Source organism: Triticum aestivum, chromosome 6B (genome assembly GCF_018294505.1).
Source record: "Triticum aestivum cultivar Chinese Spring chromosome 6B, IWGSC CS RefSeq v2.1, whole genome shotgun sequence".
In the NCBI taxonomy this organism is placed as follows: Eukaryota; Viridiplantae; Streptophyta; class Magnoliopsida; order Poales; family Poaceae; genus Triticum; species Triticum aestivum.
In genome coordinates, this window is record NC_057810.1 from 515,190,379 (window position 1) to 515,334,557 (window position 144,179).

Sequence of the window (144,179 nt, forward strand, 5' to 3'; positions counted from 1 at the left end):
GTGACGAACCCCAAATGCAGCACTCCGGAAAACAGAAGACTTTCCCATTAGAAGTCAAAACAGTGAACTCACTCCATGTGATAACGCGAAAGCACAGCGCGGCACCTGCCATACCAGGACACCGTCCGCAGAATGGGGATAGACCCTACCACAATTCGCCATAACAGCACTTCCTTCATAGGAGTGACGCCAGGCCTTCAAGCCAATCATACGAGCTCTGTACCACTAGAGGTTGTGTTCGGTTCATCCGACAACCTTCGTCGCGAAAAGCTCACTATCCATATCGCCCCATTTTACAGTGGCCTTCGAGCACTATTGGGACGCAAAGCTTTCGCCCGCTTTGACGCAATACCACATTACAAGTCTCTTATACTTATAATGCCCGACCCATGCAGTCAAGGCCCCTAAAAACAGGTCATTCAGACCCCGGACACGGTTAGGCGAGTCCGGCATAAATAAACAAGGGGCTTCCCAGCCGCATACCCCCTTTATAAGGGGCCGCGCGTATAAATGATGAGAGCCAATAACGCTCAACGTTCTTCATCTCCCAAATTATACTTTATTTTAATACAACCTTCGCACGATATTTCTTAGAAACTAAGTCTTTCTCTTTTACAGATGAAGCACGTGCTACACCCGTCCAGGATACGGCACAACGGAGACACAGGCGCAGACGTGCAGCAGGGACCCGTTGCAAGGATTCTTTTCAGATTAAGACCCTGCGTAAACCTTTCTTACTGTCTCTTGTTGATACACATCCCCCGGTTTCCTACCATAGCCGAGGAGGAGGCTGGCGTTTTGGCATCGGCCGCGTCAGAAGTTCCTGCCTGTACCTGGACCCTAGGGGCTTAGGGCATTGTTCTGCCCGGTATCATAAAGACCGAACACCTCAGGGAGTGTTCGGCGTCTCGAGTTAGGCCTTATATGCATTAGCTCCGAATCATGACTTTGGTCAAATGTTGGGTTTGCCCGGCTCCTGTGTTTTGCTGCCTTACGTTCCGTATCATCGGCTGACACGGCACCAGGAGAACTACTGCGATTGTGCCCCGGTTCGGCCGGGCGAGCACCTCAGTAGAGAAAGCCGAAAACTGACTGTCATGATATAGCGAGAGACTGGTCAACCACTCGATCGACCATTGGAATGTTTAGAATTCCTCCGCTTTGACGAAGGACCGCTTCCCGGTCAGGCACACACGCGCCCCGAGTTCGGAGAAGAGCGGTGCCGCCAGGGGCTATATAGTAGCCCCACATTCGAGCTCCTATGGCTAAGTGAAAGTGATAAAGCATTATAGTCCGGTTGCCTAGTTTGCTACGCTACCACCTCCTTAAAAGGACCAAGACGTTGGATTAAGTGTGAAAAAGCACTTTTTTTTGCAAATACCCCCGCACCATGTGCGTGGGGGCTGAAGCCAAAGACTGCCATCTTTTAGATTATACATACACATACGGCCGCACAGGAGATAGTTCAAAACTTGAACACACAAGTATAAAAAGCTATTGCATTATAAATATGATCTCAGAAATCATACATGTCATTCAAACATAATATCTTTCGAGCACTGCGACTCTATTAAACGAGCGCCCCGTAGGACTTCCTCAAAATAGTGCTCGGTGGGGAATCGGCTTTTGTCCAAACCCCGAGATGCAACAGCGGTGGCATCCATCTCCGCCCAGTATGTCTTACCACGGGCAAGAGCCATCCGTGCACCTTCTATACACGCCGACCGCTTCATCGCCCCAATACGCGGCACCGCCCCAAGGAATTGCTGCAACAAGCCAAAATAACTCTTCGGCTTGGGCCTTCGTGGCCACAGATGAGCGACCACATCCGTCATGGCAAGTCCGGACAATCTATTCAGCTCAGCCCACTCAACCAGCCGATCACTCAACGGAAGTGGACGCTCCGGACTATGGAATTGAGACCAGAAAAGCTCCTCCATTTCGTGATCCTTCTGGCTTCGGAAGTTCACGACTGCGTCCGCCGCACTCACTGCCAAGTTCAGATAAGGATCCTCCACACCGTACAATCAGCCCAGCTGAGCATACTTCGGATCCGTGAACTTCCTACGTAGCATAAAGGGCTTTCTAGCCAAAATGTCTGTGATCTGACGCAGTTCCTCCTTCATAGCCCGCATTGCACTACGAGCATCCTTGGCTTCGCCGTCGGCCTTCTTCAGGTCCTCTTGCTCCGCTTGGGGTTCTCTTTCAAGAACCTCCTGGCGGTCAGTAGCAACTTTTAATTTCGCGGCCATTCCGGCCATCTCCTCCCTGCTTCGGCAGTGAGCAGCCTTCTCGGCTTCTAGCTCTTCCGCTGCCTTCGAGGCAGCCGCCTCGCTTTTTCTGGCCTACTCCTTGGCCCGAGCAAGTTCTGCTCGAAGGTCTTCCACAGCAGCAACACCATCTGCATCAAGCACACAAATTTTGAGGAGTGGGCGTCAGCTCCCTTACTAGGCGACCGCGAAGCAACCACATACCTTGTGATTTATCAAGTCGTTTATTGACCAGCGAGATGTCCGCATCCGCAATGTCAAGTTGCCTCTTCAGCTCGGCAAATCCATCAGTCCGGCTGGCCACCGAATGTTCCGCCACCTGCATAGGAAAGGCGACATTCTATAACTGAGATTTTGATCCTTGGCACGCTATCGCTTTCGACAGCATACCAAGTCTCAGGGGCTACTGTCTGTATAGGGCGCACTTCATGTGCAAAACTGTCAAAAGGTATGTCATTTTTTGCATACCTCAAAACCCGCCAGCAAGCTTCCGACGGCCTCATACAACCCGCTCTCGGCAGACGAGATCCTTTAAATCACCGTACTCATTAATGTGCGGTGATCTTCTGAGATAGACGCCCTCTTAAGCAAATCCTGCAGCTCCACCGGCCATACTCCAATGGGTGCCTAACTCTCTGGCCCCGCCGGACTCGGGGAGACCCTCCGTGATGACACCTTAGGGTCTTCCGCCCCGCACGATGGGGCGGCAGATGGAGGCGTTTCACTCTCCATCATCTCTGGACGAAGGTCTCCCAAAGATGAGCTGTGCTGAGATGGGCTGAGATCCGAACTACAAAGATGAAAACTTCGGTTACCCTTAGAGATTAAGCAGGGGTGTCCACTGTTACAAAATTCCCCCTTTTTACTTACGGCTCGCTGGAGGGCTGATTCCTCCGAGGAGACAGTACGACCGGGGCTCTTCCCGGCACAAGACCTTCCGGTACAGATTTCTTTCCCCGCTTTGAGGCCTTGGCCTCCGGGTCTTCGGAAGCTATCCTCTTCTCCCCCTGGAAGGAGGGACTCTTGATTCCTTCCTTACTGAAAGCCTCCTTGGCAGAGGTGGTAGTTCCCCTATGCCCCCCTTCGCCCTCCTCCGAAGGTGCAACCTCCAACATTTTGATTAACACGGGATCCTGCGTGGTCTCAGGGAGGGGGGCCGGACACCGTATCAGTTTTGCTTGCGCTATCCACTCCTGTCCAAGGGATAGCTGGTCAAAAGGCAAACCCACGATAAATAGATGGACAATGTGTCTGGACACAGGGCTACTTACTTGAGTATCCAAGCGATTACAGCTTAAGCCAGCGTCCTCGGTCAAGTCCGGACGCATCTCTTGCGATCCGAAGAACAGTTTGTACATCTCCGCGGGTGTCAAACCCATAAAGTGTTGAAGAGCTCGTGGCCCCTCCGGGTTAAATTCCCACAGGCGGAGGGGGCGACGTTTGCAGGGCAGTAGGCGCCGGATCAGCATAACCTGTACCACTGCGACTAGATTGATCTCCCTTTCTTGGAGGCCTCGAATCCAGTCCTGCAACAGGGGTACGTCTTTGGACGGCCCCCAGTCACGCCCCTTGTTGACCCATGATGTCAACTGTTGTGGAGGGCCCGAGCGGAAGACGGGCGGCAGCCTCTGCCTGCTGCCCCTGGGAGCGGTAATATAGAACCACTCCTGTTGCCACAAGCCGAGCTCCTCCTGAAAGGAGCCCTCGGGCCATGGAGCATTGGCCCTCTTGCTTATGACCGCCCCTCCGCACTCTGCATGACGCCCCTCAATCATCTTCGGCTCCACATTGAAGGTTTTGAGCCACAAGCTGAAGTGAGGGGTAGTGCGGAGGAAGGCTTCGCAAACGACAATAAACGATGAGATGTGGAGGATGGACTCCAGAGCCAAGTCATGGAATTCCAGCCCATAGTAAAACATGAGCCCCCTCACGAAGGGGTCCATCGGGAAGCCTAAACCCCGACGGAGGTGAGACACGAACACAACGCTCTCACCGGGCTCGGGAGAAGGAATAACTTGCCCTCGGGAAGGCAACGTATGCGAAATCTCGTAGGTCAAGTACCTGGCGTCTCTCAGCTTTAACACGTCTTCTTCCGTGACGGAAGAGGGCATCCACCGGCCCCGTAGGTCGGAGCCGGACATTGTCGAAGGTCGAAGGTACCCGAATCTAGAGCCTTGGGTGTTGGAACTCGGGGCGGGGGGGGGGGGGATTCGATTGAGGATTGAAGAAAAAGAACTGGCCTTGGTCTCATTATAAAGAGGAAGAATACCGAGAGCCATCCCCGTGACCGTTTGGAACCCGCCTTCGATGGAGGGGGCGTGGCAACGGGCGCGGTTGGGTTACCCACATCCGTATTGATGGGAATCCTGGAATAAGGGGAACACGATCTCTGCTTCGACAAGACGTGCCAAGGAAACCGCTTCGCTAAACGCGCTGAGGTGGTATGATAAAAACGATTTAAGTAAAGGCTTGGTAGTGGTGTGACGTCACACCATCAAATACGTCAGTAGATTGAACTTGTGTAAATATTATTCTCTCTACGGTGGTATGTGGAAATTATTTTTGCAGAGCCAGACACTATCCTGGTGTTCACAATCTTCTATAAATTATTCGGAGGAGGAACCCGCCTTGCAATGCTGAAGACAATATGCGCGCCGGACTCGTCGTCATTGAAGCCTGGTTCAGGGGCTACTGAGGGAGTCTTGGACTAGGGGGTGTCCGGATAGCCGAACTATCATCATCGGCAGGACTCCAAGACTATGAAGATACAAGATTGAAGACTTGGTCCCGTGTCCGGATGGGACTTTCCTTGGCGTGGAAGGCAAGCTTGGCGATACGGATATGTAGATCTCCTACCATTGTAACCGACTCTGTGTAACCCTAGCCCTCTCCGGTGTCTATATAAACCGGATGGCTTTAGTCCGTAGGACGAATAACAATCATACCATAGGCTAGCTTCTAGGGTTTAGCCTCCTTGATCTCGTGGTAGATCTACTCTTGTAACACACATCATCAATATTAATCAAGCAGGACGTAGGGTTTTACCTCCATCAAGAGGGCCCGAACCTGGGTAAAACATCGTGTCCCTCGTCTCCTGTTACCATCCGCCTAGACGCATAGTTCGGGACCCCCTACCCGAGATCCGCCGGTTTTGACACCGATAGACACCAAGTGAAATGGCCATACGCAACCCATATAAAAGTGCTTCATATTCAACTTCGTTATTGGAGGAATCAAAATGAATCTGGAGGACATAGCTAAGCTTGTCTCCACGGGGAGATACCAATATTACCCCAGCACCTGAACCATTCAACATCTTGGAGCCATCGAAGAACATAGTCCAATGCTCCGAGTGAACTTGAGTCGACAATTGCTGCTCAATCCACTCGGCAAGGAAATCTGCGATTGCTTGGGACTTGATAGCTTTCTTTGCCTCAAACTTGATATCCAATGGAAGGAGTTCAATTGCCCATTTCCCACTCGACCAGTTGCATCTCTATTGTTCAGAATTTTAGATAAGGGTGCGTCGCTTACGACTGTAATGGAGTGATCAAAGAAATAATGTGCAACCTTCTTCATGGTCATGTATATCCCATAGACAAGCTTCTGATAATGTGGATATCATTGCTTGGATGGAGTCAAAACTTCGAAGAGATAATATACTGGGCGTTGAACCTTGTAAGCCTTTCCTTCTTCTTCTCGCTCAACCGTGAGTATTGTACTGACAACTTGTCTAGTGGCTGCAATATAAAGCAGTAAAGGCTCTTTGCTGATTAGCGCAACGAGCACCGGCTGGGTGGGAAGCAGGGTTTTGAGCTCTGCAAACGCTGCACCAGCTTCTTCAGTCCACTCGAACTTATCAGATTTCTTCATTAATCGGTAAAGAGGTAAGGCCTTTTCACCAAGACGAGAAATGAATCGACTCAAGGTGGCCAAACTGTTGGAAATATGCCCTAGAGGCAATAATAAATTAGTTATTATTATTATATTTCCTTGTTCATGATAATCATTTATTATCCATGCTATAATTGTATTGAAAGGAAACTCAGATACATGTGTGGATACATAGACAACACCATGTCCCTAGTGAGCCTCTAGTTAACTAGCTCGTTGATCAATAGATGGTTACGGTTTCCTGACCATGGACATTGGATGTCGTTGATAACGGGATCACATCATTAGGAGAATGATGTGATGGACAAGACCCAATACTAAGCCCAGCACGAAGATCGTAGTTCGTATGCTAAAGCTTTTCTAATGTCAAGTATCATTTCCTTAGACCATGAGATTGTGCAACTCCCGGATACCGTAGGAATGCTTTGGGTGTACCAAACGTCACAACGTAACTGGGTGACTATAAAGGTGCACTACAGGTATCTCCGAAAGTGTCTGTTGGGTTGGCACGAATCGAGACTGGGATTTGTCACTCCGTGTGACGGAGAGGTATCTCTGGGCCCACTCGGTAGGACATCATCATAATGTGCACAATGTGACCAAGGGGTTGATCACGGGATGATGTGTTACGGAACGAGTAAAGAGACTTGCCGGTAACGAGATTGAACAAGGTATCGGCATACCAACGATCGAATCTCGGGCAAGTACAATACCGCTAGACAAAGGGAATTGTATACGGGATTGATTGAGTCCTTGACATCGTGGTTCATCCGATGAGATCATCGTGGAACATGTGGGAGCCAACATGGGTATCCAGATCCCGCTGTTGGTTATTGGCCGGAGAGTTGTCTCGGTCATGTCTGCATGGTTCCCGAACCCGTAGGGTCTACACACTTAAGGTTCGATGACGCTAGGGTTATAAAGGAAGTTTGTATGTGGTTACCGAATGTTGTTCGGAGTCCCGGATGAGATCCCGGATGTCACGAGGAGTTCCGGAATGGTCCGGAGGTAAAGATTTATATATGGGAAGTCTTATTTTGGTCGCCGAAAAAGTTTCGCACTTTATCGGTATTGTACCGGGAGTGCCGAAAGGGGTCCGGGGGTCCACCGGTTGGGTCCACCTGCCCCGGGGGGCCACATGGGATGTAGGGGGTGCGCCTTGGCCTATATGGGCCAAGGGCACCAGCCCCAAGAGGCCCATGCGCCAAGATATAAGAAAAAGGGGAGAGTCCTCAAAGGGGAAGGCACCTCCGAGGTGCCTTGGGGAGGATGGACTCCTCCCCCCCCCCTTGGCCGCACCCCTTCCTTGGAGGAAGGGGTAAGGCTGCGCCTCCCCCTCTCCCTTGCCCTTATTTAAAGGGAGGGGAGGGAGGGGTGGCCGCACCTGAAGCCCTGGCGCCTCCGTCCCTCCCGTGACACCTCCTCCTCTCCCGCAAGTGCTTGGCGAAGCCCTGCTGGACTACCACGCTCCTCCATCACCACCACGCCGTTGTGCTGCTGCTGGATGGAGTCTTCCTCAACCTCTCCCTCTCTCCTTGCTGGATCAAGGCGTGGGAGACGTCACCGGGCTGTACGTGTGTTGAACGCGGAGGTGCCGTCCGTTCGGCACTAGGATCTCCGGTGATTTGGATCACGACGAGTACGACTCCTTCAACCCCGTTCTCTTGAACGCTTCCGCTTAGCGATCTACAAGGGTATGTAGATGCACTCTCCTTCCCCTCGTTGTTGGTTTCTCCATAGATAGATCTTGGTGATTCATAGGAAAATTTTGAATTTCTGCTATGTTCCCCTACACAAATAACCAGTTAGATTCTGAACATCATGCACATGCACATGGCATTTCATTCGGAGGATGGTATCAGCTCTTTCTGGATTGGCGTCAATCCCTCGTTCGGAAACGAGAAAACCGAGTAACTCTCCACCTGGAACTCCGAATGTGCACTTTGATGGATTAAGCTTGATATCGTACCTTCTTAGGTTGGCAAAGGTTTCTACAAGGTCAGTCGGTAGGTTAGAACCTTTGCCAGACTTGACCACAATGTCATCCATGTATGCTTCCACATTCCGACTGATTTGAGTGAGCAGGCACTTCTGAATCATTCTCATGAATGTGGCTCCGGCATTTTTAAGACCAAATGGCATGGTGACATAGCAAAAGCACCCGAATGGGGTGATGAAGGCTGTTTTTATTTCATCGGGACCATACAGTCGGATCTGATGATACCCTGAATATGCATCTAAAAAATACAAGGGCTCACACCCCGCCGTTGAGTCAACAATCTGATCGATGCAGGGGAGAGGGAAATGATCTTCCGGGCAGGCCCGATTGATATGCTTGAAATCAATGCACATACAAAGTGAATCGTCCTTCTTAGGGACCATGACTACATTGGCAAGCCACTCGGAGTGGTAGATCCCATGGATGAACTCTGTTGCTAGGAGACGAGCCACTTCCTTGCCAATTGCTTTTCTCTTCTGTACCGCGGACCACCGAAGATGCTCTTTGACAGGTTTTACCTTGGGGTCGACACACAAACGGTGCTCAGCCAATCCCCTGGGTACACTCGACATGTCAGAGGGTTTCCATGCAAAGATGTCCCAGTTCTCACGGAGGAACTGGATGAGCGCTTCTTCCTATTTGCTGTCGAGTGTCATTGATATATGAGTCGGTGAGGCATTGGGATCGGTCTGGTGAATATGAACCGGCTTCGTTTCACTAGACGACTGAAATGCAGAATCCGTGGCAGGCTTCTTGGCTCAGAGCAAATCACTCGGATCTGCATTCCTCTGATATTCTTGTAATTCAACTGCTGCCATTTGTGCATCGGCAATTTTGGTACCTTTCTGGAAGCATTCCTCTGCTTTCTGCCGATTGCTAGTAACTGTGATCACACCTTTGGGGCCAGGAATCTTCAACTTGAGGTACACATAACATGGTCGAGCCATAAAACGTGCATAGGCAGGCCTACCCAGAATGGCATGATAAGCACTCTGGAAATCCACGACTTCAAATGTCAACTTTTCCTTACGGTAATGCTTGGAATCACCAAAAACCACGTCGAGAGCGATCTGACCGAGTGAGCTTTCTTTCCAGGAATAACACCATGGAAACTCATGTTGCTCTCGCTAAGTTTGGACATCAGAATGCCCATCCCCTTCAAGGTTTCAGCATAAAGAATATTCAAGCTGCTACCACTGTCCATCAGCACTTTAGTCAGTCTAGTGCCTCCGACCACGGGGTCGACCACAATGCCTGCCTCCCGGGGGTAGCTACATGCGCAGGGTGGTCAGACTGGTCGAATGTGATGGCTGTCTGAGACCATTTCAGGTATGTGGTTGCCGTCGCCGGAGCGACAATATTCACTTCTCTATTGATAACTTTCAACCGACACTTGCTCTCAACATCAGCAAAAATCATGAGGGTGGAATTGACTTTGGGTAACCGTCGTATTCCTCTTCGTCCTTGTCTTTGTCCGACTCTTTCTCCTTCTCACCGGGCTGTTTTTCTAGGAACTGCTGGATCAGGAGTCGACATTGTCGAGTGGTATGCTTAGGGTAGATCAGATTACCCTCTTTGTCCTTCTTCGTGTGGATGTGACACGGTAAATCCAACACATCATTTCCTGCTTGATCCTTTACCTTCTTAGGGGGCCAGGGCCCTTTAGGTTTTCCCTTAAACTTTCCTTGAGCCATGGCGGAAATCTTACCGGGCGCTGCGGGCTCGGCCTTACGCTTCTGTTTTCGATTGGAATTACCTCCACCGGCCTCTTGGCCGACTGGTTTACTCTTTCCACTACGGAGTCGATCCTCTTCTTCTCCGTTAGCGTACCGGGTGGCTATTTCCATCATCTGAGTCAAAGTCATATCTCCAGTCTGACCGAACTTCAGGACCAACTCGCGGTATTTGACGCCTTCCTTGAAGGCACACACTGCTTGATGCTCTGATACATTTTCAACGGTGTGATGCAAAGTGGTCCACCTTTGAATGAAATCCCTTAAAGTCTCACTCGGTTTCTGCACACAATGCTGCAACTCTGTCAGCCATGCTGGCCGCTTGCAAGTGCCCTCAAAAGTTCTAACGAACACTCGAGCAAGCTCTTCCCAACTGTATATACTGCCTGGAGCTAACTGAGTCAACCACGCTCGGGCCGACCCTTCCAACATCAGAGGAAGATGTTTCATTGCTACTTCATAGTTTCCACTGCCAATCTGCACAGCCACTCGGTAATCTTCAAGCCAAGCTTCGGGCTTGGACTCTCCAGTGAACTTACTGACTCCGGTCGCCAACCTGAAGTTGGGAGGAATCACCGCTGCCCTGATGGCTCTGCTAAAACACTCTGGACCAGAAACATGCACTCTGCTGCCACTCGGATGATCTCTGTCAGGGTCTTCTCTATGTGCTCTGTTCCGGTCGACTAGACCTTGAACAAGGATAGATCTCGCATCGAAGCCCGGCTCTCTTGGGTCGACTGGTGCTCTGCGCTCGCCACTGTGATGGCGTCTATCATCGTTCTGCCGAGGCACATATGATGCACTCCTCGGAGGAGGCGTGGGCACTCGACGACGATTGTCGCGGTCGACCCGATGATCATACTGTCCATGGCCGTGACGCCGCAGGGGCGATCTTGGGATGTGGGCCGACTGAACTGTATCCGCTACTACGGATCTACTGTGAATCCTATTCCGCGACTAAGACACTGTTGTGTTCTGCTCTGCTGCTGCCCGGAGCAAGGCCCAGATCTGCATCAAACCTCTGCCGGCCTCTGACTAGGAAGGTTGAATTGACTATGCTATTCGGGCTGCAGCTGTGAGATTTTGGATCGGAGTGCGGTATACCTTAGGTGGAGGCGGGAAAAGCCGTCGTCGACTAGACTCAGGGACCCGCTCCCGAGCACGCTCGTCGAGAGCGCGCTGAAGATTCTCCAGTCGAGTGTGCTCAGCCAAATTAGCCAAGCGCACCTCTTCCAAGGCCCGAGCCTTGGGGGTTTCTCCAACGATGGGCGTGTGGAGTGCATCCATGTTGCGGCGACGAAGTTCTTCCCTCTGCTGTGAGGAAAGGGGTTCGGGATGGTATTCCTCATGGACGCGCGACGGATCGCCGCCACCATCCTCGCCGTCTTCACGGCGGAAACCAGGCGGACCATGCGGTCCATCGACCATGAAGACTTCAGCCGCAGGGTCGCTGCTGTCGCACTCGGATGCGGTCTCCGCGGAGCCAGTCGACAGATCGAACAAGCCGTGGAGAGTTTCGTCGGGCTCGATTGCCGCAACTTGATGGGTGGCCGAACGTCGAGCCACCGCCTGTTTCACCCACTGCTGAAGCCGCGACCGACTGAATCGCTTGCGGCAGCGAACAGTTGGGAGGGAAGAAACCATCGGAGCCGATCGATACTGAGTCGACAGCTGCCGGAGAAGGACGCCGCGAACGCACGCGCGAAAGTGCGTCGCCCCTCGGACGGGGAGCACCTCAACGTCAAGGGGAGCTTCTTGAAGCCAAGCGGAGTCGTCGGCGATGAAAACGAGCACGCCGAGACGGATCTCGCGGCCCTCAGCCAATCCGCCGCTGGAAACCATGATGATGATGATCGAAAAAACTTGCAACTTCACCAACAAGTCGCTAAGACACCTGCCCCAAGGTGGGCGCCAACTGTCGTGGTTCTAAGACTAACAGTAGAAAGGGGGTAGGTATGGAGAGGCAAGATCTCAGCTATGGTGAAGGTGTACACACGGGGTTTACGAGTTCAGGCCCTTCTCGGTGGAAGTAATAGCCCTACATCTCGGTGCCCGGAGGCAGTCGATTGGATTATATGAGTGTGATGTTATAGGGGGTGCCAACCCTTGTGCCAGAGGAGGGGGGTGGCTTATATAGAGTACGCCAGGACCCTCACCGCCCTCCATTACAAGGGACTTAATGTACATAAAGTGGGGGCATTACTGGTAACACCAGCCTTAAGTGTTGTTAATGACCTTAAAGACTATGGAGTGAACGCCTTCCCATTGCAATGTTGAGTGACTCCTGATCTTCGGTAGGTCGAGTGATTCCTTGGATGGTCGAGTGACAATAGGTAGGAGGACTCCCGAGTGACATGACTGGTCAAGTGGATTGCACTCGACATCTTTGACTGGGGGTCCCTTGCTGCCTCTTGGACTTCTTATCTTCTAGGGTAGTGACCTTGGTTAGGACGTATAGGTCAGGCCTATGACCCTACCCCAGGTCTATATCCTCATCAAGAGGCACAAGCAAGTCTCCGATCTATGCACCTGCACAAACTAACAAACACTTGCACACAACGCGAAAAAAGGGTTGTCAATCCCATCACGGTAACGAACAAGAGTGAGATCTAATAGATAGATGTAAAACAAATAGAAGTAAATAAAACTCAGCGAGGTATTTTTGTATTTTTGGTTTATAGATCTGAAAATAATAGATGGAAAATAGACCCAGGGGCCATAGATTTCACTAGAGACTTGTCTCTCAAGGAAAGCAAACGGTAGGTGAACAAATTGCCGTCGAGCAATTGATAGGAAAGCGCAAAGTTATGACGATCTCTAAGGCAATGATCATGAATATAGGCATCACATCCAAGACAAGTAGACCAAAACGGTTCTGCATCTACTACTATTACTACAAACATTGACCGACTCCTTCCTGCATCTAGAGTATTAAGTTCATAATAACAGACTAATGCTTTAAGCAAGATGACATGATGTAGAGGGATAAACTCAAGCAATATGATATAAAACCCATCTTTTTATCCTTGATGGCAACAATACAATACGTGCCTCGCTACCCCAACTATGTCACTAGGTGAGGACACCACAATATTGAACCCAAAACTAGGCACCTCTCCCATTGCAAGAACTACCAATCTAGTTGGCCAAACCAAACCAATAATTCAAAGAGAAATACAAAGATATCAAATCATGCATATAAGAATTCAGAGAAGATTCAAATAATATTCATAGATAATCTGATCATAAATTCACAATTCATCGGATCCCAACAAACACACCGCAAAAGAATATTACATCAGATAGAATCCAAGAACATCAAGGAGAACATTGTATTGAACATCAAAGAGAGAGAAGAAGCCATCTAGCTACTAGCTATGGACCCATAGGTCTGTGGTAAACTACTCATGCATTGTTGGAAGGGCATCAAGGTTGATGTAGATGCCCTCTGTGATCGAATCCCCCTCAGGCAGAGTACCAGAAAAGGCCTACAGATGGGATCTCACAATGTCAGAGAGCTACGGCAGTGGAAAAGTGTTTTCGTGGATGCCTCTAGGGTTTTGGGAATATTTATGAATTTATAGGCCAAGGTAGGAGGCCAGGGGGTATTCGAGGGCCCTCACCAGCCCTAGGGGCACGCCACCTAGCTTGTCGTCTCCTCGGGGCTTCCCTGACTTGGACTCAAAGTCCTACGTGTGTCTTCTGGTCCAAGAAAAATCATCATGAAATTTTTATTCCGTTTGGACTCCGTTTGATATTCCTTTTCTGAAAAACTCAAAAATAAGGAAAAAAACAGAAACTGGAACTGGGCTCTAGGTTAATAAGTTAGTCCCAAAAATAATATAAAATAGCATATTAATGCATATAAAATATCCAAAATAGATAATATAATAGCATGGAACAATAAAAAAATTGTAGATACGTTGGAGACGTATCAAGCATCCCCAAGCTTAATTCCTCCTCGTCCTCGAGTAGGTAAATGATAAAAACAAATTTTTGATGTGGAATGCTACCCAACATATTTAGCAATGTAATCTCTTTTATTTGGCATGAATATTCAGATCCATATGATTCAAAACAAAATTTCATTAACATAAAAACAATAATAATTCAAGCATACTAGAAAGCAAAATCATTAAGCTTCAAAAATAACATGGCTAAAGAAAGTTATCCCTACAAAATCATATAGTCTTGTTATGCTGCCTCTTCTCAGTACAAAGTATAACTCATGCCCGAACCGGTGTCAGCCAAGCCATTGTTTCGTACTTTTTAATGTGCTTCAATTTTTTCAACTCTTCATGCAATACATGAGCGTGAGCCATGTACATAGCACTATGGGTGGAATAGAAAGTAGTAGTAGACAAAATAAGGGAGAAAGTCTCACATCAACTAGGCAAATCAATGGACTATGGAGATGTCCATCAATTGATACCAATGTGAGTGAGTAGGGATTGCCATGTAACAGATGCACTAGAGCTATAAGTGTATGAAAGCTCAAAAGAAAACTAGTGGGTGTGCATCAACTTGCTTGCTCATGAATACCTAGGGCATCTGAGGAAGCCCATCTTTGGAATATACAAGCCAAGTTCTATAACGAAATATTCCCACTAGTAGTATATGAAAGTGACAAAATGGGAGACTCTCTATCATGAAGAACAGGGTGCTACTTTGAAGCACAAGTGTGGAAAAGGATAGTAACATTGTCCCTTCTCTCTTTTGCTCTCATCTTTTTTCTTTGTTTATAGACTCCTTTCTCCTTTTTTGGAGACTCTTTTCTCTTTTTTGGGCACTTTGCCTCTTTTATTTGGGCTCTTTCGGCCTCTTTTAGTTATAACCTCACATGGGACAATGTTCTAATAATTATGATCATCACACTTTTATTTACTCACAACTCAAAATTACAACTCAAGGTAAACTCAAACTCATAATGATGGAACGGTGGAGAGTTACATGGCAATATATCTCTGAATGGCTATGAAAATGTCATAATAGCTAGGTATGGTGGCTGTTTTGAGGAAGGGTATAAGGTGGGTTTAATGCACGAGCGAAAGTTGTGCGGTACTAGAGTGGCTAGCAACGGTGGAAGGGTGAGAGTGCGTATAATCCATGGACTCAACATTAGTCATAAAGAACTCACATACTTATTGCAAAAAAATCTATTAGCCCTCAAAGCAAAGTACTACTATGCATGCTCCTAGGGGAGAGTTGGTAGGAGTTAACCATCGCGCGCTCTCGACTTTCACACAAAGGAAGACACAAGAATAAATTATGCTCCAACTTAGTCACATAACTAGAAGACCATACATGCATGCTACGGGAATCACAAACCTTAACACAATTATTTCTTTGACTCCATGATTTACCACTAGCATGACTCTAATATCACCATCTTCATATCTCAAAACAAATGCAAGGAATCAAACTTTTCATATATTCAATGCTCTTTATGAAAGTTTTTATTATATCTACTTTGGATGCCTATCATATTAGGACTAAATTCACAACGTAAGCAAATTTCCATGTTGTCTAGAGACTCTCAAAATAATATAAGTTAAGCATGAGGGTTCATCAATTTCTTCAAAATAATATCACTGCCATGCTAAAAAAGATATAAGTGAAGCACTAGAGCAACTACCCTAGCTCAAAATATATAAGTGAAGCACAAAGAGTATTCTAATAAATTCACGATTAATGCATGTCCCTCTCAAAAGGTGTTTACAATAAGGATGATTGTGGCAAACTAAAAAGCAAAGACTCAAATCATACAAGAGGCTCCAAGCAAAACACATATCATCTGGTGAATAAAAATATAGCCTCAAGTAAATTTACCGATGGATTGAAGACAAAAGAGGGGATGTCATCCGAGGCATCCCCAAGCTTAGATGCTTGGTTGTACTTGAATATTACCTTGGGGTGCCTTGGGCATCCCCAATCTTAGGCTCTTGCCACTCCTTATTCTGTAGTCCATTAAATCTTTGCCCAAAACTTGAAAACTTCACAACACAAAACTCAACAGAAAACTTATGAGATCCATTAGTATAATAAAGCAAATCACCACTTTTAGGTACTGTTGTGAACTCATTATAATTTTATGTTGGTGTAATATCTATTGTATTCCAACTTATCCATGGTTCATACCCCCCTATACTACCCATAGATTCATCAAAGTATGAAAATAACACAATGAAAAGCGAATATGTCTAAAATAGAACAGTCTGTAGTAATCAGGGAACTTCATATACTTACGTAACTCCAAAACTTCTGAAAAATTAGGACAACCTGGGAAATTTTTATATCAATGTTGTGTAAAAATTGCAGATAAAAAGCACGCTTTTGTGATTTTTGAAAATTATTTTACTGGGCACAAAAGTTTCTATTTTTCAGCAAGATCAAATCAATAATCTTCCAAACTATCCCAAAGGTCTCATTGGCACAAAAACTAAATTAAAACATGAAACCCACATCTAAACATAGGCTACATGATAAATTTATTGCAAAACAACAAGGAAAAATATTGGGTTATCTCCCAACAAGCGCTTTTCTTTAAAGCCTTTTAGCTAGGCATTGATAATTTTAATGATGCTCACATGAAAGACAAGTATTGAAGCACAAAGAGAGCATCATAAAACACGTGACAAACATATCCAAGTCTAATATAATTCCTATTCATAGGCATTTTATAAGCAAACAAATTATCAAGGCAAGAAAAAACTAGCATATGCAAGGAAGAAGAAAGAGACGATAGCAATCTCAACATGAAGAGAGGTAATTTACTAACATGGAAATTTCCACAGCCATATTTTCCTCTCTCATAATAATTACATGTAGGAAAAAATATAGTTATGACATAAAGTATTCTCTACATGATCCACATGCATGCAAAGTTGACACTCTTCCAAAGTAGTGGGATTATCATTAACTAAAGTCATGATCTTTCCAAACCCACTTTTATAAAAAAATTCATAAGATTGAATATTCTCCAAATATGTGGGATCTAAAGTTGACACTGTCGGATTACGGGTTCTGCAAAACCTTGAAAGGTTCGAACTCTGGAGTGCGTGTGGAGATCTCAACCTACCTAGCCTGCCTACTCGCGATCCTCCTAAGCCTAGCGCGTCGAGCTTGAAGAGACAAAGAGACACGACAGTTTATCCTGGTTCGAGCCACCTTGCGGTGTAATACCCTACTCCAGCGTTTTGGTGGATTGCCTCGAGGGGCTGAGGATGAACTGGCCTCCAGAGGTGAGGTGTTCTCGAGCTCAAGAGAGCTAGTGAGGTGGTCAGATGAGATTGGATCTGACCCCCCTCTATGGTGGTGGCTAAGTCCTATTTACAGTGGCCTTGGTCCTCTTCCCAAATGTTGGTGGGAAGGGATCCCACAACAGTCGGATTTGAAAGGGGACAAGTAGTATAGCTTATCCTGACTAAAGTGGTCTTCGCCTGCAAAAAGCCCCTGGTTGTGACGCTGCGGTGGGCTCGGTGATGACCTCCGTCTTGGCGGTCTTGGTCTTGTTGCACCAGAATGGAAACCTTTGGCTGATTCCTCGGGACTCTGCACCTATGGCTTGCCTCCCTTGCACCAAATAGGAAATTGGCACTCTGCGCCCGCTGGCGCTCGCGTGGCCTTGGTCATCATGGCTCACGTTAGCTGAGCCTCGTGAGGTGCACCTTGCATAGAACTCTCTTCCCCTCGGGAGCCAGCCTAAGGAGGCCGATCCCCTCGGGGGTCTTGGTGCCGTCCGACTCACGAGGCTTGGCCGCTGATGGAGCCACGTGGTGAGCTGCAGCCAGGCAAGTCTGGATACCCCCATATCCAGAATGCCGACAGTAGCCCCTGGGCCCAAGGCGCGCTCGAACTTGGCTTCTTGGAGAAGCCAAAGGGCAAGTGTAGTGCACCGCGGGCCCTAACCGCCCGTGGCCTTGATGATGCGTGGCGATTGATGGGACGTGGGTGTCTCCACTTCCCATGCTGCCTCGGCAACTGTTTCTGTCTGACAAAAGGGTTGCCTTCTACTGTTGTGCTTTCATTGCCTTCCCTTTGTCTTGTTATTGATTCCTGATGCGATGCTTAGCGTCCTCGTCCGTCATTAGGCGGCCATCATCGAAGAAGAAGAAGGAGGGCACCGGAGTTGCCGTGGTTGAGCATGTTGAGGTGGCCGCCGTAGCCCTGGCGAAGGAGAGCACCGCGGCCCCTGTAGCTCTAGCGGCGATGTCGTCTCCTTAGGGTGCGAAAGCCCATCCTCTGGAGGTGCCGGCGCCTTTAGTGGGGCTGACCCTGTCGGCACCCATCCTTGCTATGGCTGCTGAGGTTGCCCAGCCTCCGGAGCTCCCAGTCCTTCCTGCTACTGCGGTTTCTCCTGCCTTGGTGTCGAGAACGTCTTCTCTCCCGCCCGGCGCATAGCTAGGTCATGGCGCTCCTGCCGCCCCCGGAGCCCTGGAGGAGGCACGAGCGGCACTAAACTCTCTACAAGGTGAAATTTAGGGCCCGGACCGGCGTGCAGCGTTGGGGCATCTGGGGCTAATCTCTGGATGGCTCCAGGCCGACACGTCTGTCCAAGCGGCCTGGAGCTCTGTGGAGGAGGCCCACAAGGTGTCTGGGATGGCTGCTATCGAGTGTGACTTGGCGCGAAAGGAGGCCATAGAGGCCGAGGATCGGTGCCGCACGATGGAGGCTGAGCTGAAGGCCCTTCAGGATCGATAGGCCGCCCAGGCCTGCCAGCTCCAGGAGCGAGAGGAGAAGCTGAAGGCCTAGGAGGCTGCCGCTGCCGATCAAGATGTTGAGGTGAAGAAGGCAGCCCTGGAATAGGCTGTGGAGCATGGCCGCTTGACGAAACTGAAGGAGGAGGCGGAGGCGGCCTAGGTGTCCCTTGCCGAGGCCAAAGAAGCGGCCACCATGGAGCGCAGCATCCTCGCCTCCCTCAAGGCAAGGTTCCACAAGGATCAGCGTTCACTCTTTGGGGACGATCCCTTGAAGAAGGCGGCGATGGCCCCAAGGGAGAGCCCTGTCTCCCTGCTCCCTGAGGTTGTGGCAGTGCTCGAGGACACCGTCGACGGGATTGGCTCTTTGGTGGAAGGTGAGGCTTGCTTGCTTTCTTCCTTGGCCCTTACATGCGTCTTTAGCCATCTCTATCTCCAGGACACCAGCTTCGACTTTGCCGCCTTCCTCGAACCCGTGGACTCCAACTCTTGCAGCGCTATTGCTGCCGCCGTGAAGGGCTCCGTGGACGCCCTGCCGAGCAAGTTCCTTATCAATGGTCCTCCGGCTGGGGCCGAGGGGACGGGCGACACGGCTAGCGATGAGGCTCCGCTGGCGGGTGATGGCGGTACCTAGGGGTGAAGAGGTGACTTGGTGACGCTGCTCCTTCCTGTTCGTCCTGTATCATGTAGCATGCCTCGTGGCATTTTAAAACTGATTTCCTGGAACAATAAGTTTTGTAATAATTAGATTGTAGTTCCCGGACTTTTTCTGTTTGCTTTATTGTTCTGGGTCGGCAGAGACCGGCCCTGCGCGTACCTCAGCCGCTATTGGGTCATCCAGATAGCTAATACGAACCCAAGGGGTGAGGGGCTACGTGGCCAGTTAGGCTCATGGGACGCGATGCTCAGGAGTCCCCCTTGATGTGCGAATAACTTAGGAAAAAGTGTGAAGGCAAGCCTTGGCGTTAAGCATCGGCAGGGCCTGGCCCTTCACATACCTCAGCTGTTGTTGGGTCGTCCGAATCACCAGGACGATATGAAGGGGTGAGGGGCTATGTGGCCAGTTAGGCTCCTGAGACGTGGTGCTCAGGAGTCCCCATTGACGTACGAACGACTTGAAAGGGACGAGAGTTAGGCCTTGGCATTCTATATCGGCAGGGCCCGGCCCCGCGCATACCTTAGCCGCCGTTGGGTCGTCCGGATCACCAGGATGAGACCAAGGGGTGAGGGGCTACGTGGCCAGTTAGGCTCCTGAGATGCGGTGCTCAGGAGTCCCCCTTGACATACGAACCGACCATCATACCTTTCCTCGCCGGGCACCTCCTCGAGAGGGGCACGCGAAGACCAGGCCCGTGGGACCTGGCGAGATGGGGTACGCTAGGCATGACCCGAGCATAGCCCCCATGCCCAGCCCCCTCGCGCTACCCTCCCAAGGGAGAGCAGCGTGGTGAGGCTGGTCACTGAGCCTGGAAGCTCCCTAAGGTTAATGCAGCCGCGAGGCCACCCCCAGTTGTTTATCACCAGCGTGGAGCATAGCACTTCCGCTCTTGCACGGGCATAGCTGCTCCTCGGCAGTGTCGACGGCCAACACAGAGCATGGTGCTTCCACTGGTGTGTGGGAAGGGGCTCCCTATGAGGGGAGCCCCGGGGGCGTGTACAGCCCCGCCCTGACATGTGGCTTGCACGACAGGGCTGGAGGAAGTGTGTATGGGCACTCGTGAGCCAGCGTGGGACTCACGAGGCCCTACCTCAAGGCGGGTTGCGCTTGAGCTTGTTTGAGAACACTTGTATTAGTCCTGCAAGATGGTTAGCTAGGCAGCCTGCACCGAATGAGTTTCCTGAGGCTATTGCATGAGAAGGCCAGACACCAACGACCCCAGGAGGTGACATGAACGGGGCCGGCCCGCCAGACAGAGCATAGTCGTTGGGTTTATCGACGCTGCAGGGACGGACCCGAGCACAGACGCCGTGCCCAGTCTTCTCATGCAAAGGTCCTGAAGAAAAACAACAACGCGCGTGGTTCCCGTGGCCATAGGGGCACCAGGTCGCGCGCCCTCACTCATCCACCCATGATTAGCTCATGCGAGAACAAGGCACCAAGGGCCATGGGAGGTGACGTGCACGGGGACTGGACCACAAGCCAGAGCTCAGACTCTTGGATTTAGCAACGCTGCAGGGACGGACCCGAGTACAGACGTCGTGCCAGATGTTCTTAGCGATGAAGCGCCGGTCAGGCAGTTGATAATCTCAAGGTAGCTTGCAAAGGAAGGTAAACCAACTCCGACAGATGCAAAAGGGATACGTGCCACGGGGATGGACCCATACAGCTTGGGGATGATGCAGCCCATGGGGCGCCCCCAAACTGAATGAACTAGAGAGATGTCACCTGGTACCGTCGCTGAAGAGATGTCAGGGTAGCAGATGGCGCGCGCTGCTGGAGCCGTTCCTCACGAGCCGCCCTGGCCCAGGGCCTCGGGAGGCCCGGGGGCCCAGGAGGCTCCTGAAGATGCACCTCCCTCTCCGCCAAGGTCGCCTAATGCCTGGCCTCACGAGCCACCAGGACGTCCCTTGCGCAATGCCGAACACCGCAGCTATGCCGGGTAGGTTGAAAGACATGCAGACGTAGCTGTGGGGTGACCCCTTGCATCGGCCGACACGAGACGGCCAGAAGAGCTGCCAAGATGCGGCCCTGTTGAGCCCTGGGATGTCGATGCAGACGCGGTACTCCTTACCCAGGGCATTGAGCCGCGCCATGTGGTAGGCAGCGATTGCCTTGCAGAACCCTTGCCTCTTGAATCTCCTCGATTGCCTTGCTGATGAACTCCTGAACGCCCGACGCCTTCTACTTTGCACGCTCTCCTGGGAAGCGCGTGCTGAAGCACGCCTCCACATGGTGCCCAAGCGCCTCTCTCATGACTCTGGCTAGGTTAAAGGCCCTCCAGAGGAGAGCCCCCGAGCCCAGCCTGAGAGGAGCATCGGGTATGCCTTCCTATGCGATGGGTGATGGCGCCCCGTCCGTGGACGCGAGGCTCAGCGCGGCGTCTTCAGGCGATTCCTCCTCGCGAGATCCCTGACCCAGCTGTAGCTTCTTTGTCTCGGGGGCAACCTCAGGAGGGAGGATGCCGCCCTCATCGTCAGGGTTCTCGGTTGCTGTAGCCTAGTAGGCGCGCTCGAGGGAGCACACCGTGTCCTTTTCCTAGCATGCGACCGTGATGGTGTCGCCACTTCCAGGCATCTTGAGGACGTTGTAGTCGTGGTGAGTTGCCGCCATGAACTTGGCTAGTGCTGGGTACCCTAGGATGTCCTTGTATGGTAGGCGAATGTCGGCGACGTCGAAGTCAATGAGCTCGGTGTGGTAGTTGTTGCGTTCGGCAAAGGTGACAGGGAGGCGGACCTACCCTATCGGGTGTGTGGAACCATCGGTCACTCCTGAAAATGGCTTGGTTGGCTGAAGCTGGTAGTACGACACTTGGAGCCTGTTAAACATTTGGACGGATAGGACATTGAGCCCCGCTCCACCATCTATGAGAGTCTTGGTGACGACCATGTTGCTAATAACGGGTGAGCGGAGCATGGGAAGCGCGCCGATAGTGGTCGCGCACTTGAGCTGGTCTGAGGAGCTGACGATGATGGCACATTTGGACCACCTGAGCGGGTGAGTTGCTTCGGGCTTGGGGAGCACCGCGTTCACCTCACGTGCGAACTGCTTGAAGATGCGGTGGGAAGCCAGGGCCTGCGAGCCGCCTAGGATGCAGGCGATGGCCCGAGGCTCCTAGAAGCCCCCATACCCCTCGTCCTAGTGATGATCTTCATTCCTTCTTGGTGGTGGAGGCAATGGAGGAAGGCCGGCATTGCCCTGAGGACGATCCTCATGAGGCTGCTCCCTCCAGGTACCCTCGTGAGGCTGGCCATGCCAACGGTCCTCCTGAGGGTGGTCGCGCCACTCCTGGCGATGATCGCGTCCGTCCCAGCGTCCTCCACCTCGGCCACCTCCACGGCCGCAGCCCTAATCGTTGCGCTCGGGGCATTGACCGAGGCGCCCATCACGGGGGGCCCTGAGCTCCTGGCTGTAGTTGGTGTTGTGGCTGTGGATGTTGTGGAAGACGCGGAACAGTCAGTTGCTCTTGGACGACTCGGTGTGGTCGCATCCGTGCTTCATCTCTAGCTCGGATGCGAGCACGGCCGGCCCTTTGAGCTTCACGTCCTTGGTCTTGGCCTTCTTGTCTTCTGCATCAGCATCGGGGAGCTCGAGGAGGGAGAGGCGCCCCTCCTCAGCCCTTGCACACTTGTTCGCCATATTGAACATCTCAAAGGTTGTGCATAGGTCCTCGTGGATGGTGAGCTCCTCCTTCATCTTGACATCGCGGACGCCATTAGTGAACACTGAAATGATGGCTTCGTCCGACACCTTGGGGATCTTGAGGCGAACATTGTTGAAGCGCTTGATATACTTCTGCAGGGTCTCTCCTGGCTGCTGCTTGATGCGATGCAGGTCACTCGCGACCAGCGGACGGTCGCGAGTGCCTTGGAAGTTGGCAATGAAGCGGCCACGCATCTCCTCCCAAGATGAGATCGATCCCACGGGGAGATTCAGGAGCCAAGAACGTGCGCCATCCTTGAGGGCCATCAGGAACCAGTTCGTCATGATCTTCTCGCCGCTGCTGGCCGCCTCGATGCTCAGCTCGTATCTAGAGTATTAAGTTCATAAGAACAGAGTAAGAATTTAAGAAAGATGACATGATGTAGAGGGATAAATTCAAACAATATGATATAAATCCCATATTTTTATCCTTCATGGCAACAATACAATACGTGCCTCGCTACCCTTTCTGTCACTGGGTGAGGACATCGCAAGATTGAACCCAAAACTAGGCACCTCTCCCATTGCAAGAACTACCAATCTAGTTGGCCAAACGAAACCAATAATTTGAAGAGAAATACAAAGATATCAAATCATGCATGTAAGAATTCAGAGAAGACTCAAATAATATTCATAGATAATTTGATCATAAATCCACAATTCATCGGATCTTGACAAACACACCACAAAAGAATGTTACATCGGATAGAACCCCAAGAACATCGAGGAGAACATTGTATGTAAGATCAAAGAGAGAGAAGAAGCCATCTAGATACTAGCTACGGACCCGTAGGTCCGTGGTAAACTACTCACGCATCATCGAAAGGGCAGCAAGGTTGATGCAGATCCCCTCCGTGATTGAATCCCCCTCCAGCAAAGTACCGGAAAAGGCCTCTAGATGGGATCTCACGAGGTCAGAGACCTATGGTGGTGGAAAACTGTTTTTGTGGGAATACTTCTAAATTTATAGGCCATGGTAGGAGGTTAGGGGGTCTCCGAGGGCCCCACAAGCCCTAGGGTGTGACACCCCCGATTCAATTGCACACTAATCATACACGCAAATGTGTACGATCAAGATCAGGGACTCACAGGAAGATATTGCAACACAACTCTAGGCACAAATTAAAATAATACAAGCTTTATATTACAAGCCAGGGGCCTTGTGGGCTCGAATACATCAGCTCGTCGTCCAGGGACTAATCGAGTCAGCGGAAGCAATCATATCTAAGTACAGACATAAGTTAAACAAGTTTGCCTTAAGAAGGCTAGCACAAAAGCAACATCGATAAAAAAGGCAAGGCCTCCTGCCTGGGAGCCTCCTAACTACTCCTGGTCATCGTCGGCCTCCACGTAGTAGCAGGCACACTCAGTGTAGTAGCAGCCATCGTCGAAAGTGGCGTCTGGACCCTGGGCTTCACCATCTGGTTGCAGCATCTGAGAAGAAAGGAAAGAGGTGGAAAATGGAGAGCAAAGCAACCGTGAGTACTCATCCAAAGTACTCGCAAGCAAGGATCTACACACATATGTCGGTATCAATGAAATGGGTAATATCCGTGGACTGAACGGCAGAATGCCATAAGAGAAGGGGAAAAGCCTATCGAAGACTAGCATCTTCAAGCAGCTCCAAGCATCTTGCAGCAATCAGAAGAGTATAGAATAGCAGTTTATATTTAGCAAACATGTTGTAGAAATAACGCCCAGAGATCCTTCCCCGACTCCCTGCGAGAAAGCAATCTCGGAGCCACATATCCATTACATGCCTCAGCATTCAGTATCCAGTTCTAGTTGTATCGATCGGGATACAACTCCGATCGTCCGTTACTATGGACCCGGCTATTCGACTATATCAATCTTCCCTGCAGGGGTGCGGAAACTTACCCAACATGCTCGATCAACTCCGGCCGGACACACCATCAGGTCATGACCAGCCTTGGCCGATCAACACACCGTAGTCCTACCTAGGCTCAATAGAGAGGCCAGCATGCCGGTCTACATCCTAAATGCGAAGGGGTCATGGGCCAATCGTCCTTTGCAATCCTGCGCATTGCGAACACGGCCAGTGAGCAGACCTAGCCTCCCTTATACAAGATAAGGCGTTCCAGTCCAACCCGGCGTGCGCCGCTCAGTCACTACCGTCGGTGAGATTTCAGAAGAATCGTATGACGTATAGTGCCCATACTTATTCCACGTGGTGGTTAGTGCAAAAAAGGCCAGAGCCCTACTTGGCAAATATCTAAACCATTAGTGAATTAGGAGAGCGCAGTAACGAGAAAAGACTCACGATCGATGTGACCCCATCGCTCCGTCTCATGGACTTGCGGCAAGGGCTAAGAATGCCCGGCTACACCACGTAGTTATCTCACGGGCACCTTCTAGGTCAACCCAACTTCACATCACTCGTGGGTACCCCTCGGGGCCGACCCGATGTCATCATGGTTCTATGGTAAGTCAAAGTAACCGTGTGTCCGAAACAGCAAGGGGGAAACTCGAGGAATCACCCTCAATGGATTCCACCTGATGTAATCGTCAAGGTGAACCTAGGAGGAATCACCCTCGAGGTACGCTCTTTAGGAATTGCATGACCGCATCATTATCGGGAGTGGTGAAGGAGGAATCACCCTCGATGACCACAATCGATGAACTAACCTATAAGGTTACACTAAAAAAACACTTCCGTAATGATACGTATTTGTCACAGTAGGTCACTTTTTTGTCATGCATGTACATCCATGATGATTTTATGACACAATCAAGATAAGTCATAACTATGTTGTCGTAGAAGTGTTCCATTGCAGGAAGCAGTTTCACACTATTCACTACTATAAGATGTTTTAGATATTTACAAGTAGACTCCGTAATGAGTGAAGAGACACATTAAAATGTGTTTACATACATCTGAGTTACAAAAAATTTAGAACATCATATAGTAGTGAGTGGAGGGGGTTTTAATCAATGGCCCAATGAGTGGGTTACAGGTGAAGAACCCTACGCAAGCACAATGTCAGACAAATAGGATGTCCTGGTAATTGTATAACAGTGTGACTTACCTTAACTAGTTGAACAGGCTCAGCGCTTCTCCTTCTTCTCTTGCAAGGCTTCTTCCTAACATCTTGTACTTGGAAATCCTCAATCTTATCTTCATTGCACCCCCTCTGCAAGGTGACACAAACTAGTTACTGGTCTCCTTGGAAGATAAATATGCATACTTTCCAGTCTGTGAACAACAAAAAAGGATGTAACAAAACAACACCACATAATGAAACATGCCACATCTCTTACACACAATGAAATGAGCATAATATGCATACTTTCCAGTCTGTGAACAACAAAAAAGGATGATATTATAACAAAACAACACCACATAATGAAACATGCCACATCTCTTACACACAATGAAATGAGCATTTACTATGTGTGCACTATGTAAAAACTAGGCTACCTTCAAACTGGATCTCCAGGTACTCTTGGAGAGCCTACTTTAATGTACAGCTAAACCTGCATGTCACCTATGAGTTATACAAGCCCCCACTATAGCATCCCTTAGTGTTTAAATCATTGTCAAGCTCTGTTAGGTCAAGAATAGCAAGTAATCAAAGCAAACAGTCCTAGTATGGCTGGCTGATAAAAACAAGCAATTGAACAGATGTGTGAGCAAATCTTTCATATCAAGAAAAGAAGCATAGTAGGAGGTTTAAAGACCATCACTTGACTGGCCAGATTTAAGGGGCATTTAAACGTCATGTGCAACATATGAACTAACATAAACATTGCATATTTCAGATTCTATAATGAAATGCACATGTATTAGGTTATGCCATGTATGATGATGCCTAAATGTACACTATAGCGGGCATGTGTGATTCACCATTGCACGCACAATTGAATTGCGGGTTAAGGGCGAGTTCTATTCTGCCTTTTCATAGCTTATTGTTAAAATAAGCCATAAAAGATGTAAAGAAGTCATTTTTGAGTTATGGGCTTGGGCTTAACTTATTTCGCTTTAGAGGGGGTGTCTCGGGTAGAAGCTCATTAAAAATTCAAGGGAAGGGGAATAGTGAAATGACTATGTTGTTCGCCTATATTACACTCAAAATACCACTGCTCACACCTGACCATCAAGTAAAAACAAACATGCAAGCCTTCATTGCCCTGCCAGCTTGCATCTCCTCTCCCCTTTCCCTCTACCTCGATCCCCTCCCTACAGCGCTAGGGTTCCTCTAGCAAGCCGTCCCACTGGTCCCATCTGGCCTGGTCCTCAACGATGCTCTGTACAGCTAGGCTACATGGCCGGTGGGTAGGGCCAAATCTCCCCAACTGCTCCTCCCTCTGGCGCCACCCCTCATTCTCATGGTCTGCAGCAGCTGCTCCGCTATGGTCCATCCAACGCACTACTCTGGTGGGTGCCGCACAACTATGGCCGATGCCACACTGCGGCAGAAGGCACCTCCTTCCCCCTCCCCTCCTCCCAGGCCATGGCCTTGAGGTGCTGTTGAAGGATGAGCTTTTCCAACAAGGTGAGGATCTCCTCTGATTTTTTGCCAAATTTTCATTCTGATCCGCTATATGATGCATTGCTATGTGCTACTCCTGCTGCTGCTATATGATGAATTACTATGAGATGCTGCTTCTATATGATGAATTCCTATGACCTACTGCTGGTATATGGTGAATTGCACGATGCTGCTGCTGTATGATGAGTTTCTATGAGCTGCTGCTGCTGCTATATGATGCTTTCAGGTGGTGCTGCTATATGATAATAACCAGCCACTTGGATAATCGAATTTTGATAAATAATTGTTCTTCATTTAAATTTAGGTCATGCGTTCTTCATTTAAATTAGGTAATGTGATCTCTATGGAAGACATTGAACAAAGTAGATTGAGACAAGTAGATGGTATCTTTGTATTTGCATTTTGAACAAAATATTTATGGTCTATTTTCCTACCATATTAATTACTGCAGTAGGTTCAATTTCTGATGTTTGCAAGTCAAATTAATTTTCATATGGATAGCAAAATGACAAAATATAATGCAATCTAGACTTTTCACTGATCATACCACAGATAAGCTGAAAAGGCAGGCAATGAAAAGAACTGGTTGGCTTATTACCTAGAGCTTATATTCAAAGGTGCTTATTTTCTTAGGATAACTCGAAATAAGTGTCCATAAGAAACTTGGACAATAGGACTGACATACAAATAACATGCCACGATGATTGCAATGGGAGAATCCTATAAGAGAACTAGGCCAGAGTGACCTACCATAGCACACTGTATAGGCTCACCGCTGCCTCTCCTTTTTTTTGCGATGTTCCATGAAATTGCCACATACATCTTGGACTTTTTCATTGTGTAACCCCATCTGCAAGTTGACACGGCTAATTTCAGACATCCCTACATCATAATACATTGCATATCCCTTGCGCATATTTAAACCACCAATTAACGATTGTGTGCATAGCATAAACTAGCCATGACTCTGTGTATTGGACTAGTAGGCACTCTAAGGGAGCCTAATGTAGTGCATTGGAATTCCTACATGCGACCTACGATTTTGTGTAATGTACTACCTTTGTTCCAGTGAGTATCATGTATGACATCTACATATCTAATTTAGCAGCCAGTAGTAGAAATCATTGTCTGCACAAATGGATTATTGATCGAAAATCCTAGCAAAGCATGCTGGCAGGCACACAACAATACAAGAGAGAGAGAGAGAGAGAGAGAGAGAGAGAGAGAGACGCACTTACAAGATCATAGCAATGCCTCAGTCCAGGATCTTGGTTGGCCAAGCTGTTATATCCAGAAGAAACATCGTCCTTGTAGTTTTTGCCAGTTGCATAACATGTAACAATGACTTGTTAGTATATTTGAAGTACATCTGGCAGGTGATGCTGGACGGGTTTAAAGCTGACAAGTACCTAGGTCGTTGCGGCTACTTGGCATCTTGCCAAATAGTGGGAATCAAGTTAGAAACATAGGGATGATGACTCTGCGCTGGCTGTCGAGGTCCGATAAGGAGATCTAGAACCTTCGAGTAGGGTGTTTGTGGAGCGGCTCCGGTAGGGTGGACTATGGTGTGGGCGAAGCGAATCTGAGGCCGTGGACGAGGGCGTCGGTGAAGCTGCTCCGGTGGTTGGATTTAGGATGGTGTCGATGATGCAGATCTACGCCCGTGGGGTGTCAAAAGCTGCTCTGGTAGGTTGGACGAGGGTGCGACGAAACGGATCTAAGGCCGTGGACTTGTGCGTTGGCAAAGCGGCCCCTGTAAGGTTGAGAATGGTATATGCGGAGCTACCCGATAGGGTTGACGATGGTGTCGGCAAAGCGGCTCCGGTAGGGTTGATGATGGTGTTGGTGAAGCGGCTCCAGTAGGGTTGAGGAAGGTGTCAGCGAAGAGGATCAGAGGTTGTCGATGGGGTCATCGGTGGGGCGGCTCCGGGGGGGGGGGTGTGGACGAAGCGTCTTCGGTGGGGAGTATGAAGGATCCGCTGCAGATGCGCTGCGGTTGACGAGAGTACCGGCGAAGCAGATCTGGCGCCGTGGACAAGGCCGACACTGAATGGGCTGTGGTACAGTGGTGGATGAGCAGTCTACTTGTTTCTAGGGGAGGTGGGAGGGGTAGATGCGGCCGCAGAAGCAGATCCGGCGAGGTGGCCGCCACTGGAAGTGAATGGGCTCTGGTACGCCGGTGGATGGACAGTCGGGTTTCGAGAGGGGAGGTGTAGAAAGGCCGATGAAGTACGGACGACATGATGTAAGATGCTCTGGTGCTATGGAGTTAGTCATTTTTGCGGGAGGGGGAGAGGAAACGGGGTGTCATGTGGTGGGGGGAACCAGAAGTTACCAAAGCAGCCCCGACCTATTATGTAAATGAGTGCCATATTGTAATTGTTGTTCTCCGTGCACCAAGGGTAAAAGGGGAATTTCGCATGCTAAAGACTAGGTGGCAAAAAAATTAGAAGGAGGCGAGATGCCGCCCACGGGATCGTTCGTATCCAGTTTCAACTAATTTTGGATAGTGCTAGCGGGAAGGTCATGCGAGACTGTGTACACGGGGCACACGTCAGCAGTTAATAACTGGTGTGAAGTCCACTCCAGAAAAAAAGACAATAAATCGGGATGATGCACCGATAACTTGGACGTTCACACGGGCGCGACCAATCGTACAGGTGTAGAGGCACGTTCACAAAAAAGGGATCAAACACTCAGCCTATGTATTTCTCATGTAAATATATAATTTAGTGCCATTGGTTATGTACTTTAAACATAATGCATTGACGTGTTATTGTAGAGGCGCACAAAAAGAAATGGATATTGTAGTCCACTACTTAAAAGTGTTACCTCATATGATTACATAGCCTCCATTTCATAAACTGCGTGCCCGTTGAATTCATATATGAATATTACATGTATTACTTCATAATAGAACCTTAAATCATCCAAGACTAATGAATCTAAATGCAAGACTAACAATGGTGCATGTAAATGATAGCTACATTGATTGTTTGAAGAAACATTAGTGTAACTTTGGCATGCACAGTTGAAAAGGATTATTTAGAAAAAATGTGATATGTGAGTGTCCAATCTTTATAGCGTTTAATCGATATTGTATCTTTGGCCACTATACGAAGTAGATATTAATTTATGTTAAAGCGATGCACGTCCACGATCGCTAGATAGTGGTATGTGAATGAATTGTGCAATCTCTCTCGCACGCATACATATCTCATTTCTCTATGGGCATCAGAATCACACATGCACACTTCGTGTATTTCTCTCTCTCCATAAAGGTTAGAATTCGTCTTTCTACCCCGTCCTACAAGTCTCTCACACAGAAACACACACGCTCTCTCTGTCGAACACGCCCACCCCTTTAATTCCGCCCACCCACGGCCACTAATGTCTCAAAGTATAATTATGTCTCGCACACATATGCCTATGGTTAACTCGAGCTGGATCCCATTGTAGGTATTCATATGGTTCCGGGACTCAAAAGATGATGGAGGTTATTATTGACTTGAAGGCCAAAACCTCCATCGTCTTTTGAGTTCCGGAACCATATGAATACATGCGATGGGATCCAGCAGAGCACCTTTTGTTTTGAGGTTTCGCGCTCTCTCTCTCTCTCTCTCACACACACGTGTAGACATTGTTTCTCTCTTCATTTTTTTCCAGCACTTGCATGCACACCGCTTGTTTATATCTGGATGCTTTAATTATGCCTCACACACATAATATCTACCTATCACTTAATATAGATATGTGTCACACAAACTCCTTCTCCCTATATCTGAGTGTCACTGCCCCCCACCCCACGCCCCCACACACACTTCCCAACATTGAAGGAGTAGGGTGACACCTCGATCTTGATACTAATCTATCTACTGGCTTCTCTCTCAAACACACACACACACACACACACACACACACACACACACACACACTACCCGACACCGAAGGAGTAGGGTGGCACCTCGATCTTGATAGTAATCTATCTACTCGCTTCTCTCTCAAACACACAGACACACACACACACACACACACACTCACTAGATGTGCCTCTGTGCCTACCGAGCGCACACTCTTGATACATGTTTCTCTCCCTCCCCCCCAACAATGACAGTAGAAGGGTGTCAACTCGATCTTGATCTTAATCCATCAATTGGTTTCTCTCTCAAACACACACACACATACTAGTTGTGTCTATGTGCCTCGCTCACACACACTCGACACGTCTTTCTCTCTGTAGCCCCCTCGATATATATGTAGACTTCTCGCACACGCACAGTTGTAGTGATGATGATGCTTAACCCAGTGTGCCTCGTTTTTACCGGCCTCATGTGATAGTTTTCACCCTGTATTCTGTTAATTAACAAGGCAACCTTTTCTTTGTTGCTACTAGTGAATATGAAATCATTCAGGGCAGACATACAATATATCACTTCAACCCAATTATCGCAGTAACTATTTTAAAAGAAACTAGCTAGATGCCCATGCGTTACACGAAACATCAAGATGCATTTGTATGAGTAGTTTATATTGTGAGACAAACAGATGAATAAGGGAAGGCCTTATTTGCAAATTTGGAGAGGGGTGTGGGTATCTCTTTGCAAAATTGCCATAGTTTCCTTCCTATCCGTTAGATATAAATCTAATGGCCCATATTGCAGGATGGCAGGCACACCATCATCACCAACTCTGTTTTTCTACTGCCTTCGTTCCTAAATATTTGTCTTTTTAGACATTTCAACAAGTGACTACATATGGAGCAAAATGACTGAATCTACACTCTAAATTATGTCTATATACACATCCGTATGTGGTAGCCCATTTCAAATCTGAAAAAGATAAATATTAAGGAACAGAGGGAGTATAGGAGTAGACATAGAGATATATCTCCAGCATCGTCCACAACGAACATGTGCTGGACAGGTTAGCGCTGGATGCTCGCAATGCGATGACCTGAATTCGAATTCTGTCTTTAACTTTAGATTTTTATATTACTAGCAAGATGACCATGCATTGCACGGAACATCAAGATGCATTTGTATGAGTAGTTTCTCTTGTGGGAGAAAAGGATGAATGAGGGAAGGCCTTATTTGCAAATGTGGAGAGGGGTTTGGGTATATTTTTGCAAAATTTCCATAGTTTACTTCCTATCCGTTAGATATAAATAGGATGACCTCTATTGCTGGATGGCAGGCACACTATCAATACCAACTCTATTTTTTATAAGTGTAGAGAGAGAAGTACAAAGCAGAGATATACTATTATTTAATATATACTTCTTTCACTATTGTTTGACAATGGAACCCTCAGAGTACTTAGAATACAAGATTAAGGATGGATTTGTTTCTTTTTAACTTTCTATATGAAGGTGTAGCCACCGTGCAAGTCATGTACACTGTACATGCAATTAACTTTTTATAGAGGGAGAATCATACACGCAATTAACTCAAATTGATTGGATGTGACTCTATTATTTCCAGCATAGAGCATCTCCAATGGCAGCAGCCAAATTTCCTCCCGCTTCCTTCCGTGGAGGGCGACATCCAACACCAGCGGCATACATTTTCACAACTCTAACCAACCAGAGGAAATTCATGCAAACGTGGACTGATTTCATATAAGCATGAAGGATTTCGTATAAAAGAGCCAGATCTGCATATAAACATGACATATTTCATTACATTTACATGAACTAAGTGGTGCTAATCCGGCTCTCATGGTATAATTAATACCTAATCTAAATGGCCACCTGCGGATCCCTTTGTCTTCCTCATGTCCGGCAGACACTTGCGGGGTCAACGAAGGTCCTCGGAAGAGACGAAGCAGCAAAGAAACCGCCTGTATACGCAGTCATCGCCTCGGCGGTGGCCTTCATGGGACCCAAGTGGTGGCGGCCTCCCGTGTTCTACTTCTCCTCGATGGTGGTGGCGGACACGGAGAACCTGGAAACCGAATCGTCGCTCTCCACGCACCTGGCTTCTGTCTATGCCTGCATGGCACTACGGCAGGCATGGGAGGCTCGCCCACAGATACGGGAGGCGCGCCCACCATAGACACTGGTGGTGGGGTACGACGCGGTAGTGAAGACGCCTGTGCCGCCATGCTCAGCACCGTGCCGGCGTGGAGCAACTTGGCACTCCTCATCGAGCTGAACTGGAGCGGCGAGTTGCTGAACCACGCGCCGGCTTGGGGCATCAACTGGCTTCATCGGGCCAAGAAAGGTTGGTGAAGCACCAAGCGGCCTTGCTCGTATCCGGAGGGCTCGGCGGGCCACCCAGCTGGGTAGTATGCCGGAGAACGGCTCCTTGGAAGCCATCAGAAGAGTGGAGAAAATGGTGAAGGAGGAGATGGGGGAGAGGCGGAGGGGTGTGATTCTTGCCCGTGGTCTGTATGGCCTCGTTTAAATAAAGGGGTACGACAGCAGCTTGGACGGCGTCTGGCCTTGTTTAAACTGAGGGCGGACGGGAGGAGCTCGACCAATGTTCCGTTTAATTCAAGCCAGCTCATGAACGGACGTGTGGTCGGAGTAGGTTTCTCGGTTTGCATGCGGGTTTAACGGGGGTGTTTGATGGAGGCGAGGAGGCGTGTTCAGCTGTGTCGGCGTTCTGGGAACGGGGGTCCCCAGACTTGCCTGCATGCGGCCTGCGGCGTGGCTCAAGTGGTGGCCCAGTACGACCCGTCTTCATCAGCACAAGACTCAAGACCCTCGCGAGGGGCCAAGCCTCGCGGGGCGGACGACAGGAAGCTTCCTCAGGAGCAGCCTCACCAGACGGGCTCGCGAGGAGGCGGAGAGATCATGGCAGGGGTACCTCGCGAGGTGCCCATGACGCAAGCCATGATGATCGAGACCAGGCGGGCGCCGCCCTGCGCAATGTCCTTGTTTCCCCTTCGGTGCAAAGGGGGCAAGAACAGGCCAAGGCATCAGGCAAAGGTTACTGTCTTGGTGCAACAAGACCAAGACCAGCGGAACAGCAGGATGGAGGTCATCATGGAGCCCAGGACGGCATCACTGTCAGAGTCTTTGGCAGTCAAAGACCAACTTTAGTCAGGATAAGTGTACTAGATGTTCCCCTTCAAAACGGCCAATTGTTGGTGCCCTTCCCGCTCATTATTTGGGAAGAGGACCAGGACCTCTCTATATATAGGACTAGCCACCACAATAGGAAGAGAGACGGACGAACTAACGGGAAGAGAAGAGAGAAAACCAACCCTTCCGAAGGGGCAACACCACCACAAGAACATCCCTCGTGAGGCTGTTCTTCCTTTGTATTGTTCATCATCAGCCCCTGAGGTAATCCACCACACCACACACTGGAGTAGGGTATTACACCACAATGGTGGCCTGAACTAGTATAAACCTCGTGTCCCTTGCGTGTTCTTCTTTCTAGCCTAGATTCCTTGCGGGGCTTCGAGATGTGAGTTGGTAGGAGAGAGATCTTCGCGCGCACCCCAGAGTTCGAACCTCAAGGGTATGCCGGAACCCGAAATCCGACATTTGGCATGTCGGCGTTCTGGGAACGGGGGTCCCCAGACTTTCCCACCTGCGGCCTACGGCGTGGCTCAAGTGGAGGCCCAGTACAGCCCAACTTCATCAGCTCAATCTCAAGACCCTCGCGAGGGGCCAAGCCTCGCGGGGCGGACGACATGAAACTTCCTCAGGAGCGGCCTCATCAGGCAGGCTTGCGAGGAGGCGGAGAGATCAAGGCAGGGTACCTCGCGAGGTGCCGGTGATGCAAGCCATGACGATCGAGGACCAGGCGGGTGCCAGGCAGGAGCCGGCCTGCGCAATGTCCTTGTTTCCCCTTCGGTGCAAAGGGGGCAAGCACAGGCCAAGGCATCAGGCAAAGGTTACCGTTTTGGTGCAACAAGACCAAGACCAGCGGAGCGGCAGGATGGAGGTCACCATGGAGCCTAGGACAGCGTCACCGTCAGAGTCTTTGGCAGTCGAAGACCAACTTTAGTTAGGATAAGTGTACTAGATGTTCCCCTTCAAAATGGCCAATTGTTGGCGTCCTTCCCGCTCATTATTTGGGAAGAGGCCTAGGGCCTCCCTATATAAATAGGACCAGCCACCAAAGTAGGAGGGCATCTAGAAATCAGATAGGCATCCAAGAGGCGACTGAACTCACCCGAGCAGTTCACCGCACCAGCTCAAGAACACCCCTCGCGAGGCTGTTCTTCCTTTGTATTGTTAATCATCAGCCCCCTGAGGCAATCTACCACACCACAAACTTGAGTAGGGTATTACACCACAACGGTGGCCCGAACTAGTATAAACCTCGTGTCCCTTGTGTGATCTTGTTTCTAGCTTAGATTACTTGCGAGGCTTCGAGACGTGAGCTGGTAGGGGAGAGATCTTCGCGCGCACCCCAGAGTTCGAACCTCAAGGGTCTACCGGAATCCATAATCCGACATTTGGCGCGCCAGGTAGGGGTGCACCAGAATCCTTCTTCCACCACCTCGCATTCGTCGTCCCTCGGGCCCATGTCTAAGGCTCGCCGAGCCCGCGCCGAGCGTCAGGCTACTCTCGCGGCCCATGTCGCCCAGACGGCCCCTGTAGGCGGGCCTCCCCGTCGTTCCACGTCGCCTGCCGCCCACGCCGCCACCGGCCCGGCGGGGAACGAGAAGCAGGCGTCGTTGATGCATCCTTCGGTGCGGCAGGAAGGCCGCACCGCCACCCCATCGCTGACACCAGCAGGCTCGTCGTCACACGCTGATCGCGCTCTCGCGGACGCGCACGCCGCGCTGCTCCTGGCACATGAGCTCCTGCACTACCGCCCCATCGACGACCTCTACGACGAGTGGCTCGCTTGCATCATCGAGCTTGTCAGCACCGTAGGGGGCTCCCCCGTGCCATCCCTCTTGCTGCATCGCCTTCCGCCCTGCACGGGCAACGCAGCTCCGGAGGCACCTCTGCCGCCTCCTCCTCAAGAAGGCACCCTGGCCCCAAGGTGCACGGCCCCTGGACGAGACCCACCGCGTCCAGCGCCCGCGCAGCAAGAGAAGAGCTGCCAAGAAGTCCCTTGCTCTCAAGAAGGTGTTCGCGTGCTCCCAACGCCAGCACGCCACGACTGCGTTCCTGCTCTAGCGCGCCAAGGCCCCGCGTTGCTGCTGGCGGCAGCGCGCGGAGACCACCAAGATCAAGCCCATCGTCACCCAAGGCCCCCTGTTGCCACTGCAGGCTGCCGCGCCTTCACCGCTGAGCTGTGTGGCATGGCCTGGCTGGGCAACTTCAAGCCGGATCTGCCTCCTCGCTACAACGGTACTGCTGACCCCGCGGAGTTCCACCAGCTCTACAAGCTGGGCATCGAGGCGGCCAACAGGGATGAAAAGTTCATGGCGAACTGGTTTCCCATGGCGCTCAAGGATGGCGCCCGCACCTGGCTCCTAAACCTGCCTCCCGGCATGATCTCCTCTTGGGACGAGATGTGCACTCTCTTCATCACCAACTTCCAAGGCACTCGCGACCTCCCCCCATCCATGAGTGACCTGCGCCGCATCAAGCAACAGCCAGGAGAGACCCTGCAAAAGTACATCCAGCGCTTCAACAACGCCCGCCTCAAGATCCCCAGGGTGACTAAGGAGGCCATCATCTCAGCCTTCTCCGATGGCGTGCGTGACATCAAGATGAAGGAGGAGCTAGAAATCCATGAAGACCTGTGCACATCTCTGGAGCTGTTCAACTTGGCGACCAAGTGCGCCAGGGCTGAGGAAGGGCGCCTCTCCCTCGTCGAGCTTCCAGCTGCTAATCCGGAAGAGAAGAAGCCCAAGGTCAAGGACGTGAAGCACAAGGGAGCTGCTGTGCTCGCGGCGGAGCCAGACACCAAGCGAGGCAGGGATCAGTCGGAGTCGTCCAAGGGAAGCCGGTACTGCATGTACCACGACCTCCACACCCACAACACCAATGAACGCCAAGAGCTCAGGGTTGTGCGAGATGGACGTATCGGCCGACGCCCCGAGCGCAATGATCGGGGCTATGGCCGAGGAGGAGGAAGAGGTGGAGGACGATGGGAAGACCGTGACCCCCTCCAAGGGTGGCATGACCGACCTCGCGAGGACCACTGGCAGGACCAGCCTCACGAGGGAGGCTGGAGGGATCAGCCTCGTGAGGGTCGCCCGCAGGGCAACACAGGCCTCCCTCCTCTACCACCACTGCCAAGGAGGAATGAAGACCAGCATCAGGACGAGGGGGCTGGGGGCTTCCAGGAGCCGCGCACAATCGCATGCATCCTGGGCGGCGCCCAGGCCCCAGCCTCTCAGCGTATCTTCAAGCAGTTTGCTCGCAAGGTGAATGCAGTCCTCCCCAAGCTTGAGGCCACGCGCCCTCTCAGGTGGTCTGCGTGCGCTGTCACGTTCAGCTCAGCGGATCAGCTCAAGTGCGCAGCAACGGCCGGTGTCCTCCCAATGCTTTTTTCCCCAGTCATCAGCAATGTGCAAGTCAGCAGGACCCTCATCAATGGCAGAGCAGGGCTCAACGTCCTGTCCGTCGAGACGTTCAACAATCTCCAAGTGCCATAAGATCAGCTTCAGCCGACCAAGTCTTTCTCAGGAGTCACTGATGGTTCCACTATTCCGATAGGGCAGGTTCGCCTCCCTGTCACCTTTGGGCAGCGCAACAACTACCGCACCGAGCTCATTGAGTTCGAAGTCGCCCACATTCGCCTGCCGTACAATGCCATCCTTGGGTAGCCAGCCCTGGCCAAGTTCATGGCAGTGACTCACCCTGGCTACAATGTCCTCAAGATGCCAGGAAGCGGTGGGGTCACCACAGTCCCCTGTGAGGAAAAGGATGCGGTGTGTTCTCTTGAGCGTGCCTTCCAAGCCGCGGCAATCGAAAACCCCTCCAGAGCGGGAGCGGGAGCCTTCCCGAGGCAGTCCCTAATAAGAAGAAGACTTCACCTGGCCCGAGCCATCAGGAGGCAGGCCCCTCCAGAGGCGTTGTGTCAGGATCCGCGCGCGTTCAAGGGGCGCCACCTTCTGTTGCATAGGAAGGCGCGCCTCGGGGCTCTCTCCTGGAGGGCCACCGACTTTGCCAAGGTCACGAGGGAGGCGCTCGGGCACCACTTGGAGGCGTGCTTCAAAGCATGTTTCCCTTAGGAAGGTATGAGGCAAGGAGGGCCAAACCCTCAGGAGTTCGTCGCAAGAAACACTCAGGAAATGCAGGAGTCAAGAGTCATGCGCGGCAGCCATCGCTTACCCGCTGTGGCCCCCCATCTAGGCGAGGATGGTGGGCTGCGCGTCTGTATTGACGTACCAGGGCTCAACCGAGCCGCGTCTCAGGAGCACCTCTGGCCTTCGTGCATGGGGCATTGTGAGGGTCCACCTCACAGCTACGTTCGCATGCCTCTCGGCCTGCCGAACGCGGCCGCTGCTCATCAGCGCCTGCTGAGGAGCATTCTGGAGGCTCAGGAGGTCAGGCATGGCGCGGTCCTGGCAGAGATGGAGATGGTCTTCGAGGATCTGCCTGCGCACCCGGAGCCTCCCGAGGCTCCTGGTCTCGGGAGCTCATGAGGGTCGGCTCCCTCACCGCGCGTCGTCCGCTACTTCATCATTCCTTCATCTCCAACGGTATCAGGTGACATCTTTCAAAGTTCCATTTTCAGCTGGGAGCACCCACAAGGCTGCATCATTCCCAGGTCGCGTGGGTCCGTCCCTGCGACGTGTATCTGTTTTGCTTATGTTCTTTGCCTGCCTTGTTGGGGGCGCCCCTTGGGCTACATCATCCCCAAGATGCTCGGGCCTGGCCCAGTGGCGTTTGCTTTTTTCGTATCTATCTAAATGGATTTGCTCCTCCATGCTTAACATGATTCCCATGATTATCGTCCGCTGCCTACCACGGACCTCCCCACTCTCATGCAAAGCGCTTGCACATTAAAAGGGGGTGCCTGAGCATCGCGACTCATGGGCCCTTACTGGCTCTCCAGCCCTCACCCCCTGGCGTTGACCCATGGCATTGTGGCCTGTCATACCAGCGGCGGCTGAGCTTGCTCGAGGGCCGGGACATGAGGACGTAGAGCATTTGCATTCAAACCACCTTGCAGGGACATACCATTGATAAAGGCCCAGAGCCAGGCGCAACCCGCCTCGAGGAAGGGCCTCGTGAGTCCCGCGCTGGCTCACGAGTGCCCAGATACACCTCTCCTAGCCCTACCATGCCAGCCACGTGTCAGGGCGGGGCTGTACACGCCCCGGGGGCTCCTCCCAGAGGGGAGCCCCCTCCCACGTACTAGTGGAAGCATCGTGCTCCGCACTGGCTGACGACACTGTCGAGGAGCGGCTATGCCCGTACACATACGGAAGCACTATGCTCTGCGCTGGTGATAAACAACTGAGGGCGGCCCACGGCTGTATCAACCTCAGGGAACCTAGAGCTCAGTGTCTGGCACCATCAAAACGCCTCCCCTCGGGAGTTCCGCACGAGGGGGCTAGACACGGGGGCTGCGCCTGGGCCACGCCCGGGCGCATGCCACCCAGCCAGGTCCCTCGGACCTGGTCATCGCGCGCCCCTCCCCGAGCAGAGCCAAGGTATGAAGACTCATTTGAATGTCAAGGGGGACTCTTGAGCATCACGACTCAGGAGCCTAACTGGTCATGTAGCCTCTGAATCCTTAGTTCCGAAAGGCTAACGGCGGTTGAGGTATGCGCGGGGCCGGGCCCTGCCGACATAGAATGACAAGTCCACTCTGTCAGGACCCCGACTCAAAGTCACATCGATCTAGCATGTAACACCTCATATCACTTTGAGGCCTCACGCACGGTATTCCCACGAGTGTCGCCTTACCTTGCCCGGGACCGTTTGTGCCTTTTGGCGCACGTATATGATAGTGTCGCTAGCATCCATATGACAAGGAACCCGGGCTAACATGGCTAGTCGTGAACCCAAAGTTGCACTAACTTACAGGGACAAGCATACATGACCCAACAACGAACGTGTTGGTCATTAGCGAGTGAATTCAGGTTGTAGCAACTGGGCTAGCAGGACTCCGGTAAACTGGGCTGTAGCAGGCTAACAGGACTCTGGTAGACACCGCATGACATTTCCCCGAAGGGACAGACACATGAACGAAGAAGGACACATGCCGGCCAGCCTAAGTGTTCCGGAGCAGTAGCAAGCTACCAAGGCTTAGTGTAAGCACTAGGAGACATTTCCCGATAAGAGAGGCTACCAAGGATAAACAACTAGATAGTCAGATCCCACACATACCAAGCATTTCAATAACATACACACAATATGCTCGATATGTGCAAATACAACATGGCATCACAACATGACTCTACAACTCAAGTATTTTATTCAATAGGCTCCTAGGAGCGAGATATTACAAACATTGGTCTCTCGACCCAGCATTCAGAGCATACAAGTCAAAGCACAAGCAGAAGCTTAACATGTCTGGGTACAGACATCTATAAATGAAAAAGGCTAGGAAGCCTGACTATCTACCAGATCCTGCCAAGGGCACAAGATCGTAGCTAAGGTAACAAGCTAAATGTCGAAGTTCACGCGGAACTACTAGTGAGACTGAAATCTCTCTGCAAAAACATAAAATAGGCAAACGTGAGTACAAATGTACCCAGCAAGACTTACATCAGAACTAACTACATATGCATCATTATCAACAAGGGGATGGTGGGGTTTAACTGCAGCAAGCCAGCTTTGACTCGGTGGCTAACCTGAACTATGACTGCAAGTAACTCTTTTGAGGTGGCGCACACGAGTCCACATATTCACTATATCAATACACCACTATGGATCTGCTCCCGTCTCCACACGAGAATGCCATCCATAGCACTCACGCTTATCTTGCGTATTTTAGAGTATCCACTTTCACTTGTCTATGAACTATAGAGGCAACCCAGAAGTCCTTTACCATGGACACGGCTATTCGAATAGATGATGTTAACACTGCAAGGGTGTCCTTCTTCACAAGCGCTCTCACCACTTACCGCCGTTTACATGACATGTACTCGGCAACCTTCAAGCGAAAGCCCAACGAGGGTGTCGGCCACGACCTACCTAAACACTCAAGTCTCTAGTCCAGGTTTATCGCCTATTCAGGTTCCATCCGCAGGGAGTCCGGCCGAGGTTTCCACATATGGCCCCGAACGATGTGTACAGGGTTCCGCGACACCAAACGGGCGCTCGGCATACCCGGCCACGTGCCTACCGCATCACAGCCCACCCCTCGGGTCAGCGCTACCCATGGCCTCCAGCATACTACAAACACCAGAAACTACTTGCAACTCCTGGACAGAGGACAAGGGTGATTAAGAAGCCGAGTGGGTCCATTGGTTTCGGGCCCAATGCGTAGTAGTATCTGTTTCATGGATCACAAACACAGAACTCAGTTCCCGAGGACAGCTTCAATGAGACAACCCACCATGTACTCCTACATGGCCTCTCACCGTTACCTTTACCAAATCGTGTTCACACACTTAGCTCACACACAATAGGACATGTTTACACACCTTCGATTCATCCCCGATGAATTAGACCTGACTCAACTCTAAGCAGTAGCAGGCATGACAAACAAGCATGAATGAGTAGGCACATCAGGGCTCAAACAACTCCTGCTCATGCTAGTGGGTTTCATCTATTTACTGTGGCAATGACAGGTCATGCAGAGGATAAAGGGGTTTAGCTACCGCAGCAAGTAATAGATGAATCATTGTTGTCCTAATGCAGTAAAAGAGAGCAGGAGCGCGAGAGTGGGAATGTATCAGAATGAACAAGGGGGTTTTGCTTGCCTGGCACTTCTGAAGATAGCATTGAGTCTTCATCAGTGTCAACGATCACAACGTCGGAACGTCATCTACCGAGAGGGGACAAATACCGACAATAGAGAAGAAATACAATCAATGCAATGCACAATATGATGCATGATCAGGAGATGTCAATATGCTGTGTGTTGGGCTAATGCAACTAAAACTAGAGTGGTTTGAGCTTATTGTAATCAAAGATTCAAATACAAGCCTAAACTATGAACTCATATAAGTGCATTATCATGTTTCATCTAAACAGCAAGGTTAGGTTTCTCTAACATGTATGAAACCAGTACAGATGGAAAGGTTGGATTTTTCTAATCATTTTTCATATATAACTTATTTCAATCTAAGTTATAGATTGTTTTCTATGAATTTTTGAAATTTTGGACATTTTCTAAAAATAAATAAATCAAATAGATTTATTTAAAATCCAGAAAAGCATTACTGCGTTAGCCTGATGTCAGCATGATGTAAGCGAGTCAACGGGGCACGGTCCAAGTCAAACTGACCTGTGGGGTCCACTAGTCAGTGACCCAGTGCTAGCTAGTGTCGCTGACAGGTGGGGTCAGGTCAACAGCCACATCAGCAAGTCAACATTGACGTGTGGGGCCGGTCAATGGGTGACGTGGCCAGGTCAAACTGACCTGTGGGGCCCATGGGGTTAGTTTAGTCTAAACAGGAGCTAAGCAGGGTTAGTTAAGCAGTGGGGCCCATCTGTCAGTGAGCTATGGGGTTAGTTAGTGGCGTCATTAGCCACTAATGACGGTGCCACGTCATCTCGATGGAGTGTCGCCGGCGACGATTAAAAACGCGGCGGGGACGCACTGGGGTGGCTCGGGTTTCGCCTACAGGCGACCATTTGGGCGGCGGAGAGGCTCTACATGACGAGGAGACTCGTCCGCGTCCAGTGTTGCTCACAGCGGCAGCTCTAGTGGCCTAAAACAACGGTGGCGAAGACTAGCGCGGCGGCCGAAGTTCGGGCGTCGAGCGAATCGGCGTTGTAGGGAACGACACGAGCCGCCGGTGGTCGCGGTCGACTCCTAGGAACGTGCTGAGCATGGTGGGGCGCTCAGTTGCGGCTCTAGGTGACGGTGGCCACGGCGGGGACATGGCTGGGCGGTGGTGAGCTTCGGGCACAGCAGCGCTAGCGCTAGGGAACGTGCGGAGCGGCGGGGAAAAGGGCGAACGACAGAGGAGCTCATAGAGGACTCGCAGAGAAGCCCAGCGGGGTCGGGGAAGCGTCGGAGGCGGCGAATCGACGGGCGGTGATTGTCGGGGCAGAGGATGATGATGAGCTCGATGGCGACGTTTCAGGCATCCCGCGTGCGCGTGCTTCGTCTTGGTGATCCACGGCGTCGAGGCGAGCCCGTTGGACAAAACAGAGGGGAGAGGGGAGCTCGGTGGATGCGGTGGTAGTGAACGGCAGCGGTGGACTCCGCTCGGTGCGTGAGGGAGAGAGATCCAGGGGAGGGAATGAGCACGGGGAGAGAGCGAGAGGAGCAGGGGGGCTGCATGGCGTCTCCGTGGCACGCCTGGGGGGGTCGAGGCTGCACGGCTGAAGCAGGAGGTGGCAAGGCATCATCGGTGCTCTTGCCACGCACCTGTCTGTCCTCCTGGCAGGAGGAAGACGACAGGGGGAGGGCTGTTGGGCTGGGCCAGCAGGTGGGCTGCTAGCTGGGCCGACCAGGTAGGTGGCCCAGGTAAAATTCTCTCTCTCTCTCTCTTTTAATTCTGTTTACTATTATTTTGTAGTCTTTAGGGCTTTATTAAAAATACTTAGACACTTCCAAAAATCATGAAACTACTCATGCTCACTTTTGGGAATATAGTCTACAGTAAACATTTTAGTTTATGATTGTTTGAGCATTTAAAATATTTAATAGCATTTAAATGCCCAAATGCAAATAGAGTATGATTTAATCTAGAGCCCAAATATGTCATGCAAAAATGTGCATCACCTCTGGTTACTGTTTTCAACTTTTTCCAAGAATGATGAACATTTTTTAAAGGCATTTGGATTTACTAGAAATATTTTGGTTGAACCTAGAGAATTCCTTTAATGCTAGGGTTGAGGAAATCCCCATTTCAAGTTTCTATCAAAGTTTAAACATGATGCACACATGAAGTTAGCCTAGTGCAATGCCAGAAGCTAGGGATGTGAAAACTCACCCCCACTAAACAAGAATCTCATCCCAAGATTCAAGCGTAGGATAAGATGAAGGGGGAACTCAACTAACATAATCTTCACGATCCAAGTGGCACTTCATAAAAACGTTGATTCGATCACCATCTTTGTCTCAATGTCTTGCTCTGGGAACTCCAACCAACATGACAACAAGAGGAAAGGGAAAACTCTAGAGGGATCGATCTTCTCGAAGATCGAACAACTCAGGATCAACTCATGGAGTGAGACATTGAAAATATCTCTCAAGCTGAGACATAAAGCATACACCTAGAGGGATGGAGTGAAACAGATGACCAAGATTCTCTAGGTAGGCAAGAATTCCACACTTGAGAAGATGGTGAACGGTTGTCAACGTAGCGAGGAGTTGAGTTGCCATGATACCATAATGAAACATCTTGGAGGAGGGTGATTCATGGAGTTATTACCCTAAGGGGCAAAAAAATTACCTTTGATATAGAGACCATTGAGACTCTCTATACCAGCATGGGGCAATCTCGAGCGATCGTTTGGAGGAGTTCGGTAGAATGGCATACTCGGACTAGTATGGATGATGTAGATTACCTTGTTGAAGACAACGCAATGGATGATTTTGCTTATCATCGGAGATGGATGGGACCCAAGGTAGGATGGCACAATGAAAGTGCAAGCTGGGAGAAAATTGCAAATGCTGGGAATGATTCCAGTAACTCGGGAGAAACTCAATAGTAGAGAGTGAGTCCACTGTTGAAAAGTTATAGCATAATCAAGGAAAACTGGGAGCAATCCCAATTAGTGCTGGTGATAACACTTAGTGCTTGCGCGTGCTCTCAAGAACTTGAGCATTTCCATATTCATTAAGGTTTTACCGATATCTGTGACAAGGATCCCGGCAACACAACATACCACCATGATGGATATTGGTGGAGGATGCAGATGCAAAGGAAGATATCTCTTCTCAGATTTCACCTTAGCACTCCGCTTCTAAAGTTCTCCTTGATGTACTAGCGTATCCCATTCATAGATATGGTTTGATATCTAGAACATCAAGTAAAAAGGTCGGACTTCGGAAACACAAAATCTATAAGGGACAACTAGGGAATAAATTCTACGAAATCCCTATGGGGAGGTGGCCAACTTCCTCAATCAAGATACTACAATAACAGGTCTTCCGACTGGGTGTGTTGGCCACGACATTCTCTTTACCGGGTTACAGAGAGACCAATATTATAGTTCTTGGGAAACGTTCCAACCATCATATCTGCCTAAGATTCAGATCTGGTTGATGTCAGAATAATCCAGACTCATCGAGTCTGGAAAGAAAAATGAAAGTTTGCAACACAAATCGACGAGATGACGTTGCGCGATTCTCGGGAAATGAACTACGATAGCAAGCTCCAAAACATGAGCTGGTTCTGCTACACACATGTGAGCACGCTCTCCGAGATAAGCATGGCCACATAATAGTCTTATAATAAAATACTACTGAGTTCAGGTGGGGAACCATCATCGAGGATATCAAAGTCCTTACATAAGGCATGCTCTTAAGAAGGAACTTCTTCTCCTTGAACAAACCAATCAGTGGCTTTGTGTGCTACGGAATACATATGGAGTGGAGGTAATTAATCTACCAAACCATAGTATACTTTGCACATGCATGACTGACTTGGGATGATTCCAAAGGAAACAAAAACAATCTTTCTCGGATCCACGACGGCAACTTACACCAAGTGCACGTGAATTTGGAGAAAGTCACTTCTTTCACCAAAACATATACCTCATGAGCGGAACACGAAGGCAATGTTTGCAAAGTTTCCAACACTAGCTCAATGTTCAACATGAATCATGGAGGAGACAAAAAGCTGCTGATGGGCTCAATAGCAACTCATCGGAATTTCCATATCACTGGACTTCCACCATTATGTGAACATGGTGATAGCATTGGCCAAACCAAAAGATTTAATGGTGTATGCTCGAGGGACAACCACGAGTAAGACAACATTACGAACATCGTTGGTTCTGGTTTGATTTGACGATAGCCCACACTCAAATCAAAGTTTTGATAAGATAATAGGTCCAACAACTGATCACAGGGACCAATCGATGAAGATATCATCTTTCTTCAACATACATACAAGATATCCATTAGCATGAACTAAGTCGGACAAGCTTTTATATTCCAGCTCTCCAAGTTGATGTATAGCTTAACCAACTAGCTCAGGGGTATCCAACACGGATTCTTGGAGAAAGGGTGGTTTACATGAATAAACCAACTTGATCACGAACTCAACATAGTGGTCAGGTGACGACTTGGTGACACTTTCGAGAAGATATTCGGAACATCACGAACCACCGATATGTTACTAAGCTCGAGAACAATCTTGCTTTCCAAGGCAAGATGATATGACCAGAAGAGCGAGGGATTGCCAAAATCCTAACTCATTGATCGAAAAGTACACCAAAAATAAGGACTAGGTAGCACAATCTATCTTAGAATGATGATTCAAGAACCAACACGCTAAGAATGAAATTATTGTCCTTTATCTACCAAGCAACAAGGTTGCTAGGAGTATAGATTTCACACATCACGATTCACTTGTCGGCACTCTGGTTGTGACAACACGGAACCGAGGGATGAATAATGATGGTGAGAAGTATCACTACGTCAAGAATCCATAAGAGAAGGTGCAACCCTCATGACATTCCTGACATAAAGTGGGTAACACTCCATGGTAGAACAGAACAAAAGCTGGATTGGCATTTTGATCTGCGAGGTACAACTACTTTGACCCAATCCTGGATGTGGATGAGGTACTGGAGTTTGTTTCTCCTAGTCATTCTGGAATAGAATGGCTTGACGGACCACAGGAGTAAAAGGCATCAATGAACACAAATGCACAACCACTCCTGACTATCAATTGATAGACGGGGGTCAGAATACAACTAAAGAGAACAACTCAAGGAACATATAGCTTTCTGAGTTGTGGATGCATAGGTTAGTATGTCGAATCAAGTTCAACAGGTTTCTTCCGGATAACCCATGAAGAAAAGTAGAACTGGCAGAGTCGCAATATAGAATGGAGAACCCATCGAGAGCACTCCTGTTGTGATCTTTTGATCCAACAAACATCTGCCATAAGTGGTTCATAGTATTTGGAAGAAGGAAATACCACGGACCTCGAGGACTAATGCAAAGGTTACTAATTTCCTAAAGGAACTAGCAAACACTATCAACATGAAGTAGGTAGGGTGAATTTTGGGCTCAAGAACCCAGGAGTAGAATACCTACATACTAAGTGGCATCACGGGATGCTTTCGAGAATGAAGGCTAGAATCATCACACTGGGAACGCAAAACATGGTTCGATTACTAGGTGACTCTCTAAGACACCTAGGGTCATAATAATAACACCAACATATATGTCAAGGCAATAGAGTACCTCAACTCACCGATTGGTGTGGTTGATCTGGCCCAAAGGAACATCGAAATGGGAGGTAGGGATTTTGCAAATGCTTCAGACTATTTAGAAACCTGGGATGACTCGGACAGCATAACGGCTGTAAATGCTCAAAATAATTTGAGACATGCTACAAAAATGGTGGCATAACCACTCAGAAGCACAATATCAAGGTTTTGAGATCAACAGTTAACATACAGAAGTAGTAGGAACTGAACCGAGGCTTAAGTCCAACAATTCTATAAGTGTACGGATTAGTAACATGTGATCCTGATAGAAAGAAGAGAAAACCTAGTTCCTTAACCCCGTAGGAAAGATAAGATGACTCGGATCAGAGGCATGAGGTATAAGGAGTAAAAAGAGCCTTACGTTTAATCCCACAATCAATTCCCTTATATAACTAAAGAATTTCTAGACTCAACTTTGACCAGTTTGGCTTCATAATCCTACAGGCAGTCAGGCTCTGATACCAAAGCTGTCAGGACCCCGACTCAAAGTCACATCGATCTAGCATGTAACACCTCATATCACTTTGCGGCCTCACGCATGGTATTCCCACGGGTGTCGCCTTACCTTGCCCGGGACCGTTTGCGCCTTTTGGCACACGTATATGATAGTGTCGCTAGCATCCATATGATAAGGAGCCCGGGTAGACATGGCTAGTCGTGAACCCAAAGTGGCACTAACTTACAGGGACAGGCATACATGACCCAACAACGAACGTGTCGGTCATCAGCGAGTGAATTCGGGCTGTAGCAACTGGGCTAGCAGGACTCCAGTAAACCGGGCTGTAGCAGGCTAACAGGACTCCGGTAGACACCGCGTGACATTTCCCCGAAGGGACACACACAGGAACGAAGAAGGACACATGCCGGCCAGCCTAAGTGTTCCAGAGCAGTAGCAAGCTACCAAGGCTCAGTGGAAGCACTAGGAGACATTTCCCGGTAAGAGAGCTACCAAGGATAAACAACTAGATAGTCAGATCCCACACATACCAAGCATTTCAATAACATACACACAATATGCTCGATATGTACAAATACAACATGGCATCACAACATGACTCTACAACTCAAGTATTTTATTCAATAAGCTCCTAGGAGCGAGATATTACAAACACTGGTCTCTCGACCCAGCATTCAGAGCATACAAGTCAAAGCACAAGCGGAAGCTTAACATGTCTGGGTACAGACATCTATAAATGAAAAAGGCTGAGAAGCCTGACTATCTACCAGATCCTGCTGAGGGCACAAGATCATATCTAAGGTAACAAGCTAAACGTCGAAGTTCACGCGGAACTACTAGTGAGACTGAAGTCTCTCTGCAAAAATATAAAATAGGCAAACGTGAGTACAAATGTACCCAACAAGACTTACATCAGAACTAACTACATATGCATCATTATCAACAAGGGGATGGTGGGGTTTAACTGCAGCAAGCCAGCTTTGACTCGGTGGCTAACCTGAACTACAACTGCAAGTAACTCTTTTGAGGTGGCGCACACGAGTCCACATATTCACCATATCAATACACCACTATGGATCCGCTCCCGTCTCCCTACGAGAACGCCATCTATAGCACTCACACTTATCTTGCGTATTTTAGAGTATCCACTTTCACTTGTCTATGAACTATACAGGCAACCCAGAAGTCCTTTACTGTGGACATGACTATTCGAATAGATGATGTTAACCCTGCAGGGGTGTACTTCTTCACACACGCTCTCACCACTTACCGTTGTTTACACGACATGTACTCGGCAACCTTCAAGTGGAAGCCCAACGAGGGTGTCGGCCACGACCTACCTAAACACTCAAGTCTCTAGTCCAGGTTTATCGCCTATTCAGGTTCCATCCGCAGGGAGTCCGGCCGAGGTTTCCACATACTGCCCCGAATGATGTGTATAGGGTTCCGCGACACCAAACGGGCCCTCGGCATACCCGGCCACGTGCATATCGCATCACAGCCCACCCCTCGGGTCAGTGCTGCCCACGGCCTCCAGCATACTACAAACACCAGAAACTACTTGCAACTCCTGGACAGAGGACAAGGGTGATTAAGAGGCCGAGAGGGTCCATTGGTTTCGGGCCCAATGCGTGGTAGTATCTGTTTCATGGATCACAAACACAGAACTCAGTTCCTAAGGACGGCTTCAATGAGACAACCCACCATGTACTCCTACATGGCCTCTCACCGCTACCTTTACCAAATCGTGTTCACACACTTAGCTCACACACAATAGGACATGTTTACACACCTCCGATTCATCCCCGATGAATCAGACCATACTCAACTCTAAGCACTAGCAGGCATGACAAATAAGCATGAATGAGTAGGCACATCAGGGATCAAACAACTCCTACTCATGCTAGTGGGTTTCATTTGTTTACTGTGGCAATGACAGGTCATGCAGAGGATAAAGGGGTTCAGCTACCGCAGCAAGTAACAGATGAATCATTATTTTCCTAATGCAGTAAAAGAGAGCAGGAGCGAGAGAGTGGGATTTTATCAGAATGAACATGGGGGTTTTGCTTGCCTGGCACTTCTGAAGATAGCATTGAGTCTTCATCAGTGTCAATGATCACAATGTCGGAACATCGTCTACCGAGAGGGGACAAATACCGGCAACAGAGAAGAAATACAATCAATGCAATGCACAATCTGATGCATGATCATGAGATGTCAATATGCTGTGTGTTGGGCTAATGCAACTAAAACCAGAGTGGTTTGAGCTTATTTGATTCAAAGATTCAAATACAAGCCTAAACTATGAACTCATATAAGTGGATTATCATGTTTCATCTAAACAGCAAGGTTAGGTTGCTCTAACATGCATGAAACCAGTACAGATGGAAAGGTTGGATTTTTCTAATCGTTTTTCATATATAACTTATTTCAATCTGAGTTATAGATTATTTTCTATGAATTTTTGAAAATTTGGACATTTTCTGAAAAATGTCCAGCAATGTATTACTGCGTTAGCCTGATGTCAGCATGATGTAAGCGAGTCAACGGGGCACGGTCCAGGTCAAATTGACCTGTGGGGTCCACTAGTCAGTGACCCAGTGCTGGCAAGTGTCGCTGACAGGTGGGGTCAGGTCAACAGCAACGAGGGGAAGATCTAGCTATAGCATGGAAGCCAAGAAATTTGGTGTCAGATGGGGTCGTTGATAGAGTTGGAGCACTCCTTCCCCATAAAAAAGAGAGTAGGAGCACACCGTACTAGTACTCCTACTAGTACGAAGTTTGTACTACAACTAGTACTACCACTATACAACTAGGTATGTGCACGACACAACATCATAGGAACAAAAAGGGGAAGATCTTGTTTAGGGTGATTTATCTTTTTTTCAGTCAACATAGTATGAATAATATGATGCAGGGGGGCAAGAAGCTTATGTGGCTTGGTTGCATGGCTAGGAAAGGCTAGAGAAAAATAAATATTTAATGTGTTTAGAGTGCACTCCACTAAATAGATAGTTAATGTGACTCCACAAAAACTTTAATTAAATTTGAAAAAAAAAACAAATTTAAGCAAAGGAATATATCTTTGTCGTTGCTGACCATGTACGTGAGAACACACGTATCCCAGTGGTGCAATTCTAACTTTAGAATTTGTAGACCCAAGTTCGACTTCCGACAACGTCATTTTTTTTGAATTTTTCCCACAGTAAGCAAAAATTTGAATAATCTAAGAAAAACCGGTGGTGGGTTTCGAACCCTAGACCTAGCACCTGAGAAATTAACAACCTGCCATTGGGCTATGGAAACTTTGATGACTACAGAAAGGGTTCCATCATTTTATACACAAACATTGAAAAATAATGAAAATTTTCAAACGAAATGAAAATATTTCGGTCACCCTCGAAATGATCGAAATATCGCGGAATTTCGGAAATTTCGTCGAGATTCAAAACTATGGTGCCAACGCCATAGCGTCGCAACAGGTGCGTGCCTAAGCCATGTAGCACGCTGCGGTGCCAGCGAGTACCACCTCCTCCAAGCTAACATCATCGTCTGGGCCATGCACATGCAGTTGCTCCCATAGTATTTTACCCGCATGTTCGACTGCAGTACCACACCGATCTTGGACGAGACCATGGAGCTTGTGGCCAAGAAAAGCCTCTGCCCGGCCGACACATGTCGAGGTGCTTGATTGTTGTGATGTGTAGCACGACATTTACTAGCTCGCGCTTCGGATGAGCGGCAGAGTGCTGCTCCCGATTGCCAGTGCAGCAACGGCAACGATGGCCGGGTGGGAGCTCGGGCGGGAGCAAGTGATCTACCTGGGGCACATAGCTTCAACTTGGGATCGAGATTCTGACCACTTGCACCGTCCCGAGGATGTACCACTCAGCGACCAGGCTGGAATGCTGGATACGTATAGGCATGTGCTCGTGGGTGGGAGGAACCTGCTCAACGGATACCGGTTTGCGAACAAGATGTACTCTACATAGCCCAAGCCTGGAGGCGTTCCTGCCATCGTACGTTGACGCGCGGCTCAAAGGCGTGCGGCCACATGCCAGCGTAGGTCGGCTATGGGGAAGCGACATCAGTGTGGTTCGAGATGCCCAGCTGGCCGTTGCCGTGGCGGCGTTCGTGACTCACTCATTCAACTTGAACCGGCCGATGGTGGCCTGGCCGTGGCGAGGATGCCACAGCTAGACATCGGGGTTATGAGGCGTAGATGTCCATGGAAGGAAACCATGGCAATTTTGCAAAACGATACCCACACCCCTCTCCACATTTGCAAATAAGGCCTTCCCTTGTTCATCCCTTTCTCCCATAAGATAAACTACTCTTACAAATGCATCTTGATGTTTCGTGCAACGCACAAGCATTTTGCTAGTAAGAAACAAATCTCAAGTTTGGCACGAGTTCGTGCAGCGGTAGCACCACAAGACCTGGCACAGGAGTTACATTTCCCTCTCGAGGCCCACGGGACCGAGCTTCAGTGGACCCGATAGGTGGCTGCTCCACATGTCATGCTACCAAGGGGCGGTGGGACCGAGAGGGATGAGCCGCAGGTCGGGGGACGTGTGGTGTGGTGTCATGGGTTCGAGCGGTGTCGTGGGAATCGCGTGTGGCTGTGGAACCTTGATGCTCGCCGCATTTCACCTGGCCCACATGTCATGCACACAAAGGCAGAGGGGCGGTGTGGCCGAGAGGGGTGAGGCACACATTGGGGGACTTGGTGCGTGCTGTGGGCTGGAGCGGCGTCATGGGAATCGCGAGTGGTAGTGTATGAAACATGATGGTCACCGTAGTTCAACTTCCATGGACAAGTTGTCATGTCTACTGACACATGCATTACATACCGATCACTAGTAGAAGTAGTAGAGAAAGCTAGGTGGATAAAAAATTCCTTATAGTCAAGCGGACCTACGCTGCTACTGTACTTGTTCTAAAGATATGCACATAATCGAAATAGTTCATCTATATCAATATACAGAGAGAGGAAATATTTTTTTAAAGAGAGGAAATAGTTCATCCATCCATAATGCCCTGCTACCGGTGCAGCTTCTTCTTCTTCTTCTTCTTCTTCTTCTTCTTCTTCTTCTTCTCATTTTCTATGGGAGACGACATAGCAACAAGATCTTTGGACCTTGCAGCTATTTCGAAACTCACATGGGCATCGAGGGCAGCATATTTTATCTGCTCGTATGTCAAGGGATAATTCTCCCATCCAGACGACCTTAATGCCAGCGTCTTGTCACCCTTCTGAAGATTTGTACCGAGCACAAAATTTGCTACGTCGAATAGGGAGGGTGTCTGTTTATCACAATTTACTACAGGAATTTTGATTCTAGTTTGTACGTCAGTGATGCTTTTCAATCAAGGTTGTACGGTGCCAGCTTCTATTTGTCCCCTTTGATGGCTACCCCACAGAAGTATATATCCTCCCGAGATAAGAAATCGTGGAGCTCACCTGGTATGGAGGGCGTGTGTATGATGTGGTACACCAACACAACATATTCGAGGCACCGCTGAAGGACGTCGGCGCGTTGATACGTCTCCAACGTATCTATAATTTTTGATTGCTCCATGCTACTTTATCTATTGTTTTGGACTATAATGGGCTTTATTTTCCACTTTTATATTATTTTTGGGACTAACCTATTAATCGGAGGCCCAGCCCAGAATTGTTGTTTTTTGCCTATTTTAGTGTTTCGAAGAAACGGAATATCAAACGGAGTCCAAACGGAATGAAACCTTCGTGAACGTGATCTTCTCACCGAACGTGATCCAGGAGACTTGGACCCTACTCCAAGAAGCACCAGAGGCGGTCATGAGGGTGGAGGGCGCCCCCCTGGGCGCGCCCCCAACCTCGTGGGCCCCATGACGCTCCACCGACGTACTCCTTCCTCCTATATATACCTATGTACCCCCAACAGATCGAGGAAGGAGCCAAAAACCTAATTCCACCGCCGCAACTTTCTGTATCCACGAGATCCCATCTTGGGACCTGTTCCGGAGCTCCGCCGGAGGGGGCATCCACCATGGAGGGCTTCTACATCATCACCATAGCCCCTCCGATGAAGTGTGAGTGCTTTACTTCAGACCTTTGGGTCCATAGCTAGTAGCTAGATGGCTTCTTCTCTCTTTTTTGGATCTCAATACAATGTTCTCCCCCTCTCTCGTGGAGATCTATTCGATGTAACCTTCTTTTTGCGGTGTGTTTGTTGAGACCGATGAATTGTGGGTTTATGATCCAGCTTATCTATGGAAAATATTTGATTCTTCTCTGAATTCTTTTATGTATGATTGTGTTATCTTTGCAAGTCTCTTCGAATTATCCGTTTGGTTTGGCTAACTAGATTGGTGGTTCTTGCAATGGGAGAAGTGCATGGCTTTGGGTTCAATCTTGCAGTGTCCTTACTCAGTGACAGAAAGAGTTGCAAGGCACGTATTGTATTGTTGCCATCGAGGATAACAAGATGGGGTTTTTATCATATTGCATGAATTTATCCCTCCACATCATGTCATCTTGCTTAAGGCGTTACTCTGTTTTTAGCTTAATACTCTAGATGCATGCTGGATAGCGGTCGATGAGTGGAGTAATAGTAATAGATGCAGAATCGTTTCGATCTACTTGTCTCGGACGTGATGCCTATATACATGATCATCGCCTAGATATACTCATAACTATGCTCAATTCTATCAATTGCTCAACAGTAATTTGTTCACCCACCGTAGAATACTTATGCTCTCGAGAGAAGCCACTAGTGAAACCTATGGCCCCCGGGTCTATTCTCATCATATCAATATCCATCACTTTATTTACTTGCTTTTCTTTTACTTATTACTTTGCATCTTTATACCAAAAATACCAAAAATATTATCTCTATCAGATCTCACTCTCGTAAGTGACCGTGAAGGGATTGACAACCCCTAATCGCGTTGGTTGCGAGTAGCTATCGTTTTGTGCAGGTACGAGGGACTTGCGCATGACCTCCTACTGGATTGATACCTTGGTTCTCAAAAACTGAGGGAAATACTTACGCTACTGTGCTGCATCATCCTCTCCTCTTCGGGGAAAACCAATGCAAGCTCGAGACGTAGCAAGAAGGATTTCTGGCGCCGTTGTCGGGAAGGCTTACGCAAAAGTCAACATACCAAGTACCCATCACAATCCCTATCTCTCGCATTATATTATTTGCCATTTGCCTCTCGTTTTCCTCTCCCCCACTTCACCCTTGCCGTTTTATTTGCCCTCTCTTTCTCAATCTCCTCCTCTTTTTCCTTTGCCTTTTTCCTCGTCCATTTGTTTGCTCGTGTGTTAGTTTGTTTGCTTTCCGTCATCACTAGTCTCATATCTTCTCCGTTATCTCCCGAGAATGAAGTTCTAAATTTTAATTAAAGGGAGGGAGAAAATCTAAAAGATGCTTGGTATAGAATTTGCAATGCTCAAAATAGATCTACCAGGAAGCAATCTACTTCAGTTCTTCTTCGTAATTTTTACGTAGGTGCTAATCCTTGGTATAGATATATCCTTGATACCATTGCCGGAGGGAATTTCTTGGGTAGCCATACTTTTGATTCTTATAATGCTTTAATATATTTGTTTGGCTCACCTCCTCTTTTGGTTAATGGAACTATATTAACTTTGGAGCATGTGATGCAAAGGCTTGAAATTATTGAAAATAAAGTTGCTACCATTGAATCCATTGAAAATCTAGATAAAAAGATATGTAATCAAATTACTCAATATGGATCTAAGTAGGAATGACTTTGGAAAATATTAAGGAGAAGGAACCCATGGTTAATGAGAAAATAAATCTAGATTCCACTCGAATCGATAAACTTGAGGGTATCATTACTAACTTGGGAACCGCTTTTTCTTCCATAAAGAATACTCCTAGTCCTCCCACTAAAATTGCCAAGCTTATGTATGTTCCTAAAAATAAGGGTGAATCGTCTAGTAAGGAAAATGCGGATCTTCAATCTATAAGTATTCATCCCGACCTTTTTACTATCATTAAGGAACCATTTGCTATGAATGAATTTTTCGATCTTGTGCCTAAAAATTTGATAATCACTAGAAAGAAAGAAAATTCTAAAGGAGGTAGATGCCTCATTGAAGAATTACCTACCAAAGATGTCAATACCTAGATCTATCCCTGCTTTTATGCCTAGCTAGGGGCGTTAAACGATAGCGCTTGTTGGGAGGCAACCCAATTTTATTTTTTGTTTTTTGTTTTTGCTTCTGTTTAGGAATAAATAATCCATCTACCTTCTGTTTGGATGTGGTTTTATGTTTTAATTAGTGTTTGTGCCAAGTAGAACCTATAGGATAAGCTATGATGATAGTTGATTTGATTCTGCTGAAAAACAGAAACTTTGCGCTCACGAGAAAAAATTCAATAAATCACAGGAACGTGAACTGCATTGATTCTTTTTGCTGCTGATCAATAAACAAATTGTCCAGTACGTCTACTTTGGTTGGAATTTTTAGAGTTCCATAAGTTTGCGTTAGTTACAGATTACTACAGACTGTCCTGTTTTTGACAGATTCTGTTTTGCGTGTGTTGTTTGCTTATTTTGATGAATCTATGGCTAGTAAAATAGTTTATAATCCATAGAGAAGTTGGAATACAGTAGGTTTAACACCAATATAAATAAAGAATGAGTTCATTACAGTACCTTGAAGTAGTCTTTTGTTTTATTTCTCTAACAGAGCTCACGAGATTTCTGTTGAGTTTTGTGTTGTGAAGTTTTCAAGTTTTGGGTGAATTCTTTTGATGGATTATGGAACAAGGAGTGGCAAGAGCCTAAGCTTGGGATGCCCATGGCACCCCCAAGATAATCCAAGGACACCAAAAAGTCAAAGCTTGGGGATGCCTTCAGCCTATGTTTGGGATGCCCATGGCACCCCCAAGATAATCCAAGGACACCAAAAAGTCAAAGCTTGGGGATGCCCCAGAAGGCATCCCCTCTTTCGTCCACTTCCATCGGTAATTTAGTTGGTGCTATATTTTTATTCACCAACATGATATGTGTTTTGCTTGGAGCGTCTTGTATTATTTGAGTCTTTGCTTGTTAGTTTACCACAATCATCCTTGCTGTACACACCTTTTGAGAGAGCCATACATGATTTGGAATTTGATAGAATACTCTATGTGCTTCACTTATATCTTTTGAGCTTGATAATTTGCTCATAGTTCTTCACTTATATCTTTTTGAGCATGATAATTTTTTGCTCTAGTACTTCACTTAGATCTTTAGAGCATGGTGGTGGATTTGTTTTAAAGAAACTTGATCTCTCATGCTTCACTTAGATTATTTTGAGAGTCATTAATAGCATGGTAATTTGCTTAATGTTAATATACTTGGTGTTCAAGATATGTGAAACTTTCTTTTGAGTGCGTTGAATACTAAGATAAGTTTGATGCTTGATAATTGTTTTGAGGTATGGAGGTAATAATATCAAAGTCATGCTAGTTGAGTAGTTGTGAATTTGAGAAATACTTGTGTTGAAGTTTGTAAGTCCCGTAGCATGCACGTATGGTTAAAGTTGTGTAACAAATTTGAAACATGAAGTGTACCTGGCTTGTGCATCCTTATGAGTGGCGGTCGGGGACGGGCGATGGTATTTTCCTACCAATCTATCCCCCTAGGAGCATGCGCGTAGTACTTGATTTTTGATGACTTCTAAATTTTTTGCAATAAGTATATGAGTTCTTTTGACTAATGTTGAGTCCATGGATTATACGCACTTCTACCTTTCCGCCATTGCTAGACTATTCGGTACCGTGCATTGCCCTTTCTCACATTGAGAGTTGGCGCAAACTTCGCCGGTGCATCCAAACTCCATTATACGATATGATCTATCACACATAAACCTCCCTATATCTTCCTCAAAACAGCCACCATACCTACCTATTATGGCATTTCCATAGCCATTCCGAGATATATTGCCATGTAACTTTCCATCGTTCCGTTCATCATTATTATGACATACATTACTTTTGTCATATTGCCATTGCATGATCATGTAGTTGACATCGTATTTGTGGCAAAGCCACCATGCATTATTTTTCATACATGTCACTCTTGATTCATTGCACCATCCCGGTACACCGCCGGAGGCATTCATATAGAGTCATACCTTGTTCTAGTTTTGAGTTGTAATCCTCATGTTGTAATCAATAGAAGTGTGATGATCATCATTATTAGAGCATTGCCCAAATAAAAAAAAGAAGAGAAAGGCCAAAAAAAAGAAAGGCCCAAAAAAAAGGAGAAAAGAAAAGGGCAATGCTACTATCTCCTTTTCCACACTTGTGCTTCAAAGTAGCACCATGTTCTTCATGTAGCGAGTCTCATATTTTGTGCTTCAAAGTAGCACCTCGTTCTTCATGTAGTGAGTCTCATATATTGTGCTTCAAAGTAGCACCATGTTTTTCATATACTAAGTCTCATAAGTTGTCTTTTTTAAACTAGTGGGAATTTTTCATTATAGAACTTGGCTTGTATATTCCTATGATGGGCTTCCTAAAATGCCCTAGGTCTTCATGAGCAAGCAAGTTGGATGTAGACCCACTAGTTTTCTTTTGTTGAGCATTCATAGCTCTAGTGCATCCGTTGCATGGCAATCCCTACTCCTCATGTTGACATCAATTGATGGGCATCTCCATATCCCATTGATTAGCCACGTCAACGTGAGAATTTCTCCTTTTTTGTCTTCTCCACACAATCCCCATCATCATATTCTATTCCACCCATAGTGCTATATCCATGGCGCACGCTCATGTATTGCGTGAAGGTTGAAAAAGTTTGAGATTATTTAAGTATGAAACAATTGCTTGTCTTGTCATCGGGGGTATAGAAGTTGGGAACATCTTTGTGTGACGAAAATGAAGCATAGCCTAACTATATGATTTTGTAGGGACGAACTTTCTAAGGTCATGTTATTTTGAGATGACATAATTATTTTGATTAGTGTGCTTGAAGTATTATTATTTTTATATCAATATGAACCTTTGTCTTGAATCCTTCGGATCTGAATATTCATATCACAATTAAGAAGATTTACATTGAAATTATGCCAAAGTATCACTCCGCATCAAAAATTCTCTTTTTATCATTTACCTACTCGAGGACAAGTAGGAATTAAGCTTGGGGATGCCTGATACATCTCCAACGTATCTATAATTTTTGATTGCTCCATGCTACTTTATCTATTGTTTTGGACTATAATGGGCTTTATTTTCCACTTTTATATTATTTTTGGGACTAACCTATTAACCGGAGGCCCAGCCCAGAATTGTTGTTTTTGCCTATTTCAGTGTTTCGAAGAAACGGAATATCAAACAGAGTCCAAACGGAATGAAACCTTCAGGAACGTGATCTTCTCACCGAACATGATACAGGAGACTTGGACCCTACTCCAAGAAGCACCAGAGGCGGTCACGAGGGTGGAGGGTGCGCCCCCCTGGGCGTGCCCCCTACCTCGTGGGCCCCATGACGCTCCACCAACGTACTCCTTCCTCCTATATATACCTACGTACCCCCAACAGATCGGGGACGGAGCCAAAAACCTAATTCCACCACCGCAACTTTCTGTATCCACGAGATCCCATCTTGGGGCCTGTTCCGGACCTCCGCCGGAGGGGGCATCCACCATGGAGGGCTTCTACATCATCACCATAGCCCCTCCGATGAAGTGTGAGTAGTTTACTTCAGACCTTCGGGTCCATAGCTAGTATCTAGATGGCTTCTTCTCTCTTTTTTGGATCTCAATACAATGTTCTCCCCCTCTCTCGTGGAGATCTATTCGATGTAATCTTCTTTTTGCGGTGTGTTTGTTGAGACCGATGAATTGTGGGTTTATGATCCAGCTTATCTATGGAAAATATTTGATTCTTCTCTGAATTCTTTTATGTATGATTGAGTTGTCTTTGCAAGTCTCTTCGAATTATCCGTTTGGTTTGGCCAACTCGATTGGTAGTTCTTGCAATGGGAGAAGTGCATGGCTTTGGGTTCAATATTGCGGTGTCCTTACTCAGTGACAGAAAGAGTTGCAAGGCACATATTGTATTGTTTCCATCGAGGATAACAAGATGGGGTTTTTATCATATTGCATGAATTTATCCCTCTACATCATGTCATCTTGCTTAAGGCGTTACTCTATTTTTAACTTAATACTCTAGATGCATGCTGGATAGCGGTCGATGAGTGGAGTAATAGTAGTAGAGGCAGAATCGTTTCGATCTACTTATCTCGGATGTGATGCCTATATACATGATCATCGCCTAGATATACTCATAACTATGCTCAATTCTATCAATTGCTCAACAGTAATTTGTTCACCCACCGTAGAATACCTATGCTCTCGAGAGAAGCCACTAGTGAAACCTATGGCCCTCGGGTCTATTCTCATCATATCAATCTCCATCACTTTATTTACTTGCTTTGCTTTTACTTTTTACTTTGCATCTTTATACCAAAAATACCAAAAATATTATCTCTATCAGATCTCACTCTCGTAAGTGACCGTGAAGGGATTGACAACCCCTAATCGCATTGGTTGCGAGTAGCTATCGTTTTGTGCAGGTACGAGGGACTTGCGTGTGACCTCCTACTGGATTGATACCTTGGTTCTCAAAAACTGAGGGAAATACTTACGCTACTGTGCTGCATCATCCTCTCCTCTTCGGGGAAAACCAACGCAAGCTCGAGACGTAGCACGCATTGGATCTTCCCAGTGGCATGCTCCGTGTACTCTGCATCGAGACCGATGACCTTCATCTCTAGCTTTTCGAGGGAGTTGGATACTTTGTTGATCCAATTCCGAACAACCCTTGGGTGGTCGGTAATAGTGGCAACTATGCTCAACGAGTGTTCGACAAGGACATGTTGGACGCTAAAAACATGCATTTGGATCTCTTTCGCCATTTGGAACCGTTGGACCAGAGGACTATGGTTTGGAGAATTAGGATTATATGGCTAGTCTAACTGAAGAAGATGATTATTTAAAGGGGCTTCGTAATTACTCCAGGAGTATGTGAAGAGGTTAAAACAATGTGAATGCAGTGGCGTTTGGATGCAAATGAAGACGAAGGAGAGGTGAAGAAGCCGAGGAAAATCGGTTCCCGATGGAGAAGTAAATGGGAGAAGTGGCATGCAGGCAGTTGATTAGACGGCTAGGTAGACTAAATGAAAAGTCTATGCGGGTAGACTGAGGAGTCATACCTGTTCGTGTACGTGCCCATCCTTCTAGCGCTACATGTGCCACTGGCTAGTTGAGGTCACTCTTTCGAATCACCGTGGCGAGACATTTTCTGATTCCTTTTTATTTCTGCACCATTCCTGATAGGTGGGACCTATGCAAACAGATTTAAAAATGTGTCGTAGCTGGTTCAGATGGATATTGGCGCATGCATGGGAGACACAACATTCTCTGCATAAGGAATACAGGGTTATCCTCAAAAACGAAAAGGCCCATCTTCGCGCTTCCGCATGCATGAGAATTTGGTTCTGCTCGCAATATGGATGATACCTGCAGGATGAAGTGAACGCAGAGGCATGCTAGCACAGGAGACCTATTTCCGCTATAAAGTACTGGAGTACTCATGTTCCTACTACTAGTAGTAGTAGTACAACTGTGGTACATTTGATGGTCAAAATACTATTCATTCGGTCCTCACAGTGAAGTGACAACACCCTGCGCCTAACACTATTCCAGGCGGCGTGTTCGGCTTACCAAAGTCAGCCTCACCTTGTGCACTGTGCAATCTGTCACCGCTGTTGTATAGCACATTAGCATGCCTCGTCTCGTCTCCCTCTCCACTAGCACCACTCCATCTCCATCTCCATCTCCATCTCACTATGCCCCCACGTACCATCTCCTCGCTCGCCTCCCCCAGTACCACTATTCCCTCGCTAGCCGCTCCAGCACCGACAGCCTTCTCCCCCGTAAATCAAGCCCCCCAAAACCCCACCTTCCAAACTCCACCATGGCCAAACGCGAACCGCGCAACATCCATATGAGCCACGATTGGAGCAATCACCCCAGTGACATCTTTGACCTCTGTTGTTCGTGTATGGATATGTTCAGCGTCGTGCGGCTGGCTGCATGCTCGAGGGACATGCACACAACCATCATTGAAGCGAGGCCTAAGCTTTTCAAGACAACCTGCTTGCTGCTATCTGGTCTTGCAAGATTGGCTCACCATGACACGGAGGCATACATGATGCCCCTGGACTTCAATCCAACCTCCATTAGCCAAAACTTCTTTGCAGGTATGTAGTGGGTCACCGTACATCATTTCCCTCGACTTCGATCTGATCACCATCGCCCGAAACTTCTTGGCAAGTATGTACTGGGTCGGCATGAACTCCCACTGGATGGCTGACGTCAGTGAAGATGGGAGAAAGTTTGTGCTCACGAACTTCTAGACATCCCATGAGATTATCCTTCCTCTGTTGGATTATATAGGGTTTTACCATCGCGGTCCAAGTCATCTAGATTACCACGTTAGTTGGACAGACCTTGTATTGCAGAAGATTGTAATCTGCCAAGTGCCCACACGACATGCGGATTACACAGACTTCAAGCTAATTGCCTTGTTCGACCGTGGACTCGCCTATCTTTACGCCGGTGCCTTCTTTAGCTAGAAACAACTCAGTTCGCAGTGGATCATCAAAGCTGATACACAATTCTGTGATGCTATTGAACACAATGGCATCATCTACGCGATCGACAAAGCAGATGGCACCATGTATTGCTGGGATGGCGCGTGTAAGTTGTTTTTGTCTGATCTTAATGATAATGCCATGACACTGTTTGAACTTTTTGTGATGATTGGCATATCCCTGTTTGAGCAGAATTTGAGTAGAACTATGGCAATGTATTAGAGACGTCGTAAATCAACTATATTTGGAATGAGTTAATTCATGCGATTGTGACCATGTCATTATAGCCAATTTATACCCTTGAATAATCAAACAGTTAGGAACATATGGATATTCTCCTTAATTTATTCTCCTTGAATATGTTTGTACCCTTGAATTTGAGTAGTAATCTATATACTACTAAATATGAGTGTGTGTCAATAGCCATGTTAGTTTCCTCATTTTTCATGATGTAGAAACATGCATCACACTGTTGGTTTCATCTAACCATACATTAGGGAAGTAAATGAGCATATGGAGACATTTCTATATTCGGAAGTAGTGAAATCCTGTAATGCTTACTATGTGTACATACCTATATTCGCCCTTCAGCAATCAATGGCTAGAACAATATCCTCACAAAAAAATTCCCACAGAACATGAGTATATAACAATGCATGGTATGTTAGTTTCCTTGAAGAATTTGTTTGTGAGGACAGAACATGATTACATAACATGCATGACATGGTAGTTTCCTATGAAGAATCGATTGCGAGATAACATGAGTATAACCATGCATGGCACTTCTATATTTTTGAACCCAGTATACATTTCCCTATATTTTCCTCTCAGTTTCAACAGGGACATATCAATGTTGTTTCTTGCATTATCCTACTCATACTCTGAACAGTGCTGATCTTACATTAACAGTGCCTGTCCTTTTTTAGATGATGCAGTGTCCCTATAGTTACTGCCCTTTGTAATCACACCACCTTTGCCAAAAATAGGGAAGCAACTAGTTCCTCGCTCGACCAGACAATGACAAAAGACTGATGATCATTCACACACATGAGCCGAAAAAGTTATATTGCAAAACCCCCACTATGTACAAGCACCCTGAAATATGTGAGTATCTGGACAGTGGCTGTTACGTCTATGAGCAGGATACCGACTTGTTGGGGCCTTCAAGATTTTTGACTTGGAGGCAGGTAAACAGCCTTGGTTCACACTCTCTGTTTCTCAGACTCAATTATCCGATTAACCAGGAGATCACCGTTGTCAAGGACCTTGATGGCAGAGAGGCTCTGTTTGCTATGGAAAACTGTGTCTATACGGCGAGCCCTAGGAGTTCGGGAGCAAACTCCCCTGCTTGTCAATGAACAGCCTGCAGCCAAAAGAAGGTGAGAATGACACATGCATATGGATTAACTTTGATCTTTGGATGTCTCAAGTCCGACAGGCAGTGATGTAGTTCAAGCCTTCAGGTTGATAGGTAATTGGGTTGTTGCGTCGAAAGGGTGGAGTATTGGTGTCTCCGGATCACTGGTGGCTGAAGCGGGGCTGCAAATTATGATGGTGTTGCATCATCCCTCTTTGAATGACTTGTTGTCTTTGCTGCTTGGTCTGGATGGCTAGTTCTCTCTTTTGTTATGCATATTCCTTGTCATTTGGTCATCCTCGTCTATGTCACTCTTACTATGTAATAGTTCCCTCTATTCAGAATGTCATTCTCGTCTGGATCATGAGAGTCTGAGCGCTGCAGATGGGTTCGTTTTGGTGGTGTAGCAAGCCTTCTTATGAACTATCATGTCTTGTTGTTTATGTCGATAGTAGTCACTAGTTAGTGTTTGAATGTTGTATATATCGTTGTTTTGAACTGTTCATTGTCTCGAACTTCTGGTTGGCTAAATGAGGGCATCACCATTCTCCAGTGTTCAGAGTATATCTCCTTTTTTCAAGTTATAATTTGAGCTCAGTGTCTTTTCGATGATGTACACTTGTTTGGGCCAGCGAGGTGTCATTGAATATGGGCCGAGTAGTAACGCAATGCCAAACAGGTCAATTATGACTCTCAGGCCGGGCTCTCAAAAGATCCTAAGAAAAGGTCGGGCTCTCAAAAAAAGAAAGAATAAGGACTCTTAGGCCGACATGTGGGTGCCCCTGATGTTTTCGTGCGCTTGCGCGCCGAGAGCATATTGGCGCGTGTTCAAAATTCATGCTACCTTTTCATCCCTAATCTCCAGCCCCTCCCCCACCTCTGGAATTTCGATTTCTACTCGAGTTCCCCCAAATCCCCCTCATGTACTCCCTGTACTCAAGCACACTATCATGTCGCCGGTCAACGCGGATCTCTGAGCCGGAGATCCTGAGGTCTGTCTTGCCTTCGGGCATTGCGTGTTGTCGCTCAACAGTGGCATGGCGGCGCTTGACGACCAGTTTGTTGGCAAAGTGATGATGGTAACCATCAATGGAGACCGGACTCCCATCTCGCTGGATGACATTGTCAAAGCTCTTGGCATTGCGCACGGCGTCCAAATAAGTGACTTGCTCATCGAAGTCTGTCCGCCATTGGCTGATTTCTCCGTTAGGTTCCAAACAACTTTTGACTGCAGTCATGTGTTCGAATCTTCCCAGTGTTTGTTCTGCGATGGCGCGCTGGTGAGCTTTGATCGGTGGCACCCAGGATGGGGCTCGGTGCCCTCTGAACTTGAGTTTTTAATAAACCTTACCTTCCACGGCATGCTTCGACGTGCTTGGAACAGCGAGTCCATGAATGAGCTTATCAACGACCATGGAGGTAAGCTCGTAAGTATGTTTATTCCTCCAGACAGTTAGGCTCTGACGGTTATGGCATGGATGAAGAAGCCGTCCACCATATCGAAGGTGATTGGTGTTGAGATACCGGTGCAGGAATTGGGTTGTACTATTCATTGCCACCAAGGCCTTCGCGGACCATGTTAGGGATGTACCTGTATTGAGTGTTTGTGCATGTCAAAGAAGTGGTCAATCCATCAATCGAAGTCTCGCTGCCGCCGCTGGTGCCAGGGTCCGTTAACAACATCCATTACAAGATTCAACTTTAGACTTTCCCCGTGTTGCCCGAAACGATGGATGGCACAGGGCCTACTCCAACATGTGGCGGAGGCCACTGCTTCTTTGGGAGAAGAGGCAAGGTTGGCTGCCTTGATGTGCTCTAATTTGAGGTAACAACTGAATCTTGTCAGATACTAGTTAAATCCGAGCTATCAGTGTGAAGCACTGATGTGCCAGTACATTTGATTGTGACCTATTCTATTTTTTACCTGGACTTTTTTTAGAAAGGGTTGTACGTCAACTTAATGTGCTAGCAGAACTTATTGTGTTGTCAGCATTCAAGATATTTCCCCGTCATTGATAAAGACGATGAACCGTTATTTACGAGTTTGTTGGTTTCAACGTAGCCCTACCCGTAGTGATCCAGTGCTTCCACCCTGATTGTGCCACTTGCGTGAAATTTTTGTATGCAAGTTCAGTGTGCTACGATGTCCTATATGATTGTGTCACCTATCCTGACATTAAACCCACATTACATATCAAATATATTTTTAAATCCTCATATCTTCTAAACCGTAACTCCAAATTTTACATGTTATATATGAAATTTGATTAAAATATATATAGAATCTAAATATGATGTTATTTTACTTGTTAACCATGTAAAAAAATACAATTTGGGGTGCAATCTTAATCAATAGTGCATTTTCTGTCTTTCTTTCATATCGGTACTAATCCGGAGTGTGGATTAACATCTCAGCAAAATCAGGATTAGAGACGAAATTGAAGATCACTTGCCCATTTCTTTGTACGTATTAAATCTACATGCAAGACATGTTTAAATACAAGACATGTTGTAACGCCCCGGATCCGATGCGCCAGGTGTCGACCAGTTATTCGTCGTTGTTGCCATGTGATTTGCTTGCGTGTTGCACTTTGCCTTGTCATCTTGTTTTGCTTTGTTCCTTTATTTGTTGCATATGCCATGCTCATCATTGTTATATTGCATTGCCTCTTGTCATTTTGCATGCTAGTCATATTCCTTTTGGTAATCATCATGTTGTTTCCATGTTCATCTTGTGCATTTCCCTTTATATATGTTGTGTGTTGCTCTAGTTGATGGGTGTGCATCACCCCTTTGCCATCTCTCTCTCAAGCCATGCCCATGTATCATCACCTCTCCCTTCCTTCTTCCTTCATGTTTTTGCAAGCGACATTATTCCCTCCTTCATTAATGTTCATTCTTTTGCTGATGCTAGTTCACCATGCCTAAACCCTCTCTGTCATTTTTCAACTCTTTTGGACTTGATTTGGTTGGAATCAAAATTGCCACAAGTTTGAATCTGGTTCAAACTTGCGATAATTTTCTTTCTCTAAAAATGCCCAAACCAATTATTTCAATTAGTGCACATTTCCAGGAGCACGAGGATGTTCTCATATCTCTCTCAGCCCTTGCATATACTCCTGTGCTTTTCGATCTTTATTTTCCTGTCTCAAGAAAAAATAAAAGAAAGAAGAAGCAACAGCCGCATCCCGATAGCGCCAGTCAACCGTTGGGCCTCCTCCCGCCCGAGCAGGCCCAAGAGCAGCCTAGACCCGCAGCCCCGATCACATCCCTGGTAAAAATTTCCCCAATCGCCAGCTGGCCCCACCTGCAGCGACTCCCTCCTCTCCTTTCTTCCTCCTCTCGTTCTTTCTTCCCTCACAGTAAAAGAAGGAGAGGCAGAAGCACATGCCCACGAGGGCAACCACGGCTTTGCCTCCCCCTCCTATAAAGGCGCCTCAGGGCCTCCCCTAGGGTTTCCCTCTCGCCGCCGCCCCCTTTTCCTTCCCCTATTTCTTCTTCTTCCTCAAGAGACAAGGGACAAAGAGCACCGAGAGAAGAAAACTGCCAGCGTCCGTATCGTCCTCGAGTCCGGTCTGCGCCAGGACCCTCTCCGGCATGTTGTCCTGCACCCCGTCACCCTCCTCGACCGATCCCCAGAGTTAGTTGGGCGGGGGCCTCCTCAACGCGCCTCCCTGCCGTCGCTGTCGCCATGGCCGGTCGAGCCAAGCCAAGCTTGAGCCCGACGTCGTTCCCGTCGCCGGCGCCGTCTTCTTCCTCTGGAGTGACCCCTCGCGCGACCTCCTCGAGCCGGATCGCCAAGTCCAGCGCCCGGTCGCCTCCCCTGCTTCCTCTGCTTCATGGTCCGAGCACCATCGCCCGATCAGCTCCTCCCTATGCCTCGGATCGGCCTCCTCGTGCTCGTCCGAGCTCACCTTCCGCACCCCCACAGTGAGCCGCATCGAATCCCCTCCATTACCACTTCTTTGCATGCATGTAGTCACCGATCCCATAGTGTCCGAGCTGCTGTTGCCGTGCTATCGCCATGGCCGTCTTGAGACAAGTCGTTTCCTTGTTTGCTGCACCCCCGCACACCTTGCTGCGCTAGCACACCTCGCCCGAAGCTGCTTCTGTCCGCACCCACACCCTTATGTTGTTGCTCGATCATAGGCACCCTGGCATGTTTCCACACCCCTGCTGGTCCTCTACAACCACAGCAGCGGTTGCTGCTGGCTCCCGTCGCTGGCGAGTCCCCATGCGCACGCTTCAATTTTGGTCCTGGTCGCGATGGCCATATGCATTATCTTCTATCGATCTCCATTTGCTTCATGGTCACATAGCTAGCTCAGTGGCTAGCGCAGCCACTATCCATGCGAGGGGTCTGAGGTTTGAGTCCGAGCCGCCCCTATTTTGCTCTGTTTTCCTGTTATTTTGCACACTCTCACGCCCACTTGGGCCAAATCCTCCTGGGCCACTGCCACTGTTTCAGATTCGGTCTGAGGTTATATTTTTTTTCCAGTCTGTCATTTTTGTCATATCCAGTGCCTGCATATTTTCAGAACTGCCATTATTTTGCATTACTCATATTTAAATATGCATGCATCCATACTAAACAAACTATATATGTCAAATGCTTAGAATTTTATCTAGTTTCACAATATGCAACTTTCAACCATGTTAGAAATGTTTAAAATGTTGTTTGTTTAAATTTGATTAAATGCCATGTTAAAATGATTTATTTCATAACTAAATAACCGTAGCTCCAATTTTACTAAACTTTATATGTAAATGGGGTAGAAAAATGCCTAGTTTAACATGGTGCACTCATCTTGCATGTTTAACAACTCTAAAATATGGTTTAGGGCAGATCAGTACCAAATTCTATTTTGCTCTATTTTCCTGTTATTTTGCACACTCTCGCGGCCACTTGGGCCAAATCCTCCTGGGCCACTACCACTGTTTCAGATTCGGTCCGAGGTTATATTTTTTTTCCAGTCTATGATTTTTTTCATATGAAGTGCCTGCATATTTTCAGAACTGCCATTGTTTTGCATTACTCATATTTAAATATGCATGCATCCATACTAAACAAACTATATTTGTCAAATGCTTAGAATTTTATCTAGTTTCACAATATGCAACTTTCAACCATGTTTGAAATGTTTAAAATGTTGTTTGTTTAAATTTGATTAAATGCCATGATAAAATGATTTATTTCATAACTAAATAACCATAGCTCCAATTTTACTAAACTTTATATGTAAATGGGGTAGAAAAATGCCTAGTTTAACATGGTGCACTCATCTTGCATGTTTAACAACTCTAAAATATGGTTTAGGGCAGAACAGTACCAAATTCATAATTTGCATACGGGGATTTTCCGGAATTGTTGTTTGTTGTTTCCGGCCTCATTTAAATTGCCTAGATAGGTAGTTTTATTATGCTTCACCCCTTGCCATGTTGAATAACATTTAATATTGTTGGGTAAATAAACAAGAGCGAACTAAGTAACTTGAATGTGGTGTTTCGCCAATATGCAAATTTGTAGTGTTGTTTGTTGCAATTTGCCATGCCATGCCTATTTAAACCGGACATGCATCATACTTGGTTGTGCATCATGCCATGTTTATGTGTTGTGTGTTTACCTTGTCGTTTGCTTCTTTCCGGTTGTGCTTCTTCTCGTTAGTTCCCGTTTCGTTGCGATCGTGAGGATTCGTTCGTCTACGCTTGGTTCGTCTTCGTGGCTCCATCTTCTTCATGGACTCGTTCTTCTTCCTAACGGGATTTCAGGCAAGATGACCGTCACCTTGGATCTCATTACTATCATTGCTATGCTAGTTGCTTCGTTCTATCGCTTTGCTGCGCTACCTATCACTTGTTCTTCAAGCCTCCCAATTTGCCATGTCAGCCTCTAACCTTTTTCACCCTTCCTAGCAAACCGTTGTTTGGCTATGTTACCGCTTTGCTCAGCCCCTCTTATAGCGTTGTTAGTTGCAGGTGAAGTTGAAGATTGCTCCATGATGGACAGGATTATGTTGGGATATCACAATATCTCTTATTTAATTAATGCATCTATATACTTGGTAAAGGGTGGAAGGCTTGGCCTTATGCCTGGTGTCTTGTTCCACTCTTCCCGCCCTAGTTTCCGTCATATCGGTGTTATGTTCCTGGATTTTGCGTTCCTTATGCGGTTGGGTGATTTATGGGACCCCCTTGACAATTCGCTTTGAATAAAACTCCTCCAGCAAGGCCCAACCTTGGTTTTACCATTGGCCTCACCACCACCTATACCCTTCCCTTGGGTCGGCCAACCTGAGGGTCATCTTTATTTTAGCCCCCCGGGGCCAGTGCTTCTCTAAGTGCCAGTCCGAACTGAGTAGACTGCGGGGCCACCTCAGGGAAACTTTAGGGCTGGTTTTACTCGTAGGATGTTTCATCCGGTGTTGCCCTGCGAACGAGATATGTGCAGCTCCTATCGAGATTGTCGGCACATCGGGCGGCTTTGCTGGTCTTATTTTACCATTGTCAAAATGTCTTATAAACCGGGATTTCGAGACTGATCGGGTCGTCCTGGGAGAAGGAATATCCTTCGTTGACCGTGAGAGCTTGTGATGGGCTAAGTTGGGACACCCCTGCAGGGTATAAACTTTCAAGAGCCGTGCCCGCGTTTATGTGGCAGATGGGAATTTTTTAATGTCCGGTTGTGGATAACTTGGCACCAGGTACGAATTAAAATGCATCAACCGCGTGTGTAGCTGTGATGGTCTCTTTTTGGCGGAGTCCGGGAAGTGAACACGGTTTTGGGTTATGTTTGACGTAAGTAGGAGTTCAGGATCACTTCTTGATCATTGCTAGCTTCACGACCATTCCGTTGCTTCTCTTCTCGCTCTTATTTGCGTATGTTAGCCACCATATCATGCTTAGTCGCTGCTGCAACCTCACCACTTTACCCCTTCCTTACCCTTTAAGCTTTGGTAGTCTTGATACCCATGGTAATGGGATTGCTGAGTCCTCGTGGCTCACAGTTTACTACAACAACAGTTGCAGGTACAAGTTATGCGATGATCATGACACGGGAGCGATGTTTGCTTGTTTTGGAGTTCTTCTTCTGCTTGTTCTTTGATCAGGGGATAGGTTCCAGGTCGGCAGCCTGGGCTAGCAGGGTGGATGTCGTTTGAGTTTTTGTTTGTGTTTTTCATACGTAGTCGGATGGTGCTCTTATGTAAGATGATGTTGTATTTGTGTGGCATTGTATGCCTTTGGTATGTATCCCCATCTATTATGTAATGTTGATGTAATGATATCCACCTTGCAAAAGCGTATCAATATGCGGTTCTATCCTTGGTGGGACCTTCGAGTCGCTTTAGGATAGTATCGCATATTGGGCGTGACAAGTTGGTATCGGAGCCTCGACCAAACATAGGAGCCCCCTTGATTGATCGTGTAGTTTGGCCATTGTTGAGTCTAGAAGAAAACTGTTTTCGGAGTCTAGTTATATCGGAGAGTAGGAATTCTTTTTACTCCTCAGCCTCTTCATCGCTCTAGTGAGGAATTTTGACGTAGGTGTTTTGACTTACTCCTCTTCCCCTTCAATTGTTTCTTTAGGATCATGCAGTTGGTTTTTCGATTGTTGGTTCCCAGCTCTTTTTATCCGGTGCATTTCTCGTCAAGTTGACTCGAGCCTCTTCATCTTTGCCAAGTTCAATCCTCAGTTGTCTTCTTTTCCCACCCGCCCACCCCTTTTTCATCTCGGATTCCGAGTCCGTAATCGAGTATCCATCCTACTCATGTGAAGCCTTTGCTTTCTTTCAACCGGTGTTTTCTCTTCAAGATATTCGTCGGTTTCCCCTTCCAAGTTGCCTTGTTTTCCCCGCCCTCCCACCCTTTTTCTTCCCGGAGTCTGAGTCTCTTTCGACCATCAATTTCATTCGTGTGGAGCCTCTTCAGTCTTTTATCAATTGTTTCAACCGGTGAATTCTCATCTCGTTTGACATTCTTCATCTCTTTTTCTTCTTAGGTGGACCCAATTCAAGTTTTTTCGGGTTGATCACATTCTTTTCCTTGGATCAAGTGTTCTCCTTGGTCGTTCGCCTCTCGCCAGTTTATCCTTCCGGAGTGCTCAAGACATATCAGGAGATTCGTCTGTGTGTGAATTAATTTGAGGTTGTCACCTCATTCAAATATTTCAATTGTTCTGGCGCATCATATATCTTTTCAACAATCCTTTTCAACGGTGTTATCTCTCCAGTGGGCCCTAACTCACAGGTCTTTTCCCAGGATCTTACCTGACTCTTCTAATTTCCCGGAGCTATTCTCAAATCCTTTTCGAAGTTTGACGTAAGTATGAATTTCATCAGTCGGATCTTTTCCAAGATCAATTTCGAATCATTTTCATTATTGCCTCAACCTCTCCACTTTTTCGTTCCCCGGAGTGCCTTAACAATTTTGGTGGTGTTTCTCGTCATCATTTGAAGACCGAAGAAGAGTTTTTCCTCTAAATCTTGTGTTTTCTCTCGAAGTTTCGTGGTTCTAGCTTCATGTTATCCTCGCGAATTATTCCATTTCTCAGATATTCTTTTCATCCATCCGGTGTATTTCAAGATTTGTTTTTTTCCATCTCAATCATCCGGAGGTCAACTTTTTGGAATATTTCTTCGTTCCTAGTTTTCAGATTCGTTCTCCAATTATTGTATATCCGTGCCCCTTCGTTCATCTCAATATTCTTCCGGTGCTTCGTTCAAGTATTCTTCAATCAGTTCGCGATCCCTTCGTTATCTTGTCTCTTTTATCCCTCAAGTATCTTTGTGCTTTTCTAATTCTTCCCGGTGATGCATTCTCTTTCATCAGTGATTTTCGTATTCTTACGGTGGTTCATTCAGATTCTTTTCCTTTGTTATCATATCAATTCATTCATTCTTTCAAATCCTACCGGTCGTTCATGAAGACTTTCTCAAGTTTTGTGCTATATCCCCCATAATACTTTTTCCAATAAGAATAAGTAGTATGGGAAATCCATTGCTTGTCATCAATGTAATTTGATGAAGGATAAGCATACAATAAATCTTATTCTTATTTCCTTCAAGTTGATTAATCCCTTCCTTCAGAGTTTGTTCTGGATGAATAAATTCTAGTTCCAAGTGTTTTCATCTTTTGTTTTCCGGAGTTCAAATTTCCTCGGCCATCTCGTCAAAACCTCCATCTAAATCACCACAAGGCTTTAGTCTTATTCTTCTCATCCTTCATTTCTATCTCAGCATCCTTTTGTCACTAGAGATCTTCATGGTGGTTCTTCATGATTTAATTCATTCTTACAAGTGTTCATCAAGATTCTTGTTGGTGGAGCTCAAGTATCTTTCCTTCTTGCCCCTCGAGGTGCAATTAATTCTCTGTTTTCTCCTGAAGTGGTGTTTTGCATTTCTTCATTCTTCTCAACTATTCAGACATTGGTTGTGGTATAATTTCACCTCAAGTTTTGAGTTGTTTTTGATAAGTCCACAACAAGCTTATTCTTTCGTTGTTAATTTTCTCAACAAATCCGTTCAACCCTTCCTTCTAAGTTCTTTTCATTCCATTCTTTCAATTCTTCCGGTGGCATTGCGTTGTTCATCTCATCAAGTGGCAACCCATCTTGTGAAGTTCGTGCTCTATTCTTTCCATGTTCAGCAAGAGTGCTGCCTAAATTCTTTCGTTCTTATTCCTTTCTAACCGGAGTGGTGTCAGAGTCTATCTTGTTTCCATGAGCTTTTGATTCTTGTCATATTCGTCGTTCCTCTTTTCTACCAGAGTGCTCTCGTCTTTGTTCACCTTTTCTCTTGTGTTCTTACTTCACCTCTTCCTCTTTCTCTTCCGTCTCATTCCTATGACCTCGGGACGAGATCTCTTGTTAGTGGAGGAGAGTTGTAATGCCCCGGATCTGATGCGCCAGGTGTCGTCCAGTTATTCGTCGTTGTTGCCATGTCATTTGCTTGCGTGTTGCACTTTGCCTTGTCATCTTGTTTTGCTTTGTTCCTTTATTTGTTGCATATGCCATGCTCATCATTGTTATATTGCATTGCCTCTTGTCATTTTGCATGCTAGTCATATACCTTTTGGTAATCATCATGTTGTTGCCATGTTCATCTTGTGCATTGCCCTTTATATATGTTGTGTGTTGCCCTAGTTGATGGGTGTGCATCACCCCTTTGCTATCTCTCTCTCAAGCCATGCCCATGTATCATCACCTCTCCCTTCCTTCTTCCTTCATGTTTTTGCAAGCGACATTATTCCATCCTTCATTAATGTTCATTCTTTTCCTGATGCTAGTTCACCATGCCTAAACCCTCTCTACCATTTTTCAACTCTTTTGGACTTGATTTGGTTGGAATCAAAATTGCCACAAGTTTGAATCTGGTTCAAACTTGCGATAATTTTCTTTCTCTAAAAATGCCCAAACCAATTATTTCAATTAGTTAACATTTCCAGGAGCACGAGGATGTTCTCATATCTCTCTCATCCCTCGCATATACTCATGTGCTTTTCGATCTTTATTTTTCTGTCTGGAGAAAAAATAAAAGAAAGAAGAAGCAGCAGCCGCATCCCGCTAGCGCCAGCCGACCCTTGGGCCTCCTCCCGCCCGAGCAGGCCCAAGAGCACCCTAGACCCGCAGCCCCGATAACATCCCTGGTAAAAACTTCCCCAATCGCCAGCTGACCCCACCTGCAGAAACTCCCTCCTCTCCTTTCTTCCTCCTCTCGTTCTTTCTTCCCTCACGGTAAAAGAAGGAGAGGCAGAAGCACATGCCCACGAGGGCAACCACGGCTTCGCCTCCCCCTCCTATAAAGGTGCCTTAGGGCATCCCCTAGGGTTTCCCTCTCGCCGCCGCCCCCCTTTTCCTTCCCCTGTTTCTTCTTCTTCCTCAAGAGACAAGGGACAAAGAGCACCGACAGAAGAAAACCGCCGGCGTCCGTCATCGTCCTTGCGTCTGGCCTGCGCCAGGACCCTCTCCGGCATGTCGTCCTGCACCCCGTCACCCTCCTCAACCGATCCTCGGAGTTAGTTGGGCGGGAGCCTCCTCAACGCGCCTCCCTGCCGTCACCGTCGCCATGGCCGGTCGAGCTAAGTCAAGCTCGAGCCCGGCATCGTTGTCGTTGCCGACGCCGTCTTCTTCCTCTGGAGCGACCCCTCAGGCGACCTCCCCGAGCCGGATCGCCAACTCCAGCGCCCGGTCGCCTCCCCTGCTTCCTCTGCTTCATGGTCTGAGCACCATCGCCCGATCAGCTCCTCCCTACGCCTCGGATCGGCCTCCTCATGCCCGTCCGAGCTCACCTTCCGCACCCCCTCGGTGAGCCGCATCGAATCCCCTCCTTTACTACTTCTTTGCATGCATGTAGTCACCGATCCCGTCGTGTCCGAGCTGCTATTGCTGTGCTATCGCCATGGCCGTCTTGAGCCAAGTCATTTCCTTGTTTGCTGCACCCCGAAGTTGCTTCTGTCCGCACCCACACCCTTATGTTGTTGCTCGATCACAGGAACCCTGGCATGTTTCCACACCCTCGCCGGTCCTCTGCAACCACAGCAGCGGTTGCTGCTGGCTCCCGTCGCCGGCGAGTCCCCATGCGCACACTTCAGTTTTGGTCCTGGTCGTGATGGCCATATGCATTATCTTCCGTCGATCTCCATTTGCATCATGGTCACATAGCTAGCCCAGTGGCTAGCGCAGCCACTATCCATGCGAGGGGTCTGGGGTTTGAGTCCCAGCCGCCCCTATTTTGCTCTGTTTTCCTGTTATTTTGCACACTCTCATGGCCACTTGGGCCAAATCCTCCTGGGCCATTGCCACTGTTTCAGATTCGGCCCGAGGTTATATTTTTTTTACAGTCTATGATTTTTGTCATATCCAGTGCCTGCATATTTTCAGAACTGCCATTGTTTTGCATTGCTCATATTTAAATATGCATGCATCCATACTAAACAAACTATATATGTCAAATGCTTAGAATTTTATCTAGTTTCACAATATACAACTTTCAACCATGTTTTAAATGTTTAAATGTTGTTTGTTTAAATTTGATTAAATGCCATGTTAAAATGATTTATTTCATAACTAAATAACTGTAGCTCCAATTTTAATAAACTTTATATGTAAATGGGGTAGAAAAATGCCTAGTTTAACACGGTGCACTCATCTTGCATGTTTAACAACTCTAAAATATGGTTTAGGTTAGAACAGTACTAAATTCATAATTTGCATATGGGGATTTTTCGGAATTGTTGTTTGTTGTTTCCGGCCTCATTTAAATTGCCTAGATAGGTAGTTTTATTATGCTTCACCCCTTGCCATGTTAAATAACATTTAATATTGTTGGGTACATAAACAAGAGCGAACTAAGTAACTTGAATGTGGTGTTTCGCCAATATGCAAATTTGTAGTGTTGTTTGTTGCAATTTGCCAAGCCATGCCTATTTAAACCGGACATGCATCATACTTGGTTGTGCATCATGCCATGTTTATGTGTTGTGTGTTTACCTTGTTGTTTGATTATTTCCGGTTGTGCTTCTTCTCATTAGTTCCCGTTTTGTTGCGATCGTGAGGATTCGTTCGTCTACGCTTGGTTCGTCTTCGTGGCTCCATCTTCTTCATGGACCGGTTCTTCTTCCTAACGGGATTTCAGGCAAGATGACCGTCACCTTGGATCTCATTATTATCATTGCTATGCTAGTTGCTTCGTTCTATCGCTTTGCTGCGCTACCTATCACTTGTTCTTCAAGCCTCCCAATTTGCCATGTCAGCCTCTAACATTTTTCACCCTTCCTAGCAAACCGTTGTTTCGCTATGTTACCGCTTTGCTCAGCCCCTCTTATAGCGTTGTTAGTTGTAGGTGAAGTTGAAGATTGCTCCATGATGGACAGGATTATGTTGGGATATCACAATATCTCTTATTTAATTAATGCATCTATATACTTGGTAAAGGGTGGAAGGCTCGGCCTTATGCCTGGTGTCTTGTTCCACTCTTGCCGCCCTAGTTTCCATCATACCGGTGTTATGTTCCCGGATTTTGCGTTCCTTACGCGGTTGGGTGATTTATGGGACCCCCTTGACAGTTTGCTTTGAATAAAACTCCTCCAGCAAGGCCCAACCTTGGTTTTACCATTTGCCTCACCACCACCTATACCCTTCCCTTGGGTCGGCCAACCTGAGGGTCATCTTTATTTTAGCCCCCCCCCCCCGGGCCAATGCTTCTCTAAGTGCTGGTCCAAACTGAGTAGACTGCAGGGCCACCTCAGGGAAACTTGAGGGCTGGTTTTACTCGTAGGATGTCTCATCCGGTGTTGCCCTGAGAACGAGATATGTGCAGCTCCTATCGGGATTGTCGGCACATCGGGCGGCTTTGCTGGTCTTGTTTTACCATTGTTGAAATGTCTTGTAAACCGGGATTCCGAGACTGATCGGGTTGTCCTGGGAGAAGGAATATCCTTCGTTGACCGTAAGAGCTTGTGATGGGCTAAGTTGGGACACCCCTGCAGGGTATAAACTTTCAAGAGCCGTGCCCGCGGTTATGTGGCAGATGGGAATTTGTTAATGTCCAGTTGTAGATAACTTGGCACCAGATACGAATTAAAATGCATCAACCGCATGTGTAGCTGTGATGGTCTCTTTTTGGCGGAGTCTGGGAAGTGAACACGGTTTTGGGTTATGTTTGACGTAAGTAGGAGTTCAGGATCACTTCTTGATCATTGCTAGCTTCACGACCGTTCCGTTGCTTCTCTTATCGCTCTTATTTGCGTATGTTAGCCACCATATCATGCTTAGTCGCTCATGCAACCTCACCACTTTACCCCTTCCTTACCCTTTAAGCTTTGCTAGTCTTGATACCCATGGTAATGGGATTGCTGAGTCCTCGTGGCTCACAGTTTACTACAACAACAGCTGCGGGTACAGGTTATGCGATGATCATGACAAGAGAGCGATGTTTGCTTGTTTTGGAGTTCTTCTTCTGCTTCTTCTTTGATCAGGGGATAGGTTCCAGGTCGGCAGCCTGGGCTAGCAGGGTGGATGTCATTTGAGTTTCTGTTTGTGTTTTTCATCCGTAGTCGGATGGTGCTCTTATGTAAGATGATGTTGTATTTGTGTGGCATTGTATGCCTTTGGTATGTATCCCCATCTATTATGTAATGTTGATGTAATGATATCCACCTTGCAAAACTGTATCAATATGTGGTTCTATCCTTGGTGGGACCTTCGAGTCGCTTTAGGATAGTATCGCATATTGGGTGTGACACATGTGGAATCTTTAACTTGCGCTTTTGTAGGCAAAGACCATCTTTGTTTGGGCCGTAACTACAAATACTCATATTATAGACCAATTTATGCAAATTAAGAGCATGTGGTATTCTTTTGTCCCGTTGCAACGCACGGGCCCTTTTCCTAGTATAAGTTTATACTGAGCATCAGCAATTAATGCATATGGCTGAAAGATGTATTTACGAGAATCGACCGATGGGTCTCTCTCTCTCTCTCTCTCTTTCCCTCTCTCTCTGTCTCTCTCTCACACACACACAAGTGGGGACCATTGAATTATTTCTTCGCTCATGACAACTTTTAATTAGGTTCCACTGTACTCTAACTTTTTTCTTAAGTTATTAATTGAGGTCAGTGACTTCGAAAAGTTGTATAGAAGCCTTGTTTGGGGCCTTTCCGGCGTCATTGAATGTGGGCTGAGTAGCCATGTAAAGTTGTACTGTACTACACAGGCCTTTTGTTTGAACATCAGAAATGCCACTGGGCCGACAGTTGTACACAGTATCCTAAAATAAGCGCAGCCTAGCCTGTCTTTCTTTTAATAAAATGCACAACCCAGTTCATTTTTTATATAATAAGATTACCTAGCCCAACTTAATTTTTAATAATATTCGCATCTCAGTATTATCTTTATACGAAATGCCTAGTCTAGAACATCATTGTTTTTTCACCCATCCATAAAATGGGTCCATTTCCACTAAAATCAAATGTCTTGTAAATTATCAGAAATTATAAATGCACTGCATGTACACAATATTATTTTTGACCCAGCTCAGTAAATAGGTTTATTCGAATAAATAATCAAATGCGTTGTAAACTATCATAAATAATATTTTTTTGAGAAACAATTGTCAAAATAGTAAATTGGCTATTATTAGTTTTTTATCCAGCCCAGGAAATAAATTATTTTTTGAGTCATAGCCCAAGAAATAGATGTATTGGCAAACAAAATGAAATGGGTTGTAAAACCTAAATAAATGGGCTGCATTCTAGCACAGCTTGCGAAGCTGACTTTGTTGGCCCACTAGATGAAGCCTGCGCAAGGTGTTGTCCATTTAGTGAACAAAATGATTTAATGGTCTAAAAAAGAGTCAACAAATTATTCCGACATCTGTAGTCGTTGGATGGACATCCAACGACGATCTTGCTCCACCCGCCAAAACCATCGCCGGCTGGAGCGCCTGCATCTGCCTCCCGTGGCCGGCTGTGCTGCCGCGCAGGCCTTGCCGCCCCACTCTACTCCCAATGGTGGCTAGGTCATACCTGTACTCACCCACACCTTCTGTTATTCTTTGGCGAAGGCAGCCTAACCCAGCACCCAAACCAATCCCTTGTACTCCCCTCTGCCAGGGACTCCAGTGCCCCTTGTTCCATGACTCCAGATCGTTCCCATCTTTGGCCTCGCCATCATACACCGCCTTGGTGCTCTTGGGCCGGCGTGGTCAATGTGGTCAAGGAACGCCTTCCATCGGAAGAGGATAGTACGTGGAGAGGCTGATAGCTGGGTCGGAGACCGCAGCAAGGAAGTTCTTTCGCGCAAAATAATGATTCCTCCATCTGACAGCGGGACCTACCGGAAGGGCCCCGAAGAAAACGTTTCCCCCCTGACAGCTAGGACCCACCAGCTACATCTTCATGCACAAGGAAGTGCATCCATATTAAGGGCAAAAAATGATTCTTCCCCCTAAGAGTTGGGACCCACCAGCTATATCTTCACACGGAAGGAAGTGCCTCCTTATCCTCCCTGACAGCTAGGACCCACCAAATATATCTTCACATGGAAGGAAATGCCTCCTTATCCTCCCTAATAGTTGGGACCCAGTGGGTCGAACCATAAGTCGGGTTCTCCGTCTGGTCGCGATCGTATACATACATACGGGTCGATCGGTCTCTCTGCAGCGATGAACCGTGTCCGAGCAAGGAGATGCACGTGTCGTAGTAGAGGCGTGGGTTTGGCATGTCACGTAGTCCCGTCTATATATATCATGTACACATACGTACATCCACGCTGCAAGAAATTAAATACGGCTACATACGTACCTATGGGTGGGGTCTCGAACGCTTACTCGTGCATACATACAGCCAGGGCTCGTGTACATGGAGAGGCAACACACGGCAGCGACGTCGTCCTGTTCATCGGCAGGTAACCGGCTGGGTCAGAACGGAGGAAACAACATCGTCTTCACCGAGAGCCAAGTGACTGGGTCAGAATGTGTCATGTTCATCGGGAGCGAAGCCACTGGGTTGGAACGTGTCGTGTTCTTCGGGAGCCAACCGGCTTGGGTGGAACAGCCGAAACGAGGCCTAGCGTACCGCAGAACAGAGGAAAAGGGCCTTCTGTTGGACCACGTACGGTCGAAACGAGGTCCTGTTCATCGGAAAGGGTTTGGCGTACCGCAAAATGATGGAAAGAGACTTCCGTTCGAGCTCCTACGGTCGAAACGGGGTCCTGTTGATCGGGAGGGGTGTGGCGTACCGCAAAACAGAGGAAACAGACTTCTCTTCGACCTCCTACAGTCGAAACAGGGGTCCTGTTCATCGGGAGGGGTGTGGCGTACTGCAAAACGGGACTCCACAGGCAACTGTTCATCCACTGTCGACTTCCTCCAGCCTCCACCTACTACTGTTCATCCACCGTCGACTTCCTCCAGCCTCCATCGGCAACTATTCATCTAGCCCTCCACGGGGTCCTGTTCATCCAGCCTCCACCGGCTACTATTCAACCAGCCCTCCACAGGGTCCTGTTCAACCTACCCTCCACCGGCTACTGTTCATCCACCCCCACCTCCTCGATCGGGGTCATGTTCATCTAGCGGCAATGGCCTCTACTACCACGGGATCCTGTTCATCCAACCCCCACCAGGAAATGTTCATCCAACCCCAACCACGTATGCCTCGACTCGTTCAACCAACCCCATGTTCACTGTTCATCAAGAGGCAGCAGGTTTGATCGGCTTTAGTTAGCAGCAGTAGCGAAGGAATCACTTGGGTTCAGTTAACAACAAGGGATCGATCAGGGTTCAGTAACGTAGCTAGTGCAATCACTCGGGTTTAGTTAGAGCCCAATGCCTCGCTCGGGTTCAGTTAGATCACCACGCCTCCCACACATGCGTTATGTGTACGAGAGAAACGAGTAAACCTCCATGCATCGCTCGGCCCCGACCACCCATCGTAACCGGTAACTCCCCGAAATTTTCCTCGCCCTTGCTTCTACCACAATTTTTTCCATCAAGGACGGCCCAAAGAATGTCACGCAGGTGTGTCTCAGGCCCGCCCAGGACGAAAAGCCCATTTTCTACCATGATGTTTTGTCATAGAAGTAGGAGCCCACCACATCTATGATGATACCGGGTTTTCTCATAATTATTGTCATAGAAGTGTCATAAGTATGTCAGAATTTTTTTTCGTTCGGCCCAAAATGTCATGGATGTGTATTTTTTTTTGTAGTGTTAACATCAGAAGTGCTGACGAGGTATCACCCTCGGCACTCGATAGTAACTCAGTAGTGTCGTACAACAAAGGGGGGTGATGTGCGGTGTCGGGGCCTAGACGTCAATTACGTTGATCAAGTCATCAAACATAAAGCAGGGGCAACTGGGACAAGGTGGGGGTCACTGATGGATGTCTAACCAACCTATACTAAGAAGTTCAGAATAAGCAGGTAAGGTATGAAAGCAGGTAACAAAAACAGGCTAAGCATCAGAATAGGATCACACAAAAGCGGTAGCAGTTTTAATACAAGCAAGAGAGGGAAAGAAATGGCCGATATCGGAATGAACAAGGGGGGTTGCTTGCTTGGTTGCTCTGCAGCAAAGGCAGGGTCGTCAGTGGTGTCGTCGGTCTCCGGAGCTGCGTTGGTCTCGAGGACTATGTCAGTACCAGGATCTACCGAGATAGAAGGGGGGGACAAATAAATACACAGCAATCATATGCAACACAGAGTATGCTATGCTAACGTGTAGAGCAGGGTTGCCTAAAAACATGTCTAAGTCATATCAGTTGTTTTAGGATTTAAGTTGGAATTATTAACCGATGTATATGCACTATTCATCTACCGGAATCAGGCTAAAAGTTATGGGTTCACTTACGTAGAGGGTTCCGACATAGAAACAGACGGGACGATCAGATTCGTCTCGTCGTTCTGATCAACGTTCATGTAGAAAGTTTTTCGATCCGAGCTACTGTTTATTTTCTATGAATTTTTAAAGATTAAACTATTTCCTGGAATTATTAACCGAAATGAATTATGATGTCAGCATGACAGAGGAATGACGTCAGTAGTCAACAAAGGCTGACCGGGGTCAAACCTGACATGTGGGACCAGTGGGACCCACATGTCATAGTCAAAGGGCTAAAGTGAGTTTAACTAAGACTAATCAAGGTTAATTAGCATCTGGGCCCCACCTGACATTGAACGTTTAGACTTGACTAATTAGTTTTATTTATGAATTTTTTTTAATTAACTAATTTTGCGGTGGGGCCCGCATGTCAGTGGCTAGGGCCGCCCAGTCGGCACAGTTGACTGGGTCAACCCGATCAACTGGGGTCCACGGGGCCCGCTGGCAGTGACCCTGGGGTGGCCCTAGGTGTGCCACATCGGCACTGGCCGGTGGCTCAACGCCGGTGACGCTAAAACGCGGCGGAGGGCCTCGGGCCTTGTCGAATTTCGTCTACGGGCAACCACTTCACGCACGCGAGGGCGCGTTCAAACGGGCGAAGCTGCGCGCTTCGCGTGGTGCCACTAGCTTCGGCGGAGGTGACCTAAATCGACGGCGGCGGCGGACGCTGGAGTTCGGGTGCCAGTGAACACGGCGTTACAGCATGCGACAACTCGAGCTAAAACAATGAAGACGATCTACACGGGCGTGCGAACTTGATGGACATGCTTGCACGGGCGTTAGGTCACTAGAACATGGCCGGCTACAAGCTCTTACGTCGGCGAGCTCGGACAGGTGGGGAACGGCAACTACGAGCGCGGATTCGACGGAAAAACAAAGGGAAGAGAGGTGAGGCTCACCGTGCGGATACACAAAGCCCATAGAAGATTATTAGCAGGAGCGGCATCGCCGGAGTCAAAGGAGATCGCCAGAGCAGAGGCGGAAGGGGGCGGCTCGATCCGCAGCCTGCAGTGCTCCCCGGCTTGCGCTCGTGGACAGGGACAAGGCAGCTGACGACGGTGGAGCTGCTAGACAGGTCGGCGAGGTGAGGTGAGGTCGGTGGCCACGGGGACGGGCGAGGCACGGCGGCGACCGCGTCGGCCTCCTCTCCAAAATGAAGGAGAGGGAGAGGGAGAAGGGGAGAGTGGGTGATGGAGACCCAGGGGAATATTTGGGGGGCCATGATGGCCTCCTTATCTCCTCCTGCGATGCTGTAGCAGCGTGGCTGGTGAGGTGGCTCGGTGGCAACACGCAGCGCGGGCGTCGGTTGACTGAACAGAGAAGGGGAAGACGACAGGGGAGGGGGAGTGGGCTGGCTGGGGTGGGCCGATGGCCAGCTGGGCCATTTGGCCCAGTGGGGCAGGGGCTTTCTCTCTCTCTTCTGCTTTTCCTTTTTTCTTTTTTTATTTTTCTTTTTTCAGCAACTTTTGACTTTTCTTTTAGCCAGAATTGACTTTGCAAAAATATGCCACTGACCAAAACAATTTCAAAGAATTCTTGTGCACTGCCACAAAAAGATTGTGAGGCTTTTGAAAAAGTTTGCAATTTTTATAAATTAAAAAGGCAATAATTTATCAATTAGGTCACTATTATAAGTAGTTTAGGCCACTTAAACATTTTGCAAAAAATATTGGTTCACCACCAATATTAGTTATGGACTATTTGTCACATGGTGAACATTTTAGTTTTCCTGTTTGAGCAATTTTGAATTTCACCGAGAATTAGAAATTGAATTCAACTGGAATTTGAAATGAGAGAGAACCAAGGATGATCAAACACTTGTTTAGCAAAATTATTAACTTAACCTATAGGGTTACTGTAGCATCATTACACGGGGGTGTTACAACTCTTCTCCTCTAAAAAAATTCTCGTCCTGAGAATTAAGAGGTAGCAGGGAAAAGATTGGGGTATTCAACATGGAGGTTATCCTCGTGTTCCCAAGTGGCTTCATCTTTAGTATGATTTGATCATTGCACCTTGAGGAACTTGGTAACCTTCTGCGGGTTCGATGTTCAACTTCTTCAAGAATGCGGATTGGATGCTCTTTATAAGTGAGATCATCTTGCACTTCAATCAGTTATGGATCCACTTCACGTTCCGGGTCCTTGAAGCATCGACGAAGTTGCGACACGTGGATGTCATGGACGTGAGAGAACAGAGGTGGCAACTCCAATTGATAAGCCACCAGTCCACGACGGGTGAGAATGTGGAAGGGACCGATGTAGCGCGACGCTAGCTTGCCCTTGACTCCGAACCGATGAGTGCCTCTCAAAGGAGTGACACACAGATAAGCTTATTCACCAGGTTGATAAGTTGAACCCCAGTGTTTCCGGTCATAGTTGCTCTTCTGGCGGGATTGGGCCGCCTTGAGATTATCCCGGACAATGTGAACCTGCTCTTCAGCTTGTTGAATAATGTCCGGACCAATGAGTTTCTGTTCCCCAGTTTCTGACCAATTCAGAGGGGTTCGACACTTACGTCCATAAAGCACTTCGAAGGGTGCCATCTTCAAGCTGCCTTGATAGATGTTGTTATAAGAAAACTCTGCATAAGGGAGAGCTTCTTACCACTTCTTGCTGAAAGAAATAACACAAGCCCGAAGCATGTCTTTGAGAATTTGATTGACTCGCTTGACTTGGCCTTGGGATTGGGGATGATAAGCAGTGCTCTAGGTAATATGAGTTCCCATTGTCTCTTGGAAACTATCCCTGAACTTCAAACTGAATATACTGCCACAGTATGAAATGATCTCCTTACGAATGCCATGGAGTGACACAATTCTGGAGATACACAAGTTTGCTAATTGACTAGCATTGATAGTCTCCTTGACTGGCAGAAAGTGAGCAACTTTCGAGAATTGGTTGATGATGTCAAAGATAGCATTTTTACCTTTCTGAGACTTGGGAAGCCCTGTGATGAAGTCCATCTGAATTTTATGCCATTCCCATTCAGGAATAGGGAGAGGTTGTAGAAGTCCGACTGGTTTCTGATGTTCTTCTTTGACGTGATGGCAAACATCACACTCTTTGATATATCGAGCAATGTCTTGCTTCATCTTAGACCACCAGTACTTTTGACGGATGTCAAGATACATCTTGGTACTTCCTGGATGAATAGAGAGAGGTATGTCATGTGCTTCTTTCATCACCTTCTCTGTCATAAGCTCAAACCGGGGAACCACAATGCGATTCCTGAAGTACAAGGTTCCATCTTCACCAAGTAAAAAATCTCTGGATTTCTCTAAGGCAAGATCCTTAATTGCTTTCAGAAGAGTTGGTTCCATCTTCATCAGATCAACATGAGCATCTTTGGCTTGAGCAGACTTAATTGCTTTCAGAAGAGTTGGTTCCAAGACAAGGTTATTCAGAGAACCCTATGGAACTAGTTGAAGGTTCAGCTTGCAAAGTTCTTCATAAAGGCAGGGTTGAGCTTTATGAACCATGTGGTTATTGCAATAAGACTTGTGGCTCGGGGCATCAGCCATTACATTAGCCTTGCCAGGTGTATAAGATATACCATAGTTGTAGTCAGCAATAGCTTCCATCCATTGCTGTTGACGGAGGTTCAGATCTGGCTTAGTAAACAGATACTTGAGACTCCGATGATCGGTGAAGATCTCATAATGATTACCGAGAAGGTATTGTCGCCATAGCTTTAGTGCATAGATAACTTTAGCAAGCTCGAGGTCATGAACTGGATAGTTCTCTTCGTGTGGACGCACTTGATGGGAGGCATAAGCAATCACTCTACGCTCTTGCATTAGGACACAGCCTAATCCTTGACATGAAGCATTGCAATATATGACGAAGTCCTTGCGAGAATCGGGGGAGCAAGCACTGGGGTAGATGTCAGCTTGTCCTTGAGTACCTGGAAACTTTTCTGACATTTGTCTGTCCAATCGAACTTAACGCCCTTGTGAAGCAGATTAATCAGGGGCTTGGCGATCTTGGAGAAGTTCTCGATGAAACAGCGACAATAGCTGGCAAGTTGGAGAAAGCTTTTGACTTGCTTGACAGTCTTCGGAGGGGTCCAGTCAAGAATAGCCTAAAGACGCTCTGGGTTGATGGCAATACCATCCATGGAGATCACATGACCAAGGTAGGTTACTTCGGGTAGCCAGAAATCACACTTAGAATACTAGGCATATAGCAGATGCTCTTGAAGCTTCTGTAGAATAAGTTGAAGATGTTCAGCGTGTTCTTCTTTGTTCTTCAAATATACCAGGATTTCATCCAGATAGACTACGACGAACTTGTCGAGGTATTCCATCAATATATAGTTCATCAGACGAGAGAATATAGCTGGAGCATTGGTTAAACCGAATGACATGACGGTGTACTCATATGAACCATATCGAGTAACAAAGGCAGTCTTGGGAATATCCTCTTCGCGGACACGGATCTGGTGATAACCCTACCTCAGGTCGAGTTTAGAGAAAACCGAGGAACCAGCCAGTTGATCATACAGATCATTGATCCGAGGGAGGGGATACTTGTTCTGAATAGTTGCTTGGTCGATAGGATGATAGTCTTAGACCAAACGATTCGTTCCATCCTTCTTCTTCACAAAGGAACTTGCATGAATGAAACCATTGCGAAGAGATTTGTCGATTTCCTCTTTAAGCTCAAGGAGTTCATGAGGTGGCATCTTGTAGGGTCGTTTGGTGATAGGAACGGTGCGTAATTTCAAATCGATGACAAACTCGACAGCCCAAGCAGGGGGTATTCTTGGAAGTTCTTCTGGAAAAACGTCTTGGAAGTCGCAAACGACTAGAATCTTTTCAATCCCCTCAAGAGGTGTTGCGTTCAACACATTCAAGGAATAAAGCCGTGCCTTGGCATTTCGAGCAAGATGAGCATGTTAGCTTACTATCTCATTAGAAGGATGTAGGAGGTGGACGGTTTTAGTGGCACATATGATAGAAGCAGTATGTGCTTTCAGCCAATCCATTCCTAGAATGAGGTCAATGTTGGAAGACTTCAAGATAATGGGAGAGGCATGGAACTCTAACCCTTAAATTTCAACGGAAACATTGTGACTAACCATGGAGGTTTGGCGTTGGCCCGCAGGTTTTTTTACCACAAGTGGAATGTGCATCTCTTTGTATTTAATGCCATGCAAGAATGCAAAATCTTCTGATATGAATGAATGCGATGCTCTTGAATCAAATGAAACAGCAGCTGGTACTGAACTAATAAGGAGAGTACCCATCACAGTAGCAGGCTGGTCTTGAGCCTCATTCAAATAAATGTTGTTGGCATGACCACGACCATAAGGTCTGGCATTAAAGTTGCGGGGATGATTGTTACGGCCAGTTGAAGGAAGAGCCAACTAGTTCTGATTTTGATTGTACTCTCTGGCACGGTGACCTAGACGGCCACACCTGAAGCATATTTCATCATTGGGGTTAGAAGCAGGAGCTTGGGGTGGTACAGCTCAAAGAGGCTGCCTCTGTGTTGGAGGAGGCAGACGAGGTGCAGCATAGGACTGTCTAGGTGCAGGGGAAGCTGGACGATACATGCTGTGGGGAATCCAAATCTGATGCTTCTGCGCTGACGGGCCCGAAGATGAGCCAGCGTCACAGTTGGGCCTAAGGGATCCTTGGTGTTCCTAAAGACCAGTCTCAACCTGAATAGCCTTTTTCACCAAGGTGGCGAAGTCGGCAAAGTCATGAACGAGCAGTGCTAGCTTGATATCAGGGTGAAGTCCATCACGGAACTTTTCTTGCCTACGAGCATCAGTTGCAAAGTCTTCTTCAGCATAATGTGACAAGTACAGAAATTCCCGCTGATAATCACCAACTGTCTTGTTGCCTTGGGTGAGGTTACGAAACTTGCACTTCTTCCTGTTCATGATCCCTTGAGGAATGAAGCGGGGCATGGAAGGCAGCTTGGGAATCCAGCCAAGTGATGACCGTTCTAGTAGGTAGGGTACGCCTGTGGCTATCCCACCATTGAGCAGCAGGACCCTTGAGGAAGAAGGATGCAAAGATGACATAGCTGGCAGGGGCAACACTAGCAGACTCCATTTCATACGTGATGTCGCGGACTAGTCATCAGCATCAAGGGGCTGAGTTGAGTTGCGATAGATGGTCAGCTTGAGGCGCATGAAGTCCTGCAGAGTTATTGGGGTTGGCTTCTGATTCATATTCGGACGAGGCAACTGAGCCATCATTCCTTCCATGAACTAGTGGTTCAGCTCAAACTGTTGTATCATTCCGGCCAAGAATTCGGGCGGTGGTGGATCATTGGCACCACGACCATGACTAGCGTGTCTAACCATCGTGCTAACATGTAACATGAGTAGTTCATTATCGAGCATTTGTAAAGATAAAGGTTCATTCATGATGAAACATGCATAATGAAAGAGGTACGATGGATACCACATAGCAGTCAACACGACAGTGTGTGTACTATTCAAGATACTATTTTAAGGAATAGTTATGGCTTATCCAACTTTGGGGTGAATGTGGTCACGGGATCCTAATGTTAGAGTTAGTAAATTCGTTTAACCCGAATGGAAGAGAGATCAAAGTCCCAGAGTATAGAAAAGGAGTAAAAGATCCTAATACCACCTAGTGGCAACGTGGGCCCATAAGCCACACAACCATGTTAGTAAAAGTTTTTCAGTGGCTAGACTCAACTTCGGCCAAGGAGTTGGAAAGGGGGCTACCTACAGGCAGTCAGCTCTGATACCAACTTGTGACGCCCCCGATTTAATCGTACACTAATCATACACGCAAATGTGTACGAACAAGATGAGGGACTCATGGGAAGATATCACAACACAACTCTAGACACAAATTAAAATTTAATAAAAGCTTTATATTAGAAACCAGGGGCCTCAAGGGCTCGAATAAATCAGCTCGAATACAAACGAGTCAGTGGAAGCAATCATATCTGAGTCCAGACATAAGTTAAACAAGTTTGCCTTTAGAAGGCTAGCACAAAAGCAACATCGATTTAAAAGGCAAGGCCTCCTGCCTGGGAGCCTCCTAACTACTACTCGTCATCGTGGGCCTCCACGTACTAGTAGGCACCCTAGTAGCAGTAGTTGTCGAAAGTGGTGTATGGACCCTGGGCTCCACCATTTGGTTGCAGCATCCGAGAAGAAAGGAAAGAGGTGGGAAAAGGGGAGCAAAGCAACCGTGAGTACTCATCCAAAGTACTCACTAGCAAGGATATACACTACATATGCATCGATACCAATGAAATGGGTAGCATCTATGGACTGAACTGTAGAATGCCAGAAGAGAAGGGGGCAAGCCTAGCCTATCGAAGACTAGCATCTTCAAGCAGCTCCAAGCATCTTTCATCAATCAGAAGAGTATAGAATAATAATTTATATTTAACAAACATGTTGTAGAAATAACTCCCGGAGATCCTTCCCTAACTCCCTGGGGGAAAGCAATCTCGGAGCCACATATCCATTACATGCCTCAGCATTCAGTATCCAGTTCTAGTTGTATCGATGTAACGCCCCGGATGTAACTTTCCATAATTTAAACTCCAACTCTTGCCATTTCCGGCTATGTGATATATTATTTTCTCTGTGGTTGGGGTTTTGTCTTTTGTTTTGCATTTTGTTCATGTCATGCATCTCATCTCATAGCATCATGCGCATTGCATCAGCATTGTTTTCTTAAAGCTTGCATCCGTTCATAGTTGCCGCTTCTTCATTGCCTCTGTCGATCTTTCGCAGACCAACCGTTCTTTTGTCGTCCAACCGTTTGACCCTCTCTACACAATTCTGGACCCCCCTCGCAACCTTGTGCGCGTCCGAAACTTACCCGAACTTGACCCGCTCGGTCATTACCGTTGGATCCGGATCATCCCCTAACATCTATAAAACATCTTCATTTTGTTTATTGGACTCCCTAGCCTATTTTTCTCGACCGTCAGATTTAATTGGAGGGACCCTAACCTAACCACTAGTTGTATAATCAGTCCAATCCCTAAAACCTAGGCTGTCTGTCCCATCCCCATCCTCCCGCCACCACTCTCTCCCTTGGGATCCTCCCAGATCCCCTTCTCACCCAACCAGCGAGCTCCTCCGAGCATCCCTTGATCCCCTCCTCAATTTCTTCATCAAGCCGTCCTCCTCAACCACCTTGAATCGCCGCCGGCCGCAAGCAGCGCCTCCAGCAAGATGAGCCCCAACGCGCCTCCCCTATCCTTCCTTCCCTCCTGCCTCGTTTCTTTCCTTCCCTGATATATCTCTTTCTTGGACAGCAGCGCCGCCATGGGAGCCTCGCAGAAGCTTCGTGCGGGTTGCCTCCTCGCCAAGCCCCACCACTGCCACCTTCCGGATCCGGCGTGTGCCGCCGTCCCGCGCCCGTTCAAGGAACGGATCCGCCTCGCTAGACCTTGACTCCGCCTGGATCCTCACCCGCATGGTGGGATCGGGTCCTCCTCGAGTCCCCTGCCTCGGATCCCTGCTCGCCGCGCCAAGTACTGCAGCTGTACGACGCCACCAGGAAGTCGTCGCCCCGCCAAGTCCCTCGCCGGAGTGAGCTTGTCCCCAAGTCCACCGCCGCTTTGCCAAGTCCCGCGCCAGCACGGCACCATCGCGCACCTCCTTGCTCTACTTCGAGGACGAGGCCAGTGCCAAGTCCCGCACGTTCTGGAGCATTGACCACGCCCCTCCACCTCGTTTGATCCTGCCAGCGTGGACGAGCACCACGGCCTCGCCTCGGCCCAGCTGGATCTACGTGCCCCAAGCCTCTACACTGACTGGGCCTTGGCTGATTGTGAGCAGCCTAGCGCCCAGCAGTTTGGCCCACGTAGTGTTTTTTTTTCATGTCTGTGATTTTAGCATTATCCAGGAGTTTACAGTTTTGCACAAAACCCCTCCATGTTCATGCATATAATAACTAATTAACCGTGCATCGGATTAAAATGTTTTATATATGAAAAATGCTTAGTTTATCATCTAATTTCATAATCTGCTACTTTCATCCATGTTAAACATGTTTAAGCTCTTGTTTGATCAAATTTGCTCAAATGCCATGCTAAAATGATTTATTTTATAACTAAATAACCGTAGCTCCAATTTTAATAAACTTTATATGTAAATGGGGTGGAAAAATGCATAGTTTAACCTGGTGCACTGTATTTTCATGTTTAACAATAATAAAATATGGTTTAGGGCAGAACAGTACCAAGTCTAAAATATGCACATGGGGATTTTTCGGAATTGTTGTTTGTTGTTCCGGCCTCATTTAAACTTGCCTAAATAGTTAGTTTAGTTATGATTCACCCCTTGCCATGTTTAACAACATTTAATATTGTTGGGTACATAACCGAGAGAGAACTAAATAATTGATGTGGTGTTTCGTCAATATGCAAGTTGTTGCATATTGAGCTCCACTTAACTTGTAGGGTTGTTTGTGCACTTTGACATGCCAAGCCTCATTAACCCGGACATGCATCATCCTTTGTTGTGCATCATGCCATGTTTTATGCTTGTGTGTTTACCATGTTGTTTGCTTCTTTCCGGTTTACTTCTCTCGGTAGCTTCGGTTTCGTTCCGGAGTTGTGAGGATTCGTTCGACTACGTCCATTTGTCTTCTTCTTGGACTCGTTCTTCTTCCTATCGGGATTTCAGGCAAGATGACCATTACCCTCGATATCACTTCTATCTTTGCTTGCTAGTTGCTTTGTTCTATCGCTATGCTGCGCTACCTATCACTAGTTTTACCATGCCTCCCATATTGCCATGATAGCCTCTAACCTTTTCACCCTTGCTAGCAAACCAGTGCTTGGCTATGTTACCGCTTTGTGCATCCCCTCTTATAGCATTGCTAGTTGCATGTGAAATTGAAGATTGCTCCATGTTGGAACATGGTTATGTTGGGATATCACAATATCTCATGTTAATTAATGCATCTATATATTTGGTAAAGGGTGGAAGGCTCGACCTTATGTCTGGTGTTTTGTTCCACTCTTGCCGCCCTAGTTTCCGTCATATCGGTGTTATGTTCCTTGAATTTACGTTCCTTACGCGGTTGGGTGATTTATGGGACCCCCTTGATAGTTCGCTTTGAATAAAACTTCTCCAGCAAGGCCCAACCTTGGTTTTAACATTTGCCACCTAAGCCTTTTTCCCTTGGGTTCTGCAAACTCAAGGGGCATCTTTATTTTTAAACCCCCCCGGGCTAGTGCTCCTCTGAGTGTTGGTCCAAACTAGAGCCCTTTGCAGCGCCCCCTCGGGGAAACTTGAGGTCTGGTTTTAGTTGTATGGATTGTTCATCCGGTGTGCCCTGAGAATGAGATATGTGTAGCTCCTATCGGGATTTGTCGGCACAGTCGGGTGGTCTTGCTGGTTTTGTTTTACCATTGTCAAAATGTCTTGTAATCGGGATTCCGAGACTGATCGGGTGTTCCTGGGAGAAGGAATATCCTTCATTGACTGTGAGAGCATGTGATGGGCTAAGTTGGGACACCCCTGCAGGGTATAAACTTTTGAGAGTCGTGCCCGCGGTTATGTTGTAGATGGGAATTTGTTAATATCCGGTTGTAGAGAAATTGACACTTGACTTAACTAAAACGCATCAACCGCGTGTGTAGCCGTGATGGTCTCTTTTCGGCGGAGTCCGGGAAGTGAACACGGTCTTGGTGTTATGATTGTGCGTAAGCAGTTTCAGGATCACTTCTTGATCACTTCTAGCTTCACGACCGTTTCGTTGCTTCTCTTCTCGCTCTTATTTGCGTATGTTAGCCACCATATTTGCTTAGTGCTTGCTGCAACTCCACCTCATTACCACTTCCTACCCATAAGTTTAAATAGTCTTGATCTCGCGGGTTTTGAGATTGCTAAGTCCTCGTGACTCACCAGATACTATCACAACAGTTGCAGGTGCCAATGATACCAGTGCAGGTGATGCAACCGAGCTCAGATGGGAGCTCAATGAAGGTCTTGCTTGTTGCTATGTTTCGTTTCATGTTGGTAGTAGTGGAGCCCAGTTGGGACGATCGGGGATCTAGTAGTTGGGTTATCTTCTTTTCTTTTGGCTTCATCTGTAGTCGGACTATGTGTGTACTCTGAATGATGTATGAATTATATGTTCATTTTGTGGCGATTGTGAGCCAACTCTTTATCCCATTCTTGTTCATTACATGGGATTTGTGTGAAGATGACCCTTCTTGCGACAAAACCACCATGCGATTATGCCTCTAAGTCGTGCTTCGACACGTGGGAGATATAGCCTCATCGTGGGTGTTACAATCGATCGGGATACAACTCCGAGCGTCCGTTACCGTGGACCCACTATTCGAATAGATCAATCTTCCCTGCAGGGGTGCACAAACTTACCCAACACGCTCGATCAACTCCGGCCGAACACACCATCAGGTCATGACCGGCCTCGGCCGATCAACACACCGTAGTCCTACCTAGGCTCAACAGAGAGGCCAACACGCTGGTCTACATCCTAAATGCGAAGGGGTCATGGGCCAATCGTCCTTTGCAATCCCGCGCGTTGCGAACACGGCCGATGAGCAGACCTAGCCTCCCTTATACAATAGAAGGTGTTCAAGTCCAACCTGGCGCATGCCGCTCAGTCGCTGACGTATTGAGCTTTCGGAAGAATCGTATGATGCAGAGTGTCTATACTTATTCCTGCATGGTGGTTAGTGCGAAAAAGGCCAGAGGCCTACTCGGATCAAATATCCAAACCGTTAGTGAATTAGGAGCGCGCGGTAACGAGCAGAGTCTCACGATCGATGTGACCCCGTCGCCCCGTCTCGTGGACTTGCGTCAATGGCTAAGAATGCCTGGCTACGCCACATAGTTATCTCACAGGCACCTTCCAGGTCAACCCGATGTCACATCACTCATGGGTACCCCACGGGGCCGACCCAATGTCATCATGGTTCTGTGGTAAGTCAAATTAACCGTGTGTCCAAAACAACAAGGGGGAAACCCGAGGAATCACCCTCAATGGATTCCACCTGATGTAATCGTCAAGGTGAACCTAGGAGGAATCACCCTTGAGGTCCACTCTTGAGGAGTTGCACGACAACATCGTTATTGGGAGTGGTGAAGGAGGTATCAACCTCGATGACCACAACCGATGAACTAACCTACAAGGTTAACATCAGAAATGTTGACGAGGTATTACCACGGCGGACGCCAGATTTTGGGTGCCAGTGAATACATCGTTACAGCGCACGACACCTCGAGCTAAAATGATGGAGATGATCTACATGCACGTGCGAACTTGATGGACATGCTTGCATGGGCGTTAGGTCACCGGAACATGGCCGGCGACGTGCTCTTGCGGCGGCGATCTCCGACATGGTGGGAACGGCAAGTACGGGGGCGACATCAATGGAAAAACAAAGGGGAGAGAGGTGAGGCTCACCGTGCGGCTATGTAAAGCCCCTGGAAGATTTGTAGCAGCAGCGGGCGTCACTGGAGTCGAAGGAGATCGTCGGAGCAGAGGCGCAAGGGAGTGGCTCGATCCACGGCCTGCGGTGCTCCCTGGCTTGCGCTTGTGGACACGGACAAGGCAGTCAACGACGGCGGAGCTGCTGGACAGGTCGGTGAGGTGAGGCAAGGTCGATGGCCGCGGGGACGGGCGAGGCACATCGGCGACCGCGTCGGCCTCCTCTCCAAAACGAGGAGAGGGAGAGGGAGAAGGGAAGAGTGGGTGAGGGAGAGCCAGGGGATATTTGGGGGGCCACGGTGGCCTCCTTATCTCCTCCTGCGGTGCTGTAGTAGCGTGGCCGGCTAGGTGGCCCGGCGGCAACGCGCGGCACGGGCGTCGGTCGGCTGAACAAAGAAGGGGAAGACGATAGGGGAGGGGAAGTGGGCCGGCTTGGGTGGGCCGACATCGAGCTGGGCTGTTTGGCCCAGTAGGGCGGGGCTTTCTCTCTCTCCCCTCTGCTTTTCCTTTTCCTTTTTTGCTTTTTCTTGTTTTTCTTTTCCCAGCAGGTTTTGCTTTTTATTTTAGCCACAATTGACTTTGCAAAAATATGCCACTGCCAAAACAATTTCAAAGAATTATTGTTCAGTGCCACAAAAAGATTGTGAGGCTTTTGAAAAAGTTTGCAATTGTTATAAATTAGAAAGGCATTTAATTTATCGCTTAGGTCATTGTTTTAAGTAGTTTAGGCCACTTAAACATTTTGCAAAAATGCTGGTTCACGACCAATATTAGTATGGATTATTTGGCACATGATGAACATTTTAGTTTTCATGTTTGAGCAATTTTGAATTTCACTCAGAATTTGAAATTGAATTCAACTGGAATTTGAAATGAAAGAGAACCAAGGATGATTAAACACTTGTTTAGAAAAATGATTAACTTAACCCCAGGGTTACTGGCATCATTACACAGGGGTGTTACATAGGGGCGCCCCCCCTAGGGCGCCCCCTGGCTTGTTATCTCCTCGGGGCTTCCCTGATTTGGACTTCGAATCCTGCGTGTGTCTTCTGGTCCAAAAAAATCTTCACGGAAGTTTTATTCTGTTTGGACTCCGTTTGATATTCCTTTTCTGAAAAACTCAAAATTAAGGAAAAACAGAAATTGGCATTGGTCTCTAGGTTAATAAGTTAGTCCAAAAAATAATATAAATAGCATATTAATGCATATAAAACATCCAAAACAAATAATATAATAGCATGGAGCAAGAAAAAATTGTAGATATGTTGGAGACGTATCAACGAGTAATAGGGCAGAGATTAAGGCTTTCTTAAGTATTTCAAAGGCTTCTAAACAATCATCATCAAAAACAAATGGAACATCTTTTTGCAAAAGATTAGTGAGAGGCCTAGAATTTTTAGAGAAGTCTTTAATGAATCTCCTATAGAAACCTGCATGACCAAGGAAAGTTCTTATACCTTTGATATGTGTAGGATACAACATTTTCTCAATTGCATCAACTTTAGCTTTGTCAACTTCAATACCTCTCTCAAATATTTTATGCCCCAAGACAATACCTTCATTAACCATAAAGTGGCACTTCTCCCAATTGAAGACAGGATTAGTTTCTTCACATCTCCGCAAAACTTGATCAAGGTTGCTTAAGCAATCATCAAAAGAAGTCTTGTAAACAGAAAAATCATCCATGAAAACCTCAACAATATTTTCACAAAAGTCAGAGAATATAGCAGTCATACATCTTTGAAAGGTAGCAGGTGCATTACATAAACCGAAAGGCATATGTCTATAAGCAACAGTACCAAAAGGGCATGTAAAAATAGTTTTTTCTTGATCCTCTTCTGACACAGGTATCTGAGAAAAACAGAGTATCCATCTAGAAAGCAGAAATGTGTATGTTTGGATAGTCTTTCTAGGATTTAATCAATAAAAGGCAGAGGATAATGATATTTCCTAGTAGCTTTGTTTAATTTTCTAAAATCAATTACCATTCTATAACATGTGAAAATTCTTTGTGGAATCAATTCGTTTTCATCATTAGGAACTATAGTAATACCTCCCTTAGGAACACAATGAACATGACTACCCACCTATTATCAGCTATGGGATAAATTATACCTGCTTATAGAAGCTTTAATATTTCATTTTGTACCACTTCTTTCATCTTAGGATTTAGCTGTCGCTGATGGTCAACAACTGGTTTAGCGGCCGGTTCCATATTAATTTTATGCTGACATAAAGTGGGGCTAATACCCTTAAGATCGTCAAGAGTATATCCAAAAGCGGCACGATGCTTCCTCGGAGTTTTTCGTAATCTCTTTTCTTCATGCTCTGAAAGGTTGGCACTAATAATAACAGGATATATCTTCTTTTCATCGACATAAACATATTTTAGAGTATCAGGTAATTGTTTAATCTCAAAAATAGGATCACTCTTGGGTGGTAGAGGATCACCGAGAGTCTCAACAGGCAAATTGTGTTTCAAAACAGGCATTTGTTTAAAGAATATCTCATCTATTTCGTTTCTTTCATTCATGAACATGTCATTTTCATGATCTAGCAAATATTGTTCTAAAGGATCACTAGGAGGCACGACAATAGAATCAAGACCAATAATCTCATCATTACTAGGTGACTCTTTATCACAAGGCTGTCTATGAAATTTAGAGAAATTAAACTCATGAGACACATCACCGAAGCTTACACTAACAGTTTCTTTCTCACAGTCTATCTTAGCATTAACCATGTTCAAGAAAGGTCTTCCAAATATAATGGGACAAAAATCATCTTGTGGGGAACCAAGAATGAGAAAATCAGTAGGATACTTTATTTTCCCACACAAGGCTTCAACATCTCTAACAATCCCAAGTGATGTAATAGTATCTCTATTTGCGATTTCAATAGTAACATCAATATCTTCTAGCTCAGCAGGTGCGATATCATTCATAATTTCTTGATATAAAGTAAACAGAATTGCACTAACACTAGCACCCAAACCACATAAGCCATGATAACAATGATCTCCTATTTTAACAGAGATAACAGGCATGCCAACAACATGTCTATGTTTATCTTTCTCATCAGGTTTGGCAATTCTACAGAAATAAATAATAAGCCCATCAATACTTTCCACCAAGGGAACTTTAACCATAGCAACATTAGGTTCAATTTAATTTGTTCAAAGGGTGTAGGTGTTCTTGTATAACTCTTGCGAACTACATTTGAAGCTTTAGCATGTTCTTTTATCCTAACAGGAAAAGGTGGTTTCTCAATATAAGCAGTAGGAATAACTGGATCAACATTATAAGTAGTGGTTTCTTATCTAGCTTCAATGGGTTTTACTACTTTCACTTTAATAGGAGGATGATATTTAAACCACTTCTCCTTAGGGAGGTAAACATGAGTAGATTCATAGAAATATGCCACTATCTCAGAGTCAAGTCAATATTTAGTGCTAACATTCTAAAAAGCATCGGTATCCATAAAAGTTTTAACACAATCAAATTCAAGCTTTATACCTGACTCCTTACCTTCGTCAAACTCCCAATCTTCAGAGTTGCATTTAATTGTTTCCAAGAGATCCCATTTAAATTCAATATTTTTCTTCATAAAAGAGCCAGTATAAGAAGTATCGAGCATTGATTGATCATTACGAGAAAGTCGAGCATAAAAATTCTGAATAACAATTTCTCTTGAGAGCTCATCCTTTGGGAATGAATATAACATTGACTTAAGCCTCCCTCAAGCTTGAGCGATACTTTCTCCTTCACGAGGCCAAAAATTATATATATAATTCCGATCATAATGAACCAGATGCATAGGATAATTTTTTTGATAAAATTCCAATTTCAATTGGTTATAGTCGCAAGTCCCAATATCATCGCATAGCCTATACCATGTCAATGCCTTTTCCTTCAAAGATAAAGGAAAGACCTTCCTCTTGACTTCATCTACGGGCAAACCTACAAGCTTAAATAATCCACAAATTTAATCCACATAGATAAGGTTCAAGTCAGGATGTTTCGTCACATCTCCTGCATAAGGATTAGCTAGCAGTTTCTCTATCATACCCAAAGGAATTTCATAATAAATATTTTCAGTAGGTGCAGTAGGTTAAGGGAAACTCTTTGTTCTTTCGGTTGAGGTGAAGATACCCCGAACAAGCCCCTCAAAGGATTATTTTCCATAGTGACAAGTGACAATAATTTCAGCACACTATATAAGTGTTTCCTTACCAAATTCCACTCGCCAAAGGCGCTTCACTCCCCGGCAATGGCGCCAGAAAAGAGTCTTGATGACCCACAAGTATAGGGGATCTATTATAGTCCTTTCAATAAGTAAGAGTGTCGAACCCAACGAGGAGCAGAAGGAATGACAAGCGGTTTTTAGCAAGGTATTTTCTACAAGCACTGGAATTATCATTAACATATAGTTTTGTGATAAGATAATGCGTAACAGGTAACAAGTAACAAGAGTAACAAAGGTGCAGCAAACTAGCCCAATCCTTTTTATAGCAAAGCATAAGCCTGAACAAACTCTTATATAAAGCAAGGAGATCACATGGACACATGGGAATTGTCGTCAATTTAGTTTTCATCATGCTCATATGATTCACATTCGTTATTTTGATAATTTGATATGTGGGTGGACTGGTGCTTGGGTGTTGTCCTTACTTGGAAAATCCTCCCACTTATGATTAACCCCTCTCGCAAGCATCCTCAACTATGAAAGAAGAATTAAGATAAATCTAACCACAACATGAAACATGTGGATCCAAATCAGCCCCTTACAAAGTATTACATAAATTAGTGTTTAAGCTTGTTGTGGTGGGCACACGACAGATGCCATGGGATGGCTAAAGAGAGGAGGAGGTTTGAGGGCACTGCTGGGCTCCAGAGGCAGGGTTGGTATGAGCGAGCGTGGGACGCAAGACATACCCAGGTTCGGAGCTCTCCGAAGAGATAACACCCCTAGTCCTACCGAGTGTAGTTTGATGTTCGACAGTACAAGGTTGCTCCTAGAGCTGTATGGAGGAGGAAGGAAGGCCGGCCAAGGCTTAGGCTGCTCCTTCTCCCCGGGTGGATCTTACTATTTGGTGGCTAGTTCCTCTCTACGTTATCTGTCCGTCCCCCTTGTATGTGTGGGCTCCTGGGGGGTTTTATAGGCCAACCCCCCAAGGATACAATGGTAATGTCACAAGTCGGTGGGTTCGGGTCGTCGGCGTCTGGGGACCCGGGCTGGGGCCCGCTGGGGGCCTGTGGTTCGCTGGGTTCCCCTAGGCACGGGCCCCGTGTGCCTAGGGGGACTATGCGCCATCTTGTCGATCGTCAGGGCGTGGCCAAGTCGAGTCGTGTACAGTGGCGCTCCGTCAGGTCGCCGCTTGATGTCGTCAGCGATGATGGCGGGGGCACTGTAGCCATGCCGGCCCTGGTCAGCGGGTAGGTGAGGGGCACTGTTGCCACGCTCCGGCTGACCAGAGGCATGGGCAGGGCACTGTTGCCTTGGTCATTAGTGATTGAAGACTGGTCCCATCGTATGGCCTGGATGGGACGGGAGCTGACCCGTGGCTGGATTGCAGAGCACGCCACGGGTGGAGCTGGCTTGTTAAGGAAGCCTTGGTTGTGTCGGGTTCCGCTGTCCTGTACTAGTTGTCGAGGCTGAGTCGAGGCGCTGGGCCGGGTCGGAGAGTTTGTCTAGGTCACGGGGTTTGGCCGGGTCGAGCGACCGGCCAAGCACGTTCCAGCTTCAGGGGAGACACCGACCCCGTTGTTTTTGAAAAGGATCCGGGTTCCGTTGCCTGCCCGGGGTTCATCCGCCCGACAGTAGTCCCCGAAGCTGTGAAGGTCCGCCATCTTCGGATGAGTGGGCCTTTGCAGTTTCCCCCTTAAGCAATGCAGATTCTGCGAGCGCCAAGTCCGGCAACACCCACTCTGTGCTGGTTTTTTCGAAAACTGGATCGCGACGTCCCGGCGGGGGCGGGAACTGAGCAGTCCGTCGAATCTTGGGGCAATCCCTCGGGCTTCGTGTGGGTGCCACGTGGAGCCTGGAAGTCGGGGGGCTGATAGGCCACACGCGTGACGGGACTGGGCGACGGGCTGGGGCCCACCGCCGCGCGCCCCTGGCCCACGCGCGTGGATTTATTGGAGCGTCCGGGGGCCGGTTGCTCTTCCCCGGGAAGTTATTGCGTGCGTACGTGCACACTTATTGCAGGGTAGTGGGAAAGGCGAGCGCAGGCGATCCCACCCCCCATGTTCAAACTCAGGGTTATAAATTGAGAGCAAGGGGGCGGCGGACATTATTCTCCCTCGCGCCCTCCTGCCCCTTTGCTCTTGCTCTGCTTCTTGCGACCACCGCACTGCGACGCCGTTGCTCTGAGCAGAACCTCGCCGTCGTCCATCTTCCTTCTTCCTCTCTTGCTTTCATCAATGGCGCTGCCGTCAGGCTCTTGGATGGGCTCGAACGTCACCGTCGAGGACATCACCCATATTTGCGTGTCCCGGCTCTTGCCGTGGGAGACGGATGTTGACCTCTGTCTGCCGTGCGGCGAGTAGAGGCCACAGCCCCAGGAGACAGAGCGCGTGGTCTTCCTCGCGCATTTCGAGCATGGATTTGGGTTGCCGGCGAGCACCTTCTTCCACACGTTCCTGGAGTTCTTCGGTCTCCTGCCTCACCATCTCGGCGCCGGAGCTGTTGTCCAGCTTTCGGGCTTCGTCACCCTCTGCGAGGGGTATCTGGGGGTCGAGCCTATGATCGACCTCTTGGCACACTTCTTCTCCTTGAAGTAGCAGGGCCCGACGGGCGGAGAGTTCACCGACTGCGGTGCCGCCGTCATCTCGAAGATGTCGGGGGCGGACTGCCCCAACATCCCGCTGGAACATTCCGCCAAGAAATGGCATAACTCCTTTTTCTATGTCCGCAACTTGGGTGTGGACCGCATCAATCTTCTGGCCTTCGCCATCATGCCGCCGCGGGCGAAGATGAACTGGTGTTACTCCCCCAAGCGCCCGTCGCAGGAGATTCTCAATCTCTGCGAGCGGGTGGCAGTGATGAGGAAGCGGGAGGGGCTCACCGGCAATGACCTCATTGCCGCGTTCATCATGCGCCGGGTTCTCCCACTGTAGAGGCGCTCCTGCCTCATCAGCGAGATGGCCGGTCTTCAAGATCCCAACCGCATGGGAACGGCGCGCCTGACGGTGGAGCAGATCATGCACCGGGTGAACAATATCTCCAAGGCCAACCATGGGGAGGACTGCCGGTTCGGCAAGGTGCCGTACATCGAGTCGAATCCGGCGCCACTCATGAGTATTTGGTCACCTTACTTTGCTGCTGCACATCTCCTTGTTCGCCCTGACGCGACGTGGGAGGTGCTTCCGAATGCGATCCGACATCCTTGCGCCCAAGCTCCGTTGCAGGTGGAGCAGGCGGCGTCGGACGAGCCCGCGACCCACGGCGGGGAGGAGGAGGCCGAGGCCGACGCCAGCGCTGGGCGTCGCACAGGTAAGTCTTGTATTTTTCTTTGTGTTTGTCGAGTTGTTGACCGCGGTACGACGCGGGTGACGCTGACGCCAGTTGTTGGTGTAGTGGCACTGGGCAGGGGAGGCGGCAACGCACGCGGAGCCGGGTCACCGCCCGCATGGGAAAGACAGCGTCGCGCCGTGGCCATGGGCCGCGAAGCGCGCGGTGGACCTGGCCGGGAGCGGGAGGCCGGCCAAGAGGAAGCGTGGCGTCGGGCATTGGAGGCCGGCCCCCATCCCGGTCCTGACAGGGTAAGTCTCTTCTCCTTCATACGTCCGAACGGTCGAGCTGGCTTTGTTTTTGCTCATCCTGTCTTCTTCTTCAGGTCGTCGATCCCGCTGGCGAGGAGGGGCTGTGGACCCCATGGCCGCTGAGGGGACCGCATTCCGCGGGAGCCGGTCTGACCTTGTCGACCAGGCCGCGCAGGAGGAACGGGCCGACCCGGACCTCGGCCTGGACCTGACCGACGCCGAGGGCCTGGCTTGGTGGGACAGGAACAGGGCCGAAGCAGAGCTGGAGGCGGCGTCAGTCCGGGCTTGGACTGACGCGGCGGCGGCATGGGCGCGAGCCGGCGAGGAGCCGGCCTGGCGTGAGATGCCAGAGGGCTCGGTGGTGGCGGCGACGGTCTTCGAGCCGTCATCGGTGAGGGAGCGCGGCCGTGAAGGCCGGGCTGAGGTGGTGATCCTCGACCAGGAGGTCATGGAGGTGGAGGACGACACCCCGCCGCGGGTCGACGCTGTCGAGCAGGCAGGGGCCGATGGTGGCGGCGGTGGCGCCATCTTGGAGTAGGCGCTGCAAGCGGTGGCGCGTGGGACGCCGCCGGTGTTGGAGGAGGCGCTCTCGGTGTCAAAACCGGCGGATCTCGGGTAGGGGGTCCCAAGTTATGCGTCTTAGGATCAATGGTAACATGAACACGGGATTTTACCCAGCTTCGGTCTCTCTTAATGAGATAATACCCTACATGCTGCTTGAATGACTATAATGAGTATAGGGGTTACAAGAGTTGATCTACCTCGAGATCATATGTTGTGGTCTAAACCCTAGAGGTATGATGAGTAATATCATAATCCTATATCGACTAGCCTAGCCTCGGTTTATATAATCCACCATAGGCCTACGGTAACAAGAGTCGCAGCCGAATACGCCGGTGGGGGAGGAGTCTTTGTCTTGATCACCAAGTCTTGTGGAATCTTCCTTGTATGCGGCAACTGTCCGAACTGGCCCATGAGTATACGGCCATGGGGTCCTCGGCCCAATCCAACTGATCGGGATACGACATGGTGAGTACCCCCTGGTCCAGGACACCGTCAGTAGCCCCCTGAAGCGGTCTTCAGATTGGGGACGCTCCTCGATTCTTCCGAACTGTTCTTCATCTTCGGTCGTCAGTCTTGAAAACTGGTTCAACAAATCTTCTCATCTTCGATCTTGAGGATCGCCGAAGTAAATCTAAAGAGTTTACACGTCAGGTATCTGAGGAGCCCCTTTATGTCGAAGGCCTTTATCAATGCCTTGTTATTTTTATGCCACACCTCAAGTTTGAAGTTATTCCCGGGCGGCAGTGTCCTCTTGCGTCCGAGCTCTAATGCCGGATTGTATTCGAGATATCTTTTGCAGCCAAGCACCAACGCCGGAATGTATCCAAGCTCTAATGCCGGACTGTATCCGAGCTCCAACGCCGTACTATACCCGAGATGTCATAGGTCATCTGTGTTCAAAAATTTGAAGGAGTTTAGCCGAGCTTAATGCCGGAAATGCCCTCTATGGAGCCATCCACTGGCGCCCGAGCTTAATGTCGGACTGTTTCTGAGGTGGTGCACCACCCCTGACCGTGGGCTGATTTTTTGATTGGTGCAATTTATTCTCTGCCGAGATATATAGCCAGCAGCCCTCAAGGTGTGTGCGTCGGTCTAAAACCCGAGATGCACCTGAAGGAAAACATGAAACCGCTGATCCTAGTTGCCCTGAGACTCAGGTCGATGCGTGAAATCGGCCTGAGGATCAACTCCTAGCTCGGCAGCATACATACGAATAAAACTGCGGTGTGCAAAGTCCTCGAGACTCAGGTTGGGTGTGGCCAACCAACCTAAGGATAATAATCTCCTCGAAAACTATATTGCACTTTAAATTTTCTGCATTGGACAGGCAATGCAGTAGCCCCCGAGACACTAGTCGGGTGGCGACACTAGATCAGGGGATCGATGTACCCCTTTGATATTTGTAGATAATAAGCACGAAGCCTAGTAGCCCCTGAGCCTTAATGTGGGCATGGGTGGCCAAATGAAGGATCGATATCCAAAGAAAAATCACAAATTATGTGTAATGATTCAATGTATCCAAGTACTTTACATCATCAATGCTCGGATCCGTATTGTACAAAACTTTGTTGACCAGCCATCGGCTTCAACCTCCTCGGCCAGTAGCCGGGGAATGGTTGTCCCACTTTATAAAGCCTTGATGAGGGCAAAGATTTACGACAAACAAGGCAATCCAGCCATACGGTTTTATAAACAAAGGTACACAGAGAAACATGTTATATTATTGTTTTAACATAAGAAACATCGTAGCAAAGAAAATAGTCCCGCTATCAGTTCCTTTCTTTTGAGTTGTCATGCTAAGCATGATCATGAAACCTCAGCTCCGATCAATGTGGGAGGAAAATACTGAGGATTTAGTTCGGGAAAAGCTTCCAAACTCTGTGGTCTAGATGAACCTAAATTTTCACTTCCGTTGCGACCATTTATAATCTGGAAGTGGCCCATCATCGGCTTCTACCCCCTTGTAGATGCTACTCAGGGTGTTTCCGAAAAAAAACCTTAGCCGAAGTCTCGGTGCCCGAAGGCGGGTGTGTTGGCGGAAACGAAGCAATCAGATATGCGGGCTTTATAACTTTCACTTAGTCATAGGAGCTTAAAGTTGGGAGGCCAGCAAGTAACCCCCCCGGTTAGTGTTCGGCGACAGCCGAGGTCAAGCCGTAAACACTTCGGCCAATGTTATGAACGGCCCATCATTTAATACAGTCATCGGACCGCTGACCAATTTAAGCTTATTGTGACAGTCAGTTTTCGGCTTTCGCCACTATGGTGCTTAACCATGCGAGCTGGAAGCACAATCACAGTGGTTCTCCCTTTGCACACCTAGCCGAACAAAGCGAAATGTAGGAGGCAAGCATAGGAGCCAGGCAACCCAACTATTTACCAAAGACACAATTCAAAACCGATGCATATGTAGCAAGATTCGAGAATTTTTTGCCGAATCTCTAAAGGTGTCCGGCGTTGCACTGCGAGACTCTGGTGGAAAACACACAAATAGTTGAAAATTGCTATAGGATTGGAAAACCAAAAAACGTCAATAAAAACTCAACGTCCAGACTAGATTAATTGTTCGGTGCCAATCAGAAAATTTGTCTTAGAGATAAAAATAGTGCTTCTGTCGTGATTTAACATGACACATCCTATCTCAAGACTTCAAGCGGGTCAGCCTATGGCTTCAACCTCCTATCCCGAAGGTGGATGAGAGGGAAATCGGGCTATTGATCGCACGCTCGCATCGAAAAAAGGAGTGATAGAAAAAGACTTTGCAACGACTAAGAAGAAGAACGCTTATTATAATCTATGTTTACCCGAACTTTATTCACGTCTTAACCGACCAATTTTCTATCACTCCTTTTTTCGACGCGGGTGATAGAAAAAGGAGTGATAGAAAAAGACTTTGCACCAATGTTGGTATCAAAACCGGCGGATCTCAGGTAGGGGGTCCCAAGCTGTGCATCTTAGGATCAATGGTAACATGAACACGGGATTTTACCCAGCTTCGGGCTCTCTTAATGAGATAATACCCTACATGCTACTTGATTGACTATAATGAGTATAGGGGTTACAAGAATTGATCTACCTCGAGATCATATGTTGTGGTCTAAACCCTAGAGGTATGATGAGTAATGTCATAATCCTATATCGACTAGCCTAGCATCGGTTTATATAATGCACCATAGGCCTAGGGTAACAAGAGTCCTAGCCGAATACACTGGTGGGGGAGGAGTCCTTGTCTTGATCACCAAGTCTTGTGGAATTTTCCTTGTATGCGGCAACTCTCCGAACTGGCCCATGAGTATACGGCCATGGGGTCCTCGGCCCAATCCAACTGATCGGGAGACGACATGGTAAGTACCCCCTAGTCCAGGACACCGTCAGGCGCCGCGGGCGGCGGTGCCGCAGGCCACCCCGACAGCTGCGTCGGTGGTGGTGCAGCAGGACGTCCCGGTGTTCGGACCGGTGGCGGTGACGCAGGATGTCCCGGCATACGGGTCGTCGACGGCGCCGGAGAGGGCGTCGGAGGAGGTGCCGGCCGCATCGGGAGCGACCAACGGGGAGCACGCTTTGGTGCCCCGACAAGGAGGGCGTTAGGCCGCCGCGCCGCAGCCGACGCGGAGCGGGGACGCCATGGTCTTCGTACCTCAGACCCAGGAGGAGGCGGCGATGGATGCCGTCAGCCACCGTCTGCGCGGCCGGATGGACCGACTCCAGGCCTTTGCCCAGGCCGAGGTGGAGCGGACGCGGGACCTGGAGCGCGCTGTGCTGGTAAGCTTCTTTTTGCAACTTCTTCTTTGTGGGGGCGCGCCAGCGCACTTACTGGGTGTAGCCCCCGAGGTTCGGGCCAACTATGTAGTAGTTGGGTCGAATCTTTAGAACGCTATCTTTGCTCTGATTACTGCTTTCTTCAGCAACTCGACGCCTACCGGGTCGGCTCCTTCAACCGCCTCCTGGGCAAATACCAGGAGCTCAAGGAGCAGCTCGCCGCCAAGGAGGAGGAGCTCCGCGTTGTCGTAGGTATCTTCATCCTCTTTTCTAGTGGGGGCACGCTAGCACACCCACTGGGTGTAGCCCCCGAGTTTCGGGCCAACTGTGTAACAGTTGGGCCAAATCTGTCTTGCTTTCTTCTTTCCTGAATCTTCCTTTTCGCAGCCGAGGTGTTGTTCGGGCATACCCGGCTGCTCCTGGCTGGTTATCACTATGACCAGCTTGTTGCCGACACTGGCCGCCATGGTGCCAAGGTGGCGTAGGCGAGGGCAGAGGTGGCCGCGGCCCGGCGGTCGCTTGACGAGGCCAACCAGCTGCGGGAGCAGCTGGCGGGTCATAAGAGCCTCCTCGAGGCCGAGGTGGACCTCCTTAAGGTGGAGGCCGCCAAGGCGGCAGAGGCGCAGCAGGCCCTAGTCGAGGTGGACCAGCGGCACGGCAGGCTGGCCGACGACAAGGGCCGGCTCCAGGCGAGGTGGAGCGCCTGCGGGAGCAGGCTGCCACGGCTGAGGGGGCCTATCAGGATGAGGCCTGTCATCGCAAGGCGGCCGAGAAGGCGGTCGATGACAAGGACGCCGAGTTGAAGGCGGCCCTTGCCAGGGCGGCCGACCTGGAGAAGGCGCTCCAGGAGCGCAACCGCACCATTGACCGGGAGCGGCGTGGTACGTTGTTCTAAGCGCAACACCTGGAAGAGTCCTTCTCCAGTAAGTGCTTTTATTGTGTTTTGCCGGGTCGGGATCCGGCCTTTCTTCCTTGTTGTCTTTTTTCCTGATATACTTCGCTTTTCTGGCGGGAGCCTTCCCGGAGACGCATCGGCTGGCGGAGGAAGTCGTCTGCTTTCAGCACGACTCGATGGGAGTCGTCGGATCCGGGACGGACCCGCAGGTGGCGTGGACCTTCACGGAAATCATAACCGCCATCGAGGCCCGCCTGCGGGTCCTGGGGGAGTAGATGGGGTGGTTGTCCCAGGCTAGCACCGCGATGACGACGGCCCATTGGCCGGGCTCCGTCAAGCCGAACATATTCACGCGCCTGGCGTGTTGGATGGAGATGGGACCGGACCGGCTTCACGAGCGGCGCGTCTCTGCTGCTCGTGCCGGTGCTGAGATGGCGCTCCGGTTCGCGCTGTCTTGGCATCCGAACCTGTAGCTGGACGCGCTAATGGGCCAGCGGGCCGGCTCGGAAGAGCTATTACAGGAGCAAGCCGGACGGATTGCCTCCCGGGCCAGCTACATCACCGAGTTCGCTTTCCACGATGAGTTCCACCCTGAGCGGGCGGAGGACGGTGGGGTCGTGGCCGGTGACGACTACGGCCTACTTCTTCATGATCCGGAGGGGAGCTCCGAGGAGACGGGCGTCTACCACGAGGGGGGTGCCGACGAGGACACCGGTATCACGCTGGACCCGGAGGCCGCCAGGGAGAGCCGTCGAGATCGCGACGCGGCGCTGGAGATGTGCAACGTCTTGAGCTTGCGTTGGTTTTCCCCAAAGAGGAGAGGGTGATGCAGCAAGTGTAGCGTAAGTATTTCCCTCAGTTTTTGAGAACCAAGGTACCAATCCAGTAGGAGGCTCCTCAAAAGTCCCACGCACCTACTAAAACAAACTAAGAACTCGCAACCAACGCAATAAAGGGGTTGTTAATCCCTTCACGACCACTTGCGAAAGTGAGATCTGATAGAGATAGTATGATAAGATAGATATATTTTTGGAATTTTATAATATAGATGCAAAAAGTAAAGATGCAAATAAAAGTATATTGGAAGCAAATATGATAAGAGATAGACCCGGGGGCCATAGGTTTCATTAGAGGCTTCTCTCGAGATAGCATAATTATTACGGTGGGTGAACAAATTACTGTCGAGCAATTGATAGAAAAGCGAATAATTATGAGATTATCTAGGCATGATCATGTATATAGGCATCATGTCCATAACAAGTAGACCGACTCCTACCTGCATGTACTACTATTACTCCACACATCGACCGACTCCTGCATCTAGAGTATTAAGTTCACAAAAAACAGAATAACACATTAAGCAAGATGACATGATGTAGAGGGATAAACTCATGCAATATGATATAAACCCCATCTTGTTATCCTCGATGGCAACAATACAATACGTGTCTTGCAACCCTTTCTGTCACTGGGTAAGAACACCGCAAGATTGAACCCAAAGCTAAGCACTTCTCCCATGGCAAGAAAGATCAATCTAGTAGGCCAAACCAAACCGATAATTCGAAGAGACTTGCAAAGATAACTCAATCACATAAAAGAATTCAGAGAAGATTCAATTATTATCCATAGATAAACTTGATCATAAACTCACAATTCATCGGATCTCGACAAACACACCGTAAAAAGAGATTACATCGAATAGATCTCCACAAGAGAGGGGGAGAACATTGTATTGAGATCCAAAAAGAGAGAAGAAGCCATCTAGCTAATAACTATGGACTCGTAGGTCTGTGATAAACTACTCACAACTCATCAGAGGGGCAAGGATGTTGATGTAGAGGCCCTCCATGGTCGATTCCCCCTCCGGCAGAGTGCCAGCAAAGGCCCCAAGATGGGATCTCGCGGATACAGAAGTTTACGGCGGTGGAAATTGTTTTTCGTGGTGCTCCTTGATGTTTTCGGGGTACGTAGGTATATATAGGAGGAAGGAGTACGTCGGTGGCCGCCCGAGGGGCCCACGAGACAGGGGCACCCCCTACAGGGGGGCTCCTATCTCGTGGCCGTCTCGGCTGCTTCTTGGCTTGCACTCCATGTCCTCCGGATCACGTTTGTTCCAAAAATCACGCTCCCGAAGGTTTCATTCCGTTTGGACTCCATTTGATATTCCTTTTCTTCGAAATACTGAAATAGGCAAAAGAACAGCAATACGGGCTGGGCCTCCGGTTAGTAGGTTAGTCCCAAAAATGATATAAATGTGTAAAATAAAGCCCATAAACATCCAAAAGGGGTAATATAATAGCATGGAACAATCAAAAATTATAGATACGTTGGAGACGTATTAAGCATCCCCAAGCTTAATTTCTGCTCGCCCTCGAGTAGGTAACTGATAAAAAAGAAATTTTTGATGTGGAATGCTACCTAGCATAATTTATAATGTAATTTTCTTTATTGTGGTATGAATGTTCAGATCCAAATGATTCAAAATAAAAGTTCATATTGACATAAGAAATAGTAACACTTCAAGCATACTAATCAAAGTAATCATGTCTTCTCAAAATAACATGGCAAAAGAAAGTTCATCCCTACAAAATCACATAGTTAGGCTTTGCTTCATTTTCGTCACACAAAGATGTTCCCAACTTCTATACCCCCGATGACAAGCCAAGCAATTGTTTCATACTTAAATAATCTCAAACTTTTTCAACCTTCACGCAATACATGAGCGTGAGCCATGGATATAGCATTATGGGTGGAATAGAATATGTTGATGGGGATTGTGTGGAGAAGACAAAAAAGAGAAAGTCTCACATTGACGAGGATAATCAACGGGCTATGGAGATGTCCATCAATTGATGTCAACATGAGGAGTAGGGATTGCCATGTAACGGATGCACTAGAGCTATAAATGAATGCTCAACAAAAGAAAACTAGTGGATGTGCATCCAACTTGCTTGCTCACGAAGACCTAGGGCATTTGAGGAAGCCCATCGTAGGAATATACAAGTCAAGTTCTATAATGAAAAATTCCCACTAGTATGAAAAAGACAACTTATGAGACTCACTATATGAAAAACATGGAGCTACTTTGAAGCATAAAATATGAGACTCACTACATGAAGGACAAGGTGCTACTTTGAAGCACAAGTGTGGAAAAAGAGATAGTAACATTGCCCTTTTTATATTTTTTTTATTTTTTTTAATTTTTTCTTTTGCTTTTTCTTTTTTTTGTTTTTCCCCTTTTTTATTTTTTTTGGGCCTTTCTTTTTTTTTCTTTTGGCCTTTTTTTTTCGGGCAATGCTCTAATAATGATGATCATCACACTTCTATTGATTACAACATATGAATTACAACTCGAAACTAGAACAAGATATGACTCTATATGAATGCCTCCGGCGGTGTACCGGGATGGTGCAATGAATCAAGAGTGACATGATGAAAAATAATGCATGGTGGCTTTGCCACAAATACGATGTCAACTACATGATCATGCAATGGCAATATGACAAAAGTAATGTATGTCACGATGATGATAAACGGAACGGTGGAAAGTTGCATGGCAATATATCTCGGAATGGCTATGGAAATGCCATAATAGGTAGGTATGGTGGCTGTTTTGAGGAAGATATAAGGAGGTTTATGTGTGATAGAGCGTATCGTATCACGGGGTTTGGATGCACCGGCGAAATTTTCACCAACTCTCAAGGTGAGAAAGGGCAATGCACGGTACCGAAGAGGCTAGCAATGGCGGAAAGGTAAAAGTGCGTATAATCCATGGACTCAACATTAGTCAAAAGAACTCATATACTTATTGCAAAAATTTAGAAGTCATCAAAAATCAAGTACTACGCACATGGTCCTAGGGGGATAGATTGGTAGGAAAAGACCATCGCTCGTCCCCGACCGCCACTCATAAGGATGCACAAGCCAGGTACACTTCATGTTTCAAATTTGTTACACAACTTTAACCATACGTGCATGCTACGGGACTTGCTAACTTCAACACAAGCATTCTTTAAATTCATAATCACCCAACTAGCATGACTTTAATATCACTACCTCCATATCTCAAAACAATTATCAAGCATCAAATTGATCATAGCATCCAATTCACTTCTTATGATAGTTTTTATTATACCCAACTTGGATGCTCATAATTCTAGGACCAATTTTGTAACCATAGAAAATACCATGTTGTTCTAAAAGACTCTCAAAATAATATAAGTGAAGCATGAGAGACTAGCAATTTCTACAAAATAAATCACCATCGTGCTCTAAAAGATATAAGTGAAGCACTAGAACAAAAACTATCAAGCTCAAAAACATATAAGTGAAGCACATAGAGTATTCTAGCAAATTCTAATCAAATAGGCTTCTCCCAAAAGGTGCGCACAGCAAGGATGATTGTGGTAAACTAAAAATCAAAGACTAATATAATACACGATGCTCCAAGCAAAACACATATCATGTAGCGAATAAAAATATAGCTCCAAGTAAAGTTACCAATGAACGAAGACGAAAGAGAGGATGCCTTCCCGGGGCATCCCCAAGCTTAGGCTTTTGGCTATCCTTGAATATCTTGGGGTGCCTTGGGCATCCCCAAGATTAGGCTCTTGCCACCCTTTATTCCATAGTCCATAAAAGCTTTACCCAAAACTTGAAAACTTCACAACACAAAACTCAACAGGAAATCTTATAAGCTCCGTTAGTGAAAGAAAACAAAACCACCACATAAGATACTGCAATGAACTCATTCTTTATTTATTTTGGTGTTAAACCTACTGTATTCCAACTTCTCTATGGTTCATAAACTATTTTACTAGCCATAGATGCATCAAAATAAGCAAACAACACACAAAAAACAGAATCTGTCAAAAACAGAACAGTCTGTAGCAATCTGTAACTAACACAAACTTCTGGAACTCTAAAAATCCTACCAAAATATTAAGTACTGGACAACTTGTTTATTGATCAGCAGCAAAAAGAATCAGTGCAAAATCACGTTTCTTTGATTTATTGAAGTTTTTCTAGTGAGCGCAAAGTTTCTGTTTTTCAGCAGAATCAAATCAACTATCATCATAGTTTATCCTATAGGTTCTACTTGGCACAAACACTAACTAAAAGATAAAACCACATCTAAACAGAGAGTATATGCAAGATTTATTACTAAACAGGAGCAAAAAAAACATAAAGAAAAATAGGGTTGCCTCCCAACTAGCGCTATCGTTTAACGCCCCTAGCTAGGCATAAAAGCGAAGATAGATCTAAGGAGTGTCATCTTTAATTTTCAGTTTCCTAGCGGAGTCATGCTCAAATCCGGGAGGTTCTTTATGTTTCCCTTCATACTTGGAAATTTTTAGATCTAAAGAATCCAACCGCTTATTGCAAAGAGTAATCAACATGTTCATGCGGTGAAGATTTCCGCTAACACTTTTAAGGGGCTCAAGAGATTTTTGTAAAAAATTTGTAACTTCGCAAATCTTCCCAAACACTTGTGTTTCTTCTTGGGTAGGATGTGATCCTCCCTTTTCAGGTAGTGTTCCCACTATTTGCTCTATAATTTCATGAGCAATACAAGGATCAAATTCAATAAAATTTCCCTTGACAATGCAATCCAAGAGTTGTCTATGCGTCATATTTAGCCCAACATAAAAATTGCGAAGAAGAATTCTAAAGTTCACCTCTAGGGTGCACTTGTGATAAGATTCCATCATCCTATACCAAGCATCTTTTAAGTTTTCTCCTTGCCTTTGCTTGAAGTGAAGAACTTCAAACTCGGGAGACATAGGAGCGGATAAGGAACTAGCCATAACGACGAGGCAAACAAGCAAACACACGGGCACCGGAAAAAGGCAAGCGAAAAAGAGAGGAGGAGATTGGGAAAGAGAGGGCGAATAAAACAGCAAGGGTGAAGTGGGGGAGAGGAAAACGAGAGGCAAATGGCAAAAAATGTAAATCCGAGGGAGATAGGTTTGTGATGGGTACTCGGTATGTCTTGACTTGAGCGATGACCTCCCTGGCAACGGCGCCAGAAATCCTTCTTGCTACATATTGAGCTTGCGTTGGTTTTCCCCGAAGAGGAGAGGGTGATGCAGCAAGTGTAGCGTAAGTATTACCCTCAGTTTTTGAGAACCAATGTATCAATCCAGTAGGAGGCTCCTCAAAAGTCCCACGCACCTACACAAACAAATTGAGAACTCGCAACCAACGCAATAAAGGGGTTGCCAATCCCTTCACGGCCACTTGCGAAAGTAAGATCTGATAGAGATAGTATGATAAGATAGATATATTTTTGGAATTTTATAATATAGATGCAAAAAGTAAAGATGCAAATAAAAGTATATTGGAAGCAAATATGATAAGAGATAGACCCGGGGGCCATAGGTTTCACTAGAGGCTTCTCTCGAGATAGCATAAGTATTATGGTGGGTGAACAAATTACTGTCGAGCAATTGATAGAAAAGCGAATAATTATGAGATTATCTAGGCATGATCATGTATATAGGCATCACGTCCATAACAAATAGACCGACTCCTGCCTGCATCTACTACTATTACTCCACACATCGACCAACTCCTGCCTGCATCTACTACTATTACTCCACACATCGACCGACTCCTGCCTGCATCTAGAGTATTAAGTTCACAAAGAATAGAGTAATGCATTAAGCAAGATGACATGATGTAGAGGGATAAACTCATGCAATATGATATAAACCCCATCTTGTTATCCTCGATGGCAACAATACAATACGTGTCTTGCAACCCTTTCTGTCACTGGGTAATAACACCACAAGATTGAACCCAAAGCTAAGCACTTCTCCCATGGCAAGAAAGATCAATCTAGTAGGCTAAACCAAACCGATAATTCGAAGAGACTTGCAAAGATAACTCAATCACATAAAAGAATTCAGAGAAGATTCAATTATTATCCATAGATAAACTTGATCATAAACCCACAATTCATTGGATCTCGACAAACACACCACAAAAAGAGATTACATCAAATAGATCTCCACAAGAGAGGGGGGAACATTGTATTGAGATCCAAAAAGAGAGAAGAAGCCATCTAGCTAATAACTATGGACCCGTAGGTCTGTTGTAAACTACTCACAACTCATCGGAGGGGCAACGATGTTGATGTAGAGGCCCTCCATGGTCGATTCCCCCTCCGGCAGAGTGCCGGTGAAGTCCCCAAGATGGGATCTCGCGGATACAGAAGGTTACGGCGGTGGAAATTGTGTTTCGTGGTGCTCCTGGATGTTTTCGGGGTACGTAGGTATATATAGGAGGAAGGAGTACGTCGGTGGCCGCCCGAGGGGCCCACGAGACAGGGGGCATGCCCTACAGGGGGGCGCCCTCCTATCTCGTGGCCTCCTCGGCTGCTTCTTGGCTTGCACTTCAAGTCCTCCGGATCACGTTTGTTCCAAAAATCACGCTCCCGAAGGTTTCATTCCGTTTGGACCCCGTTTGATATTCCTTTTGTTCGAAATACTGAAATAGGCAAAAAAATAGCAATACGGGCTCGGCCTCCGGTTAGTAGGTTAGTCCCAAAAATGATATAAATGTGTAAAATAAAGCCCATAAACATCCAAAATGGGTAATATAATAGCATGGAACAATCAAAAATTATAGATACGTTGGAGACGTATCAAGATGCCTGAGATATCTTAGTAGGATGTGTTAGGTAACAGGTCCACCCACCCACTGGGGTTCTGGGTGTAATGAACTCGGGCCGCGGGCCTTTAAATATTTATGTGTATATGTCGTGAATGTTTCTACTCTTGCTTTTCGTTTTTTGGACCAATTTCTTGCGCTTTTCCTTTCTCAACCCCCCCCCCCCCGCGCGAGTCAGACGACCGAGGCTCCGGTCCGTGACAAGGAGTTTGGTTCTTCGAGAGGAGCGCGTAGTACTTGGGTTCTTCAAAACGTTGAGCGCGAGCGAAACACCCACTCGGCCGGTTGGCGGCAACCCGACGGAGCTGGTTGGCGAGCAGCCGGTCGTTCGGCTGTCTATTTTTATTTTCTGAGCGGCGGGCCGGGTTGGTCGACCCGACAGCCTTTGACTTGGTGTTTGAAGCATGAAGGAGCTCTGGCCCGTTGTGCTTGCCAGCCGACAGCCGAAGCCGGGTCTTTGGCTTAGGGCGAAGTGGGGGACCGCGGCATCCTTAGTGCATCAGGAATCACCAAGTAAGGAGGCAGGGTGGCGATCAAGCCGGCCAGCCCCCGAGCCCTCGGGTCGGGCGGGTTGGACCGATGGCCGGGTTTAGGAGCATAGTGATGCAAAAAAGTAGGGACACGATAAGTTGGTCGACAAAAGGCAGCCCCCGAGTCTCGTTTAGGGACCCCATAGTTTCATGCGTTTACAAAAGGCGACGATACATACACTTGTGCGGCTAACTGTAAAACGGGTGGAGGAGTTCCGCGCTCCATGGACGGGTCGTTTCTTCACTGGCGATGTCTCTCTTGTGCTTGTTTGACTTGCGTGCGTCGATGAGGTAGTAGGCGTTGCGATCGCGCAAGGCCCTGGTCACGATGAATGGGCCCTCCCATGGAGGGGACAGCTTGTGCTGGCCGGCTTGCTCTTGGACGAGTCGGAGGACGAGGTCGCCCTCGCGGAACCCGAGGGGCTTGATCTTCTTGCTGTGGTAGTGCCTCGGGCCTTATGGGTAGGTGGCCGAACGGCTGAGCGCCAGGAGGCGGGCTTCTTCGAGCAGGTCGACACCATCTTCGCGGGCCTCTCGGGCTTCGGCTTCGGTGTACATCGCGACGCGCGGCGAGTCAAACTCGACGTCAGTCGGGATGATGGCTTCGGCTCCATACCCGAGGAAGAATGGGGTAAACCCAGTCAACCAATTCGGCGTGGTTCAGAGACTCCAGAGAACGGCCAGCAACTCATCGAGCCAGCTGCTGGGTGAGCGGATGAGCGGCTCGACGAGTCACGGCTTGATGCTCGATAGTATGAGGCCGTTGCCCGCTCGACCTGCCCATTGGACTGCAGGTGTGCAATGGGGGTCAGGTCGAGGCGGATGCCAGAGACGGAACAGTATTGTTCAAGTGCGCCCTAGGAGAAGTTAGTGTCGTTGTCCGTGATGATGTTGTTCGGCATGCCGTAGCGAACCGCGATGTCCTTGATGAACCGGACGGCTGTTGGCCCATCCTGTTTCTTGATTGGCCGTGCTTCGATCCACTTGGTGAACTTGTCCACCGCCACCAACAGGTGCGTCATGCTGCCTCGGGCGGTTTTGAAGGGTCCCACCATGTCTAGTCCCCCGACCGCGAAGGGCCAGGCAATCGAAATGGTGCGAAGTGCTGATGCCAGCTGGTGGCTGCACTTGCTGAAGCGCTGGCATCCCTCACACTTGAGAACGAGCGACTCGACATCTTGGAGGGTCGTGGGCTAGTAGAAACCATGGTAGAACGCCTTGGCCACCAGGGATCGCGACGCGGAGTGTTGCCCGCATTCGCCCTGGTGTATGTCAAGGAGGATGTCGACGCCCTGCTCCTGCTCGACATAGCGCTGGAACACGCCGGTGGAGCTGTGCTTGACGAGCTCGTTGTTGATGATGCTGTAGGCGGACGCTCGTCGTTGCACTTGCCGGGCATCGGTCTCATCCATGGGGAGAACCCCATTCTCTAGGAATTCTAATATTGGAGGGCCCAAGATGGAGCCGTCACCACGGAGAAGACGGCCACCAGGGCGGGTTCCGAGTCGGCAACCCTCGAGTCGGGTTGAGAAGCCCCCAGGTCGGGGATGGCGACGGCCAGGTCCAGGGTGATGGCGGCTGGGTCGAGCTGAGCAGCCCCCGGGCCGGGTTCGGCAGTTCCCGGGCCGGGTCGGGATGCGGCCGGGTCGTCTGGGACATGGATGGACTCAGAGTCCGGTGACGGCTTGACGGATGGCTTGTGCAGGTGCTCAAGGGAGACGCCGGACGGGATGGACTACCGGGACGAGGCGATCTTGGCGAGTGTGTAGGCCGCTTCATTCTCCGCGCGTGGAACATGGAGGAACTCGCAGCCCTCGAAGGACCCGGACTGCTTCTGGACAAGGAAGCGGTAGCTTGCCATGTTGGAGTCGCGGGCGTCCCACTCGCTGGAGCGCTGCTGCACCACTAGGTCCGAGTCGCCATAGCATATGATGCGCCGGATGCCGAGTTCCTTGGCAAGCCGGAGACCATGCACAAGGGCTTCGTACTCGGCGACGTTGTTGGAGGGGCAAAGTGGATCTGGAGTGTGTAGCGGAGTCGGTCGCCTGTGGGGACGACAGCATGATGCCGGCCCCTAGGCCGAGTCGCATCTTGGACCCGTCAAAATGCATGTGCCAATGTGTCGAGTCGGGGGGCGGCGGTAAGTATTGGGTCTCAGTCCAGTCGACGAGGAAGTTGGCCAGGGCCTGAGACTTGATCGTGGTGCGGGGCTCGTAGAGGATGGTGTGGCCGGCCAGCTGGAGCGCCCACTTGGCAACCCGGCCAGAGGCATCCTGACACCCGATGATTTCTTCGATAGGAGCCATGCTGACCACGGCGATGACGTGCTCTTGGAAGTACTGCTTCAGCTTCTTGGCGGTAAAGTACACGCCATAACACATCTTCTGGTACTGCAGGTAGTTCTGCTTGGAGTTGGAGAGCACTTCGCTCAGGTAGTAGACCGGGCGCTGGACGGCTTGGATCTTGCCCTTCTCTGGTTGCTCGACCACCAGCACCGTCCTGACCGCCCGTGAGGTCGCGGCTATGTAGAGCAACAACGGCTCCTTGTCGGTTGGCGTGGCCAAGACTGGTGCGGTGGAGAGCATACGCTTGAGGTCTTGGAAGGCCTCGTCTACCTGGTCGTTCCACTTGAACGACTTCGTCTTCTTCATCAGCTGGTATAGGGGTAGCGCCCTCTCGCCCAGCCGGCTTAGAAACCGGCTGACCGAGGCCAAGCAGCCGGTGAACTTTTGGACATCGCACAGCCGAGCCGGCTTGCGCATGCGCTCGATGGCCTTGATCTTCTCCAGGTTCGCCTCAATGCCGCGTTCCGAGACGAGGAAGCCGAGTAGCTTTCCGGTCGGGACGCCGAAAACGCATTTTTCTGGGTTAAGCTTGCAACACCCACGATGCGGCTATATCTCCCACGTGTCGAAGCACGACTTAGAGGCATAACCGCATGGTGGTTTTGTCGCAAGAAGGGTCATCTTCACACAATCCCATGTAATGAATAAGAATGAGATAAAGAGTTGGCTTACAATCGCCACTTCACACAATGAACATATAATTCATACATCATTCAGAGTACACACATAGTCCGACTACGGACGAAGCCAAAAGAAAAGAAGATAACCCAACTGCTAGATTCCCGATCGTCCCAACTGGGCTCCACTACTGATCAACATGAAACGAAACATAGCAACGACCAAGGTCTTCGTTGAGCTCCCATCTGAGCTCGGTTGCATCACCTGCACTGGTATCATCGGCACCTGCAACTGTTGGTAGTATCTGGTGAGTCACGAGGACTCAGCAATCTCAAAACCCGCGAGATCAAGACTATTTAAGCTTATGGGTAGGAAGTGGTAAAGTGGTGAGGCTGCAGCAGCGACTAAGCATATATGGTGGCTAACATACGCAAATAGGAGCGAGAAGAGAGCAAGCGGAACGGTCGTGAAGCTAGCAATGATCAAGAAGTGATCCTGAACTCCTACTTACGTCAAACATAACCCAAAAACCGTGTTCACTTCCCGGACTCCGCCGAGAAGAGACCATCACGGCTACACACGCTGTTGATGCGTTTTAATTCGTATCTGGTGTCAAGTTATCTACAACCGGACATTAACAAATTCCCATCTGCCTATAACCGCAGGCACGGCTTTCGAAAGATTATACCCTGCAGGGGTGTCCCAACTTAGCCCATGATAAGCTCTCGCGATCAACGAAGGAATAGACCTTCTCCCAGGAAGACCCGATCAGACTCGAAATCCCTGTTTACCAGACATTTCGACAATGGTAAAACAAGACCAGCAAAGCCGCCCGATGCGCTAACAAATCCCGATAGGAGCTGCACATATCTCGTTCTCAGGGCAACACTGGATGAGACTAGCTACGAGTAAAACCAGCCCTCAAGTTTCCCCGAGGTGGCCCCGCAGGCAGCTCAGTTCGGACCAACACTCGAAGGAGCACTAGCCCTGGGGGGCAAAAATAAAGATGACCCTTGAGTCTGCAGAACCCAAGGGAAAAAGGCTTAGGTGGCAAATGGTAAAACCAAAGTTGGGCCTTGCTGGAGGAGTTTTATTCAAAGCGAACTGTCAAGGGGGTCCCATAAATCACCCAACCGCGTAAGGAACGCAAAATCCGGGAACATAACACCGGTATGACGGAAACTAGGGCGGCAAGAGTGGAACAAAACACCAGGCATAAGGCCGAGTCCCCTTTACCAAGTATATAGATGCATTAATTAAATAAGAGATATTGTGATATCCCAATCATAATACTGTCCATCATGGAGCAATCTTCAACTTCACCTGCAACTAGCAACGCTATAAGAGGGCTGAGCAAAGCGGTAACATAGCCAAGCAACGGTTTGCTAGGAAGGGTGAAAAGGTTAGAGGCTGACATGGCAATATGGGAGACATGGTAAACAAGGGATAGGCAGCGCATCATAGCGATAGAACAAAGCAACTAGCAAGCAAAGATAGAAGTGATATCGAGGGTAAAGGTCATCTTGCATGAAATCCCGATAGGAAGAAGAACGAGTCCATGAAGAAGACAAACGAACGTAGTCGAACGAATCCTCACAACTCCGGAACAAAACCAAAGCTAATGAGAGAAGCAAACCGGAAAAGAAGCAAACAACATGGTAAACACACAAGCATAATCATGGCATGATGCACAATCAAGTATGATGCATGTCTGGATTAAAGAGGCATGGCATGGCAAGGTGAAGCAAACAACACTACAAATTTAAGTGGAGCTCAATATGCAACGAGTTGCATATTGACGAAACACCACATTCAAATATTTAGTTCTCTCTCGGTTAGGTACCCAACAATATTAAATGTTGTTAAACATGGCAAGAGGTGAGGCATAAGCAAACCACCTAATTAGGCAAGTTTAAATGAGGCCGGAAATAACAAACGATAATTCCGGAAATCCCCATATGTCATTTAGTAGTTTAAAGCAAACACAATTTTAAACATTTTAAATGTTGTTATCATGATGCGGATGACAATGCAAGTTTTATGCAATTTTTATGAAAATGTTGACATGAGCATGATAGGGAGCATCTGGTCACCATGGCGGAACAAAAGGGGTGCCACGGCAACGATATCGAAAATGGTGCCACGACAACGATAACGAAAATGGTGCCATGGCAACGATAACGAAAATGGTGCCACGGCAACATTCCGGTCCCGATAACTCGAGTGAGATACCGATGCAAACGAGAAGTGTGACGTGAGCGAGTTATGCAAGATGGTGGGGTGATCCCGGCTACCGGGTTCCCACGGGTTAGTGGCATGGAAACGAGTGACAATTCGGACACGGTGCAAACGGTGCATCTCATTCAACACATGCATTAGGTCACGGGCGTCGTCTCGGCGTTATACCTTCGAAGCGTGCGTTTTCAGAGCGATTCGAGTCGTCGAGGGAAGTAGTTGTTCACGTGGCGACGGTAGTGGTACATATCATAGTGGAAGTAGTTGTTCATGTCCCGTGGATGTTCGGGGTCCACGGGGTCTTCGAGGGTCGACGATAGTGGTACACGTGGTAGATGAACTTGGCGATCCGAAGGGGTACTTGGCGGGTTGTCGAGGTACACGTTCTTGGCGATCCCGTAGACGCGGTAGAGGTACTTGACGCGTCACCATGTAGTCGAACTTGGCAAGTGATGGTCATCGTGGTACTTGGCGTCTCACCGTGTAGTTGTACACGGAGTCGAACAGAGGGCCTTGGCGAAACCAGGGTGCATCTTGGCGGTCTCGTCTCAGTCTCCAAACCAAAACGAAGCAAGGCAAAAGACTCGGTGCGGTGGTGGTCGGCAGGTGCATGAAGGGGAAGCAGGAGCAGAGGTGTGGCGGAGCTCGGGACGCCATGGCAGTAGAATCTCGGGGCCGAGGACGAGGTCGAGCAGAAGGCAGGGAGGCGGTGGGCTCCTCCGGGCGCAGATGAAGACGGCGGCGGGCACGAGGAGAAGACAGGGGGCTGCTGAACGAGCTTGAGGGCGACGGAGGGGCGCCGGAGTTGGCCGTCCCGGTGGAGTTGCAGAGGCCGGGCGTGGGGCTGATGGAACGGACGCGACGGAGGCAAGGAGGCCGACGGGGCTCCGGCCTGACTCTCTTCTCCGGCGAGGGCGGAGCGCGGGAGCAAGGGGAGGACCCTGGAGGCAGGGCGACGAGCGAGAGGAGGGTTCGGGCGCGGTGGAGAGCTCGGCAGCGGGGCCAGCAGCGGCAGCCGCGGGAGGCCGAGGCTGGCAGGGCGCGGGGGCGCTCGAGAAAGGGAGGCATCGCGAGGTGGAGATGGTTCGGTGGCGGGGTCGCGCGCGAGGTGAGAGGCGAGAGGGAGATGGGGATCGAGAGGAGGGAGTGGGGTCGAGCGCTGGCGGCGCTCCCTGGCGATGCGGGGCTGCATGCGATGGGGATCGCTGAACGAAGGTGGCGGCCCGAGGGGATGAGGAGGAGGGATCGAGGGGATCGGGCTAGGGTTAGAGGGGGGCACGGCTGGGCCTGCTTAGATAGTGGGCTACGGCTGGCTGCGGCTGGAGAGGTGGGCTGCGAGGAAGCAGGCCGGCCCGGCCTAGTTTGCTCGTTAGGCTGGGCTCTCTCTCACTGCTAAAAGAAAAGAAAAAACAGAGATGAGAAAGAAAAGAAAAAGAGGTTAGAGGTGGAGCTTGAGCAGGAGGGTATTTTCCCGGACTCATAAAAATGAGCTCGTTCCAAGAAAAATAGAAGGCCATGATTGAAAGATTTAAATTCAAACTCATTTGAATTTAATTCAAATGGGTTTGAACTAGGACTTGATGAAAGGAAGGTCCAAAAATGTTCGGATTTTTGGTGGAGTTCCGGAAAATGACGAAATAATTTATTGGACAACGTTTGAGGTCAAAGGCATGGGGAATTATTTTGCAAGTGTGTTTTGGTGATTTCTGAAATAAAGAAATATTTAATATAGCTCCCTAATATTGGAGGAGACTTTGAATATGTTTTAAAGAGAAATCACCATGTGAATCCCTCAATTTAAATGGATCGAAAAATCCATACAATTTATTTAGTTGAGTTTTTAAAAATTAAATGGCATGATGGCATGATGACATGATGCAATGCAAAAATAAAAGAGCAAGCAAAAAGAAACACACCGCGAAACTCGGAATAGCTGTAAGTCTTGTGAAGCATCGGTCTCGGGGCGTTACAACACTCCACCACTACAAGAGGATCTCATCCCGAGATCTAGGATGGCACCGAAGGGAAAACGGAAGAGGAAGAGAGGAGGTAAAACTAAGTTGCTTCTTTGACGAACGAGTGAAACCACGAACCTTGAGAGGTTGAAAAGTTGAAAGAAAGAACACAACGGAGTTAAAAACAACTGAGAGCACTGCGGTAGAAAATAGAAACAATGAACACCATTTGAACCATGGAGGTTGCAAAGCTATGAATGACGAGTACAATGGACAAGAATGAATTGGAACCACTCTGGTTGAAACAAGATAAACAAGGAACAAGGAAGATCAAATTCGGACAGCACTCCGATTGAAAAGAGACGCATGACTTGATAAGATGAAAAGAACTTGAAGAAATGACACAACATTCCGGTTAAATGGATAAGCACGAAAAGAACACGATCCTCAATACGAGAAGAGGAGTGAAGAGAGCAACATCACAATGCCTCCGAAAGAAATAATAGAAGATAGATCATTGGAATAACAGAATGGAGAAGGAAATGCCAACTTCTGCCACAAATGAGCTTGGAAAGCACCCTTCCAAAAAGGTTATAACGGAGTTGTTGGAAACCAACAACGAAACGAATAAGCTTGTAGTGGGCTTATGGAAAACATCTCAAAATTATGAGGTGACACCCGGCCACTAACGGAAACAATTGCTTGCTTGAGATCAAGGAAGAGATGAAAACTTCTTTCGCCGAGAGGATAGGAGAAAACTTGGATCATTGATAAGCACCACAAATAGCAACATTCCCAATGGAAGGCTTTAGGTGAAATATGACACAAGATAACTCCAACGAAGAGATTAATGGATTTAAAATACCTCATTCTTGACAACATATGAATCATGAAACATGAAGGAAATTGTCAAGAGTGACATAACAGCATCTCAAAAGATAAGCTAGAAAGAATAGCACTTCGAAATGCAAGAAGAAGAATACTTGAACTTCTCTGAAAAGAATCTCGATGAACACTTTGAGAAGGAATAAATCCTTGATGAACCATCATGTAGAGCCTCCATGAAGAACTCCGGTAAAAAGGATGATAGAAAGAAAGAGAAGTTGAAAACACAAGGTGAAGCCTTGCAATGATTTAGATGGAGGCTTCGCGACGATATAACCGAGAAAACTTGGAACTCCGGAAAAGAAAAGATGAAACACTAGAACCGAGAATTACTTCATCATGAACAATCTCTGGAAGAAAAGAATTGAATCACCTCGAGGAAATAAAAATAAGATTTATTATATGCTTATCCTTCATCAAATTAAATAGATGACAAGCAATGAATTTGGCACACTACTTATTCTCGTAGAAAGGATTAAGATAGATATGGCGCAAACTTGAGAAGGTATAGATGGAACACCGGTGGGATTTGGAAACAATGAATGAATTGATATGATAACGAAAGAAGAGGAATGTTGAAAGAACCACCGTAAGAAAAGAAAAGATAGCAGAACACCGGGAAGAGTTTGAAAACAAACGAAGATACTTGAGAAATTTAGATACATGAGAACGAAGGGGTCATGAACTGATTAGAGGATATTTGGACGATGCACCGGTAAGAATTTGAGAACGAGAGCTGAAAGCTGAGAATGAATAATTCTGAGACAATTGGCTCCGGAGAATGAAACTGAAAAGACTCCTGAATTGCTCTGGATGGGTGAAAAGAATTCTCACAATCGAAAGCAATTATGAGAGGATGGCATCAAGCTAGAACCATGAATCTCTGGAAGAACAGGTAAGGATTTAAGAGGAACTCTTCTTCGGTCTTCAAAATCCAAGAATGACGATGAGAAACACTACCATGAATGGTTGAGACACTCTAGAATGAAAATTATATAGGTTGAGCCAATGACGAAAGAATTTGAAAGATCTTGGACAAAGGCATATGACTGATGAAATTTCATTCTTACGTCAACCTTGGAAATGAATTTGAGAATAGCTCTTGATAATTAGAAGAGTCGGGTAAGATCCTGGGAAAAGACCTGTGGGTTAGGGCCCACTCAAAAGATACACCGTTGAACGATTTTGAAGAGAGATTGCACCGGCTGAATTAAATGGCTTGAATGAGATAATAATCTCGAAATAGCTTGAACAGATTAAGAATGGAAACAAATCTTCTGAGATATCTTCGCACTCCGGAACAAATGAATAGTGAAGGTGAATGATTAAGAGGTACACCGACATACGGAAACACTTGAAACAAGGAAGGGAATATGATCAACCCCGAAAACTTGACTTGAATCCACCGGAGAAGAAAAGAGACGAATAATAATAAACTTGAAGCTCGTGAGAGCATCTTCACGAGGGATCAACGGATTAGAACATTCATTGAAAAGGGTGAAGTGACTTCAAATGAATAAATGGAACTTGATTAAAATATATAAGAGTCCTTGAAGAAAAAGGGTGGGAGGGTGGGAAACAAAGACAACTTGATACGGATGAAACACACACCGTTGAGAAAACTTAGAATTGATCTTGTGAATGTTGAAATGATCAGATCCACTAGAAGAGAAGCACGCCGATTGGAAAAGAATTAACATGACGATCTCGATGATCAAGAAGGATTAGTATTCACATAGCAATATGAGAAAACCATTTAGGAAAGATATGGATTCAACATTTGACTTTGAAGCAACTCGAATACCACAAATATAAAAAAGGATTTGGCTTGCAGAATAAGCCGGAACAAACATATGATAGAGATTTTGTCTGAAGTTTTCGTGGTGGGGCCCACACGGGCTCGAGTGTACAGCACCAGCATGTACAAGGCAGTGCACATGACATACGAAGCGTCCCCGAACCAGCATAGCCAAGGGTTCTTTAAGACACAACGAGACCACTGTAAAAATGACCGTGGAAAAGAGGACCACTAGACGTCGAACCCCAATCTCATATCATGCATCTGTCGAAAAGATATTCTAGGAGCTACTTGAATTCCCACCTATAAAACTCCCGAAACTTTCTGGTTATGCAATCTGATGTTGGGGATACAGGGAAAGCAATATATATCTCACCCAAAACTAACAATTCCTACATCCAAGTTGTATCCATCCGTCAACACATAACCAAGAAACCTTCGGAAATCATGTACCTCAACCTTCGAAAAGCATCCGTTATACGAGTTATGGCAATACTCTCAAGCTCGCCCCAGTACTGGGTTATCGAGGTTATCTCACCAACAACTGCATAAAAGAGATTTTCGATGTCGGCAAAACTCAGGTATTCCAGAACTGCAACAATAAAATTGTGACGACAACACCTCAGAGCTCAACTCCCCGGGTCAATGCCACATAATAGACAGGAGGCACCCAGAACAATGTTCGCGTCACAAAATCATCGGAACGATTCCAAGACACCCGCGTGATCCTAAAAAAAATTTAGGGAAATTTGAGGCGAGGAAAGACAAAACATCTACGTCAGGAAACCTCACCAGAGCGACGAAGGGACTGAGGAGTAAAAAGAATCCTACTCTCCGATATATATAATCCTAAGACTCAAAACATTTTTGTTCTAGACTCAACAACGCCAGCAAACAATCAAGCAGGGGGCTCCTAAGTCGGGGATGGCTCTGATTACCAACTTGTAACACCCACGATGCGGCTATATCTCCCACGTGTCGAAGCACGACTTAGAGGCATAACCGCATGGTGGTTTTGTCGCAAGAAGGGTCATCTTCACACAATCCCATGTAATGAACAAGAATGGGATAAAGAGTTGGCTTACAATCGCCACTTCACACAATGAACATATAATTCATACATCATTCAGAGTACACACATAGTCCGACTACGGACGAAGCCAAAAGAAAAGAAGATAACCCAACTGCTAGATCCCCGATCGTCCCAACTGGGCTCCACTACTGATCAACATGAAACGAAACATAGCAACGACCAAGATCTTCGTTGAGCTCCCATCTGAGCTCGGTTGCGTCGCCAGCACTGGTATCATCGGCACCTGCAACTGTTGTGATAGTATCTGGTGAGTCACGAGGACTCAGCAATCTCAAAACCCGCGAGATCAAGACTATTTAAGCTTATGGGTAGGAAGTGGTAAAGTGGTGAGGCTGCAGCAGCGACTAAGCATATATGGTGGCTAACATACGCAAATAAGAGCGAGAAGAGAGCAAGCGGAACGGTCGTGAAGCTAGCAATGATCAAGAAGTGATCCTGAACTCCTACTTACGTCAAACATAACCCAAAAACCGTGTTCACTTCCCGGACTCCGCCGAGAAGAGACCATCACGGCTACACACGCTGTTGATGCGTTTTAATTCGTATCTGGTGTCAAGTTATCTACAACCGGACATTAACAAATTCCCATCTGCCTATAACCGCAGGCACGGCTTTCGAAAGATTATACCCTGCAGGGGTGTCCCAACTTAGCCCATGATAAGCTCTCGCGATCAACGAAGGAATATACCTTCTCCCAGGAAGACCCGATCAGACTCGGAAACTCGGTTTACAAGACATTTCGACAATGGTAAAACAAGACCAGCAAAGCCGCCCGATGCGCCGACAAATCCCGATAGGAGCTGCACATATCTCGTTCTCAGGGCACACCGGATGGTCAGCTACGAGTAAACCAGCCCTCAAGTTGCCCCGAGGTGGCCCCGCAGGCTGCTCAGTTCGGACCAACACTCGAAGGAGCACTGGCCCGGGGGGGGGTTAAAATAAAGATGACCCTTGAGTCTGCAGAACCCAAGGGAAAAAGGCTTAGGTGGCAAATGGTAAAACCAAGGTTGGGCCTTGCTGGAGGAGTTTTATTCAAAGCGAACTGTCAAGGGGGTCCCATAAATCACCCAACCGCGTAAGGAACGCAAAATCCGGGAACATAACACCGGTATGACGGAAACTAGGGCGGCAAGAGTGGAACAAAACACCAGGCATAAGGCCGAGTCTTCCACCCTTTACCAAGTATATAGATGCATTAATTAAATAAGAGATATTGTGATATCCCAATCATAATCCTGTCCATCATGGAGCAATCTTCAACTTCACCTGCAACTAGCAACGCTATAAGAGGGCTGAGCAAAGCGGTAACATAGCCAAGCAACGGTTTGCTAGGAAGGGTGAAAAGGTTAGAGGCTGACATGGCAATATGGGAGACATGGTAAACAAGGGATAGGCAGCGCATCATAGCGATAGAACGAAGCAACTAGCAAGCAAAGATAGAAGTGATATCGAGGATAAAGGTCATCTTGCCTGAAATCCCGATAGGAAGAAGAACGAGTCCATGAAGAAGACAAACGAACGTAGTCGAAAGAATCCTCACAACTCCGGAACGAAACCGAGGCTAACGAGAGAAGCAAACCGGAAAAGAAGCAAACAACATGGTAAACACACAAGCATAATCATGGCATGATGCACAATCAAGTATGATGCATGTCCGGATTAAAGAGGCATGGCATGGCAAGGTGAAGCAAACAACACTACAAATTTAAGTGGAGCTCAATATGCAACGAGTTCCATATTGACGAAACACCACATTCAAATATTTAGTTCTCTCTCGGTTAGGTACCCAACAATATTAAATGTTGTTAAACATGGAAAGAGGTGAGGCATAAGCAAACCACCTAATTAGGCAAGTTTAAATGAGGCCGGAAATAACAAACGATAATTCCGGAAATCCCCATATGTCATTTAGTAGTTTAAAGCAAACACAATTTTAAACATTTTAAATGTTGTTATCATGATGCGGATGACAATGCAAGTTTTATGCAATTTTTATGAAAATGTTGACATGAGCATGATAGGGAGCATCTGGTCACCATGGCGGAACAAAAGGGGTGCCACGACAATGATAACGAAAATGGTGCCACGGCAACGATAACGAAAATGGTGCCATGGCAACAATAACGAAAATGGTGCCACGGCAACATTCCGGTCCCGATAACTCGAGTGAGATTCTGATGCAAACGAGAAGTGTGACGTGAGCGAGTCATGCAAGATGGTGGGGTGATCCCGGCTACCGGGTTCCCATGGGTTAGTGGCATGGAAACGAGTGACAATTCGGACACGGTGCAAAACGGTGCATCTCATTCAACACATGCATTAGGTCACGGGCGTCGTCTTGGCGTTATACCTTCGAAGCGTGCGTTTTCAGAGCGGTTCGAGTCGTCGAGGGAAGTAGTTGTTCACGTGGCGACGGTAGTGGTACATATCATAGTGGAAGTAGTTGTTCATGTCCCGTGGATGTTCGGGGTCCACGGGGTCTTCGAGGGTCGACGGTAGTGGTACACGTGGTAGATGAACTTGGCGATCCGAAGGGGTACTTGGCGGGTCGTCGAGGTACGCGTTCTTGGCGATCCCGTAGACGCGGTAGAGGTACTTGACGCGTCACCATGTGGTCGAACTTGGCAAGCGATGGTCGTCGTGGTACTTGGCGTCTCACCGTGTAGTTGTACACGGAGTCGAACAGAGGGCCTTGGCAAAACCAGGGTGCATCTTGGCGGTCTCGTCTCAGTCTCCAAACCAAAATGAAGCAAGGCAAAAGACTCGGTGCGGTGGTGGTTGGCAGGTGCATGAAGGGGAAGCAGGAGCAGAGGTGTGGCGGAGCTCGGGACGCCATGGCAGCAGAATCTCGGGGCCGAGAACGAGGTCGAGCAGAAGGCAGGGAGGCGGCGGGCTCCTCCGGGCGCAGACGAAGACGGCGGCGGGCACGAGGAGAAGACAGGGGGCCGCTGAACGAGCTTGAGGGCGACGGAGGGCCGCCGGAGTTGGCCGTCCCAGTGGAGTTGCGGAGGCCGGGCGTGGGGCTGATGGAACGGGACGCGACGGAGGCGAGGAGGCCGACTGGGCTCCGGCCTGGCTCTCTTCTCCGGCGAGGGCGGAGCGCGGGAGCAAGGGGAGGACCCTAGAGGCGGGGCGACGAGCGAGAGGAGGGTTCGGGCGCGGTGGAGAGCTCGGCAGCGGGGCCAGCAGCGGCAGCCGCGGGAGGCCGAGGCCGGCAGGGCGCGGGGGCGCTCGAGAAAGGGAGGCATCGCGAGGTGGAGATGGTTCGGCGGCGGGGTCGCGCGCGAGGTGAGAGGCGAGAGGGAGATGGGGATCGAGAGGAGGGAGTGGGGTCGAGCGCTGGCGGCGCTCCCTGGCGATGCGGGGCTGCGTGCGATGGGGATCGCTGAACGAAGGTGGCGGCGCGAGGGGATGAGGAGGGATCGAGGGGATCGGGCTAGGGTTAGAGGGGGGCGCGGCTGGGCCTGCTTAGATAGTGGGCTGCGGCTGGCTGCGGCTGGAGAGGTGGGCTGCGAGGAAGCAGGCCGGCCCGGCCTGGTTTGCTGGTTAGGCTGGGCTCTCTCTCACTGTTAAAAGAAAAGAAAAAAAACAGAGATGAGAAAGAAAAGAAAAAGAGGTTAGAGGTGGAGCTTGAGCAGGAGGGTATTTTCCCGGACTCATAAAAATGAGCCCGTTCCAAGAAAAATAGAAGGCCATGATTGAAAGATTTAAATTCAAACTCATTTGAATTTAATTCAAATGGGTTTGAACTAGGACTTGATGAAAGGAAGGTCCAAAAATGTTCGGATTTTTGGTGGAGTTCCGGAAAATGACGAAATAATTTATTGGACAACGTTTGAGGTCAAAGGCATGGGGAATTATTTTGCAAGTGTGTTTTGGTGATTTCTGAAATAAAGAAATATTTAATATAGCTCCCTAATATTGGAGGAGACTTTGAATATGTTTTAAAGAGAAATCACCATGTGAATCCCTCGATTTAAATGGATAGAAAAATCCATACAATTTATTTAGTTCAGTTTTTAAAAATTAAATGGCATGATGGCATGATGACATGATGCAATGCAAAAATAAAAGAGCAAGCAAAAAGAAACACACCGCGAAATTCGGAATAGCTGTAAGTCTTCTGAAGCATCGGTCTCGGGGCGTTACAAAGCTTGACCTTGTATTCGCGGAGGTTAGCGAATGTTTCCTTCAAGTCGTCGAGGAGTGTGAGGTGCTTCTTGGTCTTCACCATGATGTCGTCCACGTAAACGTGGATATTGCAGCCGAGTTGCGGCAGCAGGCATTTCTACATGCAGCGTTGGAAGGTGGCGCTGGCGTTCTTCAAGCCGAACGACATGGTGATGTAGCAATACGCCCCAAAGGGCATGATGAAGGACGTCTTCAGGGCGTCGGCCGGGTCCAGCTTGATCTGGTGATAGATGGAGTAAGCGTCCAGGAAGGACAGGAGCTCGCACCCGGCGGTCGAGTCGATGACTTGGTCGATCCACGGGAAGGCGAACGGATCCTTGGGACAGGCCTTGTTGAGGCTGGTGTAGTCGATACACATGCACCAGGTCTTGTTCTTCTTCAGGATGAGGACTGGATTGGCCAGCCGCTCGGGGTGAAACACTTCCATCATGAAGTCGGCCGCCGAAAGCTTGGTGACCTCTTCGCCGATGGTTCTTCTCTTTTCTTTGGAAAAACGTTGCAGGGGTTGACGGGCAGGCTTGGCATCCTTGTGGACGTGAAGTTTTTGCTCGGTGTACTTCCTCGGGATACTTGGCATGTCCTTGGGGGTCCATGCAAAGATATCCCGATTCTCATGGAGGAAGTCAACGAGCTCGCCTTCCTATTTGCTGTCGAGGCTGGTGCCTACAGCAACGTACTTGCTGCAGCTGGGATCCTCCGGGTTCAACTTCACTTTCTTGGTCTCCTTGGAGGGCTTGAAGGCGGCCTCGTCGGCCGGGTCCTTGGTTGGGATCGACAAGACCGAGGCCTCACCTGCCATGGCGACAATCCGGTCGAGCTGGCGCCGCTCCTCTGCAATGACCAGTGACTCGGCTAGCTTGGCGCCGTCTCGGGTGCACTCCAGGGACTTGCGGTAGTCGTCGATAATGGTTATGAGGCCCTTTGGACCTGACATCTTCATCTTCAGATACGCGTAATGGGGGACCACCATGAATTTGGCGAGCGCGGATCGGCCCAGCAGTGCGTGGTACGCGCTGGACAGGTCCACACCTCGAACCAGATTGGTTCACACCGGAAGTGGTTGCTACATCGAAGAGGACGTCGAGCCGTACCCGGCCAATGGGAGAGCGGGAGAGGCCGGGTACAATGCCGTGGAAGATCGTCCGGATCGGTTCTAGGTCCTCGTCCCTAAGGCCGAGTTTGGTCATTATGTCGCGGTAGAGGATGTTGATGCTGCTTCCGCCGTCGATGAGGACTCGGGAGAACTTGCACGTGTGCCGCACGATGATGGTGGGGTTGAGGACGAGGGCGTAACCACCCGGATTCGGCATGACTGCCGGGTGATCCTCCCGGGTCTAGATGACCGGGCGGTCCGACCAGTGCATGAACTTTGGTTTGGCCTGGACGACGGTATTCACCTCCTGCCGAAGGAGGCGCTCCCTACGCTTGTCGTCGCCGAGGCTGGTGAAGACGACGCAGACCGTGTTATGGTTCGGGTAGGTGTCGTCGCGCATCGCGCCGCCAGCTGGAGGCAGTGGTGGCTGCCCCGCGCCTAGAGCCGGAGCCGGAGGAGGTGGGACATTGCTCCTCATGATGCACTTGGTGATGCCGCACTGCCGGAGTGTGTGCATGGACGGTCTTGCATTGCTGTGGTGCTTGCAGGGGACGTCAAGCATCTCTTCGAAGCTCATGGCGGGTTGCCACGCCGTCTTGCCGGTCTGCCGGCGCTTGGCCGCCGGGTCCTTCGCGGGCTCGGTGGCCACGACGAGCCAGTTGTCGTAGCGCTGCGTCGGCTAGTCGGCCTTACGCTTGTTGTTCTGGTGATGCTGCTGCCGGCTGCTTTCGTCGGCCGGCTTTGGAGGGGGAACCGGCTTCGCTTTGCCGGCTTCATCCAGCGCCACTCGGATCTTCATGGTGGAGTCAGCATTGGCGTATTTGTCCGCCGTCACCATGAGCATGGCCATGGTGGCCGGCTCGGAGCGTAAGAGCTTGTGCTTGAGAAGGGTGTCGTCTCGGCACCCATTGACGAAGTACTGGATCGCCTGGACTTCATGGACGCCCTCGCAGCTGTTCCGGAGGTCGGTCCAGCATGCGAGGTACTCGCGACCGGTCTCCGTAGGCCCTTGCACACACATGGTGAGTTGGCTAGGGCGGTCGGGTCGCTTGTAGGTCCCCGTGAAGCTGCGGACGAAGGCTTGCTCGAAATTGACCCATGTGTTGACGCTGCCCATTGGCAGGCTGTTCAACCAGGTGCGGGCCGACCCCTGGAGCATGAGCGGTGCGTAGCGCACGGCGAGCCAGCGATTGGCGCCGGTGATGCAAATGGCGGTGGTGTAGTCGGTGAGCCAATCTTCTGGCTTCACGGTCCCGTTGTACTTGGGGGTATCGCGGGGGAGCATGAACCCTTTGGGAAAGGGCTCTTCCCGGATGCATGGGCCGATGCACGACGGCCTGATAGCGCCGCTTTCCTCCACCTCCAGGGAGTGGGCGAGCTTGTCGAGGCAGTGGCGAGCGTCGGCGTCGTCGATGGCGCGCGGGCCGAGTCGATTGACGACCAGGCCACGGGGGGCTGGGTCGGTTGGAGCCGGACGCCGGCCATGCTGGCCGGGTCCGCGCTGGATCTCTGGGATGGGCTCGTCGCCCAAACCGCCGGTGGCCGTGGCGGCCGGGTCGCGCCGAGTCCGGGCTCGGCCGGAGTGCGCCTCGCCGTGTGGCGAGGATGCTATGTGCTGAAGTTCGCCGGGTCCGCCGATGCAGGAGGAGCCGGATCCCTCCGGCTTGGCGAGCTGGTTGAGGCGGTCTTGCTGGGTGTTGGCTGCATTGAGGAGGTCGCGCATCCGCCCGATGTGCTCATTCAGTTCCTCGCCCATGAGCTAATCTAGGTCGACTGCGGCTGCCTGGGCAGCGCGCATGTTCTTCGCTGGGGTCTCGTAGACGGTCGGGACGGCGCCGAGGGCCCGGCCGGTCGCTCCTCCCCGGGCACGTACGTCAGCGACCCAGCTCGACTCGGCCGCGGCAGGCATGAATCCGTAGGCAGCGTTGCGCTCCAGCTGAGCAGAATACAGGCGACGCTGGGTGGCGGCGAGCGTCTCGGACAGGTCCAGCATCTGCTGGCGCATTTCCTCAAGCTGGGTTCGGGCCTCAGCGATGTTGGTGGCGTCGACGTTGGTGCCGATGGGGACGTGGAGGCTCTGCATCGCAGTGCGCAACGGATTGGACGGCTCGGTCCGTTCCGCTGCGGCCCTGGCTTCGGCAGCTTTCCTCGTCTTGCTCGATGAGGAGGAGGCACCATCGCCGGTGACGAAGACCTCCACCTGGACGTCCATTGCCCCGGCGGAAATACCACCGCCGTGGGAGAGGGGGGAGTTGGAGTAGCTAAGTACCTCGCTGGGGTACTCGTCGTCCGTGGGCGCATCAGAGATGCGCAGCGCGGCGAGGGAGGCGGCGAGTGCGTCGACGACATCATCCGCCAGCATGACGGACTCGTCGGAGTAAGAGAAGGGCCCCGTCTGAAGCATGCTCCCGGCCAGCTCCTCGAGCTGCCCCACGGTGGGCGCCAACTGTCATGGTGGGAGAATGACAGATGCCATGGGATGGCTAAAGAGAGGAGGAGGCTCGAGGGCACTGGCGGGCTCTAGAGGCGGGGTTGGTATGAGCGAGCGTGGGACGCAAGACATACCTAGGTTCGGGGCTCTCGGAGAGATAACACCCCTAGTCCTGCTGAGTGTAGTTTGATGTTCGATAGTACAAGGTTGCTCCTAGAGCTGTATGGAGGAGGAAGGAAGGCCGGCCAAGGCTTAGGCTGCTCCTTCTCCCCGGGTGGATGTTACTGTTTGGTGGCTAGTTCCTCTCTACGTTATCTGTCTGTCCCTCTCGTATGCATGGGCTCCTGGGGGGGTTTTATAGGCCAACCCCCCAAGGATACAATGGTAATGTCACAAGTCGGTGGGTCCGGGTCGTCGACGTCTAGGGACCCAGGCTAGGGCCGCTGGGGGCTTGTGGTTCGCCGGGTTCCCCTGGGCGCGGGCCCTATGTGCCTAGGGGGACTGTGTGCCGTCTTGTTGATCGTCAGGGCGTGGCCAAGTCGAGTCATGTACAGTGGCTCTCCGTCAGGTCGCTGCTTGCTGTCATCAACGGTGATGGCGGGGGCATTATAGCCACGCCGGCCCTGGTCAGCGGGTAGGTGAGGGGCACTATTGCCATGCTCCGGCTGACCAGAGGCATGGGCGGGGCACTGTTGCCTTGGTCATCAGTGGTTGAAGACTCGTCCCATCATACAGCCTGGATGGGACGGGATCTGACCCGTGGCTGGATTGTGGAACACACCATGGGTGGAGCTGGCTTGTTGAGGAAGCCTTGGTTGTGCCGGGTTCGGCTGTCTTGTACTATTTGTCGAGGCCAAGTCGAGGTGCTGGGCCGGGTCAGAGAGTTTGTCCGGGTCGCGGGGTTTGCCGGGTCAAGCGACCCGGCCAAGCACGTGCCAGCTTGAGGGGCGACATCGGCCCCATTGTTTTTGAAAAGGATCCGGGTTCCGTTGCCTGCCCGGGGTTCATCCCCCCGACAAAGCTTCTGTCACTCTAGCAACCCATCATCTACTTATTACTTCCCAATGCCTTCCTATAGCCCAAATCATGGTGAAGTTTCATGTAATCGGCATTCACATAACACCACTAGAGGAAAGACAACATACATCTCATCAAAATATCGAATGAATACCAAATTCACGTGATTACTTATAACAAGAGTTCTCCCATGTCCTCAGGAAAAAATGTAACTACTCACAAAGCATGTTCATGTTCAAGATCAGAGGGGTAATAAATATCATCAAGGATCTGAACATATGATCTTCCACCAAATAAACCAACTAGCATCAACTACAAGCAGTAATCAACACTACTAGCAACCCACGGGTACCAATCTCAGGTTTTGAGACAAAGATTGAATACAAGAGATGAACGAGGGTTTGAGAGGAGATTGTGTTGGTGAAGATGTTGATGAAGATTGACCCTCCCACGATGAGAGGATCATTGGTCATGATGACGGCTTCGATTTCCCCCTCTCGGAGGGAAGTTTCCCTGGCAGAATTGCTCCGCCGGAGCCCTAAATTGCTTCTACCCAGGTTACGCCTCGAGACGGCGGTGCTTCGTCCCAAAAGCTTCCTTATGATTTTTTCCAAGTCCAAACCCTTCATATAGCACAAGATGGGCACCAGATGATGGCCAGGGGGCCCACAAGCTTTGGGGCGCGCCCCCCCTGGCTTGTGGCCACCTGGTGCGTCCCCTTCTATATTTTGTTTACCCAATATGTTTTATATATTCCAAAACAATTCTCCGTAAAGTTTCAGGACATTTGGAGTTGTGCAGAATATGTATCTCAGATTTGCTCATTTCCGGTCCAGAATTCCAGCTACCAGCATTCTCCCTCTTCATGTAAATCTTGTAAAATGAGAGAAAAGCATAAGTATTGTGCCATAATGTGAAATAACAGTCCATAATGCAATAAATATGAACACAAAAACATGATGCAAAAGGGACGTATCAGGCTCTTATATGCATTATTTCGATCTAACAAAGAGCCTATATTACTTTGTCTTCTCCTTTGAATAAATCGTTTGCACATTCCAACTTAGTCCACGACACTCGTGCACCATTATTATTTTCATATCATTCGGTCGTGCAAGTGAAAGGCAATAATGACGGTATTTGGTGAAGTGACTGTGGCAAGCGAGTACGAACTCAACATGTTTTTTTTTGTAAATATGTTTAACTCGGTATCGATGATTCAGCACATTACTATTGAACATGTTTGTGATGACAAGTAGAGATTATAGTTGCTCATGCCATGCTTAAGTAGCTAGGAGTGGATAATTATTTATCTTGCGTGTCAACATGCATTAAAACGGTCATGATGTAGTATGATGGTGTGGTATCCTTCTCTGAATGTTTCAAGTGGCTTCACTTGGCACATGTTCACGAATGTAGTTGATTCAAAACCAACATAGCCTCCACAATATTTATGTTCATGGTTTTTATATCCTACTCATGCTAGTATTCAATGTTTATTATTCTCAATGCATGTTTATGACCATTTTCTCTCTCTAGGTTGTTGCTTCTCAACTTATTTGTGAACCTTCATCTGTACTAACTAGGAATATTGCGTGTGCATCCAAATTCTTAAACCAAAGTTATTCCTGATGAGTCCACTATAAGTACCTATATGTGGTATTACTCTGTCGTTCCAAGTAAATTTGCATGTGCTACCTCTAAATATTCAAATGAACATCTATTTTGTGTGCCCATACCACTCATGGAGTGACAGGGGGCAGTAAGTATGTTCCATGCTAAGCGGGTTATTCTCATGATAAGTGTTGATTCACTTGTTCTTACACGAGATGGGCTGGTAATCGGGATGCCCAGTCCCATGATCAAATCGCAAAATAATGAAACAAACTCCCTCGGAAAGTTGTTGGTATGGAGGGCACGCGAGGATTCGACTAGCCATGGCTTGTGTTTGTTGGTGGAGGGGGGGGTCAACTTTACTTTACCATTTGGGAACCGCCACTAATGTGTTTAGCATGGAAGATATTGAAAATTGTAGGTCATGGCGTTGATAGGAAAGGCATGCCTCTCAAAATTATATTTATCTCTAATTTAAGCTTCGAGCTCTGGACCTCTGCAAATCCCTGCTTCCCACTGCGAAGGGCCTATCTATTTACTTTTATATTATTTTACTTCTATTGTTGAGTCATCACCTTCTCAAACAAGCATCAGTCACGAGAGCACTATTGTCATTCTTATGCATTGTGTATAGTTAATATTGTGTGCATCATGACTGGATCTCTTCTACCATGAATTAGAATGTGTAGTCGCTGCTTGAACTTTGGAGGTGCTCCACATTTATGTTTCATGGTCTCAAAAAGGGCTAGCAAGATCCATGTTGTCATATTATATCATGATTGTTTTGACAAAGTGTTGGCATTTGAGATATATTATTATTGCTCGCTAGTTGATTATGCCATTGATATGAGTGCATATAATTTCTAAGAGTTATCACTTGCATGGTTAGTTATGATCTTTGTTGAAAACCTGGGTGCTATTTAAGCTTATATACGGATAAACGAACAAAAGAGTTCATAAAAGTTTTTCTTTATCACTGTCAGTTTGTCAACTGAATTACTTGAGGACAAGTAATGAGTTAAGCTTCGAGGAGTTGATACGTCTCTATCGTATCTACTTTTCCAAACACTTTTGCTCTTGTTTTGGACTCTAATTTGCATGATTTGAATGAAACTAAGCCGGACTGACGCTGTTTTCAGCAGAATTACCATGGTGTTGTTTTTTTGCAAAAATAAAAGTTCTTGGAATTGGACGAAACTTTTTGGAGGTTTTTTATGGAATATATAGAAAATAGTGGAGCCAAGACCCACCGGAGGGGGCACCTACTGCCCACAATGCACCAGGGCACGCCTCCCCTTTGAATGCATCCTGGTGGCTTGTGGGGCCCACAAGGCTCCGCCGACCCTAATCACAACACTATAAATTCATATTTCCTGAGAAAAAAAATGAGAGAAGAAGTTTCGTCGCGTTTCACGATATGGAGCCGCCACCACCTCCTGTTCTTCATGGGGAGGCCAGATCTGGAGTCCGTTTGGGGCTCCACAGAGGGGGATTCTTCGTCATCATCATCACCAACCCTTCTTCATCACCAATTTCATCATGCTCACCACCGGGAGTGAGTAATTCTTTCGTAGGATTGCTGGACAGTGTTGGGCTGGATGAGGTTTATCATGTAATCGAGTTAGTTTTGTTAGGCATTGGTACAACAAGGTGTTGTACAAACGGTTTTTAACCCCTTTTCGCGATGGCATTTTGAACCGTCGCCAAGTGAGTGTGTGCGATAGGGGGGGTCCTTCCCACACAGCTTAGAAACCGTCGGGGATAGGCCCTCCGGTCACAACGCTGGTCAAAATAAGGTCGTTTGTGACGGGCGTGCGATCAAATACGGTTATACATACAGTTGTGTTCAAACAAATTTACAATTATAGAGGCCCAATGTTTCTGGTCATAAGTACATCCCACACAGTCATTCCCAGACAAACATTTCCATCAGTATGTACATTCCACACAGTCAATCCAAAGAATATGTTTCCGTTCGTATGTACATCCCACACAGTCAATCCAAGAAGTACGTTTCTGTTCCTATGTACATCCCACACAGTCAATCCAGGGAAAACGTTTCCGTTCGTACATACATCACACACAATTTTCCCGATTAAATCGTTTGTGATAGTGTTGCCATTGCAGACGATATTAACAATCTTACTGTTTGCGTTACTGAATGCATCACACATAGTGCGTAGAAGAAAACTGTGTGGCATAGGCTGTCTATCACACACACTTTTTTATGGGGCAAATGTTTGCGCATGGTGGCATAACGCAAACAGTTTTCAAGAGGAAGTCGTGTACGATTGTTCATTGATCCAATGCGTTTTATTCCTACAAACTATGTGCGTTGTTTGAGGTCATCACCCATGGTGATTTCTCAATAATCGCTAGAAAAACCCAATTAGTAGGCTAATTGGCCTATTATTAATAATCCATTTATTAATATAATTGACATTTCATATTAAGCACACATATTTCATTTTTGTATTAAGGAAGCAAGATTTCATAATTGAAATACATCAGAGTACAACATCATATAGCTTCAGCACTCAGCTACCCCATCACAGAACTCCACCAGCACCAAGTTTCACATGCAACATCTATAACCTTTGGAAATTAGCATCATAGACAGTACATAGACAGATGAATCTCATCTAGAAAACTGCTGAAGCGGAAGGCAAATATTGAGCCTTCATTGATGTTGAAGGTCTTTCCAACTTTAGGCTAGTGCATGTGGATGATTGACCGTCAATCCTTCATCCTCTTCAGGAAGTCTTCAATATTGAACTGTGGGTGTTGTATGAATACCTTCCTCTCCCTCTGACCATACAGGTGGTTTAAGAGGTAATCATTAGTGATCTCCTTAGGAGAAGACCTGAAAACAAGGATATGCATAAATATCTTCTCTAGATTTGAAATGGCGCAAAGGAATCAAAAAGATGAAGTATAACAGTTAGTACCATGGTGTAGTGAACTAATGTCTTGTTCATTGTGCAGACAAAGATCTTTTTATTTTTTTCCGCTGATTTCTTTATCCTAACAATCCTTCTGAGTTTCTTGACTTGACTGATATTCATGGACAACTCATGTCCCCATACGCAAAAAGGGTCGAACAATGGGTTAAAATCTCTGACAGCAGGACCTACATGTGCAAGACCAAATTGTTAAAAACCTAATATTTAAAAACAAGAAGTGGAAAGGTGTGTTATTAACTGCAACAGGCCTAATATATAAAAACAAGAAAACATAGTCATTCAAACTTGTATTGTGCAGGTTAAGTACACTAGTTATTGGCCCTCTTTGGATCCATGTGTTAGAGTTAGTTTGAGCTAGTTTGGGCTCAAATAACCCTAAAGTATCCAAAGATGAGGGCTAGTTTGAGCTAGTTGCATCTAACCCACCCAGAACAACTATCCCACCCAAGAGGTGCTAATTGGGACTAGTTCTCCTAGTGCATTTATTATCAATCTAACCTTGTTATCCAAAACCTCTTTGTCTAGAGTTAGTTTAGGGTTAGTCATTGTTGAGTATCATTGTTATTTAGGAAACATAGGATATCATATGATTTATTCTACCTTGACTTGTATTCCAAGATGACCATGTACTCCTATATATATGCCCATGAGGCTCAAGCAATACAATCAACTATTTCACCAATCTCTTTCTCTCCCTTTTAACTGTCATGAGCTAGAAACTAACTCTAACCACTAGCTAAGTTAGAGTATCCAAATAGTGCCATTGTTAAATCAAATGGAAAGGCGTGTTAAATACTCCCTTCAGTCCTTTTACTCTGCATATAAGAATTGTCTCAAGTCAAACTTCATAAAGTTTGACCTTATTTATATGAAAAATATCAATATCCACCATGCTAAAGTTATACAATATGAAAATTTTAGTCATGACACATCTACCTATATTGATTTCATATTGTGAGTGTTGGTATTTTTTTCTACAAAGTTGGTCAAACTTTACAAGGCTTGACTTTAGACAAATCTTATATGCGAACTAAAGATTCGGAGGGAGTACAACATTTCTTAACAGCAACCAAATATAGTCATTCATAGAGCTATTATTAAAATTGGTATTGATGAAATTGAACAGCACAGTTCATACTAGCACATATAGAACATCACACTGTGAATAGCTGAAATAAATAAGGCATACTATGAACCAAAGATGGCAATTGAAACTGGACATATGCTAACTACGAACAACTGAACAACCAAAAACCGTAGAAATAAACAAGGCGTAATGCAAACAACCAAATATAGCAATAAATATTGGACAGGTTCTCACTACAAAAGGGGTTCGAGAAAACAAATCATGGATTTCCTCACTTGTCACAGATTGGCTCCTCCTCGTGGTCGCTGTCGATGAGGTTTGACTTGGCAGCTGAAGATCCCAAGCCAGCATCACAGAACGTGTCCTTAAGAAATGACAAAAGGGGCTCCATGGCGATTAAGGATGGCAAATTGTTCATAACGAGCCATGGGAGATCAGCGGCAGGGCCATCGATGAGATCGACGGCTGTCGAACCCGAAGGGTCGGGGTGGGCAAATTAACATGTGACATAGCCCGCATCAAGTTGTCGCTGTTGACGACCTCGATGTAGTAGCCAGCGTCCGCAACATGCCAGAATACTCTAGCCCGCTGATGAAAGGCTTCATCTAGGTCCAGTCATTGTTATCAGATTCCTTGGCAGCCACCTCACCGATGTCGGGCAAAGAGGCCGCGGTAAAGCTCTTTTGGGACATTCGCCCTCGAGATCCCTGGTAAACGTAGTCGGGCTTAGGTCGACACTCTGGAGTGGGGGAGGGGGTGGGAATGGGGATCTGTGGGAAAGGGGGCATTTCACAGGCGTCATCTAAGAAACTTAGGGCGGCGAGGGTATGTATATCGGTGGGTAAACTGCATAGGCAGCCCGACAAAGGTTGACGATGGAGGCGGCATGGCGGTGGCAGCGGCGACCTAGTTAGGTTTCAAGCGAGGTAGGGGTGGTGTGTATGTGTGTGAGTGGGGGATTTGGGGTGAGCGAAGGATTTGGGGGGGTGTGGAGGGGGTCCAAGGTGGTGTTTGAGGAAATGCCGCGGGTACTGAAATTTTTACTAGGCGGGAGTAAAATGGTAGGGCTACCGAAAATTTGGATCAAGGGTTTGAAGCAGAGCAGGGCGGGAGTAATGAACATCACAAACGGTTAAAACATAATAATCATGTGCTATCAAGCGGAAAAACACTCTAGTCGAGCAGATATTTTTGAGATTGCAAGGGATGCAGGCGGGATTAAAATGCCGGGGCTACTGAAATTTGGATCTATTGATTGAAGCAGAGTGGGAGTAACAGACATCGCACACGGTCCACACATACTAATTGTGTGCTGTCAAACAAAAAAACCTTCTAGGAGGGTAGATATTTTCGAGATTGCAAGGGAGTAGATATTTTTGAGAGGGGGAGGGAAGCCTCATGGAGCCCAATCTACTATGATCATGTGGGTGATAGGGGTAGGGGCACGGCACATGGGTAGTCCTAGGGAACCGTGTCTGTTTCATACCCGACTGCAGATGGTTGTTACGTCCGACTCGTCTGCTATTTATAAATTTGGCAAAAAACGTAGGAAATGGTCAGAACACGAACACACTTGCATGTGGACCAAATATATGTATGAAAAGGGTGGTTTGATGTTCAAATACCCAATGCAAAACTTTGATGTGGCACCTATCGCACAAAGCACACGTTATTATTTCTAGCCCCCCCCCCCCAGACACACACACACTTCATGTAATCATGTTGGTGGGAGGGCAATCCTAGCTATGAACGCATGCCCCCAAATAGCTAGGTCCAACATCTCACCCTACCGTAACACAAAACCGAAAGGAGTACATCATATGTTTGGGGCAGGTTTGAATACCAAAAGCACGACATTTTGATGTGGCACATGCATGTGTCAAAAATTGCATAGTCCCCACACAAATCTGGTTCATGATGCGTAATGTGCTTGCCCCCCCTTCGACCCGGTGGAGGGATTCGTGCGCACACATGCGCTCAAAGTATAATATGTTATCTCTCACATATTGACATGCATGTACCGTACCATATAAGACGAAACAATTTAATCCCCTCCTAATTATAAGTAAATTAACCTCTTTCGCTGTCGGTCAAAGTGATTGACCAAGCGGGCACACAGAGATGGGCGAAGCATCTCGCTGATAACCTCGCGAGTGAGTGCTAGAGGACAACCTCCATTGCTTGCTTGTGTGCCAAACACATGTATGGAGATGTGTGGTTGTGATGTTTGAATACCTAAAATATATGCAGAACTTTGATGTGGCACCTGCCTCAGAAACCTTTAAGTCCCCCACACGAACCGAGCTTCATGACACCTAGTATATATATGCTGCCCCCTCCCCTCTTCGACGCGTAATATATACTCCTACATATTGTAACACAACCCGAAAATAATCCTCCTTGTTCGTCAAATTACCTTTCTCGTTGTGTCATATTAGATGGACAACAACCTCGCAGGCCCATGGAGGGAAGCATCACAGGAGAATGAGTGACAACCATCGTCTTCACGTGGACCAATGTGTTGGTGATGT